The 115,273-nt window shown below is 33.1% G+C and overlaps 2 protein-coding genes, 1 long non-coding RNA gene and 1 pseudogene across 9 annotated transcripts; 1 reads left to right on the top strand and 3 right to left on the bottom strand.

The window, feature by feature from the left end:
* Positions 1–3,721: 3,721 nt before the first annotated feature.
* On the bottom strand, positions 3,722–12,472 carry LOC134232214 (uncharacterized). Its single transcript, XM_062714160.1, has 5 exons — positions 12,043–12,472; positions 11,640–11,880; positions 10,981–11,348; positions 5,623–10,698; positions 3,722–3,744 (listed from the first exon to the last, which is right to left on the bottom strand). The coding sequence occupies exons 1-5, from the start codon at positions 12,470–12,472 to the stop codon at positions 3,722–3,724; spliced, it is 6,138 nt and encodes a 2,045-aa protein (XP_062570144.1).
* A 12,041-nt stretch (positions 12,473–24,513) lies between these two features.
* Positions 24,514–67,227, bottom strand: LOC134232219 (partitioning defective 3 homolog). Of its 7 annotated transcripts, none has more exons than XM_062714165.1 (26): positions 67,043–67,227; positions 66,147–66,313; positions 54,872–54,976; positions 54,399–54,609; positions 53,908–53,999; positions 49,455–49,649; positions 48,972–49,048; positions 48,579–48,656; positions 48,019–48,144; positions 47,412–47,657; positions 46,643–46,854; positions 46,009–46,148; positions 45,390–45,530; positions 43,056–43,298; positions 42,037–42,651; positions 41,541–41,689; positions 40,678–40,811; positions 37,892–38,017; positions 35,606–35,851; positions 35,129–35,194; positions 31,466–31,625; positions 31,143–31,247; positions 30,379–30,414; positions 29,106–29,544; positions 26,577–26,710; positions 24,514–26,440 (listed from the first exon to the last, which is right to left on the bottom strand). In XM_062714165.1, exons 2-26 carry the CDS (start codon positions 66,270–66,272, stop codon positions 26,032–26,034), a joined length of 4,611 nt encoding a protein of 1,536 aa, XP_062570149.1. In that variant the 5' UTR covers positions 66,273–66,313; positions 67,043–67,227; the 3' UTR covers positions 24,514–26,031. The 7 variants fall into 7 exon arrangements, with proteins under 7 accessions (XP_062570149.1, XP_062570150.1, XP_062570152.1 ...); XM_062714166.1 differs by having other exon boundaries at positions 29,136–29,544; XM_062714168.1 differs by having other exon boundaries at positions 43,056–43,259.
* Positions 67,228–90,862: 23,635 nt separating this feature from the next.
* On the bottom strand, positions 90,863–91,897 carry LOC134232230 (uncharacterized). The gene is made up of 2 exons (XR_009984735.1): positions 91,821–91,897; positions 90,863–91,103 (listed from the first exon to the last, which is right to left on the bottom strand). It is a non-coding gene; the product is annotated as an uncharacterized LOC134232230 (long non-coding RNA).
* A 10,427-nt stretch (positions 91,898–102,324) lies between these two features.
* Positions 102,325–109,228, top strand: LOC134232229 (alpha-(1,3)-fucosyltransferase C-like; annotated as a pseudogene).
* Positions 109,229–115,273: the final 6,045 nt, after the last annotated feature.

Below are 115,273 nucleotides of genomic sequence, written 5' to 3'. Positions count from 1 at the left end.
ATATACTAAATCATGTGATCAAGTTTGAGCCAATCAGAGAGCTTAGAATTAAAGGTGATATCAGCTTTTCGTGCTAAATAGATGCTATCACCTATTTGAATAAGTGGTATCACCTATTCGAAAAGATGATATTACCTTTTTGAGTTTCTTACAACAGTCATTAATGAATGCTCCCTATAATATATATTATACTACACTGGAACCAAGAAAATTCGGACTACCCAGTTTTCATGCATTTCCTACGATTTTCTTGTTGTATACATGATATATAAGTGAAATAAATTAATTTGTAAGCAAAAAAAAAAAACTACAGCTGTTCGACGGGAAAAGGTGATATCACCCAATCGAATAAGTGATATCATTAATTCAAATAAGTGATATCACCTTTTCGAATTGGTGATATCACAAATTCAAATCAAATAGGTGATATCATCTATTGGAACAGGTGATATCACTTATTCAAATAGGGGATACTACTTTTTGCAGTAAATACCAAAACGGGGCCTCATACCTATGAATTAAATCACAGTAGTGAAAACCCAATCATAAATTATGCTGTTGAATTTTGAACCGGTTTTATGATCAAAATTCCACGACCCGGCTCAGTTTTCAACGGATTAGGGTCTAAATTCAACACCTTTGGTCTCAGCATTCAACGTTGAAAAATGACCCCCGGGTCAATTTTCAACCCGGGTCAAAATTCAACGTTACATCGGCCATGCATTGACCTCTGACCTCCGACAAACTTCATACAGAATTGAAGATATTTTCTCTCTTTATGTTTATATAGTGGAAAAATACCACAAATGTATATATTTATAGTTGAAAACATTTCAAGAACCTAGACCTCATGATATATGTGGCGAATTATTGAACCTTCTGTACATGTAGATGCGCCGATCTAGAGTTGGGGACTTCAGATTTAAAAGGTTCTATCCAAAATTGTTGTTTTGTTTTTCTTGAATAAATGAACGAACACATAATCAATTCTACATAAAAATATATATAATTTAAGAGAGGCGACCGTTCAATGCATTAGGACATGAAAAAAGTGATATCCTCACGAGTATGCATGCAATTTTTTTTCCCTCTCTCGAAACAATGCTATTTTCACCTGAGATTAAAATGAAAAAAAAATTATTAATATCATTCCTAAGTAATATGATTTTTAAAAAATGGTCTTTGTATCTTCTTTAGATGACAACTTGCACTCAATCTTAGCAACAGGTCGTTTTAAAAAAGGGGGTAAGGTTGGCAAGAAATATAATCTATTCTTCAAAACTATGAAAGTAGGAAGAATACCCACTTTCACCTTGGACCTGTCTTATTGTCAACTGCTTAAAACATAAAATATCAAATATATATCGTTGTAAAAATGTCTAATTCTTTTATTTTTTCTATGACACATTTACTAAATGAATTGCATATAAATGAATTGATGTGAAACAGAAACTCAAGCACGTAGATGCTTATTTATCGAAAAGTGCACATATTCGGAATAATATTCATGATTATATACATGTATACGTATTTTCAAATTTAAGATCAAAAGAATAATATGTATCAAAATTTATATCACAACCCATATCAACCTTCGAACAATATTAGGCCTGGGGTCTCCCTTACATGTAATATATTGGGTCTGTTCACCCTATTAATATGTTCACACAGAGTCCGCTCTCCTTCGATCATTGTAAATACCCGGTATTTTATGTACAACACTTATATTATCTTTGAAATTTAATAATGGGGGTCTTGGCTAGAGAGATATTTAATAATTAAAAAGTCGGATGCGTTAATGAGCTGCTCAACATGTAATTTACTTTTTTCACTGAACTGGTATCCTGTTCGAGTTCAAAGTCGGATGCGTAAAGTTCTGATCAAATAAAGCTAATCAGTATAAAAGTTTTTTTTTATGTCGACTGTAGTAATAAAGGGAATCCCTCAGTTTTCACGTATTTCTTAGTCATATGATTGTTATATAGGATGCAGTGATTTGAATAAAATACTTGTCAAGTAAAACTTATAAGGTAATATTGAATACAAGTTTACAATTTAAAACTGATTAACAGAAATCCGCAAATTCAGATGATATTTCAAGGAGTGGGGGGTGGGGTCCTAACCCACCCCCTCTAGATCCGCGCACGAATCCGGGTAACAAGAATCATGTACAAATCTTAAAAGGGATTACATTAAATTATTTATAATTAATGCAGTCACCGATCCAGGAAAATTATCCGGGGAACCCGGACATTTCTTTACAAGCTAAAACAAGAGGCCCAGGGGCCACATCGCTCACCTGAGTGAAAGACCTTTACTTGCAAGAATTATGCATGTAGATGTTAGAGTACGGACTTCCTCTTTTTATTCATTTACTTTAATTAGGCTTGAGCCTTGATGTAAGCATAAAATTGCCAAGAATGGCTTTCTTTTCAACCAGTGCTTAATGCCTACCTCATTATCAATTTAGTCATAAAGAAGTTAATCTCAGTTTTTTTGCAGAATATAACACTTGTACCGTCAACTCTGAACTCTAATATGCTTTTATTGAACAATAACATTTCTCTCCTTTTTGGGGGATGTAACATTAGCTATGATAGTTATAATAAAAACAGAAAATGTGAGTAAGATTTTACTTTTATTTCTTTAAAAAAATTCAACAGATTTAGTAAAAATTTATCAGACAATTAGTAGATAATATAATAAAAACTAGAAGCATTAATAACAATCAACTATCTAAATTTCATAAGACTTCAACAGAAATATATGCACACAGTATCAAATATGCAATATTGCAACAATTTTGTGACAGAAATGCAAAATAACATTACATGTAAACATGGGTGCAAATTGTAAACAGTGAAAACATTTGTTTAGAGGAGAGTTCAATACATCAAAGTAATCATTTGGAAAATACGAAATACACTGTATTCATGTTTAAGTTCACTTAATAGTGAATCTTTCCTATACATAACGAAAGCAAAAACTGGAAAGAATGCAACCGAAAGTGAATAATTATATGATGGTCAACAGACTCTGACTTTGAATATCAACTATTAATTTTTAAGGATTTTTAATAAGTAACATTTACTTGCAGTACCTGCAGGAATCAGATTACCTAAACTTGATGGTAATATTCCAAAATGGAATGATTACCATCTTTTTGAAATCAATAATTTTGATTTTAAAGACCAGTCATGAGAAGTTATAGTGATCCACCTTTTTTTTCCTCTCTTTTATAGGAAAAATTGTAATGTTATAAAGAGGTAGGTTTACCTCCCTTTACGGGCTGTCCATTGACCCCCTCTTTTCATACTTACCTGGGTATAAGTTTTTAATATATAGTCGATTCTCATTATATTATTTTATAATGGTGGTCACATATTAAATATCTCAATGCTGGAGAAAATGAAATGATTCAATTAATATAGAGGTAACTGGAGTTTCTCTCTGATTATGCAGGTTATTGCTTTCCTATTCTACACAGGTAACTAAAGCTGGTAAAATTTAATGTTTAAAGCAATTTCTGAATGTTTTGAAATATAAAAATACAATTAACTTAAACATTTTAAGACAAAAAATCAAAAAAGATAAATAATCAACTCAAAATATTTCAACACAAATATATGCCAATCATATATACAATGAACATTATTTCAAAACAAAATGATGTAAATGATATGTATAAAAAAAATCTCTAACAGAGCTGTGCTTTCAAAATTCATGTATCAAATTCCATTTCATCTACAAGAATAAACAATTTAAGTCATTCTAAACAAAAATCAATAAGTATGGTGGATGGCCATGATCAGTAATCTAATTTCTGGGAGATCTGTATAAACACTTGCAAGTATTTCATTTTTTGTTGCATTTATTGGTCAGCTTGTTTAAAGCCTTAACAATTGTGATATCTAGAATACTGCATAAGCTTGATTATAAAGTAATTACATGAAGACTTGGATTACATATATGATAAATTACATGAAGACTTGGATTACATGTATGATAAGAATATTGATACTGAAATTGTTTTATTACATTTGCTCTGGAAAAAATATTAATTCATATATACACTGTAAAAGTTTATACTCTCATGTACTCCAGTATTGTTGTGCAGGGACTAAATGACACAAGACATAGTAACATTAATAAACTTACAATATTTATATACAGCAATTTTTTCATGAACAGATAATATTCGTGAATTTACTTCATAAAACTATAGAATACAATGTTGAACATATATCAAAGATACCAATTACTTGATGCAAGTGTATATTTCTAGTACAACTCTAATCATTACTTAAGCAGAACTCATTAATATCTTTAAATTACGGTAAACTTTGTAAACAATTCATATAATCTCATAAATTTCATGTAAAATATTTCATGTATATTCCAAATATCAAGTTCATGATATTCATGCATCATTAGAGAAAAGAATCTAAACAGTATAGGGTAAAACTAACTCACAAACATCAATACAGTATATTCATAATTCATATAAATATTAATTGACACATAACATGCTAAAATGATCATCATTTTTTTTTACATGAATAATTGTCATTGATGGTACATGAATTTTCCTTAATATGCAACATTCAATTATTTTGTACATTTATTAATTGTCTGTTGAAAATTAATCCACAATAAAAAGTCACAATGAAGGATTCCTGTTAAGTACAATTGTTTTGTGATCATTAATGAGTTGTTTGCAAATTTTATTGGCTATTCCATGCATGCATACAAAAAACAGTTTAAAGTATACATATGCCTAAAACAAAGATTTTACATCAAGTAATTGGTGCCTATAAGATACTGTATACAGGGAAATATTTGCCCCATTTTATTTTTCCCACTGCTAAAGGTATAGACAAATTTAAAACGGGGTAAATTTAAAGAACACAGTATGATTTCTTCAATAAAACTGTGACTGGGGAGAATTTAAAATGTTGCAAAATTGTGTGAAAGGCTGAAAATAACACAGCCAGGGCAAATATAACCCTGTATACAGTAATCAATGTACCAAATGTCACTAAGTGACACTGGCACATTGGTAGGTGGGAGAGGGGACAAGATGATATATCTCCCCCAAATAAGTTCTCATGCGTCCCTTATATCAAATTTATAAAGTATATGTACAGTAAATCATTTTATGGTCTGACCAGTATGCCTCAATCACATCAGTTTCACAATGAGGGAAGTTTGTGAAAATCAAATCAAGTTGTGAACCTGAATCATGAGTTACCTTTTTTACCAATTGTGTGCATTTTAAATTCAAATTCATAAAGTTCAGAAATTCTTTGTGACCTGTAAACAAATCAAAATTGAAATCTCCAAGAATTATGAATTTTTTCTCTGTGTCTACAAAAGGTTTTAAGTGCAACATAACTTCACGTTCAAATTCTTTAAAAGAACATGCTGGGAACTTGTATAAAACAACTATTTGCACTTCTCCAAGGTCTCTGAAATTTATTAAAGCTATGATGAATTCAAGCAAAGTGTTGCTGAATTTTGAGATACATGTCATCAAATGGTCTTGTTTAACGTATAATGCTGTTCCATGATAAGGACGATTGCTGTCACTTCTCTTTTCATGATTGAACAAAGTCAAGTAACCTTCCATCATAAAATTCTGTTCATCGTTGATGGTTAATCTTGTTTCTGAAAAACCAATAACATCTGATGCTACAACATTGGGTTCATTTTTAATTTCATTGAAATGTTTGTGAAGAGATCTTGCATTATGAAACATAATTTTTAGTTTGTTCTGCTCTGTTTTGTACAATGGAAGATAACACAGTTTTAGAGGTGCTTCCTTCCTCATTCTTTCCATTTCTTCTACAACTTTTTCATCAACAGTTAATGCTTGCTCATTGAAATTCAGAATATGCAACTTGTCAACAGATCTAACTCTACTAAGAGCTACATAATGAATGTGGGGTGTTTTCCTTATCCTTGACTGAGACAAATCTACTACAATTTCATCAACAGTGCAGCCCTGTGCCTTATGAATTGTCTTACCAGCAGCTGGTCTTAAAGGAAACTGTATTCTTTGATATGTAGTTGAATTGAAAACAAAAGATCGCTGACAGTCAAATATTGGTGTCCAATCATCCATAACATCATCATGGAAAAGATGTCTGTATTTCTGTCGAGCAATTCTCCCTACTGCAGAATCTAAAAACTTCACCCACACTATACTTGGCCTTGATACACCAGGTAATCTGTTTTCAACAAGAAATACAGTACATGATGAACCATTTGTCAAGCCATCAGTAACATCAATATTAACTGTAATATCATATATCATTCCAATGGCTAGAGTTAGTCTTGTCATGAGATTTGCAGTTTTGCTTACATCATCTTGATTTTGCAATGATCTGAGTAGTCGGTCTTTCACAGTCTTACTGTGGTCTTGGAGGACACTGTCAACAGCTTTTACAATGACTTTTTCACCAGGAAGTTGCTCTATAAGTTTATTGTTATATTCATCTACTTTCGCATTCATTGTGAAAAGATGGGGAGCATTGTTTGGATAATTTGGACTATTTTCAGCAATGATGCACCTGTGAATTATATCCAAGTCCTCAGAAGTCATCTCATTGTGACGAAGACGGTTCAAAAGCTGAGCAAATTCTAAATCATCCTTTTGTCGCATTACTTCATCTAACTCAAATAAGGTGAAGTTTTCTTTCCAAAGATTACATGCAAGTGCTTGGGCATTTTGTTTTAAATCTTGAAAAATCCAGCCATCCATGATTGGTTTAAGTTGAAAGAAATCTCCAACAGCAATAATACTAATGTCTCCAAATGGCCTCTTCAAACCAGTAAGAAGCTGAAGTCTGTCATTGATAAATTCCAACTTTGCATTGCCAACCATTGAAATTTCATCTATGATGACTACTGACAAATTTCTATATTTAGTTCTAAATGTGTTGAGTTCATCACAATGCATATTTTGCTGCCTTTGGTTAATTTTCTGGTGAAATGCAGAAGCAATTGTTTGACCACCGATGTTAAATGCGGCTTTACCAGTGAATGCACAAAGAAGAATTCGTATATCATCTGGATTTTCACCCTCCTTAGCACATAAGTACCGATGTAAAGCTTGATAAAGTGCTCTGATTAACACCGACTTCCCAACTCCTGCACCTCCTGACAGATATGCATGAATAGGTTCCTTTTTAGACTTGATCCATTGCATAACATGATTGAAGAATTCACGTTGCTTCAAATTTAAACCGGCTACAAGCTTTAAATACTCATCATCAGGTAATCTAACAGAACTCTGCTCATTCAGTTGTCTTGTTGATGGAATTCCAACATCACTTCCTATATCATACTCTCTCTGTTCAATTGGTCTTTCTGGATTAAAGTGAACAAATGTTTCAGAATCAACATTTCCTTCATATTCATCATCTGCATCAGTTTGTTGAGCACCAGGAGCTAATTCATCATATGCTTCTGTCAAATCATCCTGTGCCATCTGTTCTGCCTGCTCAAGCATATCAGCATTGTGTTCATACTGTTTAATTTTCTGAGCTAAGAAAAAATTTTTCTGGTTAAATGACTGCTCAAAGCTCTGATGTCCACACAGAAGATCAGAACATTCATTTCGCCATGGAGTGAAGAGCATTAGTTTTTCTCTATAGTAATTTTCTGGGTTTGTCTTTAGGCTATAACGCACATATCTTATAACTCTTGGTGTTTTTCTACGCTTAATTTTAATTCCATTTCTCAAAACAACTAATGTGCTGTCAGCTTTAAATTCATCCTCAGTATCAGTTCCACTTTCTTCATTTTCTGACTGGTGCCTGTCATCATCATTTGTTTCCATTTCAGACAGCTCAGTTCTACTTTCCTTTGGGAAAACAACATCTAACTGTGACACATAGTCAGCTAAACACCAGTTTTCAAGTTGTTTTGGACGTTTTGCATATCTTTTGACTATGTTACTGCATTCTATGTCTGTGGAATCAGCATTCAACTTTTCGAGTTCTGAATCAGGTTTGACAAGTATTACACGGTCATCAACTGGAGATGTGTTTATGAACATTACATCTCTTGATGCTTTTGTAAGGGGCATTTGCAAAACTAGATATGCTGCTTCTTGTGCTCCAACTTCAACACTGTTAAGAAATTGATTTCCAATGTGTCTAACTTGTCTTTTAATGTCAAGATTGCCCTCTCTTGCTTCTTTTGCAGCTCTACTCAGCAGATCACTCATGCCCCTTTGGGATTTACTTATGTATGAGACAATGTACATTGCACAAGCATAGGGATCCAAAACATACTGAATATCAATGTTTGCTGCCCATGCATGAAGAAGAGTACTGTTGTAAGCATTCACTCTCAAGTCACATGGTTTACGTTTTAAAAATACCTTGGGTGTTCTCAAAGAACTTCTGATGCATTTTATATAATCATCTTCAGATAGCTGTAGTACATTCTGCAAAAAGTCTTGGAAAGTGCAGCTTATGTCACATCCATTTTTTAAGTCATTCACTTTGTCTTGCATAGTCTTATGCATTTTCTTGTATTTCTCAATGTCACTGTCCAAAGGTTCCAATATCATAGTAGCTTGGAGTGGTGGGAGTGGAAATCCAAATCTACAAACAGACTTTCCTTTCTTTTTGCATGTTTGTGAGTGTTTATGAACTTGCAATTCTGTCAAATTGTCTTCTGTATTCCTTTCACACTTCAAGTAGCTGTCGACAAATGCAACAATTTCCTTGTTATCATTTTCTAAGTATTTTGGAGCATTTTCAATCCAAACAATCATGTGAACATGTGGTGATCCCCTTTGTTGAAATTCAACTCTATAGAAAAAGTCTTGTATCTTGCCAATAGGATGATGATCACTCTTAAGCACAGTATTTAAAAAAGTCCGAAAACGATGATCAAAATACCTTGTACATGTAATTGGGTCTTTCTGAACTAACTTTGACTTTTCAGTCCATGTCATGCTCTCAATTTCAGAATCTGTGTACTGTTTGTCATCGTTTAAAATTCCTAGTGCTCTGATCAGATCATTCCAACGTGTATCTGCAGCAGAAAAGGACATAAACCAAGTTGGTAGACCAAGCTGTCGTATCATTGCAAAAACATCTTTCTTTCTTGTTTCAAGATAAGGAGGAGAATTTCTCAACTGTTTGAAAACATAAAATCCCTCATTGTGTCTGACAATGCTGTTAATTTGATCAGGATTTCTTATTTCATTTGCAGTAAAGGTTTTCCCCTTTGTTTTGCACTTCCTTAGAGCTAAATTGCATTTGTCTGTTACCTGTTTTAGTTGAATCTTTTTCAATTTGAAGAACAAATTTGGTACCGACTGTGCAGCACGTCTATCAACACTTCGTAATTCCCACTTGGCAATATCAGCATATGAAACAGGTACTTGACGCTGATCATTTTCTACTCTTCCTTTACCACAAAATATTGTTGGAAATGACAAATACTCAGCCATTTGATCTTGATACAAACTAAGTGGACGTTGTCCCTCTCCTGGAGCAAATGTGAAGATCTGATTCATATCATATGAGTCACTGTCTAGTAGAGTATCACAATTTCCATCCTTACCACTGCTATCAACTTCACAGAATTCATCAGAGTCTGATTCATCTGATTGGTCAAGCATTGCTGAATCTTCATTGGTGTGACCCTCTATAAACTCTCTCATTAATTCGTTTGCGGAATTCGTGACCTCATGGAACCAGTTGTCATCTACATTTATGTTTGAATTCTGATAAAATTCACTGTTTTTCATTAACCAATGTAAAGCTATCAGAACCTTTGTAGGTCGGATATTTTCATGACAATAAGAATGCTGAAAAGATAGTTTTCTTTTTAACTTCACAGGTATTGTAATATTTTCATCAAGTCTCCTGGGAAGACTATTGATTGTTGGTTGAATGTCAACTGGCACATTTACAACATTTCCTTTTACAGAATACTGCCCTCCTCTTGGTAATTCTCTTATCTGCATGAAAGGAATTCTTAAGGATACAAGTCTTTCTTCCAATGGTAACAGATTCAATTCACTTGGTTTTTGAATCCATATCATTCCATTTGCAATAGAGAGTTTTGGAGTTCGACTTTCTTTTAAACTTGAATTACATGTGTTGCATATCCATTCATGCCCGTTTACAGACTTTGTATTAGTAAAATACTTCCTTTTGATTTCAGCATCCAACAAAACATTATCTACATTTGAAACACTTTCATGAAACCATGTCTGTTGGCAACATGTGCATACAAACACAGGACCCAATCTTACATTGTTGTGAAAATTGTCAACACACTCAATTGCATCAACTCCAAATTTACTTTTTCTGTATCTTTGTTTTTCAGTTTCAATATAGTCCAAATTCCCCCGTGAGTGTGCTTTTGATTGTTTTGCAGCAATGTTTTCTGAGGATCTATATTCTTCATTTTTCCTCTTTTCTTTCATCTTCAATCTCTCTTTTTCTAACTGGGTAGGATTTTGTCTCATTTCTCTTTTCTTCTTTAAATCCTTTTTTTGCTCATCATGCCTATACTCTTCTTCTTGCCTTTTAATTCTCTTACTGTCCCTTTCCTTGTCTTTAAACTCTGTATCTTGTCTCTTGTTTCTCATACTGTCCCTCTCTTTTCCTTTAAACTCTACATCTTGTCGTTTGTTTCTCATACGGTCTCTTTCATTGTCTTTAAACTCTGGATCCTGTCTCTTGTTTCTTTTACTGTCCCTTTCCTTGTCTTTAAACACTGGATTTTGTCTTTTGTCTCTTTTCCTGTCCCTTTCCTTGACTTTAAACTCTGGATCTTGTCTCTTGTTTCTCTTACTGTCCCTCTCTTTTCCTTTAAACTCTGCATCTTGTCGTCTGTTTCTCATACGGTCTCTTTCGTTGTCTTTAAACTCTGGATCCTGTCTCTTGTTTCTCTTACTGTCCCTTTCCCTGTCTTTAAACTCTGGATCCTGTCTCTTATTTCTCTTACTGTCCCTTTCCTTGACTTTAAACTCTTGATCTTGTCTCTTGTTTCTCTTACTGTCCCTCTCTTTTCCTTTAAACTCTGCATCTTGTCTCTTGTTCCTCTTACTGTCCCTTTCCTTGACTTTAAACTCTGCATCCTGTCGTTTGTTTCTCTTACTGTCTCTTTCCTTGTCTTTAAACTCTGGATCTTGTCTCTTGTTTCTCATACTGTTCATTTCCTTGCTTTTAAACTCTGGATCCTGTCTCTTGTTTCTCATATATTCTCTCATGTAATCCTTTTTATCTTTCTTTATCGTTGTTGTTTTTAAGTGACCAGTATTGGTACCAGCAGACTGTTTGTTTGTGAGAGCATTTGTTGTTAACTGATCTAATCTACAATATTGATGTGTACTTTGATTTTTACTAGGGAAGCTATGAATAAGTGTACGAAACGCAATAGGCATCACTTCAAATTCAGTTGCAAATTCAATGTGCATACTTTCATACATAGCATACAAAAATCCTAACAAATCATCTAAGCAGCAACTGTGTCTCATCAGAGACTTTCCATCACATGCAGACAAACCATTTTCCCCATGAGAATGTGAGTCAAAAAAATAAAAATCATTGTCTGAATCTTTGTACAGTGCCGAACATATTGAGCCAATCATTATTAATACATACCTAGATAACCCCAATGCCTGTCGCAGACATTCATGTAGAGTTTGAATTTGATTGTTCTTATCATCTGTAACTAATAAGCCAAACAATGTATCAAACTTATCAACCATGTGGTGATTTTCACCAGAATCAATATGAATTGGTAATTCATCAAACATCAGTAATCTACTTTTAAGTTTTCCAGCACTCTGAAGATTCTTCACAACTGTGTTGTACAAATTATCTCCCTTGAGCAGAGTCTGATCTAAAAAGGAACTAGTAAATGAAAAATTTTCATATGAATTTGACAACATCATAAGCGAATTGCATGTACACTGATTACCTCTTGAAAATGACGAAAACCTCATGCTTCCCTGATGGAAAGATCCAAACACCAGATTATCTAAATTCTGATGCATACAATTACCTTGCAGTGCATGTGTTGTTTCATTTGGTATATTGTTCATTGTAAACGGAGTAATATTCTGGGTTGTAATCTGAGAGATATTCTGAGGAAGCAACTGAGATGAATTCTGAGTAATCGTTTGAGGCATAGTTTGAGCCAGAGGCAACATTTGAGGCATAGTTTGAGCCAGAGGCAACATTTGAGGCATAGTTTGAGCCAGAGGCAAAATTTGAGTCAAAGTGGTCTCAGGGAGAGCCGCAGAGACCACTGTCACAGGGGTGGTAGAGATCACCCCTGCCGGTACAGATGTCATAGGTGTTAGGACGTGGCCTACACCCAGAGGCACAGACAGTTGGACGTGGCCAACATCTGTGGGGTACTTGTCACCCACATCTGCCTTACATGCGTTTTTCTTTACCGCAGCTTTCTTCCAGCTCTTCTTCCTAGGCATTCTCTGATCTACAAAAAATCGAACAATGTTCATTCTCAAATTAATAATGCTGCCATCACTGACACTTTCAGATTAGAGAGCAGTTGTTGGAAACTACAATGCAGATACTTTTAAAAATATATACTTAATTAAAGTTTGAAGCACAAATCAAATTTAAAAAAGCAGAAAGTTGAAAAAATTTAAAACCTGAAAGTTTAATTCAAAATTACATGCAAAACATATGACAACATTCATTTAAAGAGGTCACTCATGTGGCGCAGTGATACGAGCGTCTGCTCTAAAGGCACAAACTAAGGAGTTTATCCTTAGTTCGCTGGTTGAATCCCACTGTGGAATGTGGAGACTGGTCCTTTTAACAAGACCGCATAAACAGAGGTCCTATTTCTCTGTAAGTGCTGGAATGAAAAAGATCCCTCACTGCTCTCAATGGCCCTGAGTGCCAAGTATAGGACAAAATTTGTAAATCTCCACCTGCAAGTGGTGGCATCTCATATGAGTGAAAAATTCAGAGGGTTGTAAAATAACAATCAATCAATCATTTTAAGAGAGACGCAAGTTACATGCAATTTGTAAACCATTTTCACACAAGACTTACCTTGAACATGTGTCACACATTTCCAGAAATTATATGTACCATATAAATGTATACAACATTTACTGGCATAATTTTTGTGCAATAATCCAAATTAAATAAATAACCATTGTGGTATTTCATTAAGTTTTATAGAACTTTTTTATCTTGTTTATCGAGGACTGTGTGTACATCATCGTCGGAAATCCACAGGTGATCTTGTCTTTACTTATCACCCGTGTGCAAACTCGTCGAAATATCGCTGTAAAATATGCCAATTTTTTGTTTTTATAGTCAACCACTCAGAAAGTTGGAAGTCTTCAATAATGAACAAGATGTGTTTGTGAAACACTATGTGCCCCGCGTCAACAAAGTTCGAAAAAGCTATTTTTAGTATATAGGTCACAGTCAAGGTCACAAGGTCATTGACCTTGGTGTTGTTTGTAAGAACTTAATTAGTGGGGTATGCATACTAAATTTGAAGTCCCTATCTCCTATGGTTCAAAAGTTATGGCAAAAAGTGGAAAAAGCTATTTTTAGCATATAGGTCACAGTCAAGGTCACATGGTCATTAACCTTGATGTTGATTGAAAGAACTTCATTAGTGGAGTATGCATACTAAATAAGAAGTCATATGGTTCAAAAGTTATGGCAAAAAGTGGAAAAAGCTATTTTTAGCATATACCGTAGGTCACAGTCAAGGTCACAAGGTCATTGACCTTGATGTCATTTGAAGGAACTTTATTAGAGGAGTATGCTGCTATTGCATACTAAATATGAGGTCTCTATCTCTTATGGTTCAAAAGTTATGACAAACAGTTGAAAAAGCTATTTTTAGCATATAGGTCACAGTCAAGGTCACAAGGTCATTGACCTTGATGTCATTTGAAAGAACTTTATTAGAGGAGTATGCATACTAAATATGAAGTCCCTATCTCCTATGGTTCAAAAGTTATGGCAAACAGTGGAAAAAGCTATTTTTGCATATAGTTCACAGTCAAGGTCACAAGGTCATTGACCTTGATGTCATTTGAAAGAACTTTATTAGAGGAGTATGCATACCAAATATGAAGTCTCTATCTCTTACGGTTCAAAAGTTTTGGCGAAGGTTAAAGTTGACAACAGACAAACAGAAAAACAGATAAACAGACAAACAGACAGGACAAAAACAATATGCGCCCCGAAAAAATTTGGGCGCATAAAAATATGTTTATTACTTTGCTATTTAGGGTAAATATTTTGACTCTTGTTTAAATGTATGAAGTTTGATTTAGGTCCTGAATGAACACTATATTCTGGATTAAATTTTATACTGCTAGGATTGAATATGGGGTCAGTCTAATAACAGGAAATGGACAATACTGCAAGCCAGTGCAAGGTTTTACTATACAAAAGAAAACATTATTAGTCTAGACAATCTGTAAATGTAATTATAGTGAGTGCAGCAAGGGTCGCAAAGCAAGCTAGACTAATGTGTAAGAACAGAGGAAATTCGGAATAAAATCTGTGCATATGTCATTCAAGCATATGTTGTGACACCTTCCCAAAATTCCTTTGCTACCCAATACTCTTTGCACAAATAAATTATAACATAAGGCATAAAAGACTTCCAGTATATAGAAATCTTAAAAAGAAATAAATAATAACTCTGCAATGTCTTTCGACTAGGTCTATTAGTTTCAACTAGACACTTGGCTGTTTCCGTTAACCCTGACGATCTCTCGTGTGACATAATCTAGATGTCTCGATCATGCGACTTGACATTTGAAGTGGCAGATCAACATTTCTGAATCAGATGTATTTTTAAGGTACAACTGCGCCTGCCCAAATGGTCACACCGTAAAACACATTTGTGAAAAATACAAGTCTTATTTCTGGATAACTACTTTTAAACCTTGTAATCCCAAAAAAATAATACATGTAGTCATACTAATGAAAGATGGGACTAATATCAGTAATATACCCATTGAATGCAAATTTTCAAAAATATTAATGGTTCCCATTCTGATTCAATACATCATGATATACCGCGTTGTTTAAAGTTAACAAAATATTATTTCCAACTTTCAATTATTAAAAGAAAAATTTATAAACATTTAAGATTAAGTTGAACTTTTCTGTGTTTATTTGAATTTAAAAATTTCGATTATAGTTCATTATTAAACAATTATGCCCAGCAGATTATTACCGATAATTGATTCTAATTTTTTTTCTGATTTCCCATCACTAGAACTTGAATCAGACTGCTAATTATATATACCACATTATCATTATTCTACTTTTATATAGCACCTTATCTAATAATGTAATTGCCCTAAAGCACTTTACATGTAACAAAAAAAAAAACAAGTACAATGTACAATATAAAACAAAGAACAAGTGCTATGTAAAAGGCAGAATGGTAAAATCATATATGGTATGAAAATAAGACCTTCCTTTTAATTTTTTTTTTATGAAAAATGCCCATCAAACAATAATGCACTGCATGTAGATCTATAGTCTTTTTATTCTACTGTTGTCTTTTTTTTATCATTTTAAACACACTACTAAGCTTTATTTTAGCCAATTGTTACTCGAGAACCTGTGTAGGTGATATTCCTTCCTCATCTCCGGAATTGACACAAAATCACGATTTATGTATGAGTTTTCTTTCTGCAAACTTAAATAAACACTTTTTATCCTGCAACCACCCCTTGCATTGACCTAATAAAGGTAACCTAATATTTAAAACCAAAGCTTTATCCAGTCACTGCCCTAATAAAGCCTCGTTCATGTATTCCGATATTCAAAAGCATTGTGACGTCAAGTATACTGGTGTTTACGCCATGGCATCATAGTTTCAACTGCAGAGATGTGCCTAAATCTGTCGGAATTAGCTTGTTTTGGACGCTCAAATGTAAAATTTTGTTGCAGGATTAACAAAATACATAGTTTCTGTCTTGAAATATAAGCAACATTTGGGCTTGGGTCGAAAACGTAAGAGGGCTCGGCAAGCCTCGCCCTCTATCATGTTTTCTTACCCTCGCCCAAATATCGCTTATATTTCAAGACAGAAACCATGTATTTTATATGTACTGCTACTTTTACTAACAATAAGTTATCCTTTATAAACACGTCCCGATGACAGGTGTACCTATATGCAAGTCTTGTCCCTGTTGACGACTTTCACATTTACAAAAGTTATTCCCCTTTGTGGGGACTATCCGGGGTCAACCGGCGTAAGGCACTGTTTTCCCTCTATAACCTTACCAACTTTATAGGACAGTATCTTAGTAATAAAATCTGTATGAATATGTTCATAATTTACATGTAAACATACTCTTGCAATACAGGTACAGATCGAAATTGTCCAATAATGTTTGAAGATTAAAATATTAACAAGTAACTTACAAATGACAAAGACAGAGGGAAAAGGAGTGTGTCGCTGACAACGGGAGTTAACTCTTGGAAATGTAAAATTCGTCTATTTGTATTATGCAATGACAAACTATTACGCTTCCATCAAGTAAGTAAATTTTAAAAAAGATCATCTTCTCAATCTTCTTTAATACTAGTAAAATGTAGCAGTATCTAAATGGACTTGTTTTTCTCCGTGTTACTTTTCTCCGAGAAACTTCAACTGCGCAGTATGTGCCTAAACACTGCATAATAACAAATTAATGCTACATGAACAAATATACGCAAGGTTGTAATTATTCAGCTAAATCATTTACTCTTCAAACCTTACATAATGAAAACAACAATCAGCAATGAATACTTTTGTTTCAGACTGTATAAACACCAAACTTCACACCCAACTTCAAGTACTTCTTCGCCGTCCACATCAAAAATGGCTGAAGCCTCGTTTTCATTTATTTCGTACACCGCGCCCGATCGGAAAAAAAATAAACAAAGGTAAACCTAATATGTTGATATAATTTCGTACGGCCATAAGTTAGACAAAATTGAATGCGCACTACAGAAGGTTGCTTGCATATTAATGATACTAAACACAGCTCTGTTGCTTATGGGATCTGGAGAAGAAGATTTTTAAATTTTTAAGGTTTTCTGATGTATTCTTATGTAAAATTTACTCATCCATTACGGCCCATCCCTTGCCCCAGAGGTCATGATTTGAACAAATTTGAGTCTACACCACCTGACGATACTTCACTATGAGTTTCATCTTTCCAGGCCCAGTGGTTCTTGAGAAGAAGATTTTTAAAATACACCATTAATTTTTCACTAATTCTTAATTATCTCCCCTTGTAAGAGAGTATGGCCCTTCATTTGAACAAACCTGAATCCCCATCACCTAAGGATACTTTATGGCAAGTTTGGTTGAAATTGGTCCAGTGGTTCTTGAGAAGAAGATGAAAATGTGAAAAGTTTACAACGACGACGACGACGACAACGACGACGACAACAACGACAGACAACGGACAAATTGTGATCAGAAAAGCTCACTTGAGCCTTTGGCTCAGGTGAGCTAAAAAGGTGTGTGGCGGAGGATGGGGAAGTTAGTCTTTGACTTTTAAAGCTTCATATCTGTGACTTTTACTACCAATTTCACATAGATCCACATTTTCAATGAGGGATCTGCATTTTTAGGGAGGGGTCTAAGGTAACTTTTAATTGGCTAAGTATATACATTTATCAACTTTGCAAATTCCAGGGGAGGGAGAGGATCTGGACAGAATTTCACTGATGCACGTACATGGAATTGCCCTTAGTATTTGGTTAGACGGCAATAAATCTGGTACATATATATCTTACTTTTTATACACAAGTTCTTACATTTTTCAACTGCATGTACAATTGTAAATATATGCATGAAATCTTTTTAATGGTCTGTATTGATAGCATCATTCAATACTACCTCTAGATGTTTGTCCGTATGTTTTGTCTATCAGGAGACGGGATCCAAGTAGAATTCGTCTTAGTTCGGGCCTGCAGGAAGCAATTACAGTTTGGGGGAGGGGAGGGGCACAATCACATTTCTTCAGCTTGGGTCACTATCAAGTTGTAATTGAAAGATGGACCCATTACACATTACACACTATTACTTTGAAAAATTGTAATGATTACAATGCATTACCATTACACATTACCATTACCCCAGGTCTGCTATCAACTACCAAATTTCCTTGACAAGCAGACGTATTATTGAAGGGACACAAGCATATACTACCTATGTCTCTTATAGTATTCTATATATCGGCAAAATTAGGGGGGGGGGGGCAAGGTTCAAGATTAATTGCTCTCTGATGCACCGAAATGACATCATTTCCGTCTATTATGTTACACTATTTTATTGGAGATGTCTAGGAAACTGCTTAAAACTTTAAGTGCATTCAAATTGATGACCTGATAAATGACGTCTTCAAACTTTTCAACCTGATTTTTTATTTGATGTTTATAATATATATTATGTATTCTATACGTATTCTCGGGTGAAACCTTTCCCTTTATAAATATTAACATATGTCATGCAATTTATTAAATAATAATTACATGTATATGTTAAATTACATCTTCCTTAAGTAGAATAGTGCTGAGATAATGTGTGTGTGTGTTTTTCTAGTAGTATGCTAGTCTGTAATGTTTTAATATGGGAATCATGACATTCTGTGATATTTTTACCTGAATAAAATGAAATGAAACAGTTTTTGCGAATGTTGATTATCACAGTAGATAAGTACTAAGTGGAATAAAGTTCTTTATTGAAAAAAAAAGAACTTTTAATGAAAAATGACATCATCGAAACAATTGCTGAAAATTTTCGGTTAGTGCACGTGCACTTTCTTTTTTCACAAGAAAATCAACACCATCACCATCTCACCACCCCCAAAACACTCGATAAAATATTCAATATTTATTCTTACTTACTGTTGTGGCTTATTTTCCATCAGTGTAAATTTGTTACCTCTTATAAATAATTTCAACGTTATGATTTTAACGGGTTTAACGTCAACGTCTTGACGACATAGTATTTCATTCGAAAAAACAATGCTTACTTTAATCACCTGTAAAAAGACAACTATAAAAGATATTGTTAAAAAATAAACTGTTTTACAACGTACACATACTAGCCTATCATTTCACAAAAACTTAACAATAATTTTTAAACAAGCATTTACTGACAAAACGTCAGATATGCCCAAGCTTTAGAAAGTCAACAAAAAACCGCCATTATGAAAAGGACATAGATCGTAGACTAATGAGTTTCAACTTCTGTTGAATTGAATACATGTATTTGAAAACAAATGCCTTTGCATTTGTATACATCCATGTAGCAGTTTTATCATGAAGTTACATTTGCCGGAAAATATATAAAAAAAAAGTTCTTATTAATTTTATTTGTAATCTAGAATTCATATAGAACTTTAAATAAAAACATGTATGATTATCAAAGATGGATTAGTTATCAGGAGTGCCAGTATACCCAGTAAATACAATTAGCAATTACATGTTTTAAGAGGGATGTTCAATAAATAATAACATCGGTGCTCGGAAAAAAAAAAACGCTTTTCAATCATTTAGTTTGAATGATTTCACTTAAATATTCTCTTTTTAATTAAAACACCTGTCCTTAACATTTTTATTCACTTTGTAGTTGTTTATTTTTTTAATATGGTCCTTCATATCTAAGAATATGGCAGATCCTATGATTTCCTCACTTTTTTTTTTCTTTCTGAAAGGTGTTTTTTTTTCAAGATTGGGAAATGAAACAAGTCAAAGGTTGAAAGATCTGGCGAATACTGTAGGTGTGAGAAAATATAAACTTTTTGTTTATCCCCCAAACTCCTTTACTCTCTATGGCCTGTTTATTTGGACGCTGTCAGGAAGAAAATAAATGTAGTGGTTTTCTGATTCTGGTTCCTTCCTCTCGTCAACCTTTCAACTTTTTGCAAAAAAAAAAAAATGCTTTCTAGTATAGACTTTTCCAGGAATTCAACTTTTTCATCAACTTTCCCCACTCATCACGTTTATCAAATAGCTTGGTTGTTAGATTACCATTAACGTCTTTTTCATGTTAAATATCCAAGTATGAAACAGATGTGTCAGACTCTGTGATATCTTTTATCTCAAGCTCATCAGGATATATCGTATCGACGTAGGAGTGGAAATTACCTTGTTAATTGACAAGACGTCGTCGATATATTTAAATGTGGAGTTAAATGCCTTAGCAAGTGTTTTTATTTTTTATCGCATAAGATTTTGCACAAATTCTGCTTCATATGAATATAAAAGTAGGTCTCCTAATAACGGAGCGCAATTATTACCCATGGGAATTCTAATAGATTGTTGGAATACCTGGTCTCCAAAAAACACATAGATATTGTCAGTCACAAACTTAGGTATCTTTTTGGTGTCAACTTCAGAGTACTTGTGTGTGCAATCCGAATGTCTTTTTCAAAATAATTTTGCATATGACAAGTGACCAGGTAAGTAAATTTAACGAGTTCTTTTTTTATTGAAAAAGCAGCTGTCAATAATATCAAAAAGTTTGGACTTTATTTATCGTGGGGAATGGTTGTGTATGAAGTTGAAAAGTCGTAAGTTTTTAAGCTGTTGATTTTGGTAAAATTGTCCAAAAGTTCATTGGAATTCTTGAGAATCCACATCTGATTCACACCACTTCTGAATATATTGTTGCAGAGTATTCTTGAAGTTTTTCTTCCACTACTGTCAATATCTTAGTAAGCAGTAACAAAAGAGGATTGGTTGAACATTTACTGGACCCCCGTAAGGATTTTTATGAAGTTTCGGAATCCAATATATAGGGTAGGGTGATTCAAATTCATTTTCGCTCTGTGGAATATCAAAAATATTTAGAACTTACATATGATTTTGAAGAATGCCTTCCTTAGAAAGGGAAGTATGAGTATAAATTGGATTACCACTTGTAGAATTAAATCCAAGTTCTAAAATACAATTTATATAATGAGCCTTACAAACGAAGAGTTGTTACCTGCTTTGTCGGCAGGGACCACTACGTACTGATCATGTAATTAAACTATCCAATTCTTTTTTCACTTCTGGATTATTGAATACAAAAGAATATTTACATTCGCTGTGTTTTTCTAGTAAGCTTACAGTTAAATTGATTTGAAAAACATTTTCGTGTATACTCACGCGTAGAGATATACACGGAGAAACGTGCGTTTACGTGACGTCACAATGAGACTGCAGCGACGTTAGTGAAATGCAATAATATAGGACAGCGAGAAATTCAAATATTGAGTATATTTTAGTTGCCTCCAAACAGATAAAATGTAAATATAAGGAATGTTTTTTAGTTTAGTGTGAATTATTGGTGTGTGAATCACACAGACTTGCACATAGGCATATTTTTCATGAAGAGCGCTTCATGAAATATGCCTACGTGACAAGTCTGTGTGATTCACACACCAATAACTCACACAAAACTGAAAAACATTCCTTAAATAGATGGCTTTCATATTCCCCCTCAATCTTTTAATCGCGTATTGAGCTTTCCTACTGTCAAATGTCTCTTTAAAACATGATGGACAATCCCAAAATGATGCCTATTAAATTTGCTTTTATGTGTCTGAAAGTGAATCAATCAAAATCAATGATAATTTGTTGAGTTTTTGCAAACAGTACCTTGGTTTTTGTAAGTCCTTGTCGCCAAGGACAGAGACCATTTTTTATGCTAATTATATAATTTTTGTTCCTTTAAATCAAACTGCTCAGGTGTGTATAATACACGATTGCGTCACGTGTGTCTGGTAAACTATATGCAATGATTTTTTTTTAAAAATACAAGAAAAGCAGATTTTTTCTTTTCATTAGGGACAGTGATATAATGTAAATTTTTAGCCACATTTATATGCCCCAACAATTTTGATGTGATTTTTAGCTTTATATATTTCCTACCCTGTTTTTTCCCGGGAAATATCAGTATTTTCGGAAATTTTCAATATTGCGACTGCCCTGGAAAATATGATTAATTCACGTTTGTTGCTAACTCTGATCAGAGGATGGGGGTGGAAGTCACATGAATTTCCTTCACTGAAATGCACGGAAAAAGCTGTCAGGCAACAAGTGGACTTGTACAATAGAATGAAGAAAATTCTTTTTTTACCGTTGTTAATCGATTGTACATGTATACATGTCAATGTGAGCAGAGAATTAGTAGACAATGATGTGGATATTGTATAAAGTATTTAAATTGCTTGGTAAAGTGCATTATTTTTTCCCAAGAGCAATTTGGAAAAACGTGTTTTTAAAACGTACAGGGTGTTTCACAATATATGTCAGACATCTAAATCGGCATAATCTGAATATCGAGCACGATACCAAAAATACGAAAACACTGTTGAGAAGCATATTGATCTAAAATTATGATACTGCAAAGTAGCAGGATAAAAATAAGATACCATGAAGTAACTGATGATAAAATCAGTGATGTCATAATATCACCTGTTCCCAAAAATGGAGTGTAACTTGCAGCAAAAATTTGTTTTAAACTTTTATTATAAGAACGGTTTCCTAATTATTGTATAGGGTGTTATGATGAAAAATATCCAGACCAAAAATTGCTGTCTAGTTTTCATATATTTTATAGAATATTTAGATATTTTTAACTAAATTATAATGTGAAAATGAAAAACAGTTAAGGCCTCTCTCTCCCCCCCCCCCCCCCCCCCCCAACAACAAAAAAATCAAGAAGAGATAGAACAATATCAAAGTGAAGTCAATCATTGCGAAAACCTCACGAAAGTTAAATCTGAGTTTAGTGAAATGGATTGTACAATGCCAATTATTTAGAAATCTTAAATTTGAGTTAAGTGCGTCTGCATACAAGATTTCAGTATTTAAAGCAAATTGACGTTCAGAGCCCGTTAAAGTTTGCAAGATTGACTAAAAGGAAGAGCAAAAGAAGTGGACACTAATTAACACATACCGGTAGTTCTGAAACGACACATTTATTTAAATGCAGATTTAAATAAAAATAGATGTGCACTTTGTGGGTTCTAAAAAGCCCTATATAAAACAAGAAAAGTCTCAAGCATTCTGTGAAGCTTACAAAACAGTGGTCAGAAATTTCTAAGCATTAGCCTCTTAAGTTATTTAGGACAATTTTTGGAAAACACTTGGAGAATAACATTTAGGATTTACTGCCATAGTAACCAAAGAATGTTGGATACTTCTGACTCAAAATGATAATTTTGAATATCTGCCGATTAAATGATATATAAAATGTATATGTAGCTTTTATTGTCATTTATCTATCTGTCTTTAGATGTGTGACATATATTGTGAAACAACCTGTACATGTAGTATTTTATAACCAAGAATGCGACTCATGGCATGATTGCATGGTCGGTTTAATTGTCAGTCACGTTGATGCCTCAGTTAGGATGTTAATCTATTGTAATACACGTAACAGAAAATTGTTTCCTCGACTTGTTGAAGTTTAATTGAATGCAAATAAGTACATTTCCACAGATGGGGTGAAAAACTAAGAAGCAACATAATTTTTCTGTTTACCATATTTCCATGATTTTTTTCAATCGCCATCTTTCCTTCCTTATGCAGTAATTTACCTTTAACACATGCATGAGGTTTTAAATCTCTTAGTTGATTCGATCTGCAAGAACCCGCGCTCTGCGTATGAACAATTTCTACCGTGTTCTTCAACAAGGTATTGTAAGTTATTGACAAACAAGTAGATGAATAAGAATATCAACTAAACGTCTCTTAAAAGTCATAATTTCGTAAGCTTTATTGTAGATACAATGATCTTGTCAGCAATAAAAGTTATTATTACATGTACCTCAAAGTCAAATGCGGACTGCAATTTTCATATCAATTAAGAGGCCTGAATTGTCGACGGATTTTCCTATTATTTCCTGATTATGACAAGGAGCGCACGACAGGTGTGACCGGTCAGCATAATACATAAAAGTTTAATTGATGGAAACTATAAAATTGAAAGATTTCATTAATAAACTTCTTTGACTGTTTTAAGTTTCCATCGGGAGCTTGATGATTCTGGACATTCTCTCTTAATGAGTTACATGTCAAGTTTGCGTTTTATTTGTCTTCGGTGATTTCTGACATAATAACGGCTTTTTGAATTTTACAGGACATCACACTTGCAAGCAGGGCTGTTTTTGCAATACTCTCAGAATTGATGCTTGTTAAAATGAAATAAATTTTTTGGGTCAAGAGGATGGAAGCGTGTTTTTAAATGACACAATTCTTCCATTAATATGCAAATTGTATAATAAATCTAAAATATTCCTTTAATGTAGCTGAATCTTTACAGAGGGAAAGACTGACAAATGGAAGGATATATATACAAAGATGGATCAAAGAATGGATGGATGTAGAGAGCGATAAATGGATGGAGAGACTTATAACCAGATGAATAAGACTAAACAGTAAACACTCTACCAACCAGTCTTATTTATATCAGTCTAATACATACCTCGTATAATATGTAAGGGAAGAAATATTCATCTTTAATATCATTTTATTAATAGTAGCAACAATGTCATTATAAGTAATATATCCCAAACATGTCTACAATAAGACTCCTTCTTTTTTCCCCAAGTGCACTGAAAATTAAATTTACCTATGACATGTATGTAAACAGGTCAATGCATGTCTCTCACTAAAAGGAGAAAATCTAAATATCACCAAAAAAAAAATCAGAAATGTCAATTTAATGAACATTTCCGATTTTTTGTACAATGAATTATTTGAGGTTTTTCTTGTTGTATATTATAGTTAAAGAAACTTTTGAATGGTCTTCAAACAATACACTATTTTTTCCTCTTTTAATATATCATCCCAGGAAGAGTGACACTAGTATATTTCTTATGACCCAGACACAAAAACTATATCTTGAGGGAAAATCATGCAACTGTCAGAATTTACATTGGAAATAATTTCCAGAGTTCAAGAAAATTCAAGATTTTGGCAGTACCTCAATAAAATAATAAATAGCTAATATATACTCATTATTCTGAAGATCTTTGTTCCTAGTTTTATTTGCAGGTAAAATACATTTTGCAGAATAAAATTAATTGATTTATAACGATATTAACCTCCTTTATTGTATAATTCAGGTATATTCTGATAAATGTTACAGTTTACCGGCATTTTTAAAAAGAACGTCAAATAAATATTCTTAAAAATGTAGAAAAAATAGAATAATTGTACCCACATGTACTTAATACACAGTATATATTGTTCTCATGTGGTACGGAATGTAAAACCTTCAGGCAACTGAAACTATATGCTTACATGAGATATGTACATCTTTACTTATAACTTCCTATGATAAAAAAAGCTGACATTAAAAAAAAAACATACAAGACACCTTGTTATTGTTTTGCATATCAAATGGCATTATGAAGATTCTGCATATTGGAAGAAATGACTGAATAATATCCGTGTAGCAAAAAATTCTGCATACATTGAAAATGATTGAATGAAATTTGCATATGCCAAAAATGATTGGTTGAAATTTGCATAAGCCAAAAATGATTGGATGAAATTTGCATATGCAAAATATGATTGGATGACATCTGTATAACTAAGTTCTGGATTTTGAATACATTATACACTCAATCAGACATTAAATAATCCATGAAGAATGAAGTTCAGTGGTTTTAAAAGATGTAACAAATTGAAACCAAGACCAAATCTAATGGAATGTTTTGTTTTGTTTTGTTCTATTCTAAAATTTTCTACCTTTGTAGATAATCTTTGTAAAAAAAAATAAAATTCTACACAAAGCAATACAAGATTTTTCATTTTAACTGCCTTGTGCATTTCCAGACTCTTCAGAGTTTTCCAACTTCCAAAAATGATCGTGGAATAAGAAATCATTAATCACATTTGTCTTACACAACACAGAATTCACAGTCTATATGGCATACTGTCAGCAACCAAACTGTCCATCCATTTAAAATATAAAATTATCCCAGATAAAATCTTCTACAAAACAGAGGAATCATTCTTTACGTCAAACTTTTGCTGATCCCGTCTGTGAGAGGGACTGTACAGAACGTTTTCCCGCCATGGAGGGATAGATAGGGTCTCTGTAGGCAAAGATAGGGTCCCCGTACTGGGGGGCAGGGCCTGGGGGAGGATGGGGGTGGGGGTACTGTCTTAGCAGGGCAGGGGCACTCTCTGTGTCCTGCCAATGTTCCCTGGGGGTAAAAGGGCGAGGTGGAGGGAGTCTCCGGGAATAAAATTCATGTGTGTGCTGCTCAGATAAGTCACTGTTCTGTCTCTGATGAAAGTGATCAATGGCCTGTTGACGAGGAGGAATGTATTCGTTACTACGCTGTCGCTGATGGATAATGTTGTCATGGTAACTGTAGTTAGGGTGATAAGATGAGGGTTCCTGATAGGCTGGTCGGCTATGAGGTCTAAAGGGGGGAAAAAAGAGATTGTATAATTTTTTTCATTCACTCAACAACTGATTAATTTTAGTAAATCTAGCTTGTCAATGAAAAGTTATCTAAACAAGCACTACCCCCCTCTCTTCCAGTTATAAATACTTGCCTTTCAGGATAGGAATGTCCTGCATTCTGTGTTCTGTTACCCTGGTATCCATGGTAACTGTTGTCAGTGACAACAGAACTTGATGGATGCCTTGAATACAGAATGTTTTCTGGTATTGCACTGTTCCCATATCGCTACAATAAAAATCAAGACCAGATTTTAGAAATGTATAACTTTAGGAAGACTGACGGAAAAATGAAAACTCCTTTTCTTCTACTAATTTTTATTTTCTTTACAAATTTGTATAAAATACCATTATTTTTTATTTAAAAAAAGATCTTACACTCAATCACAAAATTATAATAATCAACAAATGCAATGGTTTGATATTTTTAAGTACAATTCTTCACAGTTCTTGATTTAATTTTGGTACTAGGCATAATTATATTACATATAAACATAACTTTTTCTGAATTTATATGGATATAAAACATGTAATTATAATCTTGTTTTATAATTAGATTATCATATTGTGATATATGTTTATGAAAATAGATTACATGTACATAGTCATTGAAATAAATAGAATTTGTTATGTATGTTTTAGTGATATAAATATGGATATATACGTAATATATAATTATATAAGGCAGAAATAATCTGTATGGGATGAAAGCAGGGTAATTAAGTCATATATGGTAGAGTTAATGCTACTATACATCATACATCTGCCTATACAGGGCATAGCCAGGGTACTTTTGATGTGGACGTCTGAAAAGGCAGGGGTGGGGGCCGCCTTATGGGCCTAATGGGTCCTGGACAAAGCCCTGGTGAGGGCCAGGAGGCGAAGCCCCTGGAAGCTGGTAAATTTTTTATGATTCCGATGTGCATATTTGAGCAATTTTACACTTTTTCATGTGTAATTGATTGTACAAAATGTTAAATATAATTTGTTTGATGAACGGATAAAACAATTTTAGACCTTCGAATCGACAAAATACGTAATATGGTATATATTGGTTAGAGTGGTTGACTGGTTTCAGTTACATTAATGTTAAAAATATACCTCTAAAGATTGAAAATAACAAGGACAAAATTCTTTTCAATTCATTTTCTTGCAGATTACATACATGTATGTATATTGTATACATTTTAAAATGAATGTTCAAAAGTTTTCACAATTCAGGTATCTAACTTTTTGCAACAATAATAAAAGCATGTACAAATACTATTGGTCTTAAGGTAGTTTTACATATATTTTTTAAGGCTGAATTTTGATTTTTGAAGTCTCGCATGAATCCGATATTAGGAGATAATTATTTTTTTAGGGGGGGGGGTATCGTTACAGAAGGATGGAAGTTCATTTCCAGTAATAGAAATTGAAATTCTTTGCATCAAATAAAATCATCGTTTGTTTTAAGAACACTTTTCTATTTTATTTTATATTTGAAAATTGAATAAAACATATCCTACGCGTATAACTAAATCTGTTTCACTGAGAATTCTGACCTTTATTTTCATTTTTCTACCTGATTCTTTAAATTAATTAACCAGACACATAAAAAAAGAAATATAGGATTTTTTTTTTCTAGTTTCCATGTTCCTTGCATTGTACAATCCAATATCCTGTCTACCATGTATATCAGTGAAAGTAAGACAGACAGGTTTCTCATATGAAACATATACTTTTAATTTTAAGATTCACAACTTTACATTATTTGTAATTGATTGTAAGCTATAATAAATAGCCAATATACATGTATATATTATTTTGTACTATGTATCATGATTATTATCAAATACCTGAATTGCAATTAAAATTGTCACTGTTGATACTAATAAGATATAGATTCTAATGAATTCTAAAAACAATTTACAACATGATGTTGAACACTTTTGTTTAATAATTAAAATTGAATAAAACATATCCTATTTTCAAAATGTCATTATCAGAAACTTACTATCATATTAATGTCACTTTCTATACTCTCTTCTTTATTCATAATTTACATTTTTCTATTGAAGTTAAATCTATGATGTATTTCACAGTGATTAAAAAGCAATAAATGGAGGGAAAAAAGTCACTTCATTCTTTTGACATCAACAAAAATTATGAAACAGTTTATGTCTGATCAGAGTCTTCTGAAGCTTTTTTTCTACCAATTCAGACATCTGTCTTTATCAAAATAAACGAATAAAACCATGTGATAGCTGTTTACACACAATGATCATGAAATGCTCTCCCATCCCAATCAGTGCAACAACAACTATTTGATAGCTGATTGTTAGAACTCTTATTTTGCCAAAAGCCCCCCCCCCCCCCCCCCCCCCCCCCCCAGCCAATTTTTTTCCTTAAAATTTGAATATCCATCTTTAAGCAATTTTTAAAAGTGGATAGGGTACACCATCAGTATTATCAATACAGTGAAGTTTCCATGTATTTGAAATTCCTTGTTATGAAACTAGAAAACGAAGTTGTCAAATCACATAAGGCCCATTAAATACAAGATGTATTACCCCTTTTCATCCCTTATTCTTTACAAAGAATGAAGTAGACCTTTGTGTTGGGTTACAGTAAAGCCGTCTAACCTGGTTAGCGCCGTGCCACGGCTGCCCTACCCTAGTCTCCTCCTCCTGAATCTCCTGTTCGTATCGCTCCTCCGAGTCGTCCAGCGGGTAATGTCCCTCCCTCTCCTGATGTCGGCGCTGGTGTTCTCTCCTCAGATGCTGGATCCACTGGGCGCGCGACCAGGACTCCGGGTCCTCCGCGGACCTTCCCGACGGAGGACCAGCCGTGAACTGGTTATCGGTAATCCGTGACAGATGGTCGGTTGGATGAGGTGAGTTATTGGTGAACCGTGACGAGTGGTCTGCTTTGTGGGTTGGGGTGAGTCTAGAGAATTTGTCCTGTAGTTGGGGGGAGTTACGTGACAGCCGCGGGGTGTGGTTGTCGGAGTATCTTTGTTCGAGTCTCAGGAATTCCGCATTGCTCTGCTGGTCTTGTAATTGTCGGACCTGTTCCTGAATTCTGCAGAAATCAAATGTTAAATAATTGAAGTTAAATTAATACCTTTAATTCATTTCTATCAACTATTAAAAATGCTTCCAATGAAACTGGTAAGGTCATAGAAACAACCTGAACTTTGAACCAATTTTTGTATACAATATTCTTAAAATGTACTTAATGACACTTTAAAGAATATGGTTCTGAATCAGAGAAAATGAGATTAATTTTTTTTAATTTTATAATAAACTATTTCTGATTTTTTTTAATTTGCTTTGGTGGTTTGCAGAATAATTTTTCTGAATAAATGTGCATTAGACTGAGGAGACTATTTTTATTACAATCCAGCAGTATGGGTAGGATGGTCATTGGGAAAGAAGTGTTGGGTGATTGGAGGGGTTTATAAATAAGGACAGCAGTGACAGGAAAATGTGAGCCTGAACACAACGGTCCTAGCTATAGCAAGGACGTAGATATCAAGGGAAGGGTAAAGTGTTCTTCATAGCAATTCTCAAGACAGTCACTATCAATCTGAATTACATCATGCTTAAATTGGCTTTCTGGTTTTGGTAAATTTAAAACACTGGACATTGACAAACATACATACAGAAAAACCAGCTGTCTTATTTCATCAGACTGAATATAGTTTACTATTGCCTCATGTGAATGTTCACATGAAAAGTTTGGTTCAAGAAAGTTATAACTTCAAACAGTGCACCTCAACATGTGTTTCTGAATCAATAGATACCAACACTTCACTCCAGTGTTTAATCATGTGTGAGTTAAGTTGAACAATTTCCTTGTCAAGTGCAGATCATGCCTTCCTTTCTGATTGATGAAAACTGTGAGAACGTTTACCTTTCATATTCAGTTTCCTCAAACAACTCCTTAAAACTGAAATCAGTTTTATGAGAAGAAAATTTCAGATCACATACAAAGTTTACTCTCATAAATGTTTGAAAGAAAAAAAATCTAGATCTACATCTTCATGGTCAGTAACTTTTCAGAACCCAAGTGCATCTGTTTTCCCTCAATGTTTTTTTTTTTTTTTCAACATCAAATTAGGAAGAAAATTATGATTATGCAAAAATATTTTATATCTGTATTTCAATCCAATTTTTTAACTTTTAACCTAAGCTCAAACACCCCTGACAATCCATTCCATTTTATCATTTACCTGTATTCTCACCTCAATCTCTATCCAATTCCTAACCTTGTATAAACACCCCTGTCCCTCCACCCCATTTCTGTCTATAATTTACCTGTCTTCTCTATTTAAATCTCTATCCAATATTCCTCTAACCCTAGTATAAACACCACTGTCCATCCACCCCATTTCTGTTTATAATTTACATGTCTTCTCTATCTAAATCTCTATCCAATTTTTCTAACCCTAGTATGAACAACCCTGTCCATCCGCCCCATTTCTGTCTGTAATTTATCTGTTTTCTCTATCTAATCTCTATCCAATTCTTCTAACCCTAGTAAAAACACCACTGTCCATTCACCCCATTTCTATCTTAGTCTATAATTTACCAGTCTTCTCTATCTAAATCTTCAACTAATTCTTCTAACCCTAGTAAATACACCCCTGTAGATCCACCCCCATTTCTACAGCTTACCTGTCTTCCCTGGAGTCTGCTGACTTTGACCTTTCCTCTGACCCAATCTGTCTGTCTGTTTCTTCCTGTGCTTTTGCTTCTTCTTTTTTACTTTTGTTGCTCCTCCTACAGTAAATTCTTTCAGTATCATAAAATTCCCTAAAACTTCATGTCATATATGATAAAATCCTGTCCCAGTTTCCTGAAGGATTTATTCCTCATCTTTATTATTGGATTACTAGTATGCCTTAAAGTTTAGATATTTTTAATCAGATATCCGCATGGGTCCCCATTTCATACCTCAGTTAACATTTAAATATCCTCCATAGGCCCCCATTCCATACCTGAGTAACCCTTTAAATATTCCCCCTGGTCCTTTCTTTTCCTTGGCGGGTTTCTTCTTGGCTTTTCTGGGGTCCTCTGGCTCGCTGCTCATGGAGGAATGTCCCGAGGTCGTGACCCCTCCCTGTGTGACCGATCCTCCCTCACTGCTCTCCTCCTCCACTGTAACCATAGCAACAAATCAGGGTTACCAAGGAAGTACAGATTTGTATCTAGAGAAACATGAGTGTTTCGAAACAGGCAAATCCACATTGCCAAAGGTTAAACATATCAATGTTTTGTCATACAAATTATTAATTCTATTTTAATTTTAATGTAGGAGATGTGCATTGTGAAATATGTATGAATATTTTCTAAACACTTTATTGAATTTTTCACTATTTTGCAAAGGGTTTGACAAACTTCTCTTTTTAAAAACATCAGGTTAAACTTTGCAGATTATATATACATGTACATAATTTTTCCAGAAAACAAATATGGTACAATTTGTCATGTAAAAATTGATATAAATCGTGATTGCAGATGCTTGAGTTTTTTTCCAGTGTACATGCAGTTTAACATCTGGATTATTGATAAACAAAAATGTTCATTCCAATATATATGATACATTTGCACTACAAGTCTGTTGCTGTGTCAAAAATATAACTTGGCAAAACTTGAATAAAATTTTAAAATCACATCAACCTAGATATATCATGAAATCTTACATTATTTATTTAGATTCTGCTGCTACTGCTTTGAAAATGTCTCCTTATAAAGTGCATTATAAGCAAGATTACTAAAGCAAAATTAAGTGTGATGAAACTCCCCTAAAATTTTATTACATGCACACACTTGATCTAATATTTACAAGTACTGTTACATTGTAAAACTAATAAATTTATTTCATTAGGCCTAAATTTTTCATGAACAACTGTAGATATATATTTTTCTTCCTTGGATTTATTATTATAAATTAATCCTAGAAATCTGATTAATTTTCTATCGTGAATTGAACGTAATTTGTGACCCCATGAAAATTGAAAGTTTAAAACATTAATTCTAATATGTAAAATTGATAATTCATTAGGTACAATGACTTTCTAATAATAGACTCTTTTCACTGAGAAAACATCAGGTCAGGTCTACAAGTATCTAATATGTTAAAAGACTATTCACTCAATGTGTTTCGAGGTATAAGTCTATACACATGTAGATTTCTATTCAAACTGTGTCTACTCACCAAGTTAAAAAAAAAAAAACATCTCTTTAAAACATCTTAGGATCATATTGAATTGCTTTTTTTTTTTAATTCTATAATCAAATATCAAATATTGTTACTTGCATGCATATATTTATATTTTTGATTTTTATACAAACATTACAGAAGATATTATGGACATAATCGAGCTTAGAAACAAGTTTGAAATCAGAATAATGAACCAGACTCAAGGGGCACATGCATGGCAGTGCAGACAAATGAGAAACAAGACAGAAAAAAATTTACGAACTCCTGTAATGATACAATGTCAAAATCAATGACCATGACAACAACAGCAACAACACATGTGTCACAAAAGAGTACAATTATACAACAGCAATCTATAGAATTAAGTACACAAACAACAAGATGAACAGCTAAATGTAACAGCTAAAAGACATCTACGCACAAATGAGTTACTAAAACAAAACTGAAAATGAGACAGTCACTGAAAATTAATCTATGAAATAGACAACATTGAACAGACAACAAAAACATAATGAGTCACTAAAACAGAACTGAAAACAAACAGACAGCACCTAAAGCATGTATGTATACATGTACAACAACAGACAAGAACAACACAGGTTTGGACAAATTAAATCTTAGGATGTAAACAAAGTTTAACAACAACAATGAAAACTAAATAAAGGGCATATGTATAAACTACATTGAAAGACACAACAAAGACCAAACATAAGTGATAAATGACTTCTAACAGCCGAGTACATTGCAGACACAACCAAAAATACACATATGTGAGCACTGTCTACAAAACTTGAACAACAATAAGGCATGCAATATCAAGCAGTGACTCTGATGAGACTGCAGCTCTACTGGTTGTTTTAATTTAAAGACATTGTTTCAGATTATATTATTTTACACAATTACATGTGTGTATCCTGCTGTTAACAAAAACTCCTCAATTTTTTCCCAGCTGCTATTAGAGAGGGGGAAGGGGGTGCAAGTCAAATCAAACTGTCGATTTATAAAGAATTACATGTATTAGTTTTATAAATAATTTTGAAAGTTTCATCCTCAAAATAAATTTAAAATATTAATTTAGAAAGAATTCTATACTTATTTTAATTTTGACATTGTATTATTTATTGATGTATTCATTCATATTGGATCAAAAGTGTAAGAAGAGAATCAGTTTAAAAACAGCCACTGTGAGTGACTTTACCATTACATAACCATTACTGGTTTTCAACCAGTAGAGCTAAAAAATAGAAGATAGCAGAGTAGACTTGTGTTGCAAGGTGCTATAATTTAAAGAAAAAGAAAATAATTTGTGGATCTCAAATCTTTATGCCTTTATCCACGTGAAGAAAAAACAAACAACATAATTCACATGCAATAAACTGAAGTGAAGTGACACAGTCAAATTCGTCCATGCTGCGGCCCCATGACTACCATATCTTCCCTGCCAACAGCCTCTGAGACCAAGCTCAAATCCAGGGTAACCAGAAAAAGAATTCAAAGTCCTTTACAAGTGTTTTGTGTAGCTGCTGCTACATGTACAGATTTGGTTCCCATTTTTTACTTTAAACGTTTAGATGAAGTACAGTTGAACTTCGGTAACACAAATATATCTTAAATAGCATGGATATGTCCAAGTGATTAAGAAGTTGAAACCACTTAATATTAATTATGGAGATGGAGCTAACAAGATTTGACTGTACATGATTTATCAGACCTGTGTATGAAGGTATGTGTACTATGTACACTTCACTCGGGTTTGTGCTTCAAATCAACATGACCTGTGTCTGAGGCCTGTTCAATAGAGGGAATGTTCGCGAGCGCTCGCCAAAATTCCTTATACCTCCAATAGAAATGTTTGCGAGCATTTGCTCTGTTGAACAAGCCTCTGGTCTATCACCATGGTATAAAGAGATATGTCAATCTGTGGCTATATAGTCTTTCAATATGATATGCAGAAATGAGTCCAACTATGCCTAGTCAATCAATACTTGTGATGGACTGTTGTATTTATATAATATTAATGTATCTGATTTATCAATACCATGAACTATGAAAAAAATTTCAAATTCAAAAATAATACAAAAGGCAAAATTAATATGCAAAAAGTATAATGCAATGCAGACTATGTTATCTCCAGAATAAAAATTTTTGTTTTAAATTAGTTGAAGATATTTTCATTTTAACATTGAAATCACAAGATTGAAATTTAAATGTGATATATGTATCTGTCCTGCTCAATGTTATTAATTTATAATATCTTACTAAGAAACAATATTAGAATTCTAAACAATCTCAAGCACATATTAATCATCATTTCTACTAAATCATTTGCATTGTTTTGGTTTTTAGAAGCAATAAATAGGTGGTGCTAGGTTAACTGGTTAGAGAATCTGATTGGCTGAAGGTTTGGTTGTCATGGTGACCATGAGTAAACTGGTACCCTGTTCTCCTACAGTGAAGCCCTCACTGGTTTCCAGATTTCCTTCCTGTGTTTGATTCTGATCTTCTATGAGACACAAGAACATTCTTTGTAATGAATTTCAGGGAAAACAATCTACTTTATGTACACAAGAACACATAGTCTACATAATAATATACAAGACTAGTATGTTCTGATTTCTTGAAATGAAATGTAAACATCAACTGATCAATAGAAGCAGCAAGCAACAATGCATACTAAGCAGTTAACAAGGTAGATCCTGGTGTAATGGAGAAGACAGCCTTCATGAAATCAGTATTTTACAATTTAAGAGATCAAATATCACAGACAACATTTTAAAATTCCCATTATTACTTGAAAAACAATAAACCTGATCTACTAAGTAGAAGAGAGAAGTTCTTATATTTAAAAAAAATACTCTGAGATGGTCCCTGAAATATAGAATAATAGGTTTTTAAATGTCACCCCTTTACTTACGTGGATCCATGGTAGTGAGTTCCTGGGGGACTGGGTCATAGGACCGGTCGACTGCTGCCCTGAAGCTGAGATTACAGCCCCTCCCCCGCCCTAGCTTGACCCCGCGGTGGGAATCCTCCTGACTCTCGTGGGAGGCGTCCAGACTCTCCCTACTCTCGTCCGTGTCCCCCGGCGCAACCTGAGCCAGATTCTCCAGGGAGCTGAAGCGTTTCAGGTTGGAGTGGGGCACATCAAGGGGTTTGTCCACTGCGGGTAAAAGAGTTTAGCAGACTAAATACACAGTGTTGTCATGTCATGATTTAACTTTTAATTATACTGCTGTTCATTGGCTCTTTTGAAAACTACTAGGTTTTGTAATGCATATATTTTAAAGGAATGGAAATGAAAAGTGAAAATTTAGAATGTTTAAAATTATACTTTGAAATTCATTTTATTCTAGGTTTTGTAATGCATATATTCTACAACAAGAAAATTAAAGGAAACAAGATGGAAATGAAAAGTGAAAAAATTATTTTTAGATATTGATCACAGTCAAGGTCAAGGTCATTGATCATTGTCATTCGGCTACCATCTCCTATGGTTCAAAGAGAAATTTTTAGCATTAGGTCACAGTCAAGGTCACAAGATCATTGACTTTGAAAGGACTTTATCGGTGGAGTATGCATTAAAAAGTTATGACAAACAGTGGAAAAAGCTATTTTTAGCATATAGGTCACAGTGTAAATCACATTCATTTGAAAGGTTATTTTTTCTACCAAATATGAAGTCTATATCTACAACAAGAAAATTTAGAACCAATGAGAAAAATTTAATCCTAAATAAACATGTCCCAACAAAGAAAGTTGTTACTAGTTTTCTCTAATTTAAACTGAATCATAAGAATTAGACTGAAATCAATACTTGTCATTGGTTAGTTTATGATTTAGTTGTTAATTAATCAAAGCGTTATTGATCATTTATACAAGAAAAATTTAAAAGTACTTGTCAGTTGGTTAGTTTATGCTTATGTTGACAATGTTGATTAATCGAAGCGTTGTAAAAAAACAAATGACAGTGTTTTTTTTTTCATATATCATGTATATTAATTAAAAAAATAACTGTTATTTCATACAGATTTAGCAAAGCCTTATTCTTTTCAATGTCAATAATACTATTTTGTATGTCTAACACAGTATTATAGCTACCTAAATGGTCTTACTTATACTTTCTTATAAGTAATCGATTTATCCTCATTGTTTATCTCATACATTTCAATATCACTAAAAGGATTACAGTACTATGAAAATATGTCTTTTTTTCAACTCAACATAATCCATTAACAATGTTAAATATTCAGTTCAAACATGCTTACAGTAACTCCTGACTGATCTAATAAACAACTTAGTCAGTTATATAATTCGTACTAGTCTAAAGTAAAACTCGGTTTAATAGCAAAGTCAATGGGACCTATGAAATTACTTCGCTATAATCATAATTCGGGATCCACAATAACTTCCCTATATCATTCTGTGAATTGCAATATCCATGTTCATACTAAACGAGTTTTACTGTATTTCCTAGTTGTCCATCTCTAACAAGATTATTTAGTACATGACTGTTAGTTTTGTCACACATGACCTATATTTACTGTTAACTGGGTCAATTTTTGTCACACAGAATATTAGACCACAAAGTAATGTTAAGTACTATCATACACAAGGGGGTCAACAGTCATCACCAAAAGCTTATGACCTAGCTGTTAGTCTATAAAACTTCATACAGTGTATGTGGACAAAATACTTTGAAATCACACTGACATTTTTAAGACAGATCAGTTTTTAATATTCAAGGAGTTTTAACACTGAATTCAGTTAGGCATTATATATGTATTTAAGGAAAGTTCAGGATTTAGATACCACTTTGCTTTAATAATTTTGGATAATTTGATAAACTATCTTTGGATAATAATTTCTAAAGCATAAAAAAATATTTTTATCATTTACGAGAATATAATTTTAATTTGTAAACCTTTGGCCTAGTCTGTTGATAACATGATAGCAATATTATAAATATTTTTATCGTCTATGATAGCTAATTTCTATGTGTAAATTTTTAACATCTTTTAATCATGTTTATGGCAATATTTTTTAAAGAGTGTAGATTTTTTAAGAATCTATAACTTTTAAGCAATTTTCTGTAGAATGATGTATCTCAATTTGTTTTAACAGAAATTTATGAATTAATTGCAAAACACCACATATAACACACGACTTCTCTGGTGATAACTGTTAAGGAGAGGATACATACTAATACGCTGGCCATGCTTTGGTAAGGGAGGTAAGCGTGACGTTCGGGGACGACTCCGGGAATTCCGACTCAACAGAGACTCGGCCGACCCGACCCTCTTCAGACTTCCTGTACCTGTGCTGCCACCTACAGTTATAGTTCTACATTATACTGGAGGACACTAAAACATTCTGGTCTGATACTCTTTTCCTTAAAAAAAAATCTTGTCATTGACAAGAGGAATCCTTCCATATGTTCCTTCTGTATCACTGTTCAGTGGCCAATCAAATGAGGTGTTTGTTATTTGGCCAATCAAATCACAGACAGAGGTTTTATTTATGTGACCAATCAAATAAGATGTTTGTTAAGCTTACCGTTTCCTGAGGTTCTGTTCTATACTTTACTGTTTAAATGTAAACATGAAGTTAACCCTACCACCAGTAGCTGACTTGAATCAAATCACATGAAGACAAAAATTTAGGTAGACAACATTTTACAAGATTCTTTTTGGAGAGAAGGGGGAGGGATATACCATTTCAGGTAACCATACCAAACATAAATGCAGGCACTTGCTACATAAAGACCACCTAAGCCACCAACACACCTGAATATCCAACCACAGGGGCATCCTATCCACTCTGTTCTCCATTACATAAATGTGTAATAGAGGATAGAGCGGGTGAGATGCCTCTGTGATTCAACCTTGATCATCTTAATTTGAATCAAGCATATTTTTTAGCACTTTTTTTTCCCCTTTTAAATAAAAAATCATGCACTCACAAATTTATAAAATTCTGAATGTTGTTAAAAGTCAAAATTGTGCATTTGTGCGAGATTATATATTTTAAACGGATATATTCTGAATAAACAATCCCATGTAAAAGTAAGCAAATGATATTCTATAGTCTGTATCTAGTATATCAAAAATGTGCAGTATATTATTTAGTACAATTATCAGTCACCATTGGACTTTCAGTAAGGCATGTCATTCTCAACGTTTCATTAATTAGTGGAGATTTACATAGTCTTTCATTTACAGTTGGGATAGAAATGCAGGTGAATGTCAACAAGTGTAGCAATGATCCAATGACAGTATGGCAAAGAGGTAGGACTCAAGTCGAATCATCGTTGTCAACAACAATTCAAAGTTGCTATTGTTATTCATTTCTTATCCAATGAGAATCTATTGGCCATTAAAGAGACGTTAATTAAATTGGGTTGAGAATGCCATGCCTTACTGAAAGTCCAAGGACAACAGAGAATTGTACTATCAACTGTGCAGTAAATCACATTTCCAGATTGTATAAAATTTGAGGAAAAAAATGATTTACATTAATTCAAGTACAAAAAAAAATTATAATACACAAGATCGATACTGTACACTAGTATACCTTCCAAATATCACTTGTGGTAGGGGATTATATATCTAAATACAACAAATGAAATGCCACTTTTCCAAGCACTTGATTAATAATTTGATTTCCAATGTACAAAGTATTCTGTGCTGTACGTAGTGCCCTATAGCTGTTTCAAAGCAGAATCTTGTTTTAAATAGGTTATTAATTTGATGTAACAGATTGTCACAGAAATTTAATGTTAAAAAGATATTAAAAGCTAGAAATAATTAAAATTTAAGATTTTAAATTTAATTTTGAAGATAAAAAAGAATTGAAAAAACAAAGATGCCAATGGGACACAATGCTCACCAGATGAACCATTGTTAGAGATATCTCAAATCTGCCTGAACACATTTTTCAGGGGTAGGAGGGGGTTAGGGTAGGGTGGGATGGGGGTCTTCAACCCCTTGACATCAACCCAGGCTCTCCCATTCAAACCCTTCTATCAGTTAACAAGATTTCAAGAATCTTTACTTATAAGGATACTATTAACAGTATATGACTATATATATGGTCCTGTTGTACATGTTGTACATGTGGCAAAGGTGATTAAAGAGTTTTCTCATTAAGTTCTACATATTGTTTTGTAGTGCAATCAAAGCCTGAAGGGCTATGATTTGAAGAAATTTGATCTACACTAAGAAAAGAAATTAACTTTCATGTATATTTTATCTCTTCTTGCACCTTAGTTTTTAGGTTTTCACCATTTCCTAATAACCGTCCATTGGATGGGTCTTGGACTTCATTTAAACAAATGAATCACCAAATTACCAAAGAATGCTTTGAGGGCAGTTTAGATGAAATTGGACCCACGGTTCTTGAGATATCAAAGATGTGAGGAGCAGACAACAAAAGGACAAATGTTGATCAAAAAAATCAACTTACTCTAGGTGAACTAAAAATTTTCATTAATATAGAAAAAAATAGGTTATACTATGAAATAAATATTCTAAGTTGTTTAAATGATTGAAGATTTTTGTTAAAAATTAATCATAAATTTCAAAAATGTTAAAATCTCTTCCCAAGTCATCTAGGCCATGTTTGGTAAAATAAATAGAAGCCATTTTGTTATTTGAACAGTTTTGAAAGCAGAGGATGGCTGTGTATTTTACCCCCAATTAATTCAGTTTAATAAATGATTTTTATAAAAAAATGGAAAAGCTCATAGATCCCAGAAGATTAACAAGATTCTGATGATTGACACAGAATGTTTTACCGGTGACGTGAAATGATGCAGCACGCCTATCATGACCTGCAAATCAATCAGCATTGTTGTCAACATGTCAAACTAAAACATTAGTTTTATCTTTAACTTCCTTTCGGTTACGAGTTTGGTTCTTGTCAAAGTAAAAATCTAAGAGTGAATCAAATACTGTAAATCAGATGCCAGTAGCCGACATTAAAACTGACCTTTTTGTCGGCTGGATTTGACGCGTTGATATACTTCACTTCGACTTGGGTCAATATGACCTTTCCGTTTCTCAGACATACTTTGTCGTCCAAAACCTTCACGCTTGAACTCTCCCAAGGGACTGGTGGGCGACCTGAAAGTTGAAGAAATCAAGATTTACATAACACAATGCTAGAAATCAGAATATGCCTCATTGATTCATAGGCTACAATTTACTTTGAACAAATGAAATTATAAAGGTTACCATCTTACAGGAGTTTGTTAGGAGCATAACACTCTTTAAAAATCTTCCTTGTGAAGATCTAATTCTTCAAACCATGAATTCTCATCACTTAATAAATATGAATATTTTAACAATTCCAAATTATTTATCTGTATCCCATTAAAAAAAAAACTGCTATGTCTATGAGATGACTAATAGTATCTCAAACACTGATATCTTGAATTATGGATATGACGAAGAGATTTGGATCATCCTAAAACCCTAAATTTTCAAGTATTTTATCCTGGAGAGCTGGAATCCTCAGATATCTCAAAATTTTATCTCCATCTCCTTGAGTTTCAGGTAACAAGGTTTGACTGTATTGTATACTCAGTCTGTGAAATCACCAAGTCTCATGGAAGTTTATTTTTCTTGTTTTTAAGGTATGAAGAGACCCACGAATTCATGTCCACCACGAAATGTAAAATGTTACATACATAATTCAACAATTCTTCATCCGTGAAAATTAATTCCCACCAACCAAGAGTTTTTTCTCAAACCAAGAAAATATGGCACCATAAAAATATATGATTTTAGAGTATATCCTAGTGAATACAATATTTCTCAATATCTTCGTGTATAGTTACATCTTCTACTTACATTTCCTCCCCTCCCGGGCTGACAGGCGGCCCCCAGTCCCCACCCTGGAGCCACACGGGCTGCTGGTCTAGTTCCTCTGAGCTAGAACTGTTAAAGTGGTGGTGGAGGAACCCAATAGTAGAGTGGGGCCGCATCCTCTGTCTGCTCTCCTGTAAAGAAACATGGCTGACAATTACGAAATAGTTCTGGAAGTGATGGGAAACAAAATTGACTGAGAACTGGGGAATGAAAACAGTCCTGTAAAGAAATCTGATAAACAACTATAAAACAGTTCTAGGAGTGAAGGAATGGAAAATGATTTCATAAAGAGGAAAGAAAACAGTTATAAAATAACATACCAAATGATGTAAAACAGTGTTATGTCAGTCAAAAGCTCTACAGAGCTTATGTTAATTGTTGTAATAATCCAACTGTAGTTGCTTTTCAAAGACAGCAATTCTGAATTACATTTAAATTTATTAAAATCTTTAAATGATTTTGCTCAAAGAATTCTTACCGCCTCTTCCTCGTCATTCTCTATCATGACATTGGGACCCACTAAGGGTGAACTCTTTTGCATGGGTTTCAACGGTGAAGTTCCTGGTGACAATATATTCCCGCTACCTTGTAAAGCAAAATTATATGACTGGTTCCGCAGTCCTTCATCCTGATCATGTGACAAAGCACTATCGTCCATTTCATCTCTGGTGGCCTTCGTGTATGATTCATTCCTAAGTCCCCCATTCGTGAGACGTTCGATTAAGAAATTCCTAGCTTTACTTCCCCCATCTAAATAATCCAGGCCTCTGTGAGGCTCCAATGGGGTATCACTAGTTTGTCTGTAAGAATCTATCAGGTTTTCCTTCGTTCTTAAATTTTCCACGTGGTCTGTCTCTCGGACCATTTTATTATTAGCACCGAAAACAAAAGCATCATGGGAAGCCTCCTGAGTGAACGGGGAGGGGGAAGGGGCTCCAATTTTACGGGCGACAACCAGATGAATGTACCCTGGGATGGGCCCCTCCATCTGCATTGCTTTCCTTAACATCTCCATGGCCTCCGTGTTTGATAGTCCCATCAGCTTCTCATTGTTTACTTCTATCAGTTGGTCGTTTACTGCAAGCCGGCCATCCTAAGAATAACCAGTTAGACTTAGACTAAGAAATATCAATCAGACTTACTACATAGACATTGCAATGCCAAGAGCATAAAATATCATAGGAAATCTTAATAAATTAGCTCTCTGCTTCTTCTGTTCATGAAAAATTAATATCTCGAGTAAATACAACTGAATTTTAAAAATTAATGAAGATTTAAAAATAGGAAGGAATTGAGCATATTTTTTCCATATCAGAAAATTTACATTTTGAGGTGTGGAATTTATTTTTTTTGTTCAGTTCCTATTGCATACTTTTTCCCATGTTAATTTTTACAAAACAAGTTATTACTAATCCTTTGTAAAACAGTGTTCCAGTGTTTAAGATAGTTCAATTAATGATATAATTAATTTGCTTCACCTGACATTTTCTCCCATACCTTTGATGCTGCCCCTCCATTTATCACAGACTTGACAAAAATGCCCAGATCCCTGGTGCCTCGGTCCGTTGTCATGGTTTTACCCTTGACACTGACCCCGAGCCCCGCCGACCCAGAATCGGACAGTGGAATGTCCAGACGTAGAATCTCCTTGTTGCGCCCGGCAGTCAGCGAGCCGTCGGTGTCCCCCGATTTCTCTGGCGGCTGTAAGACAGGAGGGGGGTCAGAGACGGGAGCGTCTCGCTGAAATCGGGAGGGGGGCCAGTGAGTGCACAACATTAATACACACGCCAAACAAAGATCTACACAAGTTCATATTGTCTGACCCAGGATGCCATTTTTTTTTTTTTACTTCTTAAGGAGGCTGGGGGTCCACAACTTAATCATTAGATGTAACTCCATCTTTTAGATGTGATTTCTAAAGCTGTCAACTATCTTTTGGTAAAGAAAAATTTCATGCATTTTAGTTTTAAAATTTGATCATTTTTCATTTTTTGTATATCTTTATATGAAGCTCTTCTTCCAAAGGAGATCAATATAGTCTTAAAATGGACACCCGCAGCCCCCTTTAAGGGTGTGTAATTTTCTGCGCAAACATGATGTTGCAAATGAAAATTTATTTCACAATGAAATGAATTTTCAATTCTCTTCCTTTTTTTTCTTTGTACCCTGAATCAATAGCCAAATGAATAGTAAAAAGATACTGATATTCATTTTTGATAGACTCATGATTTCATTGCATCCTGGATATTCAACAAAAGGAACCATTTCTAACATGACATGATTACAAAATGTAAGTAAACGTGCCAACTCAATCAATCAGAGAAGTGTGTTTTTCACTCTTGTATTTTTTCAGTATTTAAATGTTAATATGCAAAATCAAAACATCACATGTACATTAACATTTTTTTCTTCAAACATTTGTTTTTAATGAGTGGGAGAATAAAGATTTTAAATCTTCCAATAAGGAAGCATAGGGGACAATACACTGTGATTAAACACACACTGTTATTCATATTTAGTCTTCAGAAAGCACACACTTTTCTGAATTTCTAAGAACCATGCATGATTGTTGAATAATTCAAATACACCTGACTTTGTACCACAAAGAACATACAGACAGCATGAACTGAAATAGTTTTAACTTTACTACCTCATCAATCTAACATCCAATATGAATTAATCTTACCACCCACCCCACCCCACCCCGACCCCCTCAACACCTCCCAAAATCATCAATATGTACTTTCATAAAACATTTCAGCCCTATATTTTTTTTTTATTTCAACAGATTTCTAATCATGCATGGTTGTTGTCTTTACTAGCAATAATTAAAAATTATAGTAAATAAATTCTAACTAACTACATAAAATAGTAATATTAACTATGGGAGATATGTATACTGATTTTACTATAAAAGTTTGGGACAGCTAGCATTACTTTATATGGTGTATTTGAAATCAAACAAAAAACATACACAGAATATGCTGAATAAAATATCATATAGAAATATACATGTATATTCACTAATACTAGGTATGCTTTCATTATGCAGTCTATGAGATGAAATATAGTTCTACAGAGATAACCAAAAAAGAGAGAGAGAGAGAAAGGATGATGTATGAAAGAAAGTGTAGAAGGCAAGGCAATTAAACACTGTCTAGCAGCATTACAAAATCACCCCCCCCCCCCAAAAAAAAACCCAATAGTTCTACATATTATAAGAAAAGAAGAAATTGATAGAGTCAGTGAACAACCTTATATGTACACATGATAAATAAAATTTATTAATTATGTGTAAGATGGAAACTGATAGTGAACAGTTCCATACACATGATAAGTTTATTAAATAATATGCATATAGTATATTGAAGATAAGGCTGAGAATTAATTCCACACACAGTCACTATTATTTATTCAGAAAATTGGTTAGCCAATTAAAAGCCTTGTTTAAGGTGAGATCATAGCCACTCATGAGTCAAGCTGAAGTCAGTAAAAAACAGACAGAAGCACACATCACTGGGAGACCAGGAAAGAGGACCAGTCAACAAAAATATGAAATTGACCAATCAGAATAAAGGACAAAACTACACAGGAAGTAGAAATATTTACAATTCTTATAGGTCTGACATTCATTATTTCATTATTTAAAGCCATATTACACTTGAAAACAAGCAGCTAAATTTTCTCCTTTATATTAGAAAGTATGCACATCTCTAGATTTTAGTATTACTGTAAGGCAGAGATAAAAATTGAAATAAAGGCAGATATTCCATTCCTTTTGACCTACCAGCTCTCGCAGAATTTAAATTAATGCCCTCCCTCTTGACTTACCAGCTCTCGCGGGACTTGGAACTTTTCGTCCACCACCTCTTGTCGTGATATCACCAGCTGTACTGAGCTTCCCATGGGGGCATTCCTCAGCACAGAGACAACGTCAGCCTGGGTTTTCCCTGTCAGGTCTTCGCCATTTACCTACATCAATCATACACACAATAGGATCAAAACAAATCAAGGGTAATAAAGACCTCAGGTTCTCTCCATTTACCTACATCAACCATGGGCATCAAATTAAATCAAAAGTAATAAAGACCTCAGATTAAAAAATATCTGATCAGTTTTTTAATTTTTTTTTTTTTGCAGAATTGAATTAAATTTGAGAGATTAAAAAGAATGCCTGTGTGTCTTAAAACATCTATTTTAAGCCCTGCTTAAGAACTGTTAACTGCATGAGGAGAAATTTTTGCCCTTTTTGTCCTCATCACCAATGGGAGAAGAATGCACGTGTCATTAATAAAATACTTATCTCTCTTTTATCATAACTGTGTCAGGGCAAATTTGCTAAAATTGTTTTTCTGATTGATCAAAATTAACATGGATGAAATTACTGTACACAGGGGTTATTTTTGCACCATGTTATCAAAGAGTTATCTCCCTTCTTTATCATTTGTACCTCCAGCAGTCTATCTCCTGCTTTTAACCTTCCATCAGTAATAGCCGCTCCTCTGGGAAGGATGTTCTTAATATAGATTGGGGAATCCCCTCCAGCTGGGTTATCTCTGGTAGTCACACTGAAACCAAGGCTAACTGGACCTGTAGTGTAGAAGATAGTTAAATAAGAAATGTGTCTCATTTAAGTCATGTAATAATTAAATAAAATTTATGTAGAATACAAGCTTATCTACAAATTTATCTGTTCAAATCAACATCACAGTAAACTTCTAACCGAATTCCATCTCAATATTAGTAGAAAAATATACTCAATAAAATCAATCTATAATCAAACTTTTATATGATTTCCTTCTCAGTAAGTGTTGCTAGTATTAGATGAATTTTCACCTATGTAAGCTGTGATTTTCATTGTTGTTTTATTTTTAGTGTGATACTGTAAACCAACTTTTATTTGTAATAACTTTATTTCGCGATTTACCAGGAGTAAACTAGTTCACCATCATTATTTGCGATCAAGCCTTTCTTTGGGTTCTGTTGTCAATAGACTGGTTTGTGGCAAGAAATATTCGAGAAGCAAGGCTCTTGCAAAAATATCTAGCAAGTGAATAAAAGTAGTTTTACAGTATTTTGTTTACCTTTGATAAGAGTTATCTCCATCTTCTTGCCAATTTTCTTGGTGTTGGTGGGGGCCACCAATTTGCTGCGTTCCTTGGACACATTGGATGACAGAGTGGTGCCTGGATTTCTCGTGGGTACCGCGGGGGGCACCTTCTTTGTGGGGGAGACAGGTTTAGCAGGGACAGCTGGCTTAATGGGGGAGGGGGCGTACCCCTCAATACTACTGTTACTGAAGAGGGAAAACAAAAGATCAGTCTTATATGGTTCACAGATAGTAGGCATAGTTTTTCGTAAGCTATGCATTTTGTAGATCACTAAAAAAAAGTACCATAATGATTTTTCTGTATGACAATACTCTGCAAAAATGACATTTTTAGGAAATGATTAATTATATATCTTGTTCAAAGATAATTTGTATTATTACTTAATAAATAATAACGGATCCTCGTCCCTTTAATTGGAAATACAGAATTGGTGGTCACTATAGGTCCCCATCAAACATGTAATGCAATTCTAAATCTGTATGTACGTAAAGTATCTAGATATTAAGGTACTCCGATTCTCAGTTTCTGAAAATCAGGCATTGATTAATTAAAAATGCTTTCAAAAAAGAACCTTGAAGCACACTGAGAGGTATAAAATTTAATTTTCAAGGTTCATTTTTAGACTTTTTGAACTAAATCATAAATAAAAGAGTTATGCTTCCTGGCTAAGGATCAGAGTACCTTAAATCAAGAACCTCCACATGAAAAAACAAATCCAGGTTTACCTGTACTAATGACTTACCTACTATTTTGTACAGATACTATAGGGGTGCTGGTCTGCTCTGGCCCAGTGGGGCTGGAAAGGTCGGACTCATTCAGTCGGGGCGGGGGTAGTGTAAGGGGGGAGGGTTTGGCAGGGGTGTGGTTCTTTGGTTTTGGCATGACGGGGGGTGGAGGTTGTTTGGGGAGGGGTGGGGGAACTTGTTTTTTGATGATGCGCAATCTGATGTCATTGTCCCTCATGGCAGAGCGAAAAATGTCCTGAGCTCTACAATAAACAATGTAAGAAAGTCTGTTCTTATCATTTCATCATAATTGTCTCTATTCAAATTGCTGGCAATTTTCAATAGTAGGATATTTAAGTGTTTTCTGCCTGGTATTTGTATTCCAGACCAAATGTTATTTTAAAAAAAACTTTCCTTGATAATCCAAACATAAAAAAATAATTTCAAAGGAGATCAACAGTCTTTAGATCAAGGACACTTTGTGACTCTTTAATTTCAGATACTCAAACTATTTATGATAACTGAATCATTTTGTTACCAATTTATATGAATTGCACTTTTTGTAAATATGTTGTAAGTCTTGAAAAATGATTTAATATTTCAAGCACAAAAGTTGTCTCTTACTTGGAAAATGTAACTCCTACAAGTGTTTGTCCATTGATCTCAATTATGCGGTCATTTTCTCGGAGTCTTCCATCTTTTGACACTCTCCCTCCTTCCTCCACACCTTGTACCAACAGCCCTAGTTCTCTATAAATAATAACAAAATAATCTAGTTCTCTATAAAAAGTAACAACAACCCTAACACTCTATAAATATTAACAAACTTAGTTCTCTATAAATAGTAACTTCCTTAGTTCTATATAATTAAATAGCAACAAACTTATTTTCTATAAATAGTAGTTAGTAACAAATCTAGTTCTCTATAAGTAATAACAAATTAAACACCCCAAGGTTACCCCCAAAATTTTGCCTCAAAAAGGCAATGGACTTTCGGTGACCCCCAAAAACTAAAACGATTCAATGGTTTATAACACAGACATCACACAGGAAGTAGGCAACACAGTTATAGAATCGTCATTACTTACCTTCCTGAGTCGTCATAATCCGTTATAGAGTTAACTATATAAAATAGTATAGGTAACAAGGTATGTTGTTAGAGTTATAGAATTGTCATGACTCACCTTCCTGAGTCGTCATAATCCGGCACGACATGGATTCCCAGCGGTCCTCCGTCATTGGGTAGATGGATAAGAATACCACTGTTATATATAATAATTAACATTTTAAATTTCATTGAACGAGATAAAACAAGAAATAGTAAAGAATGCTTGATTTCTACATGAAGCTTCTGGTTCTTTTATAGGTGTGGTTAAAATAAAATAATATGCGGGTAGGGACAGAGAGAAGGCAGTAGGCAGGGTTTTATAGCATGTGAATTTACATGTACTGTACAACATAAAGAGCCTGAAACTGAGAAATTACTGTAAGAATTTTTGCATAATTTTAAGCATAAACACATTGGCATTTTTTTTTTTTTTTACAGAAGCATTGTTTTTACATGTATGCATACAAACCTGTGTGTGTGGTTTTCCACTTTTGAGTCGTTCCCTGGTTCTGTACTGGCTCCCCCAACTGGTTCCCTTCTCTCCATCTGTACAAATATCAACATAATGAAGCTCATACAACTTAATAATTGTATTTCCCCTTGTTACTACAAGACAGTACTTCAGAGGCATAAAGTAATAAAGTGGGGTTCATTCAACTTGAAACCCCCATAAAAATGAATAGAACCAATACATGCAAGAAGATGGAGGAATATGTGCCATTTTTCCACATTCTGATGTATAAAATCTCAAAAATATGTCAATCTATTTCTTTTTGTCATTTTGACTTCTAAATTTTTTATCACTAATCTCTTTGATCATATATACTCTCCTGTCATATGTTACACCATATCATCTGTTTTGATCCCTCTCTCAATTTTGTCTGCTATCTGACCCGGTGTATCGGGCTGTGAAGGTTACCACCTATGTAGATCCACCACTCCATTATCTTACCTGGTGTATGGGGCTATGAAGCCTTTCTTGCTGCCTCTCCTGAGCCTCTAACCATTTGTACATGTCTGGTCGGTTACCGAGCGACTGCCTCCAGTTGTCACGGGAAAACCGACTGATGGAAGATTTCCCCTTATCACCAGAGGGCGCCATTTCCTTTTCCACCTCAAAGTCCTCCAAATCAGAGGGCTCCTCAGCCTATAAAGATCAAAATATAACTCAATCATAATGAAATCACTGGGACCTATAAAATTACTTTGCTATTTCCATTATTTGTTATACATGTATCCGTAGAAGGAATTCATTAAAATTATATAGCTGGGGATCCAGGATAATATGCTATGTCTGTGAATTCACAATATCCATGTTCATGCTGACTAGTTTTGTTTTATAAAACAAGTGAGGAAAAATCCTGTTTCATTTGATCCTAGATATCTGGAACTTTCAAAAAAATTCAAAACCTTTTGAAAATTGACTCAGTCTTAAATTTCTCATTTTTTGTTAGAGAGTATAAAATTGCTTATTAATTATTATCTTTAGCATATTCAAAGTTCATCACACAAACTTTTGTAGTCATAATATATTAAACAATAATGTAATGTATACATTTCAATGAAACGGGGAATTAAGCATGCTATTTTCCATAGGGTCATATTTTCTGTGGAAATTTTTGTGGTTTGATTTCTGTTGAATCCGCCGGTAAAAAATTGCTGACTATAGTTATATATGTTATATTATATTATTTTACATTTCATGGTGGACATTTATATTACGTATGCCTTGAAAACAACAAAAATTCAGTGGAAAGTTTTTCACAGTACAACATGTAACATAATACAAAACACAGTAACTGTATCAGTTTTTGCGATTTACGGATTAGCTAGTACCTTGAAATTGAATGATTTCTTAAAAACAATTTTTCAAAAGGCGGATTTGGGTGTACAAGTATTTTTAGTTCAGTTGATATCATAATACAGTAGACAAAGTGTTGTAGATTCCAAGTACGGAATGTCTGAGAATGATCGATCCAACTGCTAACAATAAACAGCAATCTCTCCAAGTTAATCTTTAATTCTAAATATACAGGGTGACCTTATTCTAATTATAGATATGTAATTACCTGAAAAATGAGAGAAATGATTAGCCCCTGTGATACAGAAGTCACAGGGGGTTCAATAACAGAATGCATACCATGCTGGAATTTGGCTACCAAGAAATAACCTTCATACTCCATCTTATAATGTCTGGACCTGTCTGAGAATTGTTAAATTTTTCTGTGTTTAATCACTCAATAATCCAAATCCATCCCACAGAATTATAAGTTTAACACAGCAAAATTAACTCATTTTATCCCTCATTCTTTCCACATATCCATCAGTTCCAGCTAGCTTTTGAGCCATACATGTATATGGTTGGAATGGTTGAAATGCACAATTTTTTCCTAATTTTTTTTTTTTTCAATTAAAATCCATTATGACATACGATTTGGCTGCAGGTATCAAAGTTCACAGAACATAACATTTGTACTCTGTGACTGTCTCTTGCCGGGTCCTATCTCTAAATGTAAAACTCACAGTCTCGAGTTCCTATTATTTGACAAGTGACTTCACAATTAATTTAAACCCAAAACCATGATGATTTTCAATGAACTTTTTGCTTCCACTGATAAACAAATCATGTCCAAATAGACCTCACCGGCCAGCCTGGTAAGATTTGACAACTCCATTAAAAGAAGAAGCCGACATCCTAGTCTTAAAACTCATCACGTATATAAATCCAAACAAAGATAAATTTAATGAGGCAAGAAAATGTTGCATGAATGGGATTTATAAACTGTGTAAATTCACCCCTGTTCTATTGGTCACATGTTACAGTTTCATTGTAATGACATTTAAATGTCTGAATCCTCACAATTACAAATTCTGTAGTCCTCTACACATCACTATTATCCTCTAAAAAAATCCGAAAAAATGAAAACAATCCCTTTTCCTGAATTATATAATTACACTGCGTCTACAAATAAGGTGTATATTTAAATGTCCACAATCTTTTTCTTATCGTAATAAGAGGTACACACAGAAAAAAATCTGGCAAAGTTCCTGTAACTTCACTGTAATACACAATGTCCGTGCACTTCAGTGTGTAAAACAAAACTAAAGACGATTTAAAAGTGCCTGAAATCAGTTCCTGTTCAGTGAATTCCTAGTCATACAATGGAGGAATTAAAATATGTCAATGTTTTATGCATGTCAGCCTATTTGCCTTATAACTTCAATTTCCTTCTCAAGATAAAGAAAAAATCACACAGTATGAAATTTAGACCTAAAAAAAAATTTCATCAACTTCCAAATTGATTTCCTAGATGTGAAATCAAATAACCCTGACTTTCTCCTATCTTACAAAGCTCTACATGAAATTCTGCACTTTCTTTTTAATGAATTCATCCCTATCTTGTTAAGAGAGAACTCCTTAAATTTGTTAATAAAGGAATTAAAACAATTAAGCTTTGTTTCTCCTTCAATCAGTTAACAAGAAGTTTATCAGTTGCACCAATCTAATAAGATAACAGAATCAATCAAAGAAATTAAGACATTATGCATTACTTCCAGACATCATTTCCCAGAAACTCATATAACCCCTGATTTTGAAGTCAGCTTAGAAATTTTCCATGCTAATTAGCAATATCAGTAAGCCTGACTGTAGTTCATTAACATGATTAAAGAAAAAAAAAATCAAATACTGCATGGAAAGAAATTGGACTATGATAAATGTTATCCATTTTGTAATTCTCAAAGAATTACTAGAAAAAGAGCTTCTTTGGGTAGCCAAAATTGTGTAGAGAGCTATTTTTTGTAATAAGATGCTTGATCTATTGTACAATAGTTAATATGCCCTGTTACCTGAAATTCTACCTTTGTATGACCTACATTTATCTGCTTGAGTTACATGTATGTTGTTTGTTTACATTCCACTCTTATTTTCCTTCCACATATTATTCAAGGAAAAAAAATTGTTAGAAGTGAATGAAAATTTTAAAGGTTAAATGATAAATAGTTGAATTGTAAATAAAGGAAGTTATCATTTAAAGAATTCAATGTGTCATAATGTAAATGCAATTTATATGGCGTGTGCCATATTTGGTGGAAATTGATTTTTTTTAACAGGGTAAAAAAGATTAATTAGCACCAGCTCTCTGAAAGTGTTTTATGGAAATATATGTAAACATGACATTTAACGTTGTACTTGACCTCTCAGGAGATGCTCTCTAAGAGAGGCAAGCTATATAGTATACACAGTAAAATGTAATACGTTTATATGGTAAATCATAGGTGTGCATGCCTGTCCTCAGGTAATCTGTAATCACTGTGTGAGATTCACTAACAGACAAACAGACAAGTTGTTACATCATTTACAGTTTGAACTTCACAGTTAGATGATGAATTCATTTTCAGTATGGTCTTCACTTACAGTCAAATGATGAATTTGTTTACAGTATGGTTCTCATAGACTGGTCAACAAATGGTAATACTGTTTAGTTTTAGTTTCTCTGATAAACAAGTGGTTTTTCTGTTCACAGTCTGATGCTGGCTAATATTTTTAAAACATGTTTACTTCTGCTCTCAAATATATCCATCACATTTGTGTTAAAACAAGAAAGAATTCTGACTAAATACATGAAATAAGAAGAGAAAAACTTTTACCAAATGAAGCATACATTAGATCATTGTTACAGACTCTGTGAGTACATATATCAATACATACACATGTATATTATGTACCCGGATATATACATATAATTGAATCAGATTCTGTTTAATATAACAGACACTGAAGGATAAAATTTTGTTAAGAATTGAAAAGAAATCCAGTAATCTAGTTTCCAAGATATAGAACCAATACTGCCTTTTATTATACATGTAATAGTTTAATATATTCCCATGGATAATAAACTTTGATAAAATATAAATAGTAATTAACAATCCTTATAAATAATGTCTATACTTTACCACTGATATCAATGTCATCATGGAGAGCTGGAAAAGCCAGTATTAAGTGTAGGAAGCCATAGCTTCACTGTAAACCTTTTTTATTTCTGTGTCCTTTACTGTTTAAACTTTATTAGAGAATTTCTCTCAGATATTTCAATCACAATTGCTTATTACAGATGAAAATTATAATTATGATACTTTTCCTGCATCAACTTTATACTTTCCTTAATCATGTTCTCATCAATCTTCAAAATATACCCTTAGGCTTTACTTAATATCAATTTACTATGCATGGAGCTAATTTCTATGCCTGCAATATGTGATGTAGTGACTACTTTTAATTAGAGACAAAAATAGAGGTGAAAGTGAAGCATTCAAAGAGATTGCAGACTTTAAATTAGTTTACTTTCACTTTCATTTCTTTTACTTTCACTTCTGTATAAACTGGTTCCCTTTTGTAAACTTACTGCCTTGTTGTCCTTTTTATAGCCCACTGGTTTATCTCCATCCAGCACATTGAGGGCTGGCTCACTTCCATGTCGCACTGTCAGGGATGACCCTATACATGTAAATACAAATATTATAAACAAGCTGAAAGTAAAAGTCTTCATACTTTTAAATTAACTTAAAGTTTCTGTCTACATAAAAAAACAGGATACTTGTTTTCATAGAAAATATATTGATTTCCTTTTATTGTTACCCAGTCAATCTTTGAAACCTCAAATTCTATAGGGGCCAAAAAAAACTTTGAGATATATGCATGAGTATTTGGCAGGAATATTAAGGTTACAGAAAAATAGTGATTGAGACTTCAACCTTTGGGATATCAATGTTTGACTGTCATTGGTTCTGAAACAATTTGCTTATGAATTGCTCTTTTTAATCTTTAGCTGACAATATATAAGCCCTTAAAGCAGTGAAACAAGAGCAATCTTAACATCAAATACAAAACACTGACCATGTGTCTCAATGTCCCGCGAGGTGACCACTACATCGTGCTCATTGCTGGGCTGGAACACGGAGATAGTCTTGGACGATGGAAACTGACCAGTGGTCTCTCCTCCCTGGAAGATGTCCGGGCTTGCTGTTCCCGCCGAGCTCTGACTGGCCCCGTCTCCATTGTGTGGCTGGTATGTTTGACCCCCCTGTTCCTCATAGTCTGCTATCAACTGAGGACAAACACAGCAGATTGTTATAGATACAATATATTGCTTGTAGAAAAAAAGATTGCATATCAACAATTATCTACATTGTGAAATACCAAAAAATTAAATTTCAGCAGTATTCTTTTCATTTATGAGGCATGCAGCAATTTCAAAGAAAAAATAATTTTATTTTGGGCTACCAGTAGACTGTATATATATATATATTGCAGAATTTCATCATGTTCATGAACAGAAATTTCAGATGAATCATAAATTAACTGTTTACCTGTTCTCGATCATCCACGACATCATTCAGCTGGTCGTCCGGGTCTAAGATTCCGCCATCATTTATTGTACGTAGATTGTGAACTGACACCCAGTGGTCCAATGACTACAAAAGACAAAAGACACAAATAGGATTCCTTACTTTACAGACAACATGGCCAGCAATTCCAGCATCCTTTAGTTTGTTGTTTGATGAAAATTGTGAGATTTATTTCATGATTTATTTTTTTCTAATTGATTGGGCTTATTTGATAAATTCATAATCCTTCAGTAGAAATGATACTTGTTTTTATTTTGGTTTTTTTTTTTTAAGATTTAACTGCTTGTTTAACATGGGTAGACATTTACAAGTGATCTGAAGTCAAATTGTACAATGTAATAAAACTGTAGTATGGATCATCTACCTTTAAAGTTTCATAATTTTGCAAATTAAAAATGAAAGTGATCATTTACATGAGCAATCTCCATTATCTAACACTATAAAGAAATATACATCATCTACACATAGTCAAAATGACCCAGAGACTAAGGGTAGATTTAAGTGCAAATGCACTCAGACATCTTTGTTGTCCCATAACAATGTGCTGAAATAAAATGGTACGTCCTTTTATCCAATGGGGCTTTTGGACTAAAATATCTGATAAGAATATGGAAGAATGCAGCACACTATCCTTAAATACAATCACTATTTTCTCCATAGTTTACACCCTTGCAAACTTTTTATGCATACTATATACGTGGAAAATTTAGCAAGACACAAAGAGCTAAAGCCATGAATGTGCTAAATCGGCCTAATGATTTTAGGAAAAATAAAGTGAGGGGAAGAAGAAAATTGTTTACGGAAATATTATCCTTAGGTATCAAACTTGAATAGCTTACGCAAAAATTTTCATTTGATGACGTCATATTTGTACAGAAAACGTCTAAACACGTGAACTTTGCCACTTTTTATCAAAATTTAGCATTTTTTCGTCTTTGATTCAAATTTTTCCTGTGGCCACACCCTCTGAACAAAATAAAATTCACACCATTAAAAAGAAAATTAAAATATGAACAAAGAGAGTGTTATTTTATTTTGTTCGAGGGGTGTGGCCACAGCGAAATATTTAATTTTCGTTCGATTCAAATCTCTTTGCACCGACCACCAAAGTGGAAATAATGGGGGTTAACCCATATTAATTAAAAAGAAAAAAGATTCTATGTTGCCTTTGTAAATCTTAATTAGTTTTTAAATGCAAATATACCATTTATTATAAGTTATTTTGTGTTGTGGTGCAAAAAAAAGTACGAAAGTCTCTCGGAGTCTCTATAAGCATGATTGCATGAAGATGCAAATACTGAAATAATGGTGACTCATTACTAACCCAAGACTTTTTAATCAAGCGCAGCTGATCTAGCTTTACATTATAATTGATTATGCTGAAATATTTTTTTTTAAAATGGATACTCTTTCCCCCAAATCTTATTTATTTTACAAACAATGTATTGATGTTTTAGCTCCCGATCTCGTCTCCATGGTCACTTTGTATGTAATCAAAGGGAGATCACCCGAGAAACTTTATTGTCACCAAGTGGGAATTAGTCCTAGAATATATTTTTAACATAAACAATTACATCAGTAACAACTACCAGGATGTATATATAAACTGAAAATTATTGTTTAACCCCTTTACAAAACACAATATGTCGTGAAGTCTGCATCGACTGGCTTCATAAATGATAAAAATGATTTACGTTTGGCTGAGTCAAGATACAAGCGCACAAAGCCACAAGCCCTATCCAAAACCAACATGCATTTCAGAAATTAAACTGCTGTTGGCATTTCAAGAAGAACGCTTAATTTTAAAAAGTTTATTATTAAAAATATTTTCCAATCCGAGAGTTAAACTCAGTTTATAACACATGTAGGCCTAACGAAGTATTGAACCTAGAAAATTCGAGTTGAAAATTCAGATAGATCTATTCAGACTATTGAAATAAACAGTTTGCGAAAATATATTGATTTATGATCGCGAGTAATTTTTGTGATGGGCCTTTATTTGACTAATATAATGTACATTGTAAAAACGAATAAATTACTACATGTACCGAGATGGTCAGGTAGTGACAGCTAGCTCTTCATGGATGCAGGTAATATCTCTAGTCTCGCCTTGAAAAAAAATTCAAAGGGAGGCTACTTGTTAATCTCTTTTTATTTTGAGTTACTCCTCTCAAATGTAACCTGTTCAACTTTTAAAGGGAAGAGGGCAGTCAAGATTGGCAAATCAGTTTATAGTAGAGTACATTCTTATAGGAGGTAGAACCTGGACATAAAATGAGAAGCTAAGAGAGAGTGAGGTTTTCTAACGAAAAAAATTAGCCTGAGGGTAATGGGGGGGGGGGGGGGGTGTTCGGATCTCCACAATATCACTCATATTAAATGATGTATGACAATGAAAATGACAAATCATTACTGATGTGTGACAAATAAAAATGTAGATAACTTTAGTACTTGTTTATTAGACAATAATATATGCAATGAATATGCCAATAAGGATACTACAGGGATACAGTAATATTTAAAAAGAAATTAATAATTGAATTGCATTTTCATTTATTTTTAAAAATCTGTATGATAAAAAAAATTAAAAACATTACTGATGTTTCGTGACTTGGTCATTGAATTAATTTGTTATACCGGTATGTCCCAAATGTATTACATGTATCAAAAACGGAGTGAACTGGTCATTTTACCTGTCTGTCATTTTTGTTTTCTTGAAATAACGTATGGAATATAACATCATAGATAGGGCATTTGTCTCTGATTCATTCAACATGGTATCCGGAGGGGGGGTATGGTAAGGATATGTTGCTTGACATGTTGTCAGGATTTTAATTACAGAGCCGAAATGTGTCATATATTGTTATAGGTTTTCTGAAAAGAAGTCCCAGATAAATTAGTTTCAAATGACACAACGATTTTTTTTCACCGCGCATGTATTTTGAAAGAACATCGGCGTTGTCAGTCACTTGATAAAGATTCATGATATTATACATGTACCTCTACTGAATTTTCCCTATATAAAATTTAGTGATTAGATCTCCATAGAAATCACTGTGAATCAGCTTATCCTCGTGCGTTAGTTTTTGAGCTAATCTCTTCGTCGAAAGCTAGTCATGATAATCCTCGTGCGTTATCATTATTTTTTTTTTTTTAGTAAATCCCTCTGTCGAAAGCTAGTCATGCTAATTCGCGGTTACCGGTAATCCTCTAGATTTACAATAAATATAAATTTTGATTTTATTCAGTTATGAGAATATTGATTAGTTATATAATCTGAAAATATTAAAATATATTTTTTTAAAAGGTTAACCCCCCCCCCCCATTTCAGCACGCACGTGTTGCAGTGTATTCAAAGAAGGGGAAGTGTTGAATTTTAATATAAAAAGTGGTACTGAGAGAAGTTTGATTAAATTTTTCACTTTGTTTATATAACGTTTTTATCGTTCATTGGTGGATTTATTTCAATTAAGTAATTTACATTAAATAATTTGTTTTCCTGCCATTTCCGTTTAACCATTTTCTCAAGCCCTTAGCTAGCGAAGATGGTGGTTATCTTGTTTTTTAATTTTTATAATTTTAATACACTTTGGAAATCTTGTGTTTTCGTTTTGTTCTTTTTTTTTTAACGAAAAAACTTATTCTTGCGGCCGATTTGATGCTTTGCAGGCACGTAGCAATATAGGAGGGGGGGGGGCACTTTTTTCCAAACATTACCTATACTATTGAAAATATTTATTGAAAGGTTGGTGCTCCCCCCTTCTTACCACAGTAAAATGATATCAGGGAAATGTAGTATTGTTTGCAAAACAATTGGTAGTGAAAGAAAGTTGAAATTGAAAAAAAGTTGCCCCACCCCTCCCCCACGAAATAGGATTTTCGAGTTTGAGCAATTTATTTATTTTTTTTTTTTACTTGTCAATTTTAATTTACAGTTAAGTGGAAAAAAATTCTCTGGTCCCCCCCCCCTACTTTCAAAGACGATGCTACGTGCGCCTGCTTTGCTTCAATTTTGTTTAAAAGTCTTCTTTTGTGGTTTCTTTCCTAAATATATATATACTGCTCTGTGTGCGTAAGATACATATGTAGCCTTCAATATTGTCACTGTTTTTCGAGTATTACATGTAAAAACTGTGTACATATCAAATGTTCAGGAAATGCAGCGAAATATTTAAATGATAATATAATAAATGTCGATTTAACTACAAACATATTCATTTTTAATTAAGCATTTTTTAAAGCTTGATGTTTTCGTTATTTTAAAAAGAACACTTCTCTATTCTCTGTCAAAATCTCTATTTTTTAAGTTTGTATGCCGTAGGACATCTAATAACACATTAAGGATATTAAAATCCGTTTCCTCCATGACTACCACAGTACTGTATATATTTTACTACAAAAATTCAGTTTTACTCAGATATGATAGATTTATACTTTATATTGGTGTTTAACTTAATCTGCCCCTTATTTTCATTCAAAAGGTGTTGCATGTATCCACGGTTTTTCCAATCAATATTATAAATATATAACAAATAGTTCTCATTTCTTTGAATTACATATAAATAAAAAAAAAAACACAAAAATCCTTTTTCAGAACTTCTTTAAAAAAATCATAGAAACATTGCCCTAAATTTTTTAAAATTTTGAAGAATTGCCTATATTGTTGAATTTTATTCCAGAAACGTTTATGTGTTATTTTTATAAAAAACGTCAACGTCACGGTGTTGAAGCATATATAACGTCAACGTAATGACGTGACAGCATTGATTAAGAAAACAATGATAAATTGAAACGGCTATAAAAAGAAAACCTGAAAAGATATTCATATAAATTAACAAGAGGCCCATGGGCCACATCACTCACCTGAGAAGCATTGACAATTCTGTTCTTTACCAGATTTCCCCCTTGTTATACATAATGCATCCCCACCCTACCCCAATGATCATAATTTAGACATTTTGAAATCTACACTACCCAATGATCCTTCCATGGGCACATATGTTTCAGCTTTTCTGGCCCAGTGGTTCCTGAGAAGAAGATTTTCAAAGATTTTCCCCATATATTTCTATGTAAAACTTTGATTCCCTGTAATGGCCCCGCCCTTCCCCTGGGGGTCATGAATCCTACAATTTAGAATTTACACTACCCCAGAATGCTTCCACATAAGCTTCACTTTTTCTGGCCCAGTGGTTCTTGAGAAGAAGATTTTCAAAGATTTTTCCTATATATTTCTATGTAAAACTTTGATTCCCCATTGTGGCCCCGCCCTTCCCCCGGGGGTCATGATTTGAACAATTTAGAATCTAGACTATACCAGGATGCTTTAACATAAGTTTCAGCTTTTCTGGCCCAGTGGTTCTTGAGAAGAAGATTTTCAAAGATTTTTCCTATATATTTCTATGTAAAACTTTGATTCCCCATTGTGGCCCCGCCCTTCCCCCTGGGGTCATGATTTGAACAATTTAGAATCTACACTACCCCAAGATGCTTCCACATAAGTTTCAGCTTTACTGGCCCAGTGGTTCTTGAGAAGATTTTTTAATGACCCAACCCTATTTTTGCCTTTTCTTGATTATCTCCCCTTGCACGGGGATATGTCCCTTTATTTTAACAATTTAGATTCCCCTTCACCCAAGGATGCTTTGTACCAAGTTTGGTCGACATTGGGTCCGTGGTTCGTGAGAAGAAGTCGAAAGTGTGAAATGTTTACAGTCGGACAGACAGACGGACAGACAGACGGACAGACGGACGGACAGACAGACAGACGGACGGACGACGGACAAAATGTGATCAGAAAAGCTCACTTGAGCCTTCGGCTCAGGTGAGCTAAAAAGTTTTACAACATACAAATCTTCGAGTATAATGTCAGGGAGTTTCACTAATTTTGATGACTAGGCGGATTTTTGCACTTCGTGAACTTAGCTCTTTAGCAATTATCCTTAAAAATTTTTTTAGCGAAATGTACATGTAATTTTAGCGATTTTATAAAGCTCTCTAAAGAAGCTATTACAGATAAAGTGCAATTATTTTTAGCAATATGTTCAGATTTAGCAATCTTGGTACCCTTGCTAATAATGCCAAAATTAAATCCTCGCTAAAAATTCTGTTTATCGGTTTATCATTTAGTACAAATATCTTTGAAAGAAAATGTTTTACCAGCACAATTAAAGGGGGATAACTCTTAGTCACTGAATGCTACAAGTCTGAATTTTAAATGAGGTGTAAATAAATGTGACATTCCATTGATTACAACTGAAATGTCAAACATAAGTAAATGCCTTGGAGTCTAGTATTTGCTTTTAAAGATTGCATTCAGTGTGATCATAGATAAACTTATACATACATGTATTAGCCCTAACTTCTGTTGGTACATAAACTGTATACACCTGTATACACCTGTAGTATGTACATTTGTACTCAATTTACCTGTCTAAATCAGAGATGACATATATCTTGAAGAGTTTTTAACAAATTAATGTACAACTTGACAAACCAGATCAGGCGTAATCTGTTTCAAACATGACTCTGAATTTTACAAAATTATATTTCGCCAAGTTTGGATACTAAGGGTGTGACTATCCATATTGTTTTAAGACTTGGTCCAATTTCCTCATTTTAAACGTAAACGGAAAAAAAAATCATGCAAATCCTGATTAAGGATTTTAGAAATTTAGAAAAGTTACAAACCTCAGTTGCCATGGTTTTGTGTACAAATATCCCCCGAAAATTGACGGCCCTGAATGGTACGTTTTATTTTCCACACCATATCAAGGTGTACACTGTACTTAATATCCTGCATGGGACATTAAAAACTCTTACCCAAACGAGATATGAAAAATATATTTGGCAGAGGAAAATGATAGGAGCTTGAAGTTAACAGTGTAGATAAGTGTGAAAAATGAGACGTCTTGAATTCTGTTTTGTATGAATGTAATAATAGCTAGGTAACATTTTGGAGCAAATGTCACCTAGGACATATAAAACGAGATTCTTTTCTCTTAAATAAAATGTAAGAAATGTGAATTGATAGATTAAAAGAATTATCTCTGTAAGTATAACTTCATATTCAATTCACTACACGCATGTAGTACTATATACTGTAAAATCACATATTTTCGTGGGGTAACAATTTCGTGGTTTGAGTAAAAATTCTTGGTTCGTGCCCCGAGATTTGAATTCATGGATAAAGAATTGTTGAGTAGTTACATGTACGTAAGTATTTTATTTAACATTTTACATTTCATGGTGGACATGAATTCATGGGTCTCTTCATACCTCGAAAACAAAGAAAATTAAACCCTCACAAAAATTTGTGATTTCACAGTATATATTAGCCTTAACGATAAATAAATTTCTCAAAAGGTACGTGATAAACAACATGTACAAATGTGGCTGAATCAGACAAAAGGGAAGTTGTAACTCTAGCCTGGAAAGTCGGCTGCTGACAGACAGATGTGAGTGTACACTTTAATCCACATTCATCTGAATCTAAAATCCACACAATCAATACAAACTGTACACAATGTGCATCAACTAATGATCAGAACAGGGCAGTGCTACATTGAACGCCCCTACACATTGTCAAATATACAGATCCAGAAAAGTTTTGTCCGAGTATGTGTGTCATTATCTGAGGTTTGAGGTGGAGGGGGCAGATAAATTGCAACCACTTATCTTGAATAAATCTATATATTTTTTATGAATGTTCATTGTCATGAAATATGCCGTGGTAAAAAGATTCCTTTTATTTTCAACAGTTGGTGAATTGAATGGAGTAAACTGTACCATAAGAACTCCTACAATTTATGTCTTATTATCAACAAAACAAATGCCAAACATCACAAGTATTTAAATGAGTTGTTTATATTTTATGTATAATTGACTTAAATCTCTATCCTTGGAAATTCTAACAAAAACAAAGAGTTAAAAGTTCTTGGGGAAGGGGGGGGGTTCTTATTGTTATTTAACACTCATTATTATTCTTTATTATAAACTATATAAACAGGAAATCTTTATTAACTTAACTGTAAATCTATGTTAACAAAATCATTTACATTCCTTAACATAAAAATTTCCCAGTTGATAATCCCTAAACATCAACAATAGGTTTAATCCAATATAAACTGACAAACTGCTTGTAATACTAGGGCATTAATCCCAGCAGATTTCCATAGGATTAACCCTCCTAATCCCATTAATCAGTGTTTAAACTAAACCAATCTCCTATAGATTCTCACATTAATCCTATTTTCAAAAGGAAGTCACTCTCCCAAAAATGCTGGATTTATCTCCCTTTCCCATCTTTTCTTAAGGAGAACAAGAAACCGGCCCATTGGAGTGACTAAAAATAACTGGGAAATCTGAATGAACACTGTGGCCCTTCATACCCAATTAAAGATCAAAGGTCAGGTTAGCTTTGTCCTTCAATGCTTGTTGGATAGCAATGGCCACTTATCAGAATGGAACATGTTCTACACAAACAAGACAGAAATTTATAGCCCTTTGTGTGAAACTTGGTAGAGCTATTCATTGAAATGAAAAGTGCAGGGGTGGACCAATTACACTGGTCCACTATACAATGCTCAGTTTACCCCTATTAAACAGCTAAGATCTTGAAATATCAAGCTCAGCTGGCTATATGCTTCTATTCAGCAGTGGGTGATTTCATGAACTGCAGTAGATCATGTAGATGATAAATATATATTGACAGGGTATATTCCCTTGAGTCAATGCGGGGGAGGATTATTTACTTTATGAACTGGTCAGTGGGATTTCAATAAAGCAGTCCATTCTACACAGTGTATTTTATTGTCCTGAGTAAACTTCTCAAATCAACATGACAGACTGGTCTGGTCGATTTACACAGCATCCTACTACACTTTGATTGGAAAGAGAAAGATGCATATTATATGAGAAAGAGATAAAGTCACATTTTTATGAATTCGAGCATAACAATTGTATAAAAAAATATGTTGAAAATGTCATAATGGTAAACTCTTTATAAAAGTAACAAACCAGACTTTTCTTCATACTTTTCACTCTTTACCCGAGAAATCCAGGGATATGTTTAATATATAGTCTGTCAATATATATATATATATATCTGCTTATGATCATGATCATGATGATGATACATTACACATCATAGTTCTGTAACCTTGATACTCATCACATGCTCATCATCATGATAATTTTGAGTATGATAAGAGTTACACCAAGATTTGCAACTGACCATTAATGTCATGTTTTAAATATTTCTAAAATGCAATAGAAAAAAAAAATTATACAGCAAAATAAATTGTTTTTCTGTTTCAGGCTAGGCCATCAATATTCAATAAATGATCCCCTTCTCTCTCTTTCTCTGTCTCTCTCCATTTTTAACTAGAGGGTGTATGTCTATGTTGGGTACATTAAGCAGTCCATTTAATTACACCAAACAAAGTCATCGCCTCACCCAATATTCTCAATGGCCTCTTACATCAAAGTCCCTTTTTCTCCCGGGTGTCACTTTATTTTATTATTGAGTCCATCACAGAATTAAACTTTCCAAGTTCCAACACAAACACTACCAAGGGAGCTAATATGAATCAACCCAACTTGTATTTTTGTTTCTCTCTGACCAAGGCAGAAGTTAATTCTTTTATTGTCAACTTATTAATAATTATCATTAATAATAATATCAGAGCAAATAAAATATAGACATTATACTTTCATCATGTTCATGCATGGATGAATTTATTTTAGATTAAAAATTTTTTCAGTTGTCTGATTAAGTTGTCCAATAAAAAATTACATTATAATATTAAGTCACAACATTCAACATATTCAAAGAAATATTTTATATTACCCTAGCCCAGGGTGTACAGGTGTAAGGTAAGATTCAAATTACATGTGATGTAGTCAGCACAAGCAAATGTAAACGTGGTAAACTTTCTAAATAATTATTCCAAAAAGTTAACAGAACGGGGAATTTAAAAGAAAGAAGCCTGTAATTAAGCAGAATTCTGTGAGGGAAAAAAATACTTGATAAGAACACAGTTTGTTTTGAAAGATTAAAAGATTTCAGTCCTAGCTTTCTTCATATTTCTCTAATTATGCAATTTACATTCCATCCCAAAAACACATGGCTCAGAAAACCTGCTGTTAATTTCATGCTTGTAGGCAAACTAAGAAAGAGTTAATGCACCTGATACCTCATTTCTGTTTAATTAAGATTCTGGGGGAATTGGTTCCCATGACATTTCTCCCTCCCCACACAAAGACAGCCCGAGTTTCTATACATGTGTGTAATGGCCGGGTGTGAATGTGAATTAATCACTCGATTGATGAAAGCAGATCCCAGACCCCTATCTCTTATTGTATTCAAATGTTTCTCATTTCACCTGTACCCATACAAAATAACACCCTCAGTTTAATTCAATGTTACCTGTATGATCCAGTGAATGTCACATATAATAGTTACAAAAATGATTAAATTTTGAAAACACTGTGTATATATATTTGCCATGTTTACCCCCATTGATCAAGTTGATATGCATGGAAATTAACATCCTATTTTTCTCATTACTTTCATTTTCAGCATAGAATATTGTAATCATTTCTTAAAATTTGTTCTGCACACATCGTACAGAATAACTCTCATTATCATTCATAATAAAATAACCATGCACATAAAGCTATATAACTTTGCACAGTATGAATATTAAAGTCCTTGTCAATGCCTGTAGTGTAGTTATAAATAATTTCAAATTTACATAATTTGCTGATTTTAATTAAATCTGTTAGTCAAGTCGACTCCATGTCAGCGAAATGTCAGGAAGTTCTTATAACTGCTAAATACTTTTCTACATAAATATGACAACAGCATTTTCACAATGCAGATTCAATAATGACCCCAGGTTAGCATTAAGATAGCTAGGGTTAGGTTAGAGTTGGAGTTAGGGCAAGGATTCGATGATCTTCAAAGAGAACTATCTATTATGAATCAAAATATTTTTCATAAACTGACTGTATCGGAGTCGTAAATGAAAGGCTTTCCAGTGGTGTAAGATTGCCTAATGCGCACAATCTAACTGTAAGGAGAGCCTTGAATGCTTACCTTTCCCGTTCCTTTTTGTAGCATACGATTGCCCAGTGTACACAATCTATCTGTACACGAGGCCTTGAATGCTTACCTTTCCCGTTCCTTTTTGTTGTATACGATTGCTATCTGTACAAAAGGTTCTTGAATGCTTACCTTTCCTGTGGCTTTTTTGTAGCGTACGATCGCCTTCTCCGTGAGTTCTTTCACTAACAGATCACCATCTCCACACGGAACTATAACTCGAACTCGATCAAAACACACCGTCACCTTCATCGGCATGACTTCACATTTTCACTGGCTTCAAGTTGCCTCATGCTTATCTGCAACATCATAAATTGAAGTATTAAAGTTAGTATAATAAGTAAAATAAAAAAAAATAATAGCAATAATTTGGTGGTCAAAAATAAAAATGTACAATGGCACAGCTTTTTATGAAAGAAACATGGGCCCCTTACAATGTTAAATACAAATCATATGTATGAAATTTGTGCCAATTATAAAGACAGTATATCTATCATGTACATGTACATATATTTTTTGTGAACAATTTCTGTGGTCTTATTTCTTCAGTTATAATATCGTACATTGTTTAATTAAAGGATGTTATCCATCTATAACTCTGTAACAAATTCTTTATCCTATTTATCAATTATCACCATGTTTATTTTTCATGCCCCAAAAATTTTATCAATCAAAACATACTTCTTTTTCCAAAAGTTTATTCATTTATGATAAATCGTCTTTTCTTAACCTTTAACAATTTATGCCCTCGGGTGCAAACACTACTGCACATTGAAATGTTTGTCGATTCATCTACTGTGTACACAAAAACTGAACGATCGAAACGGAACTTCTTCAACTCAGATTGCAACGAGTCTGTTCAATGAAAACTGAAGGATTTTTATTAATTTTCTCTCGTGTTGAGTCATATAAAAATGGTTTCATCATGCGTAGAAGACCGGTATTCAAAAAATCGAAAACACCTGTCCATCCAAGGTACCCCTAGACCTCCAAAAGGTGTTACAGCTTTCAGAAACCAATCCACTTACCGAAAATTGAACATTTTAGGATTCACTGAAAATATATGTGTACGTTAAAAGGTATCAAATGAATCCCCACAAAAGTAAATCCACAGAGAGTAATAGAGTATTCCTTCTTTTCGATATTCCACTTTAAATTTGTACGAGATACATATTTACAATATACACAGCCTCGTTTTCGAAATCAACTTCCGCTGGGGCACCTCGACGGGGACAAGACAACTCGAAGATAAAATTACTCGTTTGTGATTTTTAAGTGGTAAAAAACAAGATGTGTAGAGAAAATAAATATTGTTATCATTTTTTATCAGAGAACCACTTTTTTCTTTTGATCATTGATGATGTAAGCTTATTGATTATTGGGTAAATTATATTTTATATTATGTCATTGTCTCTGCTAAAGTCTCCGGAGTAATGTCATTTTATCTCATCCATAGATTCGGAACATAGCGTTGTTTTTGTCCTGTCTGTCTGTTTGTCTGTCTGTTGTCAACTTTAGCCTACGCCATAACTTTTGAACCGTGAGAGTTAATTCATATGGTATGCATACTCCACTAAGCTCTTTCAAACGACACCAAGGTCATTGACTTTTTTCGACCTTGACTGTGACCTATATGCCAAAAATAGCCTTTCAAACTTTTGCCATTACTTTTGAACCATAGGAGATGTCATGTAGAACCTTCATATTTAGTATGCCTACTCCATTAATTGATTTCTTTCAAATAACATCAAGGTCAATGACCTTGTGACCTTGATTGTGACCCATATGCTAAAAATAGCTTCTTCGAACTTTGCTGCCGCCGGGCGCATAGTGCCTTTTCACAAACACATCCTGTTTTATTTTTTTTATATTAGATAATTTGATAATTAAGATATGCTAAATTCAAGTATACAGAAAATAAAGGCTCTGCTTATGACCTTGACCATACGTACATGGATAGGGGAGGGGGAAGCCTCTTGAAAATGGAAAAAAAAAATGGAGAGTCAATTAAATATTCATGAATCTGAAAAAAGATTTTTTGACCACTGAAATCCCACACCTCAAAATAATTTTTTTTTTTGATTTGGTAAGCTATTTACGCCACCCACCCACCCGCTGAAAGTGGGGGATATTAATTTTCGGTCTGTCTGGCCATCCCTCTGTAGTTCTTGGTTTCAGCTAGGATGTTGTATTTTAGCTGCAGTTCATTTCCGGTAATTTTCGTAATTATCAACTTTTCATTTCCGATATTTTTTTAATTTTCATTTCCGACATTTTTTTGTTTCCTTTCTTTTTTTTTTTTTTTTTTTTTCATTTCCTACATTTTTTAGATAGGACCTGAAAATTTGAAGACTTTACCTATGAAAAAATTATTGTTGTGTGGAGAACAGTATAATGCGTTGTCAACGGGAATAAAAACTAGTTTTAGTACATCAAGTGTCTTCGGCATAAGTTTGGTGTTGTCACTGACATTTAATTTGGTGCACATTGAATGTGGGTAAAAAGTTGTGTGCCGAGTGAAATCTTTTATACACCTAGACATTGTGCTACATGTATGCATATATGTATAGATGGAGTTTTATACTTTATATCAATAAATAGAGTTTTATATTTATTATCAATATTTTGCAACAAATACTTTTAAAATTCCATTTTCACTTACTTGGAAAACAATAAATTGCCGGACAGGTAAACTCCGGAAATGAAAAGAAAATTATGTCGGAAACGAAAAACTAAAATGTCGGAAATGAAATAAAACAATGTCGGAAATGCTAGAAGATTTCCAGAAATGAAATGCACGATTTAAAAATGTCATATTACTGTATATATACAGATTTCTTTTATTTTTATGAGGGCATTCAGACACGCCTATAACAACGCAAAATGCACCATTCTGAAACCAATTAGGCGCTTATTATATATGTCGAACAAGTTTTATTATTTCTACCAAGCTTTTTATTAAATGAAGCAAATTAATTATGCCTATATTTCCTAGCTTCCGCAATATGCTCCCAAAAGGACAGAGAATTTAATTACATGCATGTGAACTGCGTTATATAATTGGCGGAGCATTACTCGGTTTACATCTTTCCATCACAAAAAAATGTTAGCAAAAAAGTAACATAAAATTAATTTTCTATATTTTCGAGTAAAATAACGTCATTCTAACGTTACCGAAAATAACACCAACAACGTGCGCAACGTCACTGTAGTTTTACATGACAATCTGTAACGCTTTCGTTTCCAAAATTCTGTCTGTTAAACTGTTAACAACGTTAATCTATACGAGATACGTGATAAAAAAAGGCCGCGAACTATCTCTATATCTACAAAACTAAAATTAAGATTAAAAAAGAAATTGGTACACATACACAAGTTCTATTAATAGCATATGCTGAATAAAGTTTTGCTTCTTGTTTGTGGCGTCACAATCTGAAAATGACTTCACTATGTAGGTCACTTGTGACGAAATGGTTTTAATTCTAAGTCGTAATCGTTCAACAAACAACTTTAAAATTTATGGTATATCTTAGAAATCAATTTGAAGTAGCGTATAATAATTTGTACACGTTTTTTAAAGACAACTGACTTCCTATAAATTTAATAAATGATTGGATTCATCGTTTTAGTGATGGAATGCAGCTGGTTAAAAATGATACTTGTTATGTTGCCCAGAGAAAGCATTGAAACGAGTCATGTTTTTAATTCAGCAACTTTTCTATCAAAGACCTCCAGTTATCATTTTGAAAAATAATTGAATATTTCAACAATAATATAATTATTAAATACCTAAGATATCGTTTACTTTAGATTTTAAACATCTTAGATATGATGAAAAGGATCCTTCCATTCTCTATCCACCTTGAATAAAAGTCTCTCCCGCGACAGAAGATTTGTGTTTTAATGGTCGACATGCTAATTTTTGGAAAGGATATTCTTATCCCCATTCTTTTGCCGAGATTTGACCATTTTTGACAAATAAACTGTTCTTGTCATAAAAATTAACGCACATGGAAAAAAATAAAAAACTCAGAAAAATCTTTCAACTTTTGTGACAGAACGCTACGGAGGGGGTCACGTGACCGCCAATATCATGTGATTCGTGCATGCGCAGAACAGTGGTTGATATGCATTATAATCGGAGATTAATTTAAGATATAATCAGCATTGAAACCAAAAATTGTTTCTTTTATGGAAGTTATTCAATTGGTTCGCGAACTTTTGATCACCCCTCGTGTTTCACATTTGTAAATCATAGTTAACGTGATAATCTATGTTTCAGAACCATAAACTATACTTAACACTGAAAACAATCATTTGCAATTGCAAAACATATATTATCTGATAAATAGTTCCAGGATTTGTAAACCATGGTTTACAACTCTTAACTATAGTTAACGATCTGATAAATATAGATTCACGATTTGTGAAACTATGATTGATTAACAACTCTTAACTACAGTCCAAGATTGTAAATTACGTTTTGTTAGAGACAAATAAACTTAGATTAGCAGGACCATCTTGCCTTGGCATACTTAACAAACTAGACAGTGATTTCTTAAATAAAACAAGCTTAATGAAAATTAAAAATGGTTAACATCTAACTCTCTTTGATCATTTGATATGCAGTCTGATTTTTTCAAAAATTAGTTACATTTACCAAAGGATTTTTCTTTTATTTGGAATTTATATTTTAGGATTTACCAATTAAATGGAGCTTTGCGTTGCAGTGTGTGATTCATTGAGGAATATTCCATATTTTTCACAACAAAAACCGTGTCTCCTATGAAAATTGTGTTGACTTTCACAATAATAAAAAAAAAAAAACCATATCTATTGAGTTCGGCTCGCATCACATTGGTGGCAGCGGTGGGATTCTGCGAGCATGTGAAAATAGTTTGTGTTCAGAAAAGTGCATATGCGAGATATCAGTGCGCGATTGGCTTTATTACTCTGCAAACTGTGTTTTAAACACGGTAGTTCGTCAATTGTGTCGTTCAAAGTAAAAAAAAAAGAAGATAATGTCTCTGTGTTTGATGAAAAGCAGTAGCAGGCGACAGTGTGGATCAGTGATGACAGAAATAAGTCAACACATGGGCAAATATAAGAGAGAGAGAGAGAGAGAGAGAGAGAGAGAGAGAGAGAGAGAGAGAGAGAGAGAGAGAGAGAGTTATGTCAAGTAAAGAGTAAAAAGTAATGTGAACTGTATTTTTGAAAAAAAAATATTTTACAGTTAACGTGCACAAAATGTGAACTTTATCAACCGCCATGATCAAGCAGATAAAAATGATGTATTAAAAATGGAGTATTGTATGATACATCATATTGTGCAAGACAATGTTAAATTGTAAATTTTCTTCAAAGTTACAGTTTTTCTATCGAAAATTTGAGCAACACTAATTTATAAACGTTCTTTTTCTTCAGTCATATCAATAGTTCGTTATAAATTCCGACATCAAAATTGCTGTTCGGACAATAAGGATAGAGTGTTGTGCAAATGGAGATACAACACATATTTATGGACAAAAACGTTTTAGTCTATAGAGGAAGGATTCGATCAATATCACGTACCGTAGATTAAAAAAAAATGATAATGGATGAAGTATATGGTGAAATTTAACAAGAAATTGATGTATCAAGTAAAATATTTGAGGTTGAAATAAAAAAAAAAGGAAAAATGAAAGGGATGATGTGGCCTCTCAAAACAGGAAAAATTTCCCAAACTTTTGGCTCCTACTCTAAATCTAGTTCTCCAGTATTTCAAAAGAATGTGAAACGAAAATTGGATGAACAAATAAAGCATATTTAAAATCATATCTTTTGGAGGAGTTACTAAGGGCATGCTTCAGTCTGATAAAAATGTATGGAGCAGAAGGATTATCAAGTTTGGCCGAAGAGAAAGATCGACAACAGACTAATTTGGAGGATTCTAAATCGTCTAAGACACACATCTCAGTGTTCAAGTGTTTTGGTACCTTGTGCAGTTAAAATAAAACATCAATATAAATTATAGAACAGAAAAGACGACTGGGATTGATTGCTTGCTTGATTGATTGTATACTGTTTAACGTCCCTCTCCAGAATATTTCACTGCTATGGAGACGTCACCATTGCCGGTGAAAGGCTGCAAATTTAGGCCTATGCTCGGCTCTTACGGCCTTTGAGCAGGGAGGAATCTTTATCGTGCCACACCTGCTGTGACACGGGGCCTCGGTTTATACGGTCTCATCCGAAGGACCGCCTCATTTAGTCGCTTTTTAGGACAAGCATAGGGGTACTGAGGATCTATTCTAACCCGGATCCCCACGGGGTAGACGACTGGGATTAGTAAATGTGTGGGATTAGTAAAGGTGTGACAACATTAGATACTTATTCTTTCTGCTATAAATAATAAACTTACAGCTGAATCCAAATCTCTTTATTTATTTGTCTAGAGCTAATCTGAATGAGTGGTCACCATCAGAAAAAAGAATTATGATAAGCTTGTGAAAGCCTTAAAAATCGCTTTAAACCAACAACAAAATGGGCTGAAATGTATAGAAATCAACTGTAATTAAATACAAGAAAAGGAAAGAATACCGGAACTTGTACAGTCACACAAAATCGAAAGTGGCCCAACAAGTATTACCCTATGCCTCTTCGAATATTATGATGTTCTACGTGTATCTTTAGATCATTTTATTGAAGCATCGACTGATCTGGATATGCGTTTTAGATAAACCCTAACAAAAATTACTATAATTAACTATATAATTTATTCTATATTGTTAACAATAAGGAATACTTTGCGATTTTCTTACCAAAAATGCGCATGTTTTAGTAGACGTAATTAATTTAAAACAAACGCCAGAGAAGTTTCCTTGTCAAATCTTGTATTTAAACAATTCTTTATAAAGATTTTAAAATAGTACCAAAACTACAAAGCCATCCAGCAAGGCACGTTAGTTTGTTTCGGTCGAAGTCGAGCAGGTGCTTAAAATCTAGTCTAGGGCCTATAATCACTCCCAACTCAAGCACAGCATAAAGAAAAATCAGCACGCCCTAAATCTTAATAAATCTGGTCAATACAGGAAGTTTACATGTTGTTATTCATCTAAAAAAAAATTCAGCTCCAGTCTCGTATCAAAATGCCCGAATCGGAAGGGAAGATTCCGGGATTATTTTGCGTCAGCCATGATTTGACGTGAACCCCAAGTGAAATACTGTTATGACACATTTTAATTTACTTTGAAATTTTACTCTAGAACGTTTTGAAGATTTGGAGCCCTGATATACATTTATTAATTACATACCAATCATGTAATATTTTGATAAAATATGTAAATATTCAAGAAATAGTTCATATAAAATCAGAAAATTACTTGTAGGACGTTTACAAAAAATATATCATACCTACCTGAAATTCATAGTAATTTTTTTTTATTTACGATTTACTAAAAGCCGCTTGGTCCGATTCTAATCGCTAAAAATATATATTCGTTTTTCTTTTTGAAAAATAATTGTCCATAAATTATTTCAACTTTTGTCAAATTATATCCCCAAAGTCTTTTTCTTTTTAAAGATATCAAAATTCAAAAGTTAAAAAAATAATTTTTGTTAGGTCACACAAAAAATAATCCTTTGTTGACATTTGTTGACATGCGTGAAATCACCTTCGAAAAATTAAATTTATCGCTTACATGTATAACTCATGAAGAACAAACCCGAGATTTTTTTCCACAACAAAGTGTACACAGGCATTATTCTCCCTCGTCACTAAACTCCCTTTTTAAAAAATCTTTAAAAATATCTGATTTTCCTTTATTCTGTAAATATGCATATTAATATAAAAATTACTATGGATAATATTCAATTAATTTCTTAATTTTAAAAAGATATATCATGACTTAGGATTCTACTACTAAAAAAATACCCGGGTTTGAATTCTCTTCATAATTAGATATAACCGATAAAAGTATTTTTTTCAAAGGTGACTTCAAAACAGATCTTAACTTCCCGTCAGGAACTGCTGTTTGTCAACAAGGTTTTTGTCTATGTTTTCCATGTCAGGATTGCTGTAATAAACTTTTAAATCAATCTTATAATCAATTTTTATATATTATCTATGTAATGACATACTTTTATTGTTCAAGATGATATGTGCCTGTTTCGGATGAAGCGGCTTTAAGTGAAAACTTTGATTAACCATGATAATTATCTAAAGTAACCTATACTTAACAATAGTACTTTTTTATTAGGGCGTAAAGCAAGACCCAAAATATGTCTGAGGAAAAGTGCTGTTCGTATTGAAATTCACAAACTTTTACTGACGGACAAAGAGGTTTCCTCTGAAGTCCACACTTATTAAAAAAGAGAGTCTAATTGTTCACCAAAACATCTGGAGAGGTTATTCGAGGACAACTAATGTAAAGAGATCGTAAAGAAAAAGTGCAAGGATTAATTCTGACAAACCATTTTTGTTCTTAACATTCAATTGGCATTGCAAAAGCATATTAAGCAATGCATAAAATAAACACATTAAGTCTAAACCCAATAAAGCAGAAGTCAAAGAAAGTCTTTTTAAAAAACTAAACAACAAGTTAAAAAAAAGGTGAATGATACGCAGGAGGCTGATATAATTGAACTGTCAAATGAGACCTGGGATTCCCCTGTGGTATTAATAACAGAGAAGAATGGTGCAGCTCGTTTTTGTGTGGATAACAGAAAAATGAATGATGTGACTGTGAACGATTTTAGATATGTCGACGAAGAATTGTCAATTAACAATGCCAATTAACACTTTTATGTCCATACATGTACGGTATATCCTGATGAGCTTGAGATGAAAGATACGACAGAGTCTGACACATCTGTTTCATATTTGGATATTATACTTGATAAAGACGTTATTAGTAATCTAACAACAAAACCTCATGATAAACGTGATCGAAGATCGACTTTAACTCTTGATCTTCAGTTGTTAACTTTCTTTACTGAAGCAACAATATACCTTCATCACCTGCATACCGGGTTTATATCTCTCAATTGATACACAATGATTCGATACACAAGAGGATGCTATACGTAAGTACAGGTTCGTGTAAAGCCATTATTTCGTTAGTTCTATGGTCGATACAATGACCTTGCCAGCCAAATTGTGAATACAATTTGTCATTGAGTCAAATGATGATTGCGGTTTTTCATACAAATTGTTAGACCATTATTTACATGTTTACATACTGGATTGTCGATTTTTTTTTCTGTTATTTCCCGACAAGGTACACGCTGCGGTTGTTGGTCGGGAGGGATGCTCACTCCCCCGTAGCACCTCATCCAAGCTCTGATGTTTTGAAGGCCCGTGTGTGCTCTGTTCCTAATTTGTAATGATAAATGGACTTTTGAGCTCGAATACTGTTCGTAATCTCCACATATTTCTTTTTTCAACCTCTACCAAGTATTACTGATTCAGTGGTTGATTAATTTACGTTAAAGTGTTTTACGTACTTTTCAAAATTGTGAAAAGTGTTTATTGACAGGTTGACTTTGAAACAGAAGATAGACAAAGAAAGCGTGTTTTGGAATTTTTAAGTCATATGCCATTTGTTTTGTGTAATAGTGGTGGAACGCTTTTAAAACTCGTGGAAAAGATGCCTTTATGGATTGAACTGGACAATTTGTATGATTTGTATGATGTATATTTGGATGAAACCTGTATAATTGTGTTGGCAATTATTGTAATGATAATGTTGCAAATTCGTCACAGGTGTTTGAAAAAAAAATCAGGAAAGCAAATGTAAAATTTATCACGGAATTTTTTTAATTTAAAAAAGAAGTGAAATTCCTGGGACATGTATTGAATGATAGAGTTTCTACTGATTCAGATATGGAGATTCATCGTCAGACAGGGAAGTTTGCATTCAAATGTCTACTTGTCCAGATGCCCATGTTTTCATGTTGAATTCGCTTATTGTGACAACGCAGAGAAAAAGAATGCCAGTGATAATGAAGAGTTTGTTATACAAACGGATATCAGTGTTTGTGCAGGTTAGGGTAGCTTTCTGGAAATTGCATTGAATGATGATGCGAGTGCAAGTCCAAATACTGACAGGCCCTCTGATGTAGCTTCGCGAAAAAAGTTGTGTCCGTACAAGAAATATCGAAATTGCAATGAAATGATTGTGTTTTAAAAGAATGTCATGACGTGGAAATCATCATGAACCTGTGACAAATTTGCAACATTATCCTTACGATACTTGCCAACACAATTATATAGGTATCATCCAAATACACCATACAATTTTTCCAGTTTAATCAATAATGCATGAACGGAACAACATTTCTTCTGCATCAGTAGAATTGAAACGTTACTTGACCTGGTATGATTCACTAACGTTGAAGGATAGCGTGTTGTATAAAAAGTGGAAATCAGATTGTGGAAAGGAGGTATTATTATAGTTAATAGTTTTGCCTAAAGAATAAGAGACATGTGTAATAAATATGTTACACGGTTCCAGAACTTTTGGACATCTGGAATGAATAGAAATTTGGAGAGAGTGAAAGCTATATTTTTTGGATTTACACGGGGAAAGATTTTCAACACTTGTTTATAACGTGTATAATTTGTGATGAGCCTGGTTCAAGAAAATGACATGTGGAACATTATCAAGGACCGATGAAAAAATATGTTGTATGGGCTTCGTTGGAAGGAATTGTAAAAACATAATGGACAATCTCTCTGAAGCTGAAAAATGAAATCAGTACATTTTAGTGATACTGATTCACTAAACAGACTGAAGCAATACCACTACATAAGATGAAAGTCTGCTATGACTGAACGATTCATGGGTGTTTTTGGTTTTCCTAGAAAAATACATCTGATCAAGGAACAAATTTTGAATTGAGACTGTTTGAGGAAATTCGTAAATTGTTAAACATGGAGAAGACAATAACAATTAAACTACACCTAATTCAGACGCTATGGCTGAATGAAATATATGGAGATAACGACCAGCATGCAGATTCAAAGTGCGCCATTATACACGGACCGCCAGAACATCAGAATTGGGATTATAAGTTGCCATGGAGGATTGAGAATCTTTGCCGACAGCTTGTGCTTGTGCTCTTTCATGGTCGTGAAATAGCGGAAAAATCCATCGACAATTTATTGTGTATATGATGGCATCACAGCTTGTATGGAAAACGCCGGTCAACATTTGACGGTGATAAATTGTACTTGCTGGCATGGTCAGTGCATCATCTATAGAACTTACGAAATGATGATTTTAAACGAGGCTGCTGATATTCTTGTTTCATCAACTTGTTTGTCAATAAATTACCTCATTTTAAAAATTGTTCATACGTAGAGCATGCTCTTGTGAAACAAATCAATGAAGAGATATAAACCCCGTATGCAGATGATGAAACATAGTTAATTGACAGTGTGTCGTCCATTTATCTAAATTTCGAGTTGAAGGCCACATCAAGCGTTTTTTTTTTCTTTTCACGTATGAGATTTAAGTTGTATAGACACAGATTTGAAGTTATTAGTTTTTGTATAATATCACTACTTATATATTGTAATAGCATTTCACAAGATAATAATATACATTTATTGACCGAGTTCGAGGGCAACATGCGTTTTGTCGGACCCAAGAACCAAACTGTCTGCCTGAGGCCGTTAGGCCGAAGGCAGACAGTTTGGTTCGAGGGTCTGACAAAACGCATTTTGCCCGAGAACTCTGTCAATAAATGTTTTGTTATACCTTTCATTTAATTTTATTTTTTTTGACATACATGTATTTTGTACTGTATCATGTGTATTTCCTTATGTAACATAAGGTCTGTCACTGTTTTATGCAAACGAATGAAAATGAGAATAAGCTCCGCCCATTGTGTGACGTAAGCGGTCCAACATCTCTCCGAGCGGTCCAACATCTCACTCAGCGGTCCAACATCGATTATTTTATGCCCGCTCAGAAAAACATTAAAAATGTTAGACTTTTATCGTATTGATTTGTATGGGAACAAATTTTTAAAGGTATAACAATATATTATAAAAGTCTTATTTCATCTAAAAGTTATCGAAACATAAAGGACACATTCTGCTTCATCAGAATCCAAAAAAAGGTCTGCACATATAGGGGCACAATTGGTTCCAATGGGAATTCCATTATATTGTTGGAAGACATGGTCTCCAAAAAACACATAAATATTGTCAATTGGAAACGCTATTATCTCTTTGACGTCAACTTCAGAGTACTTTTGTGTGCAATGAATGTGTTTTAACAAAATAATTTAGCAAATGACAAATGACCAGTTAATAAATTTACGAGTTCCAATTTTATTGAAAAAGTATCTATCAATGATATCCAAAAGCCTGGACTTTAATTTATCGTGGGAAATAGTTGTGTATATTAAGTTGAAAAATGTAAGTTTTAAAGCTGTTATTTTTGGTAAAATCTTGTGATTTCAAATTTTGCAAAATTTTCTTGGAATTTTTTAAAGTATTCACATCATCTCATCACTTTTCGAAAATATTGTTACACAGTACTCTTAAAGTTTCTCCCTCTCTCCTTCACTACTGTTAATATCCAAGTGATTAGAAAAGGTGCATTTCGGTGAACGAACACCGATCTCCACCAAAATATTTACTAAGGTTTAGTATGACCAATTCCTGATTATTATTTACTTTCATTTATCATTTATTCACTTTTATTACCTTTATGTTCATTATTACTCATTGGACATTGATGAGTGTATGGGCAATTAAAGACGCCTGGATTAAATGCAAGAATAATATTGAGATAACGAACAGTATTCAGATCAATATCAAAGTCCATTAAACAATACAGGAGCAGAGCAAACACTGATTTTTTAAACATTAAAGATTGGATCACGTGCCATGGAGGAATGAGCATTCCCCGCTGACCGGTCACACCTGCCATGTGCTTCTTGTCATGATCGGAAAATAACGGAAAAATCTGTTGTCAATTCAATGTATAAATAATGGACTAAAATTAGTATGAAAAACCTCATTCAGCATTAATTTAGAAATAAATTGTACACGTATTTGCTGACAAGGTCATTATATCGACCAAAGAACTTACGAAATGATGACTTTAAACCAGACTGCTGGTATTCTTGTTTCATTTTCACGTTCATTTTGATTTTTTAAGGTTTTCATGTGTATCATTACATAAATAAATGGTAGAATAGAATTGGTTTCGTTTCCCAAAGAAAACAAATTAAAAATGCTTACTTGTTTGTGCATGAATTTATCATTACATTCGGGTTTGAATCCCCCTGTGGCACGCGGAGACCGGTCTTTTAGATGGGATCTGACTGACACAAATTAAGGTACGTCCCGTGTCGCATTAAGTGCTGGCACGAAAAGATTCCTCCTTGCTCAATGACCTTCAGTGCCGAGTATAGGACAAAATTTGCACCAGTGCATGGTTGTGTCACCACATGAGTGAAAAATTCTCGAGAAAGAAGTTAAACAATATACAATCAATCAATCATTACATTGGGATTTATACATTTTGATTTACCATGGCCAATCAGTGGAATATTGTGTTACAGTGTCACACAATGTAGAATATTCAATAGTTTTCATAATAGAATCCACTTTAAAATTCTATTTACAATTGTGTTAAAGAGTGTAAACGTCATTATTTCAGACACATGTGGTTGAATTTTTTTAATAATCAATAGATTTCTAAAGGTCAGGGCAAAAGCTTTCTGTGAATTTAATGCTTGAAATCAGGAAAGTACCAAAAACCATTATGAAATTGTTTGTCGCAAACTTAATTGCAGCAAAGTTTCCATATTTGGAAAATCCAGTGTTTGCTGCAGACTTGCCGCAAACCTCATTTGCATGGTAATTTGTTTGCTGCAAGCTTGTTGCATACCGTCATGCTTTTTTTAGCTGCATTGCAGCAAGCTAGCAGCAATGTTTGCTGCATAATTGTAGCAAATGTCTGCAGGAAAGCAATTATGGATTTCTTCGATGGTGAATATGGTTTGTTATTCACCAGAAAATATCAATATTGACCGAGGCTCCATATTCACTATCGATCAGAGTCCATAATTGTAAAAATTCTTTATGAATGTTGAATACTTTTATTTTCTTACTCAGCAGACATGCACGGCTACTGCAAACTTTTATATCAAATAATCGACCGCCTCCTGGCTGCCGGTAATTTGGGAATCTGGTTGAATTGTTGTCAATTCTCAACTTTGATTTTATAAACTATTTGACGATTGCTGCAGTCCTCTCTTTTGTAGGTCAAATTATAACCTTTAGGTGAATGTAACAAACATTTGTTTAATAATGGTCATTTAAAAATTATAATTTCAAACAAATACTTTACCAGATGTTTTGTACTTGCCCTTCGAAGGATTATAGTACCGCTGTTACTGCGAGAAGGCTATAGTTGTTGTTCAGATAGCCCGACCTATATATCACTGGGTAATTTTAAAACATAACTTTATTGTATACATTTTCAACAGTGTAATACTGTAATTTGAAAAACGATATCTCTCACTATAAATATATTCGCCAAACACCTTGATATATAAAATGTACAATAATATTGAATCAGAAGTTCTCAAGACCAAAGAATATAATGAACTAAATTCAACATTTTGCATACACACGTCGAAATTATTTATCTAATGAACATTTAATTCTAGGTATATTTCACAAGTTCAATCTTAAAGAAAAGATTATTTAGTATGCCGTCTGGTGATAAATTAGAGATTTCTAATCTTATCCCAATCGCATCTTCTCGGGACTTTCCTACTAAGAAACTACCTTGAATTATTAGGTAGACGCCAAGACATCCCCCCCCCCTCCTTTTTCACAAACTTTGAAATGAATGTTGGTTTAACTTTATTGAATGTTAAGTAAAGATGTTACTTAAAATATATCACATAAGACACTTTAAACTCTTTCTATCCAATATTTATATAAACAGGAAATGTATAGATTTTTAAACATTCGGTGATGTTAATACATTCGAGTTTGTTTTCCGACCCCTGACGGAAAAACCCGAGATGATTTCCGACCTCTGACGGAAATAACCGAGATAATATGATTGATCTTATGCCGGACGTCTGGACCTTGGAATGTAAGAATCCACGACGTTATAATCATCTGTCTCCCAGCGACAAAGGTTTGCATTTGGATAGTTCGTATCATAACAATGGGGTTCACAGCATTTCCCATCTTTCGCAATTTCTAGAAAAAAGTGAAGAAATGTTGTAAATAACAATACAGATAATTGCTGTATACAATATTTACTTTGGAATAACAACAAAAAATAAACACCTAAAAAAAATTAATGCATCATGCATGGTACGTGTACATGTACATTATAGAGTAGAAGATCGGAATTGATTTCGCTCGAGAACCAAACTGCATGAACCAAAATTTATCTAATTCAAAATTTTAATACATCAGTACATAAAACGAAACTGACAAAATAAATGGTTGTTTGCATGAAAAAAAAATAACGCCCAATGCCAGGCTGGAACCAAAAACTTAATTCGCTTCGAGTGCACCGAACAGGTTTAAGCCAACTTACTGAGCTATCATCGCTACAAATAATTCAAATATATAGATGATTTTAAAAGCACCACATTAACACATTTGAATTTTTTGGGGAAAAGTTCATTTTTCGTGGTATTTGGGTCTTCTCTCCATTTTATAAAAATGTGTATTAGTTTCTTTGCATTAAAATACACACAAATAATTTTTCAAAATCAAGGAGAGAAGACCCAGAGATAAAAGAGTTTTAGAAAAAAGTGTTTAAAATTGACAATTTTGTACCAAATGTCTGATCTGGCCAATTTTCAAATTATTTTTTAACAATCAAAGCTCAATTTCGTGAAACTGTTTTCCTTTCCTGTTGCACAGGAACTCGATAAATAAAAAAAGTGTTAAAATTTCATATGACATGTGGATAAAATTTTCACTTTTCAATTACGCCCAGATTCCTGCCGAATGCCAATCAAAAGCGCCCTCGTTCTTTGTGGTTAAACAGTTAAATAAATTAATTACAAAAGATAGTATCCTAGAATTTAAAACTGCAAATATCGGACCACGTGCACGGATCAGGTCAACAATTAGTAATTCACAAACAACACACGAAATAAAAATGACTATGTCTGTAGTCAGATTCTCTGTAAAATGGAGTTAAAACGGAAATATTCCTAGACTTTTAAATTAAAAACAGTTAAATGAAAGAAAAAGTGAGCAAGCTCACATACCCCACGCTCCCCCAAAATTCAAAGTGCTAAAAATCCCGGAAAAAATGAAAGAATCGGAATTTCCCAGTAATATGCACATCTACGCATTGTGTCCTAAATATCTGCAAAGTTTGATGAAATTCTGTGCAGCGGTTTATGAGGAGTTGCGCTGACAAACTGTTCATCACTATATTCAAGATATCCCCAAAAATCTAAGTTGTAAAGTGCCGAAATTCCCAGAAAAATTAAGGATTCAGAATTTCCTGGTAAAATGCATATCTATACATTGTGTCCTACATGTGAATAACTGTCAAGTGCAGCGGTTTATGAGGGCAAAATGTTCACCTGTATATTCAAGGTATAGCCAAAAATCTAGTTTGAAAAGTGCCAAAATTCCCAAAATTCCCAGAAAAATAAAGGAATCGGAATTTCTTGGTAATATGCACATCTATACACACTGTGTCCTAAATATCTCCAAAGTTTGGCGAAATTCTGTGCAGTGGTTTATGAGGAGTTGCGCTGACAAAATCTTCATCTCTATATTCATGGTATGGCCAAAAATCTAAGTTGAAAAGTGTAGCAATTTTACGAAAAAATAAAGGAATAGGAATTTCCTGGTAATATGCATATCTACACAATGTGTCCAAAATACCTGAAAAGTTTGACGAAATTCTATGCAGCGGTTTATGAGGAGTTGCGCTGACAACTGTTCATCTGTATATAAAAGGTATAGCCAAAAGTTGAAGTTTTTAGTGCAGAAATTCTAAGAAAAAATAAAGGAATCGGAATTTCCTGGTAATAAGCACATCTACACATTGTGTCTTAAATACCTGCAAAGTTTAAAGAAAATCTGTGCAGCGGGTTATGAGGAGTTGCGCTGACAAAAAAAAAGGACTGACTGACTGACACTCTGACGGATGGGTCAAAAACATTATTACCTCACGCAACTAGTTGCGTGGGGTATAATAATCGAATGAAATGAAACTTCACACACCAACAAAACAAATATTTTTACATATGATATTGAACTAAAATTTCTTGAAAGTAGTATAACGAAGATTGACACCGTCCACGAATTTTTTGAACAACCTTCGTATATTGTATTTGTAAATGGTATTGTTTTTAATGACGGACTACAGGCTTATAAGAGGAAGAATGACTGCACATATATACATGGTTATTTTCGCCCTTTTGAACTTGTGAACAATTTTGCCCTATTTTAAATTCGCCAAATAATAGTTATCCTTAAGAAACTATGAGGTGTAATTTGAATTCGTCCCGTTTTAAATTCGCCCAATCAAGGAGAGGGCGAAAGGGGCCGAAAATTAAACGGGGGCGAAAATTTTCCTCCTGTATACAGTACTTAGTTCAAAATCCTGCACGTACGTCACCCCCCCCCCCCCCCCCCCCCCCCCCCCCCCCTCAGTCTAGTCATATTATCTCAAAGACAATTGGAAAGAATTTTTCATTCCTTATCTTATATCAGTTATCAGTAGTATCAACTCCTAGTAAAATATTATCGTTGTGTTAATCTAAGGGATATCAATGTCTCGGTTTGTTTTTGGTTTTATGATGTGATCAATTAATTTGCTCGCATGATGATTCCAGCGTAAAATATCACACGAGCATAATTGATCATCATCATTAGCACCCCCTCCCCCCAAAAAAGAGACACATATTCCTTAAATATGTATCTTTACCTGATTCTTACTTCAATAGCAAAAAATAATAAGAACTCTCAGCATCACTATCAGCTACATTAAACCATAACGCTACAGATCTACAGCTACTACATATTACTATGCAACACACAGCGACAAAAATTACGTGAAGTGCTGTCACGTGCTGGGTAAATTGATTTATGCAGTTATAAAACCATTACAAGTTGTACCTATTTTTTAGTTTTATCTCATTGAAAGAATTTTAATATATTTATATTAAACAGACACGTGTATTCATATTCAACATATGTTTACTTACAATGAAGCGCATTGAAGTGGTAAATTTTCTGTTTGGGTGGAACGTTTTGAGCTATCTTTAGACACGCCCATTTCTTTAGAAAGGAAAAATCGGTCAAACGATTCAATCAATATAAAAATCAATCAAATTGACGGTCTACATAAACACCAAGTAAGCACGTGTTCGACTGATACATGTGCTGTACTTACTACAATAAACATGATAAAATTATAAGTATGTGCAAATTCGTTGCAGTGGGTGTTTTACATAAGCGGGAACTCTATCTATAGCTTTTCCTCATTTAAAAACCGTCATTTCAGTGTAACTCATGTTGCTTGTCGCGGAAAGTGTATTGTCCCAAAATATTACGACGGATATTCCTTTCTCGTTTCTAAAGAAATGGGCGTGTTATGACGTTCACAACATGACTCAGTACGTTTCGTCCAAATGGAAAATTTTACCACTTCAATGCGCTTCATTGTAGTTACTTAAAAAAGGGAAAAAAGGGGAGAGAAATCGAGAACATACCCTGACAATCTTCATCTCTTTTACATCTCATTGAATACTGAAAATAAGAAATAATAACTCATTATTCTTGGATAATTTCTTTTTTTAAACCAGTTTAGTCTTAAAATAACACCTTTAGGAATTAAATACCACACGATAAGTTAGATGAAGGTTTCTGCAGTGTGTCCAATCGAACGGCCAGCATATTTCATCAGGCTTCGTCGGTCCTTCTTCTTCAGGTGTCATAAGCGAATCTGTGACGTCAGCAGTCGGTTTCGTTGTCGAGTCCTTGACCTCTGCATCAATTATCTGTTCAGTTTCACTCTCCGTCGATGTTTCTTTGGTTTCATGGTTGTTTTCCTCAGATTCTTGAGATTTACTAGACACAGACTTCAAAGAAAATCCGAATGTAAACAGTTCATCTTAGAGAGAGAGAGAGAGAGAGAGAGAGAGAGAGAGAGAGAGAGAGAGAGAGAAAGAGAAAGTGTATTTGTGTGTGTGAGAGGATGTGTGTGTGTGTGAGGGTGTGTGGGAGGGTGTGTGTGTGTGTGTGTGAGGGTGTGTGAGGGTGTGTGTGTGTGTGTGTGTGTGTGTAGGAGAGAGAGAGAGAGAGAGAGGGGATACCTGTTTTTCCTCTGAATTTCCATTGATATATTTCTGATGCAAATGCTTGACCACCTTCTAGAAAAGCATTTGCATCAATAATATGTATTATACAAGTGCATCTATTAAATTAATTTAAGTAATAAATTAAGTGGATATATGCCGAATACTGTTCTATATGCAAAATTATAGATCAGACTCACTGTTTGATGCCCGTAAGGGCCGAAAACAGTCTGAAAATTTTACATATAGAATTGTATGAGGTATAAACCGTATAAGTAGAATTTTTAGCGAGGATTTAATTTTGGCATTATTAGTGAGGGTACAGAAATCGTTAGAATTAAATATCGCTTAAAATTAATTGCGTTTTATTTGTAGTAGCTTCTTGAACGTGCATTGTAACATCGCTAAAATAACATTTCGCTAAAAATAAATTACTAGTTTTTAAGGACAAATCGCTAAATTTGCGTCTCGCTAAAAATTCCACTTATACGGTATCTTACTTAAAATATTGCCATATAAATGTCCAAAAGTTACCTGAAGGAGTCTGATAATAACACAATGGAGTTCACACATCCATTGTTTCCTACCCGTCTAATAAGTAGACAAGAAACATATTGACGCAAGCGTCAAAAATTGGCCGCAAACCAATTAATTAATTCTTTCATAAAACAATTAGAAACTCAATTCTTATAATTATCTGTTAATTGATATGTATCCCTGTGACATTTAACATTGGAATGCGACATTCCAGGATTTTCTTCAGTACATAATACCTGTACATTGCTACATGTACAATTTATTTAAGCAACTTACTCATAGTCCTCTGCGTCCCCGCACTCGGATTCATTTGTACAAACGACCTCTGGCGGAAGTTTGGTGTTTAAGTAGTTTTACAACTTAACCATTAAAACTAACGTTTAAACTTATCTAACTAGAGATAGTTTAACTTTGAATAAAACGTAACAACTATGTGGGGCTCCTCGCTGGCTCAGAGGATGTTAAAACCCCAAACTCCCTCTAGATCCGCCACTACATTTCTTCTCTATCTTGTGTTGGTGTGAGATGTGGCGGGAAAAGGTTTGGCATGTTATAAAACGCGCTTTATCCTTGTCTGTTGGAGAAAAATCTCCTAATATTCTGTCTGATAATAAATTAAGATCAAGTCATATTTTTGAAAATTTTCCGTATTAAAAGTATATTGTATATTTATATTTACACGTCATTTTAAATTATATATACAAAAAATCCTGTTGAAGACAAGTAGAGAAAGTAAATTTGTTTGTACATGTGTATAACGCGGTCCTTGCTTTAGACTACGCCCAACATGTGTGCTTATTTCTCCGCACTTCAGTTACGTCGGAGTTTGTCAATCATGATTGGATGAAACATTTAACCCATTATTTATAAAATTTTAATCTTCTGATTATGTGCGTTTTTGTTTAACATTTAGTCACTCTTTCTTAATATTCTATTACATGAATGTTAAATATTTTTTATTCAAATTGTTCTAGCTCCGCAGAAACGCACGGCAACTTAAAACTTTCATATCATATAACCGACCGCCTCCTGGCGGCCGGTCCGCTGCTGACCGTCACACCCGCCGTTTGCTCCTTGTCATGATCGGGAAATAACGGAAAAATTCGTCGTCTATTTAGCATTTGACTCATTGATAAATTCTATTTGCTGACAAGGTCATTGTATCAACCAAAGAAGATGTTTGAGTTTCTGATTGACAATTTTTATGTGTTTTTTTTTTTTGGAGACAAGGTTCTCCAACAATCTATTGGAATTCCCATGGGTAGCAATTGCGCTTAGTTATTAGCAGACCTATTTTTGTATTCATATGGAGCAGAATTTGTGCAAAATCTTATGCATGAAAAGAAGAAAACACTATCGACGAAGTGTTGTCAATTAACCATGGAAATTTCCATTCCTACGTAGATACGATATATCCTGAGGAGCTTGAGATAAAAGATACCACAGAGTCTGACACATCTGTTTCATACTTGGAGAATGTACTTACTGAAAAAGACGTAAATGGTTATCTAATAACCAAGCTATATGATAAGCGTGAAGACTAACTTTTCTGTTGTCAACTTTCCTTACTTATGCAGCAATATACCTTCATTACCTGCATACGCAGTTTATATATATCTCTGTTGATTCAATACGCGACAGCATGATCTACATATGAACAATTTCTAAAACGAGATAAATTATTGACAAGCAAGTTGATGAAACAAGAATATCAGGAGTCTCGTTTAAAGTCATGATTTCGTAAGTTCTAAGTTCGATACAATGACCTTGTCAGCAAATACAATACATTTATCATTGAGTCAAATTCTGACTGATGTTTTCATACTAATTGTTAGTCCATTATTTACACAACGGATTTTTTCTGTTATTTCCCGATCATAACAAGGGACACACGGCGGGTGTGACTGGTCAGCAAGGGAGGCTCACTCCTCCAATGCACCTGATCCCACCTCTGATGCTTCAGAGGTCCATGTTTGCTTTGCTCCTATTTTATCTTGTTTTATGGACTTTGATACTGAATACTGTTTGTTATCTCCATATCCTTCTCCGTACCATCGGGCTTTGGCGTATCAGACAATCGCCTGTTTGCCCATAGTGTCTCATAGGAAACGACCCATTGGACTTCGGCGTGACCATCAAACTTTGGTGTCCATACCGACAAAAAACCGTCAGAATTTGGCGCACACAATCTGGATTTGGTAACAACAGCTGTACTGTAAAGTGTAGTGATATGAAATACCATTATCAAAATGAAATCTCTTTATAATCATTTAAAGGCCGGCCATATCTTTTCTGTCAATTGAAAACCATTCAGAAGTCATTTTATTTTGTCAACTCATTCAGTAATTCTCAACAGAAAATATTATAAATTAAAAATCATTTTTCATTTTACTACAGTTTGAATTTCATTCAATATCCATTCAAATTCCAATTTTTGGGCCCTATAACATGCATATTGACTATTCCGAAACCATTTACTGGTATGTAAATGATACACCTAAATGGTTTTGTCGTAACAATTTTATATTCATTTTTAAACACTTTATCTATAATTGAAAAATAGGCTAGATCAATGATATTCAAAGAATAGGCGCCCTAAAATCCAACTTCTTGATTCATCCATCATCTTCAGTCACAAAAAAGTTAAAGTGCTCATTATTTTCGCAAATTTGGTATAAATTCCTTGAAATTTTAACTGATTCTCCGAATCTAATTTTATTTTTAGGACAAAATTCTTTATTGGTGTGTTAAGGCTAACAGATAATTGAGGAAATAATTTTTGATAAATGAAGAGCCAAAAAACTCTCTACATGATTATAATTAACATTGACCCCTATTTAAAGTTAATTCATATGCCTTAATGAAGTATTACGTAACTTACAAAATAATCATGTGTAATATATATCAATTAAATTAATTGCGTACAGAATGCATGATTTCACACGAGTCATATAATGATTCAAACTTTGTTTTGCATTTTGCATTTTATGTACCAAGCAAATGTACATATATAGTACAGAATATATGGACACCTGACACTGACATATCATTTATATAAATTTTAAAGAGGACAACTGTGTTTTTTTTACCAGCACTTATGTTTACGAGCCAGTGAATTTCGTGTAATCAGGTTGATTTTTATTTAAAAAAAACATATTTGTCATTACCTTGAATTTATTGTCCATATAATTTAATATTTCTATTTTTCTACTTTTACATTTTCATATATGTGAAAGCGAGTCAGAATGGATGTCCCTTTAAAACCACGAGTTATCAGAAACTAGTTTGTTAAGGTACTTTCTTTCTTTTTGATTCCTTTTCAAAGAATCTATACTAATTTTCAAGTTCAAGAAAAATTACGTATTTTAATATCCGTTTCAAGTGTTTAATTTACATTTATTTGATTCAGTAAATAATAACAATATTAATTTTGCTGGGGGTAATAAGACGCGTTCAGAATATTTCCAGCAGGCACACAACGTTGTTTAAACGTTGAATATTAGTTGACGTTGGGTTTAGACGTTGATAAATCTAGATACAATATTGATTCAAAGTTGACTTCATCGTTGAAAATTTAACGTTGAATCAACATTGAATTCAAATTGAGTTGAATTACCAACATTGATTCAACGTCGGATCTTCGTTGATCGAGCGGTCCAATCCTATTTTTTGCTGATAGATAATTCGGACTTCCATAGTGTCGGACTATAACACTGTCGGACCATAACCAGGTTGGACTTGACAATGTCGCACTACCGTATATCATTACTAAATATTATAACTAACAAAGATGGTAAATATAGAAATTTTACACATACAATAATAAATACGAATTCAGTACGAATTAGCCAAAGTACAAATTAAGAGGATACACAGTAGGACATCCGGAAAATATTCAAAAAGACAGCATAACACAACCCTCAGGACTCAACACCAAAATTTAATTAAAAAAAAAGACTCTTTAAAGAAAATATTTCGGAATGTCAGAGTACTAGTATCATTGAAGAGACATGATTTGTCGAAATTCATATCTGGTGCATCAAAAGTTGTACCATGTAAGATTAGCATCTTACCTTGGAATGATTTCATGTTCTGGACTATTTCATGACCACATGTGAAAATACAAAACGTTTGTAAATGCTGGGGTTTTGTAACATGATTAATTTATAAAATGTATTTTGGTGAAAATTATTGTAACACAATTAACCATTGATAGGAAATTAAACACTTACTGTTTACAATATATATTTTTTTTCATATAGTCTTTTATGGGATCCCGACCCTCTGCTATAAATTTCACCTAGAGAGTTCTAGATTTGTAATATTAATTCTCATAAACAACAATAACATTAGAGCCACATGGAAAATAGTTTGAAGTGTAAAGCGATGCTTTTCAGAAATGATTTTTATGTGTAGATCATGAAATGAAGAAATTGAACAAAGAGAACAGAAAGAGTAACGATTTATTACCACAACATTAAATATAATATATGAGGTGCATATGACAATAATACTTACCATTTAACCTATTGAAATCATGTTAGAAAACATCATGGTGCGATGTTTCCTAAGTCAGAAAATCACAATGCTGTATGTGGTTTTAAGAAAAAAATGTATCTGTGATGAGGAGTTATCTTTCTTCTAAATATTTCTTCATGTGAAAAAAGTCATTCTAATTAAAATACTGTATTAAGTACTTGAAATATTAAACCATTTTTAAAACGGTCCTTAAAAAGATACACCTTATTCAATTTATAAGGCATTTGATGTTGGATTTAAATGTTTTATTGATAAATATAATAAAACAGTTACACAAAAATTTGCAAAAGAAATAGAAAGTAATGTTTCGATCATATGTTTGATCTCATCAAATTGACTACTCAGAGGTCTCAGGAAACTGATTAAGAAGTAGTATTACTAATTTGTACTTTAAAAGTTATCTGTCTTATCAGAGGGTCGCTATCCCTTAAACAATTATGAAGGCATCTTAGCAACCGTGCAATAAAACGTTTGAAATTTTAAGTAAGTATAGATAGTTTTCGATTGACCAAGAGTTACTTCCCGTTGGCTGCCATACTGGAGGTCCAAATGCTCATATTCCTTCATTGTTCAACCAATTAAAAATTTTCATCTTTGCTATTTTGAATTAGAAATCATTATTTTTCTGAAGTATATAAATTTTTGGAAGCCTCCTTTATTTAAAAAAAATATTTGATAAAGATTTTCCACCAAATATTTCTGCTACATTTTCTTAAGGTTTCGTCAAAGGCCAACATGTCCAAAAATTTATTTTTACCACAGCCCCAAATCTATGTAAGGTATAAAGTTTAAACTTTTACAGTTTATAAAGTTTTCATTGATTAAGAGATAGAAAGTATCACTTGATATAAAAATACTTGGAAAAAATATTGATAGAGAAAACTTCTTGTAAATGCATATATTTTAAAAAAATACACCTAATTAATTCCGTGCTCTTAATGAAAACTATCATTGCAGAAACAAAATATGTTTATCAATGAAGGGCAAGTTGGAATTGGATAACCTCTGGAAAGTCGATTTCCCTTATTAATCTGTCCAAATGGTGAGACTTGAAAGTGAAAGTACATTGCAAATGGCTGATTCTGTAGGGGCCTTCTCTTTATACATGTCATGCTTTCAATAACAGTCTTTCAGAGACCATTCACGTCCAACTTGCCCTTAAATGATAAACATATATTATTTCTGCAACGATGGTTTTCACAAAAAGGACACAATTAAGCAGGTGCATTTTTCTTTAAATATATGCACATTTTCTGATAAAATTTTTCTCAATAAATATTTTTTTCAAAATATTTGTTATCAAGTGATACTTTCTATCTATTAATCAATGATATGTTTACAAACTGTAGACGTTTTGACTTTATACCCCACATAGTTTTGGAGCTATTGTAAAAATAATTTTTTAGACATGTTGATCTTTGACGAAACCTTAAACTTGGTAAGACAAAGAGGGAAAATCACTGAGTCGACCTCCAATATGGCGGCCAACGGGAGGTAACTTTCGCTAAATTCAGGCCTATCGAAAACTATCTATATTATTACTATATGACACCCCCTTTCCAAAATAAATAATTGAATAAATGTTGAAGAATCAACATAGAAAAACAACGTGGATTCACAGTTTATTCAATGCTGTGTGCCTGCTGGGTTGTAACTGGACTAAATCAGTGATACATTATGACGTTATAGTAGGCAAGATGACGTCAATTATAGAACACAAGTTATCGTAATATTGGCAGAGATGTAATTTAAATGAATAGAAACATGTAAAGAATAACAAAAATAAAATCTTATTTTTTATGCTGTATCTGTCATTTGGATTACAGAAGGCCGTTGACGTCATAAGTGTACACTTTGGAAGTGATCATGTTGTGTAAAGAGAATTTGGCTGAGACGGCATGAATAGAGACAAAAGGATTAGAAGCAAATATCCTGAATATTTTGTGAAGCTCACACAAAGATAAGGTTTATCAAACAGGTACATGTATGATAATTTATTTTCATCCATTATATTTTTTTTCAAAGACAGTCAGCTATAAACATATACCGGTCAGCTTTTTCTCTGTCATTCGTGGCAAAAATTAGTCAGAAAAGAACAAGAATTTGATATTATAACATGAGATTTGTACAAATTAAAAGCTTGACTTCTAATTTACCTGGAAAGTGTTGCTAGAATCTCGAGGAAAGCATGGTTTTACGAAAAATCTCGGGTTATATATATGTAAAAAATTCAAAACATCGTGTGAGGTTTCGTGCAAATGTTTGGAATAATTATTTTACTTACAGGACAGTGGGAATACAGCAGCACTTTTTAGGTATAATAAGTGTTTCTTAACTATGTTATTAACTCAAAGAAGTTATTAAACGTCATGGTACTGTTGCTCTGTTAGCTTGCTATTAAGGAACATTTTGCTATTGAGGGAAGACAGGGCACATGTCACATGACTCAAAAGACATATTGCGTCATAGTCGCTGCTAAAGTACATGTTGAACGCTGTTCAACATCTACAATTCTTGTGTTATTTTATTCTAAAATTGTTTTGTCAAACATTTGCTGAAAAAATATTTAGATTTTGCCAACATTTAGATATTGTGAATTTGGCAAATCTACACATCTTTTCTTCTTTACGCTGCAGTCTAACGTTAGTGACATGATAACCGCAGTGTTTGATATCTCAGTGCAGCGAGATCAAGTTCACATTAGCTACACCATCAAAACATCAGTTTTATTTCATAATAAATAGGTCACAGTCAATGCATCGTGGTGTTTATCTGAAGCAGATTATTTAATTAATATTTATTCGTGTTTGGTAGCATATGCATGAATTCTCTCTATTTAGATAATTTTGCGTATTTATGTTTTCGTGTTACGTCACAATTAAGTTACTGCACTCGAAAAATGTAAACATGAAGCGTTTTTATAATGGTTACGTCAAATTTATCAAAGTTTTGTGCGATATTAAGGTAGGCTTCATCCTGCAGTATTTATGCAGTTAATAATTACGATGAAGGACTGACATTCCGTCGTAAATTTAGCAATATTTATTGACATATTTTTTTTCAAATGAGGTTTTTACCTTAAAAAATGCAGAAATTATCCCACCCAAATACGATGTGGAATTAAAACAAATGCTTTCAAATAATTTAAATACCATGCGTATTCTTAAATATTTGAGCATTATACAATTATAGCCTTTTGATGAGGTCAATCCCTCCATATATAGACCTTAGAGAAAGCATATCGACCGAGCACGAAGTGTGAGGTCGATATGCTTTCTCTAAGGTCTATCTATCGAGGGATTGTACCGAATCAAAAGACTACAACTGTTGTACATGTATTATTTTTTATCAGTTAATAAGAAATGTCTTAAAATCCTCTTTAATAATACTTAGTACCTTCTCATACAAGGCATTGTTATGTCATTGCATTATGCGTCACAGTAATGAAAACCAGCTGCAGTGTCTGTTTTTGAAACATCCAGTCTATAAAGACTATTGTGACGTCAGTACTATTGTTGCTTCACAGAGAACGTTTCCAATTTTAGAAACAGCAGGTTTATAAATTTTTAAAATAGAAACACACAGTCTGTAACACTTTTTATACTTGATCATGTGATCCAGTTTGAGCCAATCAGATAGTTGGAACAATAAAGAAAAATAATAAATACTATTGTGAACTCAGCACTATTGTTGCTTCACAGAAGAACGTTTCAAATTTTAGAAACAACAGGTTTATTAATTTTTATAATTGAAACATCCAGTCCATACCACTTTTATACTTGATTATGTGATCTAGTTTGAGCCAATCAGAGAGTTGGAACAATATAGAAAAATAATAAATAGTGTTATTTAGCATATTTGTTTCTTATGCCTAAAAACTCGCATTGACTAGAATTTTTCAACTCAAGGTCCTGTTGCTCCTTAATTGAAGTGATAGCGTGGAGGTGGTGCTCGTCTTTGCCCTAGACACTCATTTATCTTGATAAATTGTAGATAATAATATGTTTTTATCATTGGCTCTGGTAAATTATTAAACGTAATTTTCTTTAAAAAGACTAAATTTCCCGAGAAACTATTTGAATGCTTCCTAAAATACCTGCATTTAAAATAAAATACAATGAGATACCAATGAATGTCATTCCAACGGATTATTAAAAAACTTCACAGATAAATAAATTCAAGCACTTTTCTCCCATTAACACTTCGTTACATTACATGCTCTGATTTAATTGTCAAAAAATCGCTATACTACAAGCTCTGTTTTACTTTAAAAAAACTATATATTACAAGCTCTGTTTTACTTGTCAACAAACCGTTATATTACAAGCTCTGTTTTACTTGTCAACAAACCGCTATATTACAAGCTCTGTTTTAATTGTCAACAAACCTTTAAATTACTAGCTCTGTTTTAATTGTCAAAAAACCTTTATATTTCAAGCTCTGTTTTACTTGTCAACATACCGGTATGTAACAAGCTCTGTTTTTCTTTTTAAAAAAAACCGTTTTATTACAATCTCTGTTTTGCTTGTCAACACACCGTTATATTATAAGTTCTGTTTTAATTGTCAACAAACCGTTATATAACATTTTTGAATAACTTTTCCTATTATATCACAAATGTAATTAGTTTTGCTATAAACCCTGAAAAATGTCGAGTCACACCGGAAACAGTTATGTCCGGCCGGAAACAGTTATGTTAACCCTCGACGGAAACAGTTATGTCACTATTTCGATCACGTTCACGTGTTTTTACGTTACGCATTTTAGCTCGGGTTCGAGATGTTATGACGTCGGATGCTAAGCAAATGTAAACAACGGAGCGTTATTCTTTACGTCAAGAAGGCATTTTGGATTATTTTTGTACATTTTAAAAATTTTGAATGAATTTAAATTTTCCTTTAATTTTAAAAATGTCATATAACATATACCACATGGCTTCTCGAGCGACTATACCAGAATATTTGCCCCTCAGTGATAGGAAAGCCCTGGAGTGTTATGTCACCCTCTGCCTTCGGCATCGGGTGACATAACACTCCAGGGCTTTCCTGTCACCTCGGGGCAAATATTCTGGTATGTCACCCTCGAAGCCATGTGATATATGTATAATGTAACAAGCCTGTATCTTTTTTACCGGTCACGGTAGCCTAGAGGTAATTCATGTTCTGGAGGCCCAGGTTTGATTTTCGTTCGCGGCGACGCGTCAAACCTACGACGTAAACATAGGTTTTGAGTGTTCCTTCGCCAATTGCACGGCATGAGAAGTGATCGAGTCACGGGTTTTTCCAATATGATATATGTCCCGTGTGACGTTAGGCGTTGGCACGGTAAAGAACCATCATTGCTCTATGGCCCTTAGTGCCGAGTATAGGTCTTAAGTTAAAGTCCTTCACTGGCATACGGTGACGTCTCTGTATGAGACAACAATGGGACGTTAAACAATATTATATACAATCAATCAATCAACATACTTATGGAATAACAGTCTTCAAATTTGGTATTTGCGACCGTTAATGCTAATGTAATGGTCGCAAACTCAACAAAATAAGACGTACACCACAAACAAAATGCATGGATTACAAAAAAATGGGAATAAATCACATTCTAATTTGGTATTTGGGATCGTAATTACTAATGAGTTTTACCGGCGACACGAAAGTTAAATTAGCATTAACGGTCGCAGATACCAATTTAGAAGATAAGGTAGTGTAGACAGGGTCATAATTCCGCGCAATTCCTATTTCTTTTTTATCCGCGGGTAGAATATTACGCGGAATTCTTGGTCTCTTGCTATAATCTTTACAAGTATTTTGATAACGATGGGACAATTTTCTGCGGACAAATTGTGACAGTGTACATAGACGTCGCGCACAAGGATGGGATAATCGTAATCAGCTGTAATCGATTACAGTTTGCCAAGTAATCATGAGTAATCAGTAATCACCCATTTTTCTGATTACAAGTAATCGTAATTTAATCGATTACTCTGAAAAAAGGTCCTGTAATCATGATTACTTTTTGATTACTTTATGATTACAATTATTAAAACAAAGTTCATAAAATCATGATTTTGTCTATTTTTTATGATATTCAGTGATTTTTTTTTTCAGTGTACAAATTTGTTTATATTTTAGCAAATATTATTATAAAACTATAAGCAATATTTAGTGAGGTATCTTCTTCTAATGCTTTCAGAAATGCTTATAACCAGGTCAAATGTCCAATGAGTAAATTCCATCATTTCTTAGCTATATTAAGTAGTCATTTCAAAATACTTTAGCAGCTTAGCAATTCGACATTTTTAACTAGATAGTAGATACATGTATATACTGAAAGTTAGTTTTCATCTACATGATCATTTTGAAGTATGACTTTTTTGGGGGTTTCAATTTTAAAACGTGTTTAATGCAACGTTTTGTTTTCCCTATAAAGCAACATTTTGTTTTCCCTATGAATCTTTGAATTAACTTGCATCTTTTTAAAATATCAAATGTTCCTTTATTGAGATGTGTGTTCAAAAAATCATTTTGTTTGATTTAGTACGAATGTACATAAAAGACAATTAATTAGTGATAAAACACAGGAATTCATAAGTTAGGTCAGCTTGGGTAATAACAATTACTGAACTATCCATGCTTGTCCAGTCAAGGTGTCAATTCTAGTAAAAACATCTAATAATTGGCAGCTCAATTGAAAAATTCAACACTTATCAAGAATGTCAATTACGTGTGTACCTGTTCTCTATCGAATCCTTATATCCCTAACTATAATTATGTCCAGTTTGATTTATTTTCAAGTTTTTCAAATTTATAAATAATAATTTTTTTTTATCTATTTCTCTCAACCATAATACAAGATATTTACTTGTATTAAAGATAGAAATTGGATGATAAAAGATAAATTTCATACATCTATATAAAGACATGTACCACTAAACTTTGTCTGAATTTAACCTTAAAAATATTAATGCCATTTAAAGAAAGGAGAATGAAAACATGCTGTTGTCCTTGAACATTAAACAAAAAAAAAATAATCTAATCTAAAGTAATCATAAGTAATCACGATTACATGAAGGAAAAGTAATCAGATGTAATTGATTACTTTTAAAAATGTCTGTAATCAGCTTGTAATCGATTACTTTTAAAATGCAAAGGAATTGTAATTTAATCGATTACTTTTGAAAGTAATCGGCCCCATCCCTGGTCGCGCATAGTATTGTGGTTTTAAATTGCGTAAATTGCAACACTGTAAACGACAAGCGTAAGAATTTTGACAATTTTCTCGTTTTGGTTACATGGATTTTTCTGCCAATTTGTACCAATATTCTATAACGTCCTGTAATTATGTCACACAAAATTCATTAATAAATTTCCAGTATACTGACCTATTCCGACTGTTCAAAAATTGGAAGCAATCTATAATATGCTGTGATCGTAACGAGTACCAAGAAAAGATTGAATGTTCGGTCAAGATTTTTACTATAAAACAGGTTCTTTTTTGTAAAGATAAAGTGACTAATGAAATTTGCAAGCAAGAAGTAGTCATATGTTTTTAAGTCATTATGAACTTTCCAAATAAATCCCATTCTTAGTACGTTTTAATTTGATTTTGTAAAGTCCCCAAAACATTTAAATTAATTTTGAGAGCGGTTAATCATCCTAGTAAAGGATTCATCATAGGCAAAGAAACGAAAAAAAAATCGATTGAATGAGTCTGTCTATCCCTCAATAAACAATGATATGTACAATGTACATAAAAATATTTATAAGAAAAAAAAAGACACAACATAGAACACACACCAAACGTGTATTTCAAAAATAAGTAAAGATAGGAGAAACGCATTTGATGAAAATAGATATGTTGGTGTCATTTTGGTGGACATTAAGAAGTGATTGGCCAATTTCCTGATCTTATTCTGCTTAATCTAAAATCTTATGGTTAAATGTGTGGAGATAACAAATATTATTCAAGCTCAAAAGCCTATTGAACAATTCAAAATAGGAACAGAGCCAATTCGGACCTCTAAAACATCAGACATTGGTTCCGGTTCCATGGGGAATAAGGGGGAAAAATCTGTTGACGATTTAGTGTGAAAATAAAAATTGGTCATTTTATCAGCAGTATAGCTGAAATCTTAAAGATATTCCTTAAGAATTTCCACCTCTAATGGGACCAAATTCTCTACCCTTAAATGTCCGTTAAGTACACAATTCTCTGATATTATAGTAAAGCATTTTATAGTAGAAAAAGATTGCCCATGGGAAAGTTTTAAAATTGTCATTATTTTAAATTGGTCAATTAACAAAGATTGCATTGAAGTCTTTGGGGAAAACGTTTTATTTTTAGAAAAAATTCAAATATATTGAATTTCAATAAATCCTGCTGTGGAAAGACGCACTGAAACATAAGAAATAGAATGACAATAAAAAACAATTTTTTTAAATGGATAAACTTTTTAAAAAAATTTGGAATTGATTTTTTTATTAATTAGAAATAAAGGGAGATAGCTCTTACCAAAATTCAAGGTTATGAATAAGGACACATCCCACTCTTACATACTAGTAGTAATACATGTGAATAATGTCTAAATATATTGAGTATTCCATGCCTATGTATCTGTTATGTATTCAGTTTCATTGATTTTGTTGTTATTAAGATTGAATACCTTAAGGATATATTTTCTGGTAAATTATTTAATCTTTATAAATGACGTTTTCTACTTTATTAAGATTCAGACCTTTTAGCTGTTATAAATATTTTGACCTTTTGACCTACGAGTTTGACACAGTTTGTAAAAAATTATCCTGGTCTTAACTTTTGAGGAGTTAGAACTATGTCTTTCATATTTCACAGGTGTATTCCTTGTAAGAAAACCTTCCTTCAGGTACAAACCTTTTTGACCTTGACCCGTGGAGTATGATATGCATTTATAAGAATTCAACCCTTGCCATAGTTTGTCAAACGAGGGAATCAGTGTTTCACACACACATTTCGTTTTTATTCCTTGGCACTTCAACAATCGCTTAATCAGCAAAAATGTAGGAAAGATAACTCATCCATGAAAATGAAAAGATATGGTAAATGAAATGAATAAGTTAACCTTATAAACCATTGTTGACAGTTAGTTAAAACTTAGTGATACATATTGGAATAATGAAATTTAAAAAAAATTCTACAACATTCAGCATTTCTTTTGATATCTGCAGTATATTTTGCAACGTATTATTACCTTTTGTTGTATTGTACAATAAAGAGGAACACCATATGTATTACAAACTGTTTATCGTTCTGCAGATTTCATTTCATTGAACTTGAACAGATTGTGTAAGTAAGACCTATTAAAATTTTCTAAAGGTACCATGAATTTAAAACCCTTTGGTGCGTACTGTAAAAATGGGTCGTAAATTGCTAGCATCGGATAGGATTCATAAACCTGTTTTATTCAAAGATCCTAAAAGTCATTTACATTCTTATAAATAAAGCAGGTTATTTATCTACATGTACAGTTTCGGTTTTCTAGATATCCAACATACAAGCGTGTCAGTGTCAAATCAAATCAGTTTCAATCAAGGATTGAGTTGAAGATCTGATGGTAGTAAAAAATATGATGCAATGTTTGTAGTTTCTTTATAAGTGAGTGGAAATATGAGATACAATCTAAATATCTTATGCGGTGTCTTGTTTAGTGGAATCGACTGAATTTTTTGCAGCGTTTTCGACATTATTTGCTCTGAAAATTGAACGATTTTAGATCTGATAACATGGAAATATCTAAAAGGCAAAAAAGACGAAATTTCCATTCATGTAATACATACATCACGTGACTAGTGCAATCACTTTCAAACAGTATACTCACGCGTAGAAATATACACGAAGAAACGTGCGTTAACGTGACGTCACAATGAGACTGCAGCGACGTTAGTAAAAATGCAGCGATATTTCAAATATTGAGTATATTTTAGTTTCTTCCGAACATGTAAAATATAAATAAAAGGAATGTTTTTCAGTTTAGTGTGAATTATTCGTGTGTGAATCACAAAGACTTGTACATGGGCATATTTTTCATGAAGTTCTAGCGCTCTTCATGAAATATGCCTACGTGACAAGTCTGTGTGATACACACCAATAAATCACACAAAACTGAAAAACATTCCTTAAATAACAGTCTAACTGTAGAAGCTGATAGTGTGATCTCAGAAAACAGTGACTAAGATCAAGATTGTTGTTAAAACATAAGAAATATAAATGAAAAAAATAGTTAACGGAATTACAATTATTTTTCTATGGACGACATAAGTCAGGATTGTATCTTAAAAATAATAAGAATGATAGCTCAGTTTTAGATGCTGCCAGTGTGATCTTCGACTTAGTGACCTTAATATGATGAACAGTTTCTAAGACAATGTAAATCATGACATACTTAGCCTAGCTTTTTGTAAAAAAAAAAAAAAAAAACATTTAAAGAGACATGGGTATGATTGTATTGTCAACATTAATATCAATTAATGAACAGAGTCCTTAAATCACGACAGATTCTAAAATAATACAGCTCAACGCACTTTTTAAACTCACATTGTTTTTCGCAAATATTAAAGTCACAATTTTCTTGCAATCAAGCTAAAAATTATCGAGTTTCACTACAAGACATAGCCCTTTTAGTATTAAATTGTTTCGTGTCACAGGTGTACATTTTCAAAATCATTATCTTGAGTTTAAAAGTTAGTGTTAAAATAGGAAATTTGCTTATAAGTTGGATGATGTTAAATGTGTATGATTCTGTGATAGGTTTTTACAAATTAATTAATAGACTTTCTTTGATACTATTTAGTTTAAATGTTCAATTTTACTAGTTAAAAAAAAGTAAATTGTAAATATCGAAAAGAAAATTCTTCAACATTTATGGTCTTAAACTCTGAAATGTTGCGATGGAAGGTATCTTTCATGATTCTAGATTTCAAGAAGTTAACAACCTGAAAAAATGCCATCTTTTTAACATGGAAAGGAGTCAAACAGATGAATAATACATCAATCATCTTGCGCCTAAGTGTTATATAAATGTTCAAAAAATTTAGAAGTAACATGAACTGCACTGTTTCTGTATTTATGCAAGGCAAAAGTATGCTTTAAAATGAATGGGTACAAAGACGGTTGCATTTGAAGAGAAACAATGAAAAAATCTTTAGGAAACTCTCGTAAGATATCGACTAAGAGCATATAAAAATCCTACCAATAATTATGTGTGAATTATACTTAACGTATTGGTATATGATCAAAATTAAGTTATAAGTCATTTTTAAAGTATTTTTTGTTGTCACATTACATTATTTTTGCATTATAACAATTTGACCTAAATTTGGTCGAAAAGTCATGTGAGTTTAAAAAGTGTGTTGAGCTGTAAATTTTCATAAGAGCTGTTGATATACTATAAAAGGACAAATTTGAGATATAAATTTCCGTAAAAGTATCAGGAAATAGAAAACTACTCATAAATACATGTTGTATGGTGATAAGGAAATATATATTTTAGAAAAAGGAAAACAAAAAGTTCCTCTTTATCTAAAACATACATCACTTAGATCACATGACTTAAATGATCATTGCATCACAGGATGGCGGTTCTTAGATTGATTGATTGATTGATTGTATACTGTTTAACGTCCCTCTGCAGAATATTTCACTGATATGGAGACGTCACCATTGCCGGTGAAGGGCTGCAAATTTAGGCCTATGCTCGGCACTTATGGCCTTTGAGCAGGGAGGGTTCTTTATCGTGCCACACCTGCTGTGACACGGGGCCTCGGTTTATACGGTCTCATCAGAAGGACCGCCCTATTTAGTCGCCTTTTACGACAAGCAAGAGGGTACTAAGGACCTATTCTAACCCGGATCCCCACGGTTCTTAGATATTATATAGCATGCACTGACTAATAAGAATGTGATTTGCATTAGAGACTGAATGAAGTCAATTTTTATGTAGTTGTGTATTAGTACTACATGCATATTTTGTACTAAAGATAAGCAGATGAGGATAAACAGATATTGTCCGAGAAGGTAGGCGTAATATGTTTCAACAGATATTTTCCTACATGGTAAAGTAAAGTTTTTTTTCATGTTCATATTTTCCAAAACAAAGAACTATATGCGGTATATTGCATATATTTGCCCCCACAAAATTCAAATTTTGAAAACTTCCTGAAATGTGCTGAATTCAATAAATTGTATGAGAAATATAAATTAACAGAAAATATTATAGTGTCAAAGCAGTGTATTCACAATTTTGTTTTTATGACGTCACAAACTAGTCCGATTTTATATCCTTTTTCAGAAAGAGGACAAAATAGACAAAATTTCAATAGTCTAGTCAAATTATCAAATTTTCCATCAAAATGTGAACTAATTGCAACAGTTTCAAAATTTAGTTTTAATCAATCTATGATATGATCTGAATATATAACAAAAAGTTTAGAAAAATTTATACATGGGAAAAATGAAAAATTGGGGTCCTTATTGGGACGTATTGTGTTCACTCTGATTAAGTGTTAAACGAACAATGTAAAGTAGAGACTTCTATACTGGTTTAAAAAAAAACAAGTAAGTAGAGAATAAAACTTAACTGAATATACTGAATTGGACAAATATTAAACATTGGTTACTATATGTGTTGGTTGCCATGGAAACAGTATAAATTGAGAATATCACCTACTTTTGAACAATGAACCTTTAAAAACACGAATACAGTCACTACATTAGTTTACACACATACTCAAAATGCATTCTTTTGCCATAAATCTTCAAATAAATTATTTAGAAGATTTATATAAAAAGTTGGTAACCATGGATACATTATAAATTAATTTTACATGAAAAATTTCGGTATTCAGCAATGCTAAGTATAGCACAAATATACTCAATCACCAAAAGTTAAGAAACGATAAAAATGTTTTAATTCATATGAAAGGTAATATCCGAAAATAATTAGGAGCAGATTTAGAGGGGTCAGGGGACATCCCCCAATAAGAATTTTTATATGAAAAGGTTGCAGAAAATGACCCCCCCCCCAAAAAAAAAAAAAAAAAACTGAATCCCTCATGTATCTGCAAGGTTTTCCCCGTATATGAAGAAAATTGACATGTGTGAAGATCTCATAGAACTCCATTCCTCCCCGAAATAGATTTATATGTTTTTATTCTGGATTAGGTAGGTTGTTATTTTTTTTTTTTTTTGTAAAAAAATATTCTGAAATCTGAATTTTTTTTTTACGCACAGCAAAGCTGTTCCCCATAGATTACATTGTAGTTGTGTTTTCTTCCCTTCAGAAAATTTTATTTCAGCACGTGACACCAGTTTTGAGTCCCTGCAATATGATTGGTTGGTAACTTGTATAAAATGCTCAGAAATAAAAAAAAATACTCTGTTTACATCAGTATCATAAAATGCTTGTACACTATAATGAGTATGATGGTTCTTGCTTGATCAGAACTTGAACCCACCCTATACCCGGGTACCCTACAGGGTATTTCTTTTCATGAGTTTAATAAAAGTGCTATCTTACTTATATCAAGTGGATCAATGTATTTCTTTTTACCCTCCATATAAGGAAACCACGCCCTCCGGTGTGTTAAGAACATATCAACATGCTGTCAATGTTGCTTCATGGATGGTGATATTCCAAAAAATATTTCAAGATTTTTTCAGTGTACTTACACCCTCAACTACATTCAATAATATGAAGATAAGATACGTTTTAGGATAAAATCTGAAATTGTTATCCCTTGAAAATGATCATTGTTGACCAAGATGTAGCCGAATCAACAGTTATTAAATTGCATCGAGTACAAAATATCGTGAAATGTGCATGCAAAGGTTCTGCGCAGTTAATAATTATTATATTGTTACCCTTCTTAAATCTTAATGTATTTCAAACCGTTGCTATTTAATGTTACTTGAAGAGGGGGGGGGCAGTTGAAAGCACACAGTAGATTATTTTATTCTTATTGATAAAAATAAAATCTAAGGTCAAATTAAAGCACTTACACAAATGGAATGAAGTAAAAGAGAGAAATCCAAGTATTTGTTTCAAGGAAGAATTAAATGTTAAACTCTTGGTAGATACTGGTAGTCAATTTTTACTTGTTCAAATTCATATGTAAAAGTATCATTGTTATATTTTCCCCAAATATTTTTTTCCTAACAGTAATAGAAATTATAAGACTTTGGCTTTAATCTAGGAAATCACCCGCATTGTGCAGTGGTTAGAGCATCTGCTCTAGAGTTGCAAAGTAAGGAGTCGATCCTTACGTCGCGGGTTCGAATCCCACTGTGGGATGTGGAGACCGGTCGGACAAGACCGTATAAACTGAGGTCCCGTGTCGCAGTAGGCACTGGCGCGAAAAAGATCCCTCAATGCTTAATGGCTCTAAGTGCTGAGTATAGAACAAAATGTGCAGCTCTCCACTGGCATGGGATGGCGTCTCCATATGCATGAAAAATTCTCGAGAGGGACGTTAAACAATATACAATTATAGTAGAAAGATTCACGCCCATCTACTTTTCTTTTTTCAATGTTGCTCTTATTAAGAAGTGACTTTGAAAGTGTTCCAAATTGTTCACATTCTAAAGCATGCTCATGGAAACGCTGTTATCACCAGTCCCCATAAAAATGTAAAATGGAGCTTCAATAAGTGCCGCATCAGGCATTTTACTATTGCAAAAATGACCATATGATCTACAAGGAGAAGTTAAGTTTTCAAAAATGGGTTTAAAATATTTTGTTAAAAAATTATATTGAGAATCTTAAAAAAGAGCATTTAAGCATTTAATTCTATCTAAACGATGCCATTTGAATTATTTCCATTACTATAAACATAATGCAGCTTTTGTACATGTATAGATGCATGGTGCAGTCTTTATAGAGAAAAAGGTCAATAGCAATTGGCTATTTATATAAGGTTTGCTACTCTTTACAAAAGCAATAAGCAGTAAATCTGGAGAGCAAAAAACTGTTTGAATCACACAGTTCAAATTTAAGTTCCGGAGATGCCTGAATTGAATTAAATATTTGATTTTTTTTAAACCTTGAGACCTTCAAATCAAATCCTGTTCATGTGATTCCATAAATTCTGTACTCTTTATTTCAAAATGATAAATTTCTATAAATTTTCTAGATATTTAACCAAAATATATTCTGTGATGATGCAATTGTAACAACTCTGATATACATTGTACATGTACTTGTCTGATAAGCTTCCTTGCAGAATTCTTTAGAAAAGGCTGTTTTGACTTATTTTGTATACAAACTGTGATCCATACTTTTTTTGTTTCTTGTGTATAAATTCCAAACTACTTGGGTATAAATATCCATTAGGTGCTGACAAATAAAATGAAAGTAAACACATTCACATTTAGGAATTTCACATACATGTATATTGTGAATACAAAGACCGTTCCATACTTTTTTGTTTACATCAATGGTAATTGCAACCATTATACAGCTGTTACACATGTGTAGATAATATATTTGGCCGGTGTGGAAGTCAAAACTTCACTTCTTTGAAAATCAAAATATATAATTTTTTTGATTTAGTTTTGATTGCATAACAAACTACAGGTTAAAACAACAACTTTTAATGCTAATTGGCTATATTGTTTACAGGCTGTCTGTCATAGAAAGCTCATGTAGAAAAAGTATGGTGTGCAAATGGGTAATTCTAAATTCATATTGATCCCTAATTTTAATCTTTCGATTTCCCAACTTTCCCATGAGTGAATTTTTCTAAACTTTTTATATGTGAGTTACTAATAGCTTATCTACAAATCTGCATTAAAATATAAACTGTTGCAATTAGTTCTCATTTTTCAGTAGAATGACTAGACTACAACAATTTTAGCTTTGAAATTTATAGAGCGCAAGTTTGTTCAGGAAAAATATTGACATATTTCATTGATGTTATCATTCTACACATTATATCAAAATATTGATCCTGCACACACATACGCTCGGTGACTTTTACTCAAAATACCGACGAAATATGTACATTTTTCTGTAAAATTCATAAAAAAACTGAAATTTACGTTATGTTTGTGACGTCATTACGTACATATGGCGTCATTACTTATGAAAATATTCAGTGCTTTGAAGTCAGCATATACTCCCCTGTTTAAGAACTAGATTAAATATATATCCATCAAAGTTTGATTGGGGGGGGGGGGGGGGGCAAATATTGATTATTACCGAACAAAGTTCTTTATATAGATAGATGTACAAGAAAAAAAGTCCAAGCTGTCACGGTTAAGATGCTGCTAGTGATTTAAGTTTGAAAGATTTAAGACCAAGGTTGTTTCTATAAGACAGTACATGTGTATGTTGAGATATATAGGATTAAAGTTGTTTCCTAGACAATACATGTGTATGATTACGAAATGGTCAGATAAAGTCTTTTAAAGGGTTGTTCTATACATTGATAAATCTAAGATATTGTGTCAGCAGAAAGTCTATTTCTGTGCAAGCTTACTGATATGATACAAGTTTAGGCATAATAATTAAGAAATAACCAACGATGTTTAAAGTTCTTCCGGAATTGAACTTAGTTGGTCACGTGATAAAATCCTGTGACGCCCGAAGGGATTCTCAGTAGACTGATAACGTACTGACTAAGTTAATTTTCAAGTAATTATTTTAACATTGTCGTTTATTACTTATATTTACATTTGAGACAAATAAATTCCGAGTAAAACTGCATTTATTACACAAACGGGCCGCTGTGTTGCTATGTTGTGACTCACAGTGACCTAAAAGGTGTTTGGTCTTAAAAGTTCACCTCGCTTCACCATTTGAATGTTTACATTCATACTTAGCAGTTCAGTTTAAGAGGTATCTATTTAAAGTGAAAAAAAAAAAAACAATGATCGGTGTTAGGAATAATTTTACTATTTCAAGACTTCTTAATATGTTTGAAATCAAAAGCAGTGGTATCAACTGTTTTGTTTACATAACTCTAAAGGAATTTCGGGTTGAAAAGGTAAGTGCGGTAATTGTTTCATATGCTCAATAAGTTTTAATGTTCGCCATACACCATGCAGACACTCGTTCAATGTTCACAATACATATATATGAATGTTTAATTTTTTTCATTTTACTGTAAAATGACATATTTTTGTAGGGTGAAAGTTTCTAAGTTTGAGAAAAAAATCTTGGTTTGTGGGGACTTGATTTCGTTAATGGAAAATGTTTAAGCAGTATATTATGTATATATTAAATTTTACCTTTCGTAGTGGTCATAAATTCGTGGGTCTCTCCTTGCCTCAAAAACAATGAAAATTTAATCCCCACGAAATTTAGTGATTTCACAGTATATTAAAAGGAAGAAACATTCTACGCCTTCTTTTTTCGATGAACGCTCATTTTAGCTTCTAATGCAAGTAATCGTTGAAATACATCAAACGTTTTTTTCCCCTAAACTGATTTATCTTTGTACATGTGTATAAAATTAAAAAATGTTGCTGGTTTATCTATGCAAGAAAACAACATATACATGTAAGGAAACATTATCATACACTTATATATAATTAAGACCTTTGACATGGAATAAAAATAACTTTCTGTATAGAATATTATAATTAGGTATAATAATATCTCTTTGATCAGAAATTATTTGCTTTTTTAACTTTCCTTTATCGTTTTTGGTTTTAATTGGTTTTTTTTAATTATTTCAGTGCGCTCAGAGGTGCTCGAAAGGAATCGTGTTTTTACATCACTGTGTTTTATAACAATACTATCTTTTGTTATGATCCTGTTTCTGATTCCAAGTACAGAACGTCCTTTACTTACCTTCTTCACTACATTAGATACACATGACTCGACAATCAACAATACAAATATGACAAATAAAGTATTCAGTGACTCACTTCCAAGGTTGTATCGCACACATTGGTTTCAAGCTGAGGAATACTATGTAGATCAGCTGCGGTATTACGATAGTACACAATGCTCCATACCGGAATGTGTTTTAGAAACAAATGTTTTCAATGCTGATATCGTGTTATTCAGTCACAGACGTATTCCTAAAAAAGTAATTAAGAAAGAAAAAGGACAAATCTGGGTGTTTAACACGGCAGAAAGCCCGTATCACACTAAAAGACCAAACAAAGAATGGATGAAACATTTTGATATATTCATGTCGTATATGGAGGAATCGGATATCTATGTACCATTCTACGGTAAGCTGCAACAAATACAAGAACCCGTCATCACAAACTACACTGGAATACTCAGCAGGAAAATTAAAGACGCCGTGTGGGTTTCAAGCCATTGTCCAACTCCTTCAAGAAGAGAAAAATTAGTTGAAGACCTAAGTAAATACTTAAAAGTGGATACATTTGGCAAATGTGGAACTAAAAAATGTGGCAAGCACTATGATAATTTGAAGGGGTGCCAGGACATATTCGAAAGAGACTACAAATTTTTTTTTTATTTTGAGAATTCACTCTGCAAAGGTTATACAACAGAAAAACTGTTTTCACTTTTTTAAACCGTGCTCACGTAATACCTGTTATTAACGGACCAAAGGACGCCGGTCAATATCTTCCTAAAGGAACCTATATTAACAGTCAGGATTTTCCTACTGTCAGACTTTTAGCCAAAGAATTGATCAGAATAGGTTCTAATGAAACGGAATACATAAGCTACTTAATGGAGAAGGACAAATTCATTCCACAATCTTTTCGAAAAACTGTGTTTGATGCTCAGTGTGATTTATGTAAATATGTAAGGGACGTTTATAACGGGAAAAAGACGAGGAGAAATAAATCCTGGCTCAATGTTTTAAATCCAGATGTATACTGTAAAAGCACAAATATTCGTGGGGGGTTAAATTTCGTTTATTTCGTTGTTAACAAATTCAACGAAATTAAATCCAACACGAAATTTTAACCGACTTTATATTGAATAGGGTTAGTTTAAAACAACGAAATTAAATGCACACGAATTTTTTTTTTCATGACAAAACAACGAAATTTTATACCCACGAAAATTTGTGCTTCTACAGTATTGCACGAAAGGCAGATAAGGAATAGAAAATATCAATGTTGTAAATTATATTCTGAAATATTTATAGTTAAACATTGCAAAAATAAAAATAAGCGAGTGAAAAGGAATTTGAAACAGGAAGTAAAATAATGTATTAAAAATGGATAAAGAACTCAAAAAAAATCATTAGACAATATAATATTGCCTTGTAATTGTCTCCTTAATGTTTTTTTTATATAATACTAGTAAACGGTTATATTCTTTATATAATTCACGTAGTGTTTGTTCACGTGTATTGAAATTATAAATAAGTAAGAGTCTACGGACAATTGTTAGTTGAACAGACCTGAACATTATCGACGAAAGAATCAAAAACGCCTTGGGTGAATTAAAACCTTAAACGACGTAAGAAGCAATTTATAGTGACTACTGTATAATCCAACACCTGTCCAATCCATCACACTTTGAATCCTGACGTTAAATGTCTTTCCCATTTTACAATTTTTCATGTTTTATACACTTTGCAATCCAAGCCTCTGTCTATTCCAACACAAAATTCGTATCCCAGTACATGTTAGATAAGACAGGTTTCACTAAACTACATTCTATGAAGCCTAATGAAAATCATCGAAAAATAAATGAAATTGATAATTTTATGAATAAAGAAAAACCCAGATACCAACCCCATGGGTGTCGTCGTTTGCGATCTTGTTTTGATCCTATTTTTTGGATTAAAAACGCCGTTTTAACTTATGTTTTCTTATTCCAAAATCATTTCAATTTCAATGAAACATATGGAGAAAAACAGCAGTATTCAAGATTAAAAGTCAATAAATCAATACAAAACAGAAGCCGAGCAAACACAGACCTCCAAACATCAGAGGTGGGATCAGGTGTCATGGAGCAAACGGCGGGTGTGACCGGGCCGCAGGGGATGCTCATTCCTCCATGACCCCTGATCCCACCTCTGATGTTTCAGAGTTCCGTTTTTGCTCTGATCCTACTTTGTATTGTTTTACTGACTTTGATATTGAATACTGCTCGTTATTTCCGTATCCTTCATATCTTTGTTGAAACCCCTTTGTGGATATACATGTATATCTATGTATCTCTGCTACAATTTTAAATATATAGTATTTCAATCTGACTCTGTTGACAAGGAAAAATGAAAAAAAGTTTTTTTTTTAAAAAAAAAAAAGCTTAGTCAAGAATGTCCATCAATCTGATGCATGCGTCACATGAATTATATGTCAGTGTGCCAATAAAATAGTTTCCTCAAAAAAGCATAAAAATGGTGTTGGAAGACACTTGTGTAGAATGTACAATGTAATACTTGTGTTTGTACGATCTAAGTTGTTCAAAACATTAATTTGTAGAATAAAGATTTACAGTTTATGTAATATATACAAATGTATGCAGTATCTTGTTTAGTTGAGTTAACTGAATGGTGGAATCAAGATTTGATTGCCTTTAAGGTAGGATTCTTCTCATATTTGTTGTATTTAAAAATTGAAGAAATTTTCACAGAATCAAGAGGACAATATCAAGTGTCAATATAAATGTAAGTGATGATATCAGTGAGATTAAATTTGACCGTTTAATATTAGAGGCAAGGTCAGATCAAGGTCATTACCTTTTACCTGGACATTAAGAATAAAAAAAATACTGTTTCCAATCATTCGATCCCTACTTTTAATTCAAAAGATTAAATGTTTTTCTTTTTGCATAAAAAGATACAACCATATAGGGCATATAAAATGATATTACCAAATTGACATAGATAATTCAAATAAATTGGATGTTTGCTAATCCAAATTTCCATTACTTTCCTTAAATTTTTAGGATATGTTAGCTATTTTTATGTGCTTCCTTTATTTAACTTTTTCTCATTTTTATATATAGCAAAGTTGTCACATAAAGGTATAAAATGATACAAAAACTAAAAGTTTTGATCGTTTACTTAGAGAGAAATAACACTTTTTACAGATTTTTGGCTCAAATCTGCACTTAGATATGAAGCATTTAAAAGCCAACATAGTTCTAGTATGTGTGAAAAGTCTTATTTATTTGATATATTTTGAAACTTTAGTCTTTTATATAATTAATTTAACTTACATTTGAAAATTTTGTCTAGTCTTTGATTGCGTAAAAATTATTTCAATGATCTATAATAATTTTGAGAAGCAGAAAAGAAGATATTTTCATACGCCACCATTCCGCCAAAAATATAGTCCCTGTTAGTTTTCAAACGCAGTTTACCATTTCTATTTTAAAGTTGCACAATTGAGACGAGAAGATAAAAATATGGTCTTTTAAATCTCTTACACCTATATATATAAGACGTATAAACAAATACACTTTGAATATTTCATCTAGTCAGAAACTAGAAAAGAATCCTACCTTAATTCATGACTTAGAGATATATTACATACAAAAGAATGTATTTAAAAGTATTAGTCAGGTTTGTAAATTTATTTTGTACTAATTCTGTTTCAGTAAAGAAAAGCAAGAAAAATTCTTAAGTTCACATTAAGTAAAAAAATTGCTACGATTTTTGAACTTTTTTTTACAAAGTCTGTAATCATTACAATTTGTTTAATTGGAATTATGAACTTTCTGAATAAATACAATATTTATTATATACATTTTAATTTGATTTTTAGAGTCCCTAAATATTTATGTTTAGTGTTAAAAAGTAAAAAATGACAATAAAATAAGCCACTCTATGCCTAAATAAACAATTTCAAAAACTATTTATAAGAAAAAAAGACACTGCATAGAACAGATACCAAACATGTAGGTTCAAATATAACTAAAGATAAGAGAAGAGCATTTGATGAAAATAATTATGTTGGTGTCATTTTGGTAGACATATAGAAGTGATAGCCTCAATCCTGATCTTACCCTGCTCAGTTTAAAATCTTATGGTTAAATGTGTATAGATATTCCAGATAAAAAGTCATATAAACAATCAAAATAGGAGCAGTGCAAACACGGACCTCTAAAACATCAGAGGTGGGATCCGGTTCCATGGAGGAGTAAGTATTCCCTGCCCACCCCTTACACCCATCATGTGTTCCTTGTCATGATCGGGAAATAACGGGACAAAAATCTGTGGACGACTTAGTTTGAAAATAATGGCCTAACAAGCACTAGGAAAAAGGTCAGTCAGCATTGTCTTTCTACAATATGATTCTTGCAAAAGCAATGCGTCAAAATTTGTCACTATATCAGCTTTCTACTTGAAATATTCCTTAAAGATCCATATTATGGTAAATTATTTAAAATCTTCATAAATAATGTTTGCTACTTCATACTTTCATTTTTAATAAACATTTTGACCTTTTGAGTTTGACCCACTTTTTTTTCAAAATAATCTTGGTCTTAATTTTTGAGGAGTTAGAACTAGGGCTTTTATATTTCACAAATGTATTCCTTGTAACAAGTCCTTCCTTGAAGTACAAACCCTTTTGCAAGAACCTTATACTTTGGGTCTTTGTTTACTTCATTTATGTGATGTTGAATAGAAATTTCTTCCCCGTCTTCTTTATTTTTACCATCACCATTACCATTTCCAGTAGCCATAATCAACGATTTTCTAAAACTAATGACTACTTATTTTATACAATATATACGTAACGACTGCACAGGTATGATAATATGATTGGGCAGTCCCTTCCAATATTGACCTAGCAGCAAAACATGTATATGTTTATCTAACAATAAAAACTATGGTACAATTTATATAAAACAGGAATATTTTCTGTGATTGGGTCTGTTCTACCAACAGAGACCTGACTAAGAATAATGCACCAATAAAACAAATAACAGTTTCTAACTAAACATTATGATGAATTGATAAAAATGTATTCAATCAGTCATTCAAGCAGAATTTACATACCTTCAATCAATACATTTTCCTGACTTCTGGGTTATATCACAGGTTGCCAGCCAAATATAGAGCGTAATCTGGCCATACTGCTGTACAAGATCCGCTAAGTTTTTCTTCAGCCACGGATAGAAATCTGCAAAACGAGCTGATGGGGCTCGTAACATTAAGCTTGTTAAGTTTTTGACTTAAGTTGGGCGTAAGTACGGTTTAGGCACAATCTTAGGGCCTGTCTAAGTACTCCTCAAGTAAGTCTTAAGACCAATTCTCTGTAATCACCAAAGTATTTTGGCACTCATAGTTACAGATTTAAATTTTCATATCATAAGTTGATACAGGTGTGTGAGTGGTTATAGAATATAAAAATAGTTTTTGAATTGTAAACTTGGTTGCCATAGAAACGGGATACAAACTTTCTCATTTTTGTAAATCATGGAAATCTGTACTTTTCATGAAAAACAATGTTTAGAAATGAACAGAAATATTAAAATTCCTGTTTATTGTTGTTATTTAATACTAGAGATTCAAACAACAATGTTTAAAGTTCAATTTTAATTTTACACTCGTAAGTGATCATGTTATGCTTTGCAAAATGTCAAAAATATAGCAAATTTATAGTTTTTTAAGACTTAAAACAAAAAAATGCAGCCATCTACAAATTAAGCAATAATAAAACATTAAAGGCTGATATTTGATTATATTTAAACAATTAAAAAATTGGTGGGCAAATGATCTGGTTGAAGAAATTCAAAGGTGAATATTCATTTTTTTCTGCATTTTGAAGCATTTTTTGCTTCCAAATTTCTTCCCTTTGATTGCTCTCTAGCGTTTGGAGATACAATATGTAGGCACTTGTAGTGGTAAATAAATGTTTTGGTGAGACAACTTATCAAAGTGGGTCCGGAGTGAGGATTGGCAGTGTGGAAGAAGGAAAAAGGCCGGATATAATACACAAGAAGACAAGAGGTAATTATAAATATTACAAATACTGAGTATGTATACTTTTTCTCCATTTTATTGGCTTGCATGCATGTAACCCGATATCCCTCTGCTATGAAAATTGTGACACCTGAGGGGGCCTCTGCCCTGACTCTCCCTGTTACATATCACAATAGAAAATTACATAAAAATACATTTTGATGGCAGACCATGAAGACATACAACCGGTCAGACACAATCTTTTTATATAACCAGGTCCAATACACCCAATTGCTTTTAACTAAGTAGATAGCTATAGGCCTATATTTCAAAGCAACTCTTTATATTTTTTTTCTTTTTATTAAAAAAAGACGAAAAATCGCAAGTAAGTGACTACACATGTATTAACATTTATACTAAGGAGGTTTTAAAAACGATTCAATGCAGAGATAATTTGAAATTTTTTTGGAGATGGGGAGGTTCAGCAGGTTTGAAAAAAATGTCAAAATGGGATAATTATAATAGCTGGTGTGAAATATATCCTAAATGAAATGCATGTTCATGTTCTTCGTCGCCCTATAACTATAGTCCTGCTAGACACCTTATTATAGGTGACGTAAATATAGGCAATAATAAGGACCTAAGATCACTTATTTTAAAAGGTCCTAGATATAGGGAACCCCGACCGTTCAACTGGTGTCGGAATTTCATAAATATTATGGATTCTGTTGAAAATTACGCCAGACGATGGGCCAGATATGAAAAAGAAGACATTGACACCTTGTCAGAATGGATTAAATGTATCAGATCCATGTTAAAGTCACGTATTAAAAGATTGAGGGGCAAAATGAAAACCATCTATCCTTCTGTGTTCAATAAACCAGAAGTGAAAAAAGAATTAGATAGATTACACGATCAATACGTACTGGTTCCTGCCGACAAAGCAGGTAACAACATTGTCTTCGTTTGTAAGGCTCATTATATAAATTGCATTCTAGAAGAACTTGGATTTAATTCTACTAGTGGTAATCCTACTTATACATATACTTCTCT

This window comes from Saccostrea cucullata, unplaced genomic scaffold (genome assembly GCF_032062105.1).
Source record: "Saccostrea cucullata isolate Sc308-1 unplaced genomic scaffold, CSIRO_AGI_Scuc_v1 ctg408, whole genome shotgun sequence".
In the NCBI taxonomy this organism is placed as follows: domain Eukaryota; kingdom Metazoa; phylum Mollusca; class Bivalvia; order Ostreida; family Ostreidae; genus Saccostrea; species Saccostrea cuccullata.
This window is presented reverse-complemented; position numbering and strand designations above follow the sequence as displayed.

What these genes read in the sequence shown, in the direction of transcription:
- LOC134232219 (XM_062714165.1), bottom strand. Translation starts at nt 66,272, where the DNA reads ATGCCGATGAAGGTGACGGTGTGTTTTGATCGAGTTCGAGTTATAGTT. An exon ending in TTCATAGCCCCATACACCAG is followed by an intron (nt 49,049 to 49,454) that starts GTAAGATAATGG and finishes ATATTTGTACAG; the next exon opens with ATGGAGAGAAGGGAACCAGT. An exon ending in GTAGGAGTTACATTTTCCAA is followed by an intron (nt 47,658 to 48,018) that starts GTAAGAGACAAC and finishes TGTTTATTGTAG; the next exon opens with AGCTCAGGACATTTTTCGCT.
- LOC134232214 (XM_062714160.1), bottom strand. Translation starts at nt 12,472, where the DNA reads ATGCCTAGGAAGAAGAGCTGGAAGAAAGCTGCGGTAAAGAAAAACGCA. An exon ending in AACAACACATGCACTGCAAG is followed by an intron (nt 11,881 to 12,042) that starts GTAATTGTATGC and finishes GTTCCTTTTTAG; the next exon opens with ATCAGACTCTGCTCAAGGGA. An exon ending in TAAAGTCAAGGAAAGGGACA is followed by an intron (nt 10,699 to 10,980) that starts GTAAGAGAAATA and finishes GACAGGATCCAG; the next exon opens with AGTTTAAAGACAATGAAAGA.